The sequence below is a fragment of the Malania oleifera genome, chromosome 2, assembly GCF_029873635.1.
Source record: "Malania oleifera isolate guangnan ecotype guangnan chromosome 2, ASM2987363v1, whole genome shotgun sequence".
In the NCBI taxonomy this organism is placed as follows: domain Eukaryota; kingdom Viridiplantae; phylum Streptophyta; class Magnoliopsida; order Santalales; family Ximeniaceae; genus Malania; species Malania oleifera.
Window position 1 is genome coordinate 36224017 of NC_080418.1, and position 144179 is coordinate 36368195.

The 144179-nt window shown below is 35.9% G+C and overlaps 2 protein-coding genes and 2 non-coding genes across 5 annotated transcripts; all 4 read left to right on the top strand.

The window, feature by feature from the left end:
- Positions 1–16907: 16907 nt before the first annotated feature.
- On the top strand, positions 16908–17009 carry LOC131150091 (small nucleolar RNA R71). The gene has a single exon (XR_009135474.1). It is a non-coding gene; the product is annotated as a small nucleolar RNA R71 (small nucleolar RNA).
- Positions 17010–17294: 285 nt separating this feature from the next.
- LOC131148128 (auxin-responsive protein IAA13-like) lies at positions 17295–29581 on the top strand. Its single transcript, XM_058097869.1, has 4 exons — positions 17295–17389; positions 27937–28024; positions 28891–29171; positions 29482–29581. Exons 1-4 carry the CDS (start codon positions 17295–17297, stop codon positions 29579–29581), a joined length of 564 nt encoding a protein of 187 aa, XP_057953852.1.
- Positions 29582–36919: 7338 nt separating this feature from the next.
- LOC131149617 (cyclin-dependent protein kinase inhibitor SMR2) lies at positions 36920–70745 on the top strand. 2 transcript variants are annotated; one of them, XM_058100232.1, is made up of 2 exons: positions 36920–37385; positions 70556–70745. In XM_058100232.1, the coding sequence occupies exons 1-2, from the start codon at positions 37048–37050 to the stop codon at positions 70563–70565; spliced, it is 348 nt and encodes a 115-aa protein (XP_057956215.1). In that variant the 5' UTR covers positions 36920–37047; the 3' UTR covers positions 70566–70745. The 2 variants fall into 2 exon arrangements, with proteins under 2 accessions (XP_057956215.1, XP_057956214.1); XM_058100231.1 differs by lacking the exon at positions 70556–70745 and adding an exon at positions 41706–41967.
- Positions 70746–93813: 23068 nt separating this feature from the next.
- Positions 93814–93919, top strand: LOC131149955 (small nucleolar RNA R71). The gene has a single exon (XR_009135345.1). It is a non-coding gene; the product is annotated as a small nucleolar RNA R71 (small nucleolar RNA).
- The last annotated feature ends 50260 nt before the right edge of the window (positions 93920–144179 follow it).

The window sequence follows — 144179 nt, forward strand, 5'->3', positions numbered from 1 at the left end:
TGTAAGTAGCAGATTGTGGAGAAAAGCTCTATCCAAATTAAAGGAGCAAGGATTAGATGAATCCTTGTGCGGGTTGCTCAAGGCGAGGACATAGGCGGGGTTGTCTGAACCTCGTAAAATCGTGTTTGCATCTCTCTTACTCTTAAGTCTTTTTAATTTTTGCTACATTTATTTGTGTGAATATTGTGAATGTTTTAAATATATAGTAGGTCTGCAAAGTAATTGGGTAAAATTAGTTGATTGACTAAATCACTCATTAGATTGATTAATTGAAAAACATTGAGCTAGTTGTAAGTAACTTGCAAGTTTGTAATTCAAAATTTTCAAAAATAGAACTTGAAGGACTTAATTTTTAAAAATCCCAATTCACTCGCCTCTTGGGAGAACACCAAAATTCACATTTGGTATCAGAGGGAGGTTATATAGACTTAACCATTATTTTTGTAAAAGATCACAATGACACACATTGGTGTAACCCCATTTAGTGAGAGACCTTCGTCCAGTAAACCACTAATTTTTTGCGGTGTAAATTACACCTACTAGAAACGAAGTATGAGTATATATCTTTTAAATGTTGATTGGAAAGTGTGGAGAATAGTTTATAAAGGAAATCATGTTCCTATGAATGTAGTTGATAATGTAAATGTACCTGAGACTGAAGATGAGTATACTGATGATGATTGGAAATCTGTTCAAATAAATGCTACTGCTATAAGCCTTTTATACTGTGTACTAGATGTTAATGAGTTTAATAGGGTGTGACTTGTAAAACTGCTAAAGAGATATGGGAAAAATTAGAAGTTACATATGGAGGCACTACGGAAGTAAAAGATAGTAGTATAGATATGCTTACTAGTGAATATGAGGCATCTAAAATGACTGTTGATGAATCTATTCAATCCATGTACACTAGATTCACAAACATCACGAATTCATTAAATGCTTTTGGTAAATCTTACCCTACTTGTGAGTTGATTAGGAAAATCCTTGGGGGAATACTGCCAGTTTGGGAAGCTAAAGCTATGGCCATGGCCGAAGGAAGGAATCGAAAAGAAATGTCGATAGATGAACTGATCGGTTCACTCATCACTTATGAGCTAGCAATAAATGAAAGGAAAAATAAGCAAAATAAAGCAAAGAGAGTTACAGCTCTTAAGGCATCGTCTAGCAGCTATAGTGAAGGAAGTGATTCAAAACGGAAGATGACATGGCCTTGCTAACAAAGAAGTTCGTAAAGTTCTTGAAGAAAAATAAGAAGTTTAACAGAAAATTCCATAACTCAAAATTAGAAAGGGGAGAGTCAAGTAAGAAGAAACAGAAGGATGATCCGCCAACTTGCTACAACTGTAGAGTGGTTGGACGCATCAAGCCTGAATGTCCTAAACTAAATAAAGCCTCCAAGAAAAAGAAAAAGGCTCTAAAAGTCGATTGGGACACGCACAACACAAGCGGTTCAGACACTGAGTCCAGTGATGATCAGGTAGCTAATTTGTGTCTAATGGCACATGATGACGTTGAGGTACAATCATCTTTCTCAACATCTTCTTATTATTCCAGTGATTGAAAATGATAATAACATACTTTCTTATGATGAACAACAATAGGAATATTTGTAAACTCTTAATATGCTTGGGAAGAAAACTAAGAAAATTTATGATTTGAAATGTAAATTAAAGGAACTATTAATGCTTATTGAAAAACAGAATGAGTCTCATGCATCTTTGATAAAAGAAAAGGATTTAAAATTTGAGGAATTGGAAAGAAAACTAAAAGACAATTCTAAATTTTTTCATTAATTCATAGAGGGCCAGAGTAACTTTGAAAAGCTCCTTGGAGAACAAAGAAATTCCCTTGATAAAGAAGGACTTAGTTTTAATGGAAAGGAAAATTTGAAATAAAAACATCTTTACGTGTGTTATTTTGTAAGAGAATCAAAAGTTTGTACTCCATCAAAAGACTCCTATAAATATACTACATGATTTAAATGTAAGAGGATAGTCCACATAAAATTTGATTGTCCTTTTAAGAACAAAGATGTTAAAATTAAAAAGGTATGGACAGTTAAAGAAGATTCAAGCACTAACCCCCATGGACCCACGAAAAAAATGGGTACCAAAAATAGTTACCTAAATGTCTATTGCAGGTATGCTTAAGATCAACCTCCTCAAAGGATAGATGGTACATGGACAATGGATATTCACGACATATTACTGGGGATAAAGCTAAATTTGCATCCATCACACCAATGGATGGAGGATTTTTCACTTTTGGGGGCAATGCAAAAGGGAAGATCATAGGAGTAGGTAAAGTTGGTAACGATCCATCACTTATTATAAATGATGATTTACTAGTTGATGGTTTAAAACATAACTTATTAAGTATAAGTTAATTGTGTGATAAAGGTTATAGAGTATCCTTTGAACATGACAAATGCATTGTTGAGTACAAAACTGATAACAAAATTTTATTTATTGTTGATCGTCATGAAAATGTATATACCACCAGCTTTGATACCTTGACTTCTCAACGTGTGACATGTTACTCTACTATGAATAAGTTTAGTTGGATTTGGCATAGGAGATAAGGGCATGCATACATGGACTTAATATCTAAATGTTAGCTTTGGTGTATTCCCAAGAGGGGGGGAGGTGAATTGGGTATTTAAAATTTTGTCATAGGTTCAACTAATCCAAAAATTAGTATTACGCAAACTTAGGGTCTTTCTATGTAATCATACACTCAATCAAATATTCAAACAATAAACATAAATATATAGGTGCATAAAGTAAATTGCAGAAAATAAAATTAACACTAGATATGTTATCGGGGTTCGGCTAATACTACCTATGTCCCCACCTTGTCTCACCCGCACAAGGATTCCACTAATGCTCACTTAACGGATGGAGTGGTACTGATTACAACCACATTAATTCACTGGGTTGACCTGAACCTACAACCGCACCTTACCAGGGTGGTGTACCTAACTTTCCTAACTGGGTCTAAGCCAATCCGGAACTATTCAACAGGACTAGTCTCTCTCTTCAGGCCCACGCCTGGAATACAACAAATGTAAAACTTTGCGTAGACGGAAATGCTTCGTACACAAGTAGATTTGTACCAATATCAATCAATCAACCACACATCAACAGTATAGGAATTGTAAGTTTGGTGATGTGATTTTGTGCAAACAACAGTCAATAATGTATAATCTCAAATATGGTCAAGAGTGTACAAACAAGCTATTTCTTTGAAACAAGATATAACAAATCTCAATATTAGATTAGGGTTTCAAAGATGCTGGTAGCAATATTCAAACAATACTCAAAAATATTTTCCTCAATGAAATAAGCACAAGGGTCGTTTGAAATATAGCTTGTAAAAACTTTGCACAAAAAAATTATTGGTTAAAGGAATCTTGCAATAACAATGCTAATATCCTTAAGCTAATGAGTTTTTCCCAACACGGGATTTATCAAGTTAAATCTATGGGAAACACTCTTGCTTAACTCTTAAAAATTAAACAGTCAACAACCACAAAGATGAGAGTTTAAAGCAATGTAAAATAGAGCACTAAAACATTTAGGAACTCTCACAATGCTTGAATGATCAAGGAAATGAGTGTATGAGAGTATTTGGAAGTAGTATAGGCAAAATAGGCTAGTTGAATTTGAGAGGATTTTTCACTAATGATCTGGCTAATCTCCTACTAATTTTCAAAAATGAGCCCCTATATATAGAAGTGGGTCAAATTATGACCGTTAAGGACATAAGGGAAATTATTAATATTTTTTTAAAACCATTAAAAAATATTAACCCTGTTTAGCTGTGCTTAACCGCGGTAAAAATAAAACAACCTGAGAGTTTTCAGGTGGCTGAACCACGGTTTGGTCGCCCAAACAAAGACAATAAAAAAAGTCAATTTTTGAAGTTTGGTCACCTAAGCATGGGTTTAGTTTGTCGAACCAAGTGATTTTTGCACTGTCCGAGATTCGGGTGCCTGGTCTAAAGTTTGGTTAACCAAACTCATGTGTTTAGTCTCCCAAGGATGATTTGAACGCAGAGGTTCAGTCAACCAAGTTGTTGGGAATGGTCAGATCAGCGGTTCGGCCGACCGTGGATGATACATGTATTTTAGTTCAGTTTGCTGAACTAATGTCAATATGTTGATCGGTCAACAGTTTGGGTGCCCGAGGTGTTTTGAACACCACAGGTTTGATCGCTTGACCTCTCACAGAATTGGCATTTATGTCCTATTCACTTTAATTGATTCCCCTGATAATGAAAGTGATTTAGGGGACTATTTTGTGTGTTTGTGTCGGGACCTAAAGGCCTTCTAAGGTCTTTGAGCTTACAATTTACCCACATGCATGATATGCAGAGATTATTACAGACCTTTTTCCTATATTAATATTACAGACCCGAATAGAGCAAATATTAATACAATAAAAGAAGTTTTCAGGGTCTTTAGACTTTGAGTTTCATGTGCCATCAATTGATCTACTAATATATACCTGCACACAAACTCGATAACCATCAAATACTTGAGTATCTGTCATTATCAAAACCAGGTATCTCGTTAAAGGAGACTTAGTTAAGGGATTGCCTATGACAAAATTCGTGAAAGACAAAATATGTGATGCATATCAACTTGGAAAACAAGAAAGATCTAGTTTTAAGAAGAAGAAAGTAATCTCTACTACTAGGCCACCTCAAATGCTACATGTAGATTTATTTGGTCCAAACCCAATTCAGAGTTTAAGAGGAAAATCATACCCTTTTGTTATCATTGATGATTATTCTAGATTTACGTGGGTACTATTTTTAGGTCACAAAAATTAAGTATGTGAACAGTTTATTAAACTATGCAAGAAAATTCAAAATGAAAAGGGATATACAATCACAAAAATTCGGAGTGAGAGGGGTAGAGAATCTAAAAATCATGGTATGGTTGAATACTGTAATTCATTAGGAATATATCATAACTTTTTAGTGCCTATAACCATAATAGAACGGTGTATTTGAAAGAAAGAATAGGTCTATACAAGAAATAGCTAGAACTATGTTTAACGAACATAAACTACCTAAGTACTTCTGGGCTGAGACAGTGAACACCGACTGTTATGTTCTAAATAGATTTTTTATTAGACCATCTCTAAATAAGACTCCTTATGAATTATGGAATGGTCATAGACCAAACATCTCATATTTCCATGTCTTTAGCTGCAAATGCTTTGTGCTTAGAGACAATGAATTTAGAAAAGTTTGATGTGAAATCTGATGAAGTTATTTTTCTAGGATATGCCTTAGATAGTAAAGCCTACAGGGTATATAACAAACGAACATTTACCATTGTGGAATCCATTCACGTAGTATTCGATGAGTCAAATCCATTTGCTCAAAAGACTAATGAGGATGAAATTGAGGTTACTAAGGAATTTGAAAACTTATCTATTGAAGATAATTCAGATAAGAATACTAAAGTTAAAGAAAAACTTTCCAAAGATAATCAAGTAGAAAAAGAGGTTAATGAACCACCTAAAGAATGGAAGTACATAAAGAATCACCCCATTGTTCAAATTATAAGTGAACCATGATGTTCAGTAGCTACACGGTCCTCACATAGAAATATGATTAGTCTTTTCACTTTCTTATCACAAGAAGAACCTAAGAATGTGAGTGAAGCAATTGATGATGAATCTTGGGTGATATCTATGCAAGAAGAATTAAACTAGTTTGAGAGGAATAAAGTCTGTACATTAGTTTCTAGAATCGAGGATAAGACAGTTATTTGAACAAAATGGATATATAAGAACAAGAAAGATGAACTTGGAATAGTTATTAGAAGTAAGACAAGACTTGTAGCTCAAGGATATTACCAGGAGGAAGGCATAGAATTTTGAGGAAATCTTTGCACCTGTAGCTAGAATGGAAGTCATTCGAATACTGTTAGCTTATGCTGCTGTTAAGGATTTCAAATTGTATCAAATGGTTTTCAAAAGAACCTCTTTAAATGGCTACATAAGTGAAGAAGTAAATGTAGAACAATCCCTAGGTTTTGAAAACCATAAGCCTCCAAATCACGTTTATAGACTAGCTAAATCATTGTATGGTTTAAAGTAAGCTCCTAAAGCTTGGTATGAAAGGCTAAGTGGTTTTCTACTAGATAATGGTTTTACTAAAGGAAAGATAGACACAACACTGTTCATAAAATCTAAGAATGATAACATGCTCTTAGTACAAGTATACGTAGATGATATCATGTTTGGGGCAACAAATGAATAGTTGTGCAATGAGTTTGCAAGTTGTATGCAAAACAAATTTGAGATAAGCATAATTGGAGAACTTAAATTCTTCCTAGGACTTCAAATCAAACAAGCAAATCATGGAATTTTCGTAAATCAACCGAGGTATATTAGAGATTTGCTCAAAAGGTTTAATATGGAAGATGGTAAAATTCTAGGAATGCCTATGAGCTCTTCAGTAAAATTAGACCAAGACGAGCAAGGGATACCAATAGATATTAAGCGCTACTATGGGATGATTGGTAGCTTACTATATCTGACTGCCAACAGGCCTAACATAATGTTTAGTGTATGTTTGTGCGCAAGATTTTAGGCTACACGTAAAGAGTCTCACTTATTAGCTGTCAAAAGAATACTTAGATACCTGATTGGAACCATTGAACTTGAATTATGGTATCCTAAGTACACCTTTTTTGAGATTGTTAGCTATTCGGATGCTGAATTTGCTGGTAGCAAAGTAGATAGAAAAAGTACGAATGACACATGTCATTTCTTAGGACATTCTTTAGTTTCTTGGTTTTCACAGAAGCAAAGTTCAATTGCTCTTTCCACAACCGAAGCAGAATATATAGCGGTTGGAAGTTGTTGTGCTCAAACGTTATATATGAAGAAGCAACTTATAGATTTTGGATTACACTATGACACAGTATCCATAAAATGTGACAATATAAGTGCAATAAACATCTCAAAGAATCCTATATCACATCCATGAACTAAACACATAAAAATTAGATATCATTTTCTTCGTGACCATGTGCAAAAAGGAGATGTGACACTTGAATTTGTATGCATAGATAAACAATGGGCAGACATATTTACAAAACCACTTTCGGAGGATAGTTTTATACAAATATGACGTGAATTAGGTTTGATGCATAGTAGAGAAGTTGCCTAGAGTTACATTAGACTACATAATTAAGGGAGAGCAACTTCAATTAAAATTAACATTTGGTTAAAACTTTCACATTGGGCATCGAGAAGGTGGCAAATTTTTTTTTCATTTGATATTAAACTTAACAAATGCTTATTGCATGTTAAATTTTGTTATAGATACATGACACATGTTGATGCTCACATAAATTTTTGGACTTTAGTGGTCTGATTTGATTATCCATGACTATGTAAATTGAAATTTTGTGTATATTCACATTGAAATTTGATTCAATAACACAGTTATACCTTAGAAAGGGTGAGAAGTAAGTTGAGTAACACAGGGGGAGATATATCATGCAGTAAAATTTTGACACATAAGAAATTTTTTTTCTTTGAAAGATCGATATATTTATGTTAGAACAATTTGTTATATACCTTTTTGTTGATGTCAAAAGGGGAAGAAGTATATAAGTATATACTAGCAAAAGAAATTTTGAAAGACAAGGGGAGAAGTTGTACTAGCAAAAATATTTGCATATTCTACAATGTGTATGAACTTCATTGTATGTAAATTATATTGGTAAATTCTAATTTATGCATTATCTTTGGGGGAGCCTTGTTAGGCGTAACCCATTTTTTCTCGTGTATTTGTCATCATCAAAAAGGTGGAGATTGTTGACTCTATGAGTCCAATCTTGTTTTGATAATGACAAATCACTTGGTATTTGACCTGTGCAATTGAGTTTGTGAACAGGATCATGGTCTAGAATGCACGAATGGTAAGCATGATATGGAAGCCACGAGGAACCAAAAGTATATATCACTTGACTCAATCCATGGAACTAGAAGAGTAAAAAGGATGAAGAAGCAAGCTCCAAGTTCAATATCATCAATGGGAATGGGTATTTAGAATTAAATGTATTTACATATGTCGTATGATATAATTCAAAGCTCAAATATACCCTAAACTGACCTTAGGACTCATGCATTTCATGAAAGATTCATTTACATTAGTTCTAGGTTGAATAAATATTGTATTCATGGTTCGGGTTGTGAACCGGGGTTGAGGAGGAAGCTACGCCTCTTGTAAGCGGTGGACTGTAAAGGGAAGCTCCATCCCAGTTAAAGGAGCAGGGATTAGTGGAATCCTTGAGTGGGTTGCTCAAGACGAGGATGTAGGCTGGGTTGAATGAACTTCATAAAATCATGTTTGCATCTCTCTTACCCTTAACTCCTTTTAATTTATGCACACATTTATTTATGTGAATACTATGAATGCTTTAAATATATAGTAGGTCTACAAAGTAATTGGGTAAAATTGGTTGATTGACTAAATCACATATTAGACTGATCTATTGAAAAACATTGAGCTAGTTGTAAGTAGCTTGCAAGTTTGTAATTGAAAGTTTTCAAAATTAGAACTTGAACTTAATTTTTAAAAATCCCAATTCACTTCCTCTTGGGATAACACCGAAATTCACACCCTTGCTACCCTATGCCCTCGAATGGTTTCTTTCACCATCTAGCCTAATATGGATAGCTGATCAAATAGAGTTTACACACACAACATCCTAAGTTTAATTTATAAACTGACCATTGCTTTGTAGGAGTGGAGATAATTTAGATTTACATGCTTTCAGTAGTTTTCTAGAAAACCAATCAAAATCACTTCCTTTTACTTCATTTTACACAAAGCTTTAATAAACAAGATTGGAAGTGGTTCATAACTACACTTTAGTCCCTGTAGATCAATACCCAAGTTAGGCTGACCGTGCATGTAAGCTCAATTCTTTTAGGTCACATTCCTATGAAGCATAAAGACCCCAGTGCTGCCACAATCTCATATGTAATCGGCGATTACACCATCGATATGGCTCTTTTAGATTTGGGAGCGAGTGTGAACCTACTTCCTTACTCAGTATACCAACAATTCAATTTAGGAGAGCTCTAGCCCACCCCATTCACATTGAGCTTCACTGATCGAATGGTGAAAAGGCCCCAGGGTGTGATAGAGGACATCTTGGTCAATATCTAAGAGTTTTATTACCCTATGGACTTTGTTGTCTTGGATATGGAACTTGCCGACCCAACCAACGATTTGATCCCTATCCTATTAGCACAACCATTCTTAGTAATGGCTAATTCTCGCATTTAGTGTAGGACTGGGACCATGGATGTGTCATTTGGCAATATGCAATTCTGACTGAATGTATTCCATGTTTCCCAAAATCCACCCAATTATGTCCAAGTTGTGGACGTTGACATGATTGATGAATGTGTTGAGGAAGTAGCACCTATATTCTATAAAGGGATCCCCTTGAATGATACTTCAGCCTGAAAGCCCCTCCACATCTGGCTTGGAGGACATGTATAAGTAGATATTTGCCATTTATGACTCGGTCTCTAGCATAGAGGGAGGGCTTTGGGCAAATGATTAGTGGTTTAACAGGGGCATGGTTGAAAAAACTCTTATTTTTGAACCTGTGCGAGTTTGAAATTAGCATTCACTGTGTCTAAATGAAGACAGTAAACTTAGCGCTTCTAGAGGCAACCCAGTCATATTTCTTTTTTTCCTTTATTCTTTGAGTCTGCAGATTTCCCGTTGTAGTGTAGGTTAAGTCTAGGGTCCGTAAAATAGGTCATAGGTTAGTTGAGGTGCAACTAGGGTGCGATCAACACTCACAGGTGTGACCTTGTTGAAGCCTTGAAAGTCTTTTGGCCATCAAAATTCCTTATAAGATGGACCAGGGTGGTACCAGAACTACCTCTGGTGCAACCTAGTCGAGCCTTTAAATCTATTGAGCTTCCAAACTCCTAATAAGCTCAACCAATGCACGACTAACACTAACCCTAGTGCAACCTAGTCGAGCACAACCAGCACTCTGTGCTAGAATAACCTAGTTGAGAGCCTATTTTCCTAATTCAGTTGGGGGTACAACCAGGGCTTGACCACCACCAAACTGGAGCGATCTGGTCGAACCTGTTAAAAATTATTTTTAAACAGCTATTTCTACAATGCCCTAACTTGTTTTCCCCTTGCTCCTTGGCACCTCCTCGTCCCACCTAAGCCCCAACTTGATCGCCTAAGTCCCCTTTGCCTTCCTAAAGCTTTGGCAACCCTCCAATGACCAATCGTAGCTCCAGTTCTCCATTCATTGCACCTAGGGTTCGGCCATTTGCCTCCCCTGCGGATGAGGGCTTTTCTACTTCCCTAGTCACGTTCGTGTCACTTCCTCTTCCCTATCTTACACCTTCCACTTTGTATTTATATCTCTCCACCCCCATCTTACTTTATTCGAAGATGCCTCACCGATTGGAGTGTCGGGCTGCTTCAAAGCAACCCCAATCGTCAGCTGAGGGACAAGTTGTCGTTTGGGTCCAATCATACTCCAATTGCACTAGCGATGTCGAGGGCTCGAGCGGCTCAAAAAGAGCAGGCACAAACTTTTAGGGGAACGAGGACACTAAGGATGACCCTTAAGGATTATGATTTCTAGTTGACATACACGTTTCGGTTGGATGAGGCACAAGATCACACCCAGAGGAAATATTGCATAGAGGTCCTTGAGAGGAGAAAGATGAACCATTATATGACCCCACCCACCACCACCTATCATCCAACCTTGGTTTGGGAGTTCTATCGAAACCTACAAAATGATCCTTAGACGGTTCTGTGGACTACTGTGGTTCAGGGCATAGGGTTCAATCTGACTCCAGCATTGATGGAGAGGGTGTTGTCCTATGAGGAGGCAGGTGATACACCATATGAGGCCTTGGACTCTTTGGACATCCATGACATCAATAGCCATTATTAACATTATGAGTCATATCCTGTTTTGATTATGACAAATCCAAAGTATCTAACTTGTGCATCAAGTGCTTGAACTGATAATTATTTTAGAAAGCATGAAGAGTGAAGGTACATTGGAAGCCATGTGGAATTGAAGGATCACGTCATCTTCCATATAGCATGGCAATACGAAAAGAGAAAGTTAAAGACATTTTTATTTATATTGTAAATTGCATTTGAGTTTGGTTTGTAATAATTGCATATCATGCATGATAGGATTTTGTGCTCAAAGGCCATAGATTGACCATAGGATTCAATACCTTTAAATTAAAATGTCATAACTTATTCACAGTGGGTTGAAAAAGTTTTAAGGCAAAAAAAGAGCCAAAATCAAATTTTATCTAGCCTCAGTCGACCGAATCCTTAGTGTTCAAATCCACTCTATCGACTGGTCCATTTTTTTTTTATTGGTTAGTCGACCGGTTCTCCTTTACATGTACATGCTCGGCTGCCTAACCTTGTCAAATTGGCTTTATTCTTAGAGCTCGGTCGATTGGGCTCTGTGTTTAAATGAGGGTAGCCGACCTACCTTGTCCTCTTGGAAAAACCAGCCTTAAGCTTGGCTAATTGAACCTACAAAGGTTCAGAAAATCGCCTTGGTCAATCAACTGTTTGCCTTATAGAACCAACCGAACCTAAAATTTGATTTCAAAATTCTATGTGTGTTCGGTCGACCGGCCCTAGTACCAGACGACTGAACCTCTTCAGTTCCCGATTTTTTACAACGCTAATTAGGGTTAATTTTCAATTAAACATTTTCTGAAATTCCATTTGTGTCCCCAATGGGTATATTTCTTGGGAATTCTATAACTACCCCAACATAACTCTTGATTAGCAACTTGACTAACTTTTGGTTAGCAAAAATATTCTCTGAAAATTTCTTGTGCTATTTTTCATACTCCCACACATTTAAGCATATTGTTCACTCTCTTTTGCACGCTCTTTGTTAGATCATCTTAGAAAGAGAGCATTGACTCCCATACTTGAAGATTGATTGAATATTTTGTGGGCCTCATAGATTATATTTTACAAGGCTTATACTCTCTCATTCACTTCATATTTGAAAATACATTTGTAGAGAGTAAGTTTAAGTTCTTCCCATATTATTTGGTTCATAAATATTTGCTAGGAGAACTCTTTAGCTTGTGAATCTTTGCATCCTCATTGCAAGATTCAAAGGCTTGCATTGTGTTTGTAGGAAAAATATTTTTGGCAAGAAAAATCCTAGATATCTCTTATACTTTATATTTGAAAAATACTTTTGAGATATTGGTTGGATTCATAAGATCTTTGAAAAAATATACGTAGAGATTATTAAATATTTTCATTCAAAGATCATCTTCATACTACTCTCACCCACATACACATATACATCGTTGAGAGTTATCATATAAACCATAAAATCTCTATTGAGCATTAATTCTTATCATACAAGAGTGCATTTAAGCTTAATGTTGTACATCATTTCCTTGTTGTAGAAGCATTATACTTGTACACAAAACTTTGATTATTGTTGTATTACTGATGTGTGGTCCGAAGAGGATTGCACTAGCCTGTAATGTGCACCAAATAAAGATAGACCTGGTTAAGAAAGTGCTGGACTGGTCAGAGATGATTAAGAGAACTAGAAGCACCATCATGTGAGGTGTTGTATAGGTTAGGCTCAGCCCTGTAATGTGAGCTGGGGTTTCCCTCGCCCAGCATGGAGAGGGTGTTGTAATCGGTGACACTCCACCCATTAAGTGAGCGTCTAGTGAATTCTCTTACTGGTGAGCTTGAGGTGGGGACGTAGGTAGTATTGGCCGAACCCTGATATCATATCTTGTGTCTTTCTCTTCCTTCTGCATTTTATTTTCGACACTTTAAATCCAGATCATGTATGTTTAATTATTTATATATTAATTGCTTTACATACATGTTTTAAATAATGATGGGAATTGTGATTGTTTAGAAAATACCTTTGGTTGAGTTATATTAACTATGGATATTGACCTAAAATTTTAAAATATCCAATTCACCCCCCTCTTTGGATTACACCAATTACATCAATTGGTATCAGAGTCTCGTTGCAAAAAAGCTTAATCTCTTGTATTAAAGATCGCAATGGCTATCATTAGTGTATCCCCATTCAGTGAGGGACAATCATTTACTAGGCCTCGAAGATTTTGCGATGTCAATTACACCACCTAGAAATTAAGGATGAGCGTCTTCATAAAATCTATGGACTAGAGGGTCTGGCAAGTGATTGTAAAAGGAATTTGTATGCTAGTAAGTGAAAATAATATCAGTTTAATACATGCAAATTCACATACCATGAATTTACTATACTGTGTTTTTGATTCTAGCACTGTTCTTGAAATGAATTTACTGTACTGTGTTGTAGATTCTAATACTATTCTTGAAATTATGCCATGTAAGAGTGCAAAATAAAAATGGGAAGAACTTGATAAGAAATATGAAGAGACAGAAGAAAAGAAGACCATCACTCCAAAGGTTTTGTGCTCAAATGATGGGGAGGTATATGACTCACCTTTTATCTTCATTAATGATGCATTTGATGATTTTTATGTTGATTGTTGCAATATATCTTGTGATGAATCATCTAATTACCTTTGTGATAGTTCTGTTAATAATTCATGCATTGATTTATGTTATATTTATTGTCATTAAACTTATGATGAATCATGTAATGAATTAAATGATAAAGAGAAGACCTCTAACAAAGAACTAGAAAAGGCTTTATTTGAAATGCATAAATTTCTAGTTAGGGTATCTAAACAGAAAACAATCTTGAAAAAGGGAAAAAAAAAATTGGCAAATCATTTAAGTGAATTAAAAGAACGTCGTGCCATCCTAGAAAAGAAAAAAGATTATGAAGGTTCTAAAAATCCTCTGCTCAAATAGAAAAATTAAGGATTATTCTGAAATGAGTCTCAAACCTACTAGTGAAAAGGATAAATCAAAGAAGCCCTTTGGAGTTAAAAGAAATAAATCTTTCAAAAAGGGTTCATTTTCAAAATCCCATTGTCATAAGTTTTTTCATGCCTCATTAAGTAAAAGTAGGGTAAGTAAGCACAATCTTTCATATATATACAAAACCTACTTACATTGTAGAAAGATATGGCACCATTGATATATTTGTTCACTCAGAGGTGCTAGAGGCATAAGTGAGGAAATGATGTGGGTAATTGGGGAAGCAAACCCCCTAGAACCAAAGGAAGATCTGATCCCCATTGAAATTACATAATTGTTTATTTCTTAGTTCCTAGGCTTAGGTTTAGTGATGACAAAAAGGCCTTGGAAGTGGTCTATATCTTTCATGTCAAAAACATAGTATATGCATCCACTACACACTATATGTTTTTACTAAGAACCTTAGAAAATCAAGCCAATATATATATACTAGTTAAAGCATGAAAATATTGGCTATAGCATGCAAGCGTTGAACTGAAAAGGAATGAGATTATCTCTTCCTGTGTGGATGTTAGTTTCCACATACTTCATATTATTCCTCTAAAATATTCAAAGTAAGGGTTAAGTGCTTAACTAGCTAAAATTTCTTGAACCTCGTTTCTCTCAGATGCATAACATAAATCATCATACATTGAATTATGTCTCAAAAGCATGCTCTCGAAAATCCACTTCCAAATGGACAAGGCGCTTTTGTCACGCTCTGAACCCCGTAATGGGACCTAGGGGTGAAAATATAACCTAAGATGTCCCTGTATCATACAAATCATCATAGATACAATACAATGGATGAGGGTCCGACCCCATGGGGTTCCCAGGCACCCTAAACACATCTAACCACAATCATATACGTAGCGGAATAAGTCATTCTATATCAACATATGCAGTACCATACCATAATCTATACAAGAGCAAAACAAGACTCTAACAAAACGTACAAACTGGTTCCCAAATACAACTCAAAATGGTAACCCAACAAATTACAGTCCTAGCACTTACCCAAGCGCTAATGCAGTACACCGGTCACTACACTCCCTACACTAGGATGCTAGTTCCGGTTACTCAAAGGACCTGTAAAAATGTATGTACAGCAGGGGTGAGACACCTCTCAGTAAGGAAGAACATAGGTTATATCAGTGTGTGGCATTTGAGTGTTATCATGATGCAACATACACGCAGTTAAATGCAAATCCAGTACTAATTTACATAGTGCATACACACACACAATGGAGTATTTTTTGCTCTAGTGGCATGACAAGAAGAGGGTGACAATGCTCACCTATGATGAGAATGCAGAAGATGAAGAGTTTAAATTAACCAGGTTTTAAATAATCTCTCAATGATTTTGACTAGGGCGCACCCAGCTCAAAGCCAGTTGTGGACCTGTCGACCCTCTCAGTGTTCTTCACACTCAAAACAACTCAGGGGCTAGAATAGGTCGCCCTTCACCTATGATGGTCATGTACTTGGTCATGACTCGCACAAATCCTGAAACCTATTCCAAAGTCTCTAACTTTTGGTTAGTCTATTCTAACTACCTTAAGAACTTAAAAAGAAAATAAAGTTGTCGAGTTGCTTTCTAGAAGTACTAAGTTTACCGTCTTCAGCCAGACACTTTAAAGCTTATTTTGAACTCATCCTAGTTCCCAGCTAACATTGGTGTCTCTCGTATTTTCCTCACACCCGAGATTGCATAGCCCAACTAAGTTTTAGATTTGGGGTCCCGATTATGTTTTAGCATAGATTGCTCATAAGGATTCACAAATTCTGTATGGGTCAGGATCTCAAGCTGCAGTGTAATTTCCCAAGGGTATTTCCGTAACATTAAATGAGTTACTTCCCTAAGAATTTTTTTCAATCACGTTTTAGCTTGGAAATTGTTCAAAGGATGTTGCAAAGCATTAAATATGTTCAGCCTATGTTGTTTAGGGCCCAATAAGATGTCCATAATCCCTGTCCTACATTGAATGCAGGTGTTCGCCATGGCTACGAATGCTCATCCCAAAAGGACAAGGATCAGGTTGGTGGAAGTCTTCATGTCCAAAATAATGAAAGATCGATCAGCAAGGCAAATGGAAACTGAGGTGGGTTGCAACACTCTTGGGCTAAGTTTCTAATAGGCTGTGTATGAAAGAATGTTCACATTTGCTCTTAAAGCGGTTTCTAACTTTGCAATGGATTGGGAGTGAGTGTAAAGGAGTTGTCGATCCACTTGGCGATCAGTTTTAATTCTTAAGGGACCTCAATACCGTCTCTTGAAATGTATCGTACCTGGATTGTGAAGGAGACGGATGCGGGGTAGTTGAAAATCTGGGGGCTAAATTTGGATGACTTTGGAGATTTTGGTATGGGCGTGGGGAAGCATTCGAGGCTTGTGGAGGTCTTTGAGATTGAAAACCTGGAGCTTGCGGCCTCCACGAGAAGTTAGGAATTTTTTTTCCACCTAGGGTTGTAAATGTTGGAATATAGGTTATTAGAGGATTTATCATACCAATTATGGGTGGCCTTTACTTTCTCATGCACAAGCTCAAGTTGGGAGTGCACGTGTGGGAAATTATAACATGTATAGGAAAGGTCGGAACAGAATGCACATATCTCTACACACACCATTGTTTGTAGCCTTAAGGACAAGGATTGATCTAACTTTTTGGATATAGCATGTAGCGTTGGAGCTAAGTCCTAGCTTGTAGCCAACTCGTAAACCCCCTTAGATTTTGAAGTTGATAGGTTAGGGAGTCTACGGGTGGCAGCCATGTGCTGCTGGGAGTTTTTAGTTAGATTTCGAAAGAGAACCCATGCCTCATTCTCACACTTAGTGAGGAAAGTACCTCCGTATGACGCATCAACCATATACCTATCTCTCTTGGCAACCTTTCATAGAAAGTTTGGACTAATTACCACTTGGGGACCAGCTGCTATGGACATTTATGGCGCAGGTCCCTAAAGCGCTCCCAAGTCTCGAAAAAGAGTTCCCCATCCATCTGTGAGAAACTTGTGATGACTTTTCTAAGCTGGTTAGTCTTCCCAACTAGGAATTACTTTTTAATAAATTCATGTTGCATGGTGGCCCAGTTTGTCACCGAGTTCGGTCCTAAGGACGTTAGCCAATATTTGGTCTTGTCCTTCAGAGAGAACGAGAAAATCCTAATACAAACAACATCATCACTAAAATAAGGGATACGGATGGTGGAACAAATTTTCAAGAACTCATCCAGATGCTTATATGGATTTTCAGTGGAGTTCCCATCAAAGTTGGGCAACATTGAGATGATTGAAGTCTTAATCTCAAATTGTGCCGCATGAACATCCGGGAACCGGATGCAAGACGGCGATGTGTTTGCATTAGGTACAAAGTAGTCCCTAAGAGGCTGAAGGTTTTACTCTCCCACCACAGGTAGGTGAGGAGCATAGGGTTTCGAGACTTGTTTAGTGGGAACTAGGGGGTTGTTTTCGGCCATTACTTTTAGTTTGATGACTCAGCCTTTTCTAGGTTGGAGATAGGTTTCCTAAAGGACCTACAAGATTTTTCAATCTCTAGATTAATGGGAATTATCTCGGGTTCCAAAGAATGTAGCCCAAACATACAGACTTTTAAGCACAGAGATTTAGACTTCACAAACAGACAATAAAATAAAAGAAATAGGAATTAATCAAAGAAAGTGAAAATAAAAGGAGAGCAATTCAAAAGAACAAGGCTGAAATACTCTAAAATGGAATTTGGCTTATAACGGTAGCCAAGTCCCTAACAACAGTGCCAAAATTGGGTAGGCTCATTAAGGCTTGGGTCATTAACTACCAAAAATAATATTTATAAACATAACTATCCCAAGTCTAGTAGAAAGTGGGTATGTTGACCCTACAGGACATATCTCGGTTTTGATAATGACAAATACTCAAGTATTTAATGGTTGTCTAGTTCATGTGTAGGTTTATATTAGCAGATATATTAATGACACGTGAAAGCTTGAAGTCTGAAGACCCTGAAGATTAGTTAAATGTTGTAATTTATACTATCATTCAATTCGGGTTTGTAATAGAAAATAGGAAAAAGGTCTGTAGTATTTAATGCATATCATGCATATAGAAACTACAAAACTCAAAGACCATAGAACGACTCTAGGTCCCTACACATCACTTGCAAATCAAATGACCATAGAAAGTCCTAAGGTCAATCAACGCCAGATTTTTTAGGTGTCCTAAAGAGGACCTACAATGACCCTAGTGTTGGCTTTACAAGGCTTAATATCCTATTTTGATGCTAACAAACAAGTGGATCTTAACATGTTATGTTAAGTGATGTATTTTCATGACTAAATGAAGAATGCAAGGTTAAAGAGTTCATGAGAGCTTGTACCTCAGATAAGGATGATTATATCAAGCTTGATGCATGAATTTAAAGATTAAAACTTGAAAATTATGAGAGCATTGATATTAAAGAAAAAGCTTCAAGAATGAAAGCCAAAGTGATCAACACGGAAAGCTCAAAGAAATATGAAGCAAGCATAAAGACCTCAAGGAATTCAATGATTCAAAATTTGAAAGAGTCTAGGAAATTTCATGTAAGTACTTCAAAGAATTTCAATATAGATGCATGAAGTTCTTAGGTTAATGTCTTGGACCTAGATACCTTTGACCATACTTGGAAAATATTTTTATAAGGTCAAAAATTGTTTTAAAAAGGTTACAATTGATTTTGGAATGAAAAGCACCAAAAAGAGGATTTCTCAAATGCTGTCAATTTTTCTACATCTGCATTGATGCACATTTTTCTCCATCAAAACGTCTTTATATTGAAATGTGTTCAGCATGCAAGTTGTAGGATGTTTTCTTAGATTTCATTTGACAACAATGTCATCAAATTTGGAGTTATACATAAAAAGTTATGACCAAATAATTGAAGGGTGCTCGAAGCTAACAACATGAGAGATGACTGTCAAGAACTTGACAGACGACTATCAGAGCAAAATGAGACGTCTGTGCCACACGACTGTTTTGAATTTTTTCATAATGGTTAAATTTTTAAATGGGGTTGTTTGTGGCTCAAAACTTATGGAAACTTAGGGAATACTTCAAACCACTTGAGGATCAAGTCATACACTTTTTAAAGTCGATAAATAAGCCTCAAAGATCATTGAATCAACAATACCAAGAATTCAAATTCTGAAAAAATTCAAAGTCTCTCTCAAATTACTCTCAAATTCTTAAGGCTCTCTCTTGCTCTCAAGCTCAAATATTGTGCACGAATTCAACTGAGTTTTAGCTGATCTTCTTCTACTAGAATTGTGCTACAAATTCTAAATCTTTCAATCATTGAAAGAATTAATCAATAATATACTTCCTTGAGCTTCAAGTTAATTTCCATATTGTGATTTACTTTGAAGTATATTAGTTGTGCTGTAATTGGTGTACTAAGCAGCTCTTTGAGGAGCAAGTTCTTTGTATGCATCTATTTGATTTGTATCTTATAGATTAATGATTCCAAGGGTTGTTTGGATCGTTGGCTAAGCAAGGGGATATTGCTTAGAGAGACGGGCTCTAACCTAGTTAAGGAGTGACCAGACAAGGGTATATCGTTGGAGGAGGTGGGCTTTAGCCTTAACCAAGGAGTGCTGTAAAGGTTTGTTTCGCCCGTTAAAGGAATAGGTTTAGTGAATCCTTTGGTGGTTTACCAAAGTGAGTACGTAGGCTCGGTATAAGCTAAACCTCGTAAAAATCTCCATCTCACTCTCTCTTTCTCTACTCTTTATTTTCAATACATATTTAAATTCCGTGGATGGTTTAAGTTGAAAATCATATATACTTAAACTGAAAGGGAGTACTTTGGTTAAACCATATCTTGCAGAAATCATACGGGAGTACGTTACTTGGTTAAACATCCCAAAGAGAAATTAACTAAGAGTTTATCTGAATTCTAAATATTTGGAAATAGTGATTGGATTTTATATTGCACATCATATTGAAGAAGCAAATTCATTTATACAAGGCTTAGTTCAAATTTGGCTAATATAAACAAACAACCATCTTGAGTTTTTGTATTACATAAGTGTTGTGTATTGGCTTGGTTGTTTGCTTTCTAATTATAGTTGATTGGTTTGGTTGAATGATTGGATGTTTGTATGGTTAAAGATTAAATAAAGAAACTATGTTCTTGAGTGCTTAACAAATTAAACAAACAAGTCACAAATTGGTTAAAAGAAATAAAATAAGTTTAAGAATTCTAAAAAGGAATTAAAAGAAATTTTTTAAAAGTCCAATTCACCCCCCCCCCCTCTTGGGAAGCTATTCCTAATTTCACCTGGGACACTCATACACGCATATATATATATATATATATATGGCTAAATGAAATGAGTGATTACATAAGTGAAAAGAATCGAAATGCACTTAAGTTGCATGTTCGATCGACCGTACTACTCAAGTATAAATTCCCTCGGTCGACCAAACTGGTGCCGGGTCAACAACTTGACCACTACCCGGTCTACCGAACTCATCTAGTTCATTTTCACCCAATCGACCAAACTCCCTAGGAGTCAACTTTTTGACCACCTGGTCAACCGAGCCCGAAATGTAAACCAACTACCTGATCAACCGAGTTCCCACGTGTGGGAACTTAATGGTTTCGTCGACCGACCAAGATAGTTTAAAATGTTCCCGATCGACCAAACTGCGCAAAAAGGGAAAAATCATCGTGAACCTCGAAGTCCGGTCTACCAAACTTGTAGTTCATTTAATTCTCGGTCGACCAAACTTCAAGTAGCTCAGTCAACCGAACTTCCTTCGGTTGAGCAGTGCTATCAGGTTGCCCCATTATTTTTACCGTAGTTAATATTTTTAAACGGGTTTAAATTGGTTAAAATGTATTAAAACTTTTATAATTATTCCATACATGTCCTAATGGCTATAATTTGCCTAACTTCTATATATAGGGGCTCATTTGCAAAATTAAGGGCAAATTAGCAACATAATTAGTAAAAAATTCATTCAATCTCAAAAACCTATTTTTGCTTATTCCACTCCATATACTCTCAAAACTTCATTCTCTTGATACATCCTATCCTTGTGAGAGTGTTATATTGTGTTATTGATTAATATAGTTTGCTCATAATCCTATTTGGTTGGTTGTTTATTTGATATTGGTTTTGGGGAGTTAAGCAAAGGGTTATCCCACAGATTTTACTTGATAGATCTTGTGTTGGGAAAAACTCATTAGCTTGAGTATCTTAGCATTGTCATTGCAAGATTCCTTAAAGCTTTATTTGTTTTATGTGTGCAAAATATTTTACAAAGTTAGATTTCAAACAACTCTTGCACCAAATACATTTGAGAAAATACTTTTGAGTTCGTTTGAATATTATTGCTAACATCTTTGAAACAATAATCTGATATTGGGATTTGATATACTTTGCTTAGTTTTAAAGATGAGCTTGTAATACACTCTTGTGCTTGATTATAGAAAGTCATTATTCTGAGTGTTGATTGCACACATAAAGCACTGAGCTTATAGTTCATACATACTTGAGGTGCATTAATTATACTGTGCGTATTGGGTACATATCTACTTTACTTGAGAAGCATAATCACTGTACTGATTATTTTGAGAAAAATACTGTTGTATTTTCAGGCGAGGCCTGAGGGGGCGGTAATCCAGCCTGGTAAGGATTGTGTAAAGGTTGGGGTCAGCCCTGTGAATTTGACTTAGGGCCTTCTCCACCCCGTAAGTAGAATTTGTAAAGGTTGAGGTTAGCCCTGTGCTAATTGACCTGATTGTATTGTGTGCCACTCCACCCGTTAAGTGAGCCATTAGTGGAATCCTCGAACTTGGAGCTAGAGGCGAGAACGTAGGCACAATTTGCCGAACGCCGATAACATATCGTGTGTGTTCTTTTTATTTATGCAATTTATTTATTACACGTGTATGTCATATTGTGAATGCTACGCATGATTTAATTTCTACATGTTTCATTTATCTGCGCATTTGGAATTGTATAGATAGACCCTAGGTTGCGAATATACTGCTGTTAGATTAGCTAAACCTAGGAGATAAATTTTAAAATTCCATTTCACCCCTCCTTTTGGGAATACACCAATTCCAACAAGGTAAGTCGGGTATCGATCCACGTAGACTTGAAGCGCAGTTATGAGACTACTTCCAATTTAGTTTATTATTGCCATGTTATGAAAAAGAAGTAAAAGATTGTACTTTTCAATGGTTGAAATCTAACCAACTACTTGAAAGCAATAAAATGAAAGCGAGTAAATTTATACTACTAGAAAGCGAGTAAATTTCTATGTTACCCTACTCTTAAAAAACGATGTTAAGGTCTAAATCAGATGCTGGACACCATGCCTCTAACTATGCTCCTTCAGACTTCAATAGAAGTACTAACCCAAGCAGGCCAAAGCAGAAGAGGGTCAATCGAGGGCACAGGGTAGCAAACGTGCACCAACTATCCGTAGCATAGTTAGAAACCAGAGTATACCCTGTCTCAACGGTAACGAACATCTCAGCGGTTCCGTAGCCAACTACTTTTCTCTTATGGATATGTAGTAGTGCTTATCCTTATCTATAATCTTTCATCAAACACACAGCAAGTAAATGGAAAATAGTAAATTAGAAGCTGTAAAGGAGAAAGCAGGTAAAAAGATCATCCCTTTTGTATTCAAAATGTTTGTCAATGATCGTGTAATATACACGGGTAGGACACGAAAGCCGCCGGTTGTCATAGGCCGTCGAACACTTCATGCACACACTGAAACAGGAATTGAAAACTATGCTACTCCTAATCTAGCTTGGCTCTCAATGACATCTTAAAGTCTGTTCCTAACCTAAAAGAGAAGAAAGAGAAACCAAAAGCTTGTGTTCGTAACGAATATTTATAGGCTCTAGGGTTTACGAGATTTTTCCTACAATTTAAAAAGCGTTGCAAGAGATCTCGCGCAGTAGATCATTGTTGTCGACCAAGTCGCGCTTTCTATCATTCTTGTGCATGCCCTAATCAAGACTCACAAGAAGTCGGGGATTCGAATCTTCAAATTCTTCAATTTCATTGCGCCTCAGGGTCTTGATGGTCGAGACTTACAGTATCTCAATCTTTTGGAAATCTTAGTATCTCAACATAGTCTCCCCTAAAGGTCTCTTGGTCGAACACTTTGTCGAGACTCTTGGTACTTTTGAATTTCCATTTTGTCTTAGCATCTCAACGTCATCGCCCCAACGGGTCACTTGGTTGAATCTTGTAGCATTTTGAATTCAGCTTGAACCTTGGAGTTTGCAGTAGAAGACTAAGTCGTCCCTGTGGTTTGCTAGTCGCGTCACATGGTTGAACATTATCTTCTTGTCCATGTATGATCTGATGCTTTTGGAGCTTGGTTGAACATCTGGATTTTGAGTTTTGAATTCTCCAAGTTCTCTTTGGCTTCTTGTAATGCCTAACTCCATGGTTTTTACCTGTTTTTCTTGAAAAGACAAACAAACCTTAAATAGCTCTAAAAAATGACAACTCTACATGAATATATAATAAAATGAGGATTAACACATGTAAATGAGGGTCTAAAATCATATATTTTAAGGACTCATCATCAGTACCAACACATTCGTCACATTTACCTGAATGTGCCGAAGCTAATGGTGACCAAAGGAGTCCGGGAGCTTTTCCTCCACTTAGAAGTAAAGTTAGAATACAAACAAACTTAGTAAGTATAGTTCATTTTAAGCACTCAAGGGTCCAAGTTTGACATACGAAGTCCAAACCAAGAGTGGTCAGTCTCGAAACCTCTATGACATTAGGCTCGATGTGTCGGAGCTGACGGTACCTAAAAATTCTATGCCAATTGAAAATTATGTGCTTAAAGGCGAGCTTAGTAAACTTAGTTAAATTTAACCACCCAAGTGTCCAATTCGGGCATATGAGGTCCAAACCGGGTTGGGTTAGTCCTAACATGTTCGTCACATCGAACTGGATGTGTCGGAGTTAATGATGCCCAAAAACTCCTCCCTATGAGCTTTTTCCCTACTTAGAAGTAAAGTTAGAATACAAACATAGTAATTAAACCTAGTTCATTTTAAGCACCTAGGTGTCCAATTTGGGCATATGAAGTCCAAACTAAATTGCATTAGTCCTAACACGTCTGTCACATTTACTTGGACGTGCTAGAGGTGACAGTACGCAAAAACTCCTCCCTGAGAGCTTTTTCTCTAGTTAGAAGCAATGTTAGAATACAAACAAACTTAGTAAACTTAGTTCATTTTAAGCACTCAGGAGTCCAAGTCAGGCATACAAGGTCCAAACTGAGTGTGGTCAGTCCTGACACCTCCGTGACATTGATCTTGACGTGCCGGCGCTGACAGTGCCAAAAAATTCCATGTCAATTGAAAATTATATGCTTAGAGGTAAACTTAGTAAATTTAGTTGAATTTAACCGCCCAAGTGTCCAATATGGACATACGTGGTCCAAACTATGTTGGGTCAGTCTCGACATGTCCGTCACATCAAACTTGAAATGCCAGATATGACGGTGCCCAAAAACTCTTCCTCGTGAACTTTTTCTCCACCTAGAAGCAAAGTTAGAATACGAACAAATTTAGTAAACTTAGTTTATTTTAAGCACTCAGGCATTCAAGTCGGGCATACGAGGTCCAAACCAAGTGTTGTCAGTACCGACACCTACGTTACATTTACCTAGACATGCCAGAGCTAACGGTGCCAAAAAACGCCTCCCTAGGAGCTTTTTCCCCATTTAGAGGAAAAGTTAGAATATCAACAAACTTAGTAAACTTAATTCATTTTAAGAACGACTCAAGTGTCCAAATTGAGCATACGAGGTCCAAACCAAGTGTGATCAGTCCTGACACCTTCATGACATTAAACTCGACGTGTTAGAGCTAATGGTGCCAAAAAATTACTATGTCAATTGAAAACTATGAACTTTGAGGTGAACTAATTAGTAAGCTTTGTTAAATTTAACCACCGAAGTGTCCATTCGTGCGTACGAGGACCAAACTAAGTTGAGTTAGTCCTGATACTTCCGTTACATCGAGCTGGACATGCCAAAGCTAATGGTGCCTAAAAATTCCCCCTTGGGAGCTTTTTTTTTTTTTTTACTTAGAAGTAAAGTTAGAATACAGACATCATTTTAAGCACTAAGGTGTCCAATTTGGGCATACGATGTCCAAATTGAATTATGTTAGTCCCAACACGTCCGCCCCATTTACTTGGACATGCCGGAGCTAACAGTACCAAAAAACTCCTCCCCGGGATTTTTTTCTCCACTTAGAAGTAAAGTTAGAATACAAACAAGTTTAGTAAACTTAGTTCATTTTAAGCACTCAAGTGTCTAAGTCAGGCATACAAAGTCCAAACGAGTGGGATCAGTCCCAACACATCTGTTGCATTGACTTGGATGTGTCGAAGCTCATGGCACTCAAATACTCCTCCTTGAGAGCTTTTTGTGCACTTAGAAGTAAAGTTAGAATACAATCAAACTTAGCAAACTTAGTTGATTTTAACACTCACGTGTCCAAGTGAGCCATGCGTTGTCGAAACAGAGTGGGGTTAGTCTTGAAACGTCCCTGACATTAAGTTGGACGTGTCAGAGCAGACAGTGCCTAAAATTCTTTCCCGATTGAAAATTATGTGCTTAGCGACGAATTTAGTAAACTTAATTCATTTTAAACACTTAAGTATCTAATTCAAGCATATGAGGTCCAAACCGAGTGGGCTCAATCCCAACACATCAATGACATTAACCTGGATGTGTTGGTGATGACGGTGCTCGAAAACTCCTCCTTGAGAGCTTTTTACGCAACTAGAAGTAAAGTAAGAATAGAAACAAACTTAGCTAACATAGCCAATTGCAACACTCAGGTGTCCAGATCGAGTATACGAGGTCAAAACTGAGTGTGTGGTGCATTCAGACTGATAAAAATTAGCTATTTAAAATTGTATCATTTTGTTAATTATGTCTGAATGTCCGATCATTTTGCTATCAAATTATTTATGCTTATAGTAGGTATACATATATGTTCAAAAATCATATACTATTCTTTTTATAATTATTAATTTGCATGGTTTGCGGCTATCACAACATCATGACGATGCCTGACACTACAATCGGACGCAACTTTTATTTTTTCTATATTTTTTTGTTTTCTAAACATAATGATTTTTTGTATTTTAATTTGAATTTGTATAATGTATTTTTATTTGTATTTGTATTTGTATTTGAATTTTAATTTTGAATAATTTATAATTTTTTTAGTAATTCTGGTTTAATATTATGTATGTTAAAATATAATTACAGGTTTTTATAGAAATTAATGAATGATATAAATTTTTTTTATTAATTTTAGTGACAGTTCTAAAATCGTTACTAATAGTCAATTATTAATGATAATTCTGAAACCGTCATTAATAGTCCATTATTTTAAAGTATTAGTGACAATTTTATTCTCTCATTAAAATTCTAAAACTGTCACTATAAATTATAAATTTTTCTAGACTCAAAATCGTCACTAAAGTCCAAGTATTAGTGATGGTTTTAAAGTCGTCACTTATACTGTATTATTAGTGACGGTTCTCAAACCATCACTAATAGCTGTTCCAGTGAGCATTAGTGACGGTTTTAAAACCGTCACTAACTCTTGGACTTTAATGAGGATTTTGAGTCGAGAAAATATAAAATTTATAGTGACAGTCTTTGGGTTTTAGTGACAGAACAAAACCGTTACTAATACTCCATTATTAATGACGATTTTATAATTCGTCACTAATAAATATTAGTAACGGCATATATAAAGGCAACTTTGAAACGGTTACTATTAACCTTTTTTTTTTTTTTTGGTGATCTTTAGGACTTCGTCAATAGTTTCTTTTCCTCCTGTACAATATAAAAAATTTTCTATCTCCAAGTGAATTTAATTACTAGTATAGAAGATTCACCTATTTTGCCTAATTTTTTAATTGGTTACTACTTTCAAAAGTTTTTTTTTTTTTTTGTATTTTTTGGTTGGTCTATAGACTTCATATTACCTTATTTATTTATTTATTTATTTTGTACTCTATTGTCTTAATATTTTCTAAGGAATCATAAATACTATCTACCATACAATTTAATTATAAATTATATTTCAGTACTATCACACTCTTATTTCCTTCTTCAAGATAAAGCCTTAATATCTCTAATTGTTTATCCTTATAGTACTTGACCCTTTAGATCTAACCTATTCGACGCCCAAACACTGTCCAAACAACACGTATCTTAACTTAGAGAAACTTTCAAAAGATAGTAAAATTTTTTGAACACAATTTTAAGAATTTATGACATAACTATAAATATCTTAAACCCTAGCAACCATGTGCGTGAGGGATTGAAGTGGAGACTTCTTATCAGTGGTTCGAACAAATGACGTGGTTGTGTGAGACTACCAAAAGATTTTGCCCGCCGAAGGAGCTATCCTCGAGTTTTTTCTCGTTTTAACTTTTTTTTTTTAAATATATATATTAAATAATATCCAATTCTGGGAAGTATTTCCTAGAATGACTCTAATGTAATCTTGCTACTCGTAGTAGCAAGATTTAAACAAATCTCACTACTCGGAGTAGCGATATTTCCCACGTATGCAAATCTCGTTACCACGTGTATGTGCCAGATTGGGTCTGACATTTAAATCTCGCTACTTCCCCTTATTATTTATTTATTAATAATTAATTAAATTATTTTCTGAATAATTAATTAAATTTTCACATATAACAAATTACAATTCGTAGTTTAGTTAAAAGTATTTTTTTTTATCAAAAATTAATATAACAGTCATACACTAAAAATATACACTAATTATATTTAATTAAATTAGGAAATCTTCTATTATTTTATTGAGTGAGAAATATTTAAATATTAATTGAAAATAATTAGTATTTAAATAATTTAACATGTTCCAAACAGAGCTTCTGCTTCTTTTGTTGCCGCTGTCTCTAGCACAAAGAGAGCTGCTGATTCTGTTGTCCAAGAAGTAGCTGTTGCTGCTGCCATTGTCAGCATAAATATTTATAAAAACATAACATTTCTTTTATTCTCTTTTAGTTCTTTTTTCGTTCTCATGTTTTCTTTTACCATTATTAATTTTTTTTTCTCTGATAATGAGTTTTAGGGATCCTATTCCCTTTGATGGAATTAGAATTTTAATTTTTGCATTTCTGACATTTCCTATTTTGGGTTTGTTCTTCTCTCTCTCTCTCTCTCTCTCTCTCTCTCTCTCTCTCTCTCTCTCTCTCTCTCTCTCTCTCTCTCTCTCTCTCTCTATTTTTGTTACACCATTTTCCCTATAAATTCTAATGTCATTTTCATTTTACTGATATGGGTGTTTCGATTTTCTTCTGTTAAGGGTTAACCGTCCTTTTATAAATTGCGGAGAAAATTGAAATGATGAAAAGTAGAGAATAAAATCTTGATTATTTTCATACGTAAAATACCAAAGTAAAGTTTCTAATTTTCCCAAATTTAAAAAACTTGCAAAGAAAAACCAATTTATTAAAATATCAATCCATTTTTGTTGCAAAATTAATCTTCTCGGCAACATGGCAAAGCATATATCAACTAATCCTCTAGAGTTATTTTTTATTTGGAGTTTCGTGTAATTGAGAAATTGTCCCTCCCTCCTACACCGTCTCTTTCTTGCTACCGTGAAACCATTCAAATTTAGTTAACTTTAAGAAGGGTAACTCGTGAGGATCTGCCTCTATTAATTTGGATTGTTAAAAGATTGGGATCATGGCTAAAATTGAAAAATTGGGATGATTGTTGCTTCATGTCACTATTTATTCTCTCTCTCCATGTCTCAACTAATATATTACTCATTAGTCATTACTATAATTAATTTGGTTCCTTGGGAGCATTCAGGTTGTGGGATGGCCGCCTATAAGGGCTTATAGGATGAACAACTTGGCTAACCAGGCAAAAACTCTGACCTCTGAAGAAGATGAGACATGCGAGGATGATAAATTGAAGGATATTTCAAAGAAAAAAGTGTACAATGGTAGCAATAAGAACAACACTACTGCTATGGAAAAAGGACATCTTGGGTTTGTTGAGGTTAACATGGATGGATTGCCAATAGGGAGGAAAGTGGATCCAAATGCTCATGCTTGCTATGAGACTTTAGCCCAAGCACTGGAGGACATGTTTGTTAATCCAACCACGAGCATCACTTCCATTTTTCGAGTGTATTCTTATTTTCTATATTTTTTATCAGTAATGTGTAATTTACTTATTTTCTATCAATTCGATCTTAGAAGTTTTGATGCGAGACTATTGTTAAATCATTGTTGCACCTCAATCTAACAACTAGCTTTTAGAACCAAGTGGTTTAAGATGGCATAAACGTTTTGACCTCAGAGTCAAATTAGTAGGACTAGGACAGTAATGAGTTGCATAGATAATTCTGTTCTAGTTTTAAAATGTAATTCTAATTGTGTAACTATGTTCAAGTAGAGAAAGTGAGCAAGCAAGAATGGCCTCCAAGCTTTTAAATGGATCATCTGAATTTGTGCTCACTTATGAAGATAAGGAGGCACCTTTCATTTCATTCTAAATGATTATACTGGTGCAATATATACATATACTTATGTATATATGTTTTTGTGAATGTGTCTTTGTGTGTATATATGCACATATTTATGTCTAATGTTTGTATATGCACTACTAAGCCCCAAATGGAATGATGTCAAATGACAAGGCTAGCCCTGTGGAAGACTAGCTGGTTTATTTCGAGCAACATTTTTAGGTGTAGGAGTAGTAGCTGCACTACTAGTAACCTAATATTAAACATTTTGGACCATACTTTTAAGGCCTATTTCATCCAAGTTCCTAGGAACTCTGGAAAGTGCATATCAAATAGAACATCATAAGAAAAGACAATAAAATTATAGAGGTGTTTGTACTTATCTAAGTCCTTTTTTTATACTTGTTACGTACACTATTTCGTATGATTAATTTGAAATAGATACGTGATCATAAATTTTTGTAATAATGTTTCATATGTGTAGGCATGTTGCCTAAAAAAGATAGCATTCTGGCTTGAAATTTGACTTCGTTTGGTACATGTTTGAGCATGAATGTTGAGTTTAATTTGAGGGGGGGCGGGAGGGAGGGAGATATAGGGTTCAAATTTCAGGAACAAAGTTCAGCCCTCTAATTATTGTCAACCTTCATGTATGCGGTTCCATTTATATGCTATGCTCATTTGGCAGCAATTTTCATTGACAATTCATGAAGTTTGACGTCATTTTCTTTTTTCTTTTGTGATAAGTATGCAGTTCTTGACCTACTTTGCAGGCATGAATTGTTTTCACATAAACCATGGTATATGTCCAATGAGTTAATGTATATTTATAACATGTGATTGTTATATTGAGTTCTTTAGTTGTTGTTGACTCAATATTTTATAATAAAAACAATAGTAATCTGAGTATTGGAAGTCAAAAGAAAACATTTATCCAACACACTCCATATATGTATGTTCACAACGTTACATTCACTAGTTCCATACACATCCAACCTATTAAATTACTGTAAAAATTTCGACAGAGTCCCCTTTAACAATTTAGCATTTCCATCCATGCACTTGTTCAAAGAAAACATTTATCCTACACAAGGCATACAAGTATGTTCACAACGTTACATTCACCACTTTCATACACATCGAACGTATCAAATTAGTATAAAAATTTCGGCAGAGTCTCCTTTAAAAATTTATCATTTCCATCCACGCACATGTTCAAAGAAAACATTTATCAAACACAATTGATACCAGTATGTTCACAACGTTACATTTACCAATTACATACACAACCAACCTATCAAATTACTATAAAAAATTTGGCAGAGTCCCCTTTGGAACATTCAACATATCCATCCATGCACCTGTTCAAAGAAAACATTTATTCTACACAACATTTGGCATACCAGTATGTTCATAACGTTACATTCACCAGTTACAAACACATTCAAGCTATCAAATTACTATAAAAAATTCGACAGAGTCCCCTTCAGAACATTCAGCTTATCCATTCATGCACTTGTTCGAAAAAAACATTTATCCTATACAACATTTGGCATACCAGTATGTTCATGACGTTACATTTACCACTTCCATACACATCCAACCTATCATAACCAAATTTCATTCACATATATATCCTGTGGAGAATGAATAAATATTTGAAATTATACATAAATAATACAACGATCTTTTTAGATCGGAAGAAAAAAATATAATGTCGTACAAATGAAATAATAGAAGGATCATCTATGCAAATGAAATAATGGACATTCTCATGGTGTACAAAAGAATTAATGCAACGATCTATACAAGTTAAAAAATGAACAAATAGATGCTTGCCACTTCCAATAATACGATGAACTATACAAATGAAACATAATTCTTATTCATCATTACATACTTGAATTAAGTTTCATTGATAATTAATACATTATAATATATAATAAAATAATATATAGCAATTTTTAAATATATTTTGAATAAAATTAATAATACATATACAATTAGAAACTTAAAAGCAAGTTATTTTAATTTGAAATGAAAATTTAATTATTTTCTATTATTTAAAATAATATAATATTGTTTATTACTTAACAATAATCTTATTACTTAAATTAGTATTTTTAATTTTTAATATTAATTTAAATTAATAAATAATTGTTACTATCATTACATAATTGAATTAGGTTTCATTAATAATTAACATATTATAATATATAATAAAATAGTATATCATTATCTTCAATCATATAATATATGATTTTTAAAGTTCTATATATTACACACAAAATTCTAAGTAGTTTCATATACAGAAATGGCTACATCCATTTTTTAAATTTTTTGAATATGCTGCCTTATTATTATTATTATTATTATTATTATTATTATTATTATTATTATTATATATACAGATTCTGAAAAATTCCTGCAAGAGTATAATTTTCGAAAAAAAAGGTTGCAATTTCAACAACAATAATTAAAATTCATAACTATTCCCTGAAAATTAATGAAAAAGGTTGCTCACATTCATAAAAATAAATGAAATTTTAAACAATTTCAGAATATGCAAAAATAAACAGAAGTTCATGGCAGGAAAGGGTTCATACTTAATAATAATAAGTATTAATATTAAATTCATAACAAAAGTTCATGACAGGAAAGGGTTCAAAAACAAAAATTAATGTTATAAATTCATAACATTATAAACATAATTATAAATAAAAATGTTCATACATAAGAATAATGATTTGAAACTCCCTCTTGTTCTTCCATGTTAATATTATTGCACAAACAATATGCACAAAATAAATTATAGAAAATATACATAAAATAAATAGGAAATACACATGAAATACATAACTAAAATGAAACGCACATGAAATTCATGGCAGTAAAATCAACATTAAATTCAAGAAAATAAAATAAAAAAATCAGAATAATCCTAACCTCGGTGTTGGGAGTTTCCGGCAAATGCTTCCAATCAACAACAAAATAAATAAAACTTGAATCAAAATAACAGATTCAACGAAAATAAAAAATATGAGTAGGAAAGGGTTATGTAGGAATCACATACCTTATCTCCCCCTTTTATGCTTTCTTGCCAACGTTCGACGAGCAATGGTCGGAATCCAACGATCACCTGCTTTGCTCTCCCGTCCAATCGTCCGGCAGCTCTGCAAAGTGAAGTCTCCTATGCTCAAAGTGTTGCTCCTCTCTTGTTGGTTTGTCCGCGAGCATAGATAAGTAAGAAATTCAATTTCGAAGCAAATCTCGCTGGAGCCACGCGTCCAACATTGGGTGGTTAAGTATTTAATGTTTTCAGGAAAATCTCACTAGATAAATCGGCGAGATTTGTCACGCGTCCACTAGATTATACCTCACCCAAAGTAAATCTCACTACTTAGAGTAGCGAGATTTGTCATTCGTCCACTGCACCATCTTTCATTTAAAGTAAATCTCGCTACTTGGAGTAGCGAGATTTGTTTAAATCTCACTACTCCAAGTATTCAGATTACATCAGGATCATTATGGGAAATACTTCCTAGAATAGAATATTATTTGATATATATTTTTATAAAAAAAAATAAAAATAAAACGGAAAAAACTCAGCTACCTTCCCTTCCCTCACCTTCCTTCTGTTTGATTCCTCGGGCGACTTCGGACAATGGAATATATGGTTTGATCCTCTGCAAGCAGTTCTTTTGTTACCTTCCAAGTGCCAATGACAATCTTATCCTCTTTGCCTAAACTGTCCTCTTACATTCTAAAATTAAAAAAATTCCTAAAAAATGAAACAGATGGCAGGCTCTCATTGGCTAACCGACGAAGCACGAAAGTTAAATACGGTGCAGGGGATAAGCACCTCGTGAAATTCCAGGTCGCCGTCAGCGATGGACTCATCTTGGTATCATCCTACTCCGATATGGGATCCTATGTAGATGCTGCGTATGGAGACACCGAAGGAAGGGTTAGCATGTATGCAATGAAAAGACAGGTGGGAAGGAAGAAAGGGAGGACAAGGGAAAATGGCATCGTGGGATGGTCGAAGAGAGGGTGGCTATGATGCATTAAACTGTTTTGAGGACTTATCACAATTCACCCACCCACAGCCATACTTAAATAATATGCTTCGCAAATTAGGGGGCCTCTGGTTTCCAATAGAAAAATCAATGGAGGGGGCCACCTGTTCACATTTTAGGTGGAATTCAATCTTTCCCTGGTTGATCTGAACACAGAAAATAAAAAACAGATGGAAACTTGCGCATGGCATAGACTTCACTTATTTGAGTTACACACGTAGTCACATGAATTAATAAAGATTTGTGTAGTTTTTAAATAGATTCACGACAATGAGAGGGGAGTTTTATGAATATCGAAGGAAAATTTATTTTTGTAAGCGGATATTATATTGTTGCCTAAATCTATTTCATCGTAAATATAATAATAATAACAAAATTGAGTTTTTAAGTCCTACTAGGTGGGGTCGACTATATGAATCATTTTTTGTCAATTTAAACGATCATGGATGTGATCACAAAGCACTTTTGAAGAACTTCCCCATTTTACCAACCTGATTTAACTGTATGCATTACATCATTTTCAATTTCTTCATCAGCTTGCATAATAGATGATTTAGGACGGGGTCGGGTGATCTAGTTCTACGAGTTTGAACCCTTAATCAACACAAACATAAGAAAAACTTTATAATAAGAATTGAATCAACCAAAGTTACACAAAATAAGTCATGCTTTATCTCACATGTCCAACGATTTTGAAAAGGTGTATAATTTGATTCGTAATCCAATCTCAAAGGTTCTTTCACAAAGAATCAAGTAATATGCTATGAAGATACTATCCAAACATTCAAGAATATAAGTCTATGTTATCACTATAATATTCCCACAATTGACAAGCAGATAAGTGTATAAATGCTAAAAATTTAAAGTTTTGGGTGTGTTTAGTCGACTCTAGCTCGGGGTCAATCACCTATAAAATTTGTAAATTGAATTTTGGAGTGGCAGTGTTGGTTCAGTCGACTGATGTAAGGTCCTTAGTCGACTGTCTAAGATTTTAGACAAAATACCGAGAGCAATAAAAGATTAGTCGACTGACTGTCGGGGTTAGTCGCCTAGCCCAGGTTTGTCTACTAACCATCAGGGTTAGTTGATTGACCTACTAAGGGTTTGAATACAAATGCAAGGATTCAAGGGTTTTGTTCAGCTGAAGCTTATGGAACTTTAAAGAAGGGTTCTCGATTAAGTTAAGGATTGTTTAAGAACAATATTATTGTGGGAAAACGCTTGATATTTTACCAATGCTTGCCAAGAATCCAAATCACAACCAAGAAATCCTTGAAATAATATTTGAACAAGTGAATGTGCTGTTGAATGCATGAAATGGCGTGGAAGGACAAAAGATGGTGAAGAAGTGCTGGATAAGTAGTGGTCTCACACCACCTGATCTTCGAGGAGAACGAACATAGCCTCTGGCCACTCAATCACTAAAATCAGACAAAGCTTAAAGGTTTAACAAAGACAAAGTCTTTTAAATTTCAATAACAATACTTAGCTACTGTTTTAGTTATTACAATGGAAATATAACTTAGAACAAAGAGACAAGACGCTAAAGTTACTTGCACTTCCCATACAGGCATGGGAGTTAACACACTTAAAATTAAGCACTACACAACTTACTACATTTCAACTTACAATGCAAGACAATAAATACTCACAACTTACAGCATAACACATACAAGCAAGTTGTCTTGCAAGGCTACTAATTAAATGAAAACAAAGTCAAAAGGGAGGCCCAATCTATGTGGGGCCTAGAGGAGCCGTGTGGGGCCTAATGGGTCTGTGTGGGACCCATAAGAGTCTCACAAACTTGGTCTTCTTATGTTGAAAATTCTTCAAGATACTTCCATAGGTTTATGCAATAGTTAGCAAACATTGTGGACATCCGAGGGCCGTTCACGTGTCACCATGTCAGCGAATGAAAGGGGTAATGGCTGTCGATCCCCATCAATAGATATGAGGTATCAAAATCTACAAGTGATAATTTATCTCTTCATCATGAATTGCTATGTAATTTCATCGTAAATACATTACAATTTACCCTACATCAATTTTCCATGATTAATATAAATATTTATACATATCATATTAATTTTCTTTTTAAAATTTATCCTATTTACTTGCATTACAACAATGTCTTATTTGATTGGTGTTGAAATTTTGTGGACAAATTTTTTTCGTTTTAATTAAGTATAAAAAAGTCATGTTCAAAGTGATGGGTGGAGGGAACACTCAGTCACTAGTTAACTAAAACTCAATAAGAATCAATTGCACAATAAATACTTTTAATTTATTTCAAACTAAATTATAAAGGAGAATTAAAATCACTCTCGCTCATTGGTTATTCACCCTCTCTACACCACATAATACATTGCACTCATACACATTTATTTATAACAAATCATAGAACAGTATAATCAACAATGATAGAAATTAATCTTCAATGGAGGTGGGCTGGTAGGTGGAGTAGGTTGCCTACCAACTCTAGAAAAATAAACAGCGGTGAGTTGCTGACCATCTCCAGTCAAGTTTAATTTTCAACACAAAGCTTGAGCTTGCAAAAGATTTTATTGATAGCCCTGATTACATTCTCAACTCCTAATTAATTCACATCATAATACAACTCTGAAGCTCTTATGGTCGCATTATTATTACATAGCTATATATCATCGCCCAACCGAACCTCTATTGGTAATTCTAGTGCTTCAGTTATTGGACATAGAGTGTTCTAAAGGGTTTCATCGACAATTTGAAGATGGCGTGTCTATATCAATTTAGGTTTAATTGACCATTCTACCCATGAGTGGTTCTTTTAATGTTTTCCATTGTCTCAATCTTTCTCTGCATGTTTGTGCATATGTATATGTGTATAAGAGCTAGAAATTAACTTGCAACTAGAAATTAGTAATAGTTTCCGTTGGTAAATTGCACTCGCAAAGACCATTTTGAGTCCCAAAACAAACACGCCCTTATCCCAAACAAGCCCTTAATGAAACGCCAACGCCAAGGCCAAGGCCAAGGCCAACGTAGGTCGTGATCATGGTTTTGAATTTGAGTTATGGGCTACAATTCTCATTTCACACCTCAACATCAACTGAAGGAATGACTCGTTGTGAAATCACAACCATTCCTCGGCACCAGATGCTTAACTCGAACCATTTTGCGGTCACAGCAGAAGCAGATTAACGGTACGGCTTCCTGTGAACTATTCAACAGTTCTGACTCCAAACCCATCTGTCCTCTACTCAATTTTCACATACAAAAGCATCCCAGGAAGAGTACAAGAGACGAAAGCGCATATACCATACAATCAAGACGCAAGAATTTTACATCACTACTCACATTTTTGAAGCGTCCTGCACACCTCTCTCTCTCTTTCTCTCTCTCTCTCTCTCTCTCTCTCTCTCTCTCTGCACGTCTTCCATGTCGAAGTATCCTATGACCCAACAAAATTCGCCGGAAAAAGAAAAGCTTCAGGGTTCTATGGCGGAAGAAGGTGGTAGAGACGAGAAAATTCATGACCAGTCGTCAAAGCATGATAATTCCTACGATTGCCGAACTCCGGCTTCTGAAGATCACAAGATTCCGACGTCGACGATCTGCCCTCCGCCACCGCGTAAACGGCTGCGCAAGAGGAAGTTGCCGGCATCCCCGCAGTTGCCCAAAAGCCAGCTCAAACCGGAGGAGATAGAGGAGTTCTTTAAGTCCGTCATGGAGCCGAGTGAAGTTACATCGCCGGCGGTTAAGAAGAGAAAATATAAGTAAAAGAAACCTCTTCCTCATTCCATATTTTCACTATATTATTTTTAAATTAATTATTTAATTTCTTGTACATGTATATATAATTCCCAGTTATATGTTATTTATAAGCTGTTATTCTCAGTTATTGGATTATGATATAAATGAAAACTTTTACAAAGGGAAATCGAAATCCTCCTACTTTTCTTATGTTAATTTGCTTAGTTCGTTTGTACCTCGAATCAAAATATAAATAATTTTTGGAAAAATATGATTGTAAGAATAAAAATGGATGTCTCTTAGTTTGTTTGTATGTCGAATTATATATGCTCTTGATTTTTGCTTACACTGTCCATTTATTAAGGGAAAATGGACACTTATTTTATATAAAATTGGCTTTGCATGGTTGTAATTATTGCATTAACAATACATCATTATTTATGTGCTACTTTAGTTTTTCCAGTGTTTGATTCGATCTTGGGTGGATTGTCCACCAGATGTTTTAATTTCCGACTACCCACAAGGTTAGATTTTCCAATCTAGATGTTCCATTGGCCTCCCCGGTTGTTGTCACTCTCGTGTACTTGGATATGGGAGTACCAAGCTACAACTTATTGGTGATTTCTTAAGTATCAAGTCACCTAAAATAATCTTTGCTTGGCCATCCCCTCACATGTTAATCGTTAAATTTGTGACTTCATTCCCAATCTTGTGGTAGATGTATGCGTACGCCGTATGTTTTCATGTGTTTAGTTACATTAAGTAAATCCCTAACAATTCATGGTCATTTGATTTGCGTCATCCATTTGCAATATTTAAATTTAGTTTAAGTGTGATTTTTTTTTTTCCCTAACTTTTCAACCTTCTACCACCTTTGATCTCTTGGAGATTTCTACTACTATTGTTGTAGCTAGCTACGAGCTTTAGGACTCACCTTTTGTTGGTATTTAATCCAACAATTGGTATGCCTTTTCAATTTCTTTCTCCTCACACTACAACACATTTTTGTGTTTATATGGTTTCTTTGATCTTGCACATTTTTTTTTTTTTGTAAAGTATGTGAGTTGAAGTCACTTTCTCATTCTCCCCGAGATGCACCTTATTGCTGATTGGGTTATAAATAGTGCAATAGTGTCTTAAGTCTCCTTACCTTGTCACTAGTAAACTAGGTTTTCCATCACAATCTAAGATAGCTCTCTTGGTGTCGAAGCCTATCCTTTAGCCATATTAGCTAGGGTCTTCTAATTTCATAGGTCTTTATAACACACAAAATGCTTCACAACATAGGTGTTTTTTTAATGAGGGTGAGTTGGCTCTCAACAATGAAACACACTTCATTGATGAGCATTTTACTCTCTTTATGGAATTTCTTATTTTGACTAGGGTTGTACCAATCTTATTGTTGACCTTATTGGTCACGCCCGATTTTGATTATGACAAACACTCATTGTATCTAATGAGTGTTTGAGGTTTTGTGCAGGAACTAAGAATGATAAGATCAAGATGTGCACAAAGCAAGAAAAGCTGAAGACCAATTTATAATTCAGCATTGTAATATATTTATATTGGTCTATAAAAGTAAGTAGGTATTTGGTTTGTAATAAACTCACACACATCACATGTATGATTTACTACATAAGCTCAAACAAACCATGAATGAGAAAATGGCCATAGAAAGACCTTAGCGTTTTCCCTTCGGTCGACCGAAGTTTGACCGACACCAGACTTTTTTGGTGTCTTCAAATTGGACCCCAAGTGCCCCTAGGACACTCACACTTTCACATATATTTGTTAGGCACTTGAATAGGGCTTGTTTGCTTCAATACTGGACCGAAATACACACATGATGCATTTTCGGTCCACCAGCCAAGACAGTTCATTTTGGTCTGGTCGACCGAGACACCCTGGGTCAAAGTTTGACCACCCGGTCGACCAGCAAAGATAGTTCAAAAGGCCCTGGTCGACCGAAACTCCCTTGGGTCAAAGTTTGACCACCCGATCGACCAGCAAAGGTAATTTAAAAGGCCCTGGTCGACCAAAACTCCCTGGGGTCAAAAGTTTGACCAACTGGTCAACGAAACTGGTAGTTCAAAAGGTCCTGGTCGACCAAAAGCCTCCTGGGTCAACATTTGACCATCTGGTCGACTGAGAACTTTTGTACTACAACTACCTGGTCGACCGGAGGGTTCTCGGGAGAATTCCCAGCGGTCTGGTCAACCGAACCAAGCCGTTCAAAATGCCCCGGTCGACCAAAACTCAGAAAATTGGGAAATCGCCTTCTCCTGGTCGACCGTGCCCTTAGTTCAATACTTCCGTGGTCAACCGAACCATTTGAGACTTGGTCGACCGAAACATTTCTGGTCGACTGGACCTCTCGGGTTGCCCTGATTTTTTACCGCAGTTAATATTTTTTAAATAGGGTTAAAATGTCTTGAACATCATTAAACTTCCCTAATAATAGCCAATGGCTCCCCAACGGCCATATTTTCTCCTATGCCTATATATATGAAATCATTTGAGAAAATTAGAAGAGATTAGCTCCTTTGATTAGGTTGAAATTCTTTAAAAATCATAAAACCCATAATACTCATCTTTGAGCATCCAACACTTATTCTTACCAGATCTTACTTCTCAAATACTTTTGTAAGTATGATTTAAGTGTTGTTGTTTCTTTAGGATTGCTCTCTCAAGATTGTGCTTGTGTGTAAATTTATTCTATTTGAGAGCACATCCTCAAGTGTTCTTAGGTGACTTTATCTATAAGTCTTTCCTAAGAAAACTTCTTTGGAACTTCTAAGTATTGCATCGTCATTGCAATATCTTGAGAAGTTTATATTTGATTTTGGTTGCAAAAACTCTTTCTAAATCACTTTCAAATATCTAGTGTGTTTCATTTGATAAATATTTAAAGAGATATTTGTTTGTGTGAGGAAAATCTTTGTTACAATATTCATTGATTTATATCTTTAGTTGAATACAAAGATTAAACTCTTTTTGCAAACCAAACTTATACATTGCTAGAGCTTCATATACATATATGTATTGAGAAAACTTGTTGATTGAAATATATGAAGTTTGGATAATATCTTTGTTTAAGCACTTAGATTGAATATCTTGTGATACAAAGATCATCTAGGTTTGCACTCTCACATACGCATTACACTGATAGAAAATACTTTTAAGAGTTGAACCATTTAGACCACATTGAGCTTACATATTGAATCATATTGTGGTATATGTTATTGCGCGCATTTGGGTATATATCTGCTTTACATGAAAGCACAATCACTATACCATCTGTTTATATACACATCTGTTGTATTTCCAGGCACGGGCCTGAAGAGGGAGACTAGCCCTGGAATAGTCCCGGATTAGCTTTGACCCGGTTAGGAAAGCTAGGTGCGTCGTCCTGTTAAGGCATGTAGGTTGAGGTCAGCCCCGCTAATTGACCTAGTTAAAGTTGAGGTTAGCCCTGTGTTAATTTGACCTAGTTGTAAACGGTGTTGCTCCACCCATAAGTGAGCTATTAGTGGAATCCTCTAGCTTGCGAGCTAGAGGCGTGGACGTAGGCACAGTTGGCCGAACCCCGATAACATATCGTGTGTTTGTTTATATTTATGCAGTTTATATTTACCGCACGTGTATGTTGTTATGTGAATGACGCACTTAATTTAGATTTATGCATATCATATTAATCAGCGCATTTGGAAATTGTATAGACTGACCCTAGGTTGTGTATATACTGTTGTTGGATAAATTAACCTGGGCGAAAAAGTTTCAAATTCCAATTCACCCCCCCCCCCTCTTGGGAATACACCAATTCCAACACTTATTTTTAATGTTTTCTTTTACATTGATGCTTTTTTATGCTATATTGTACTTTCCTCTACCTCCCTTTGTTAGGAAGGTCTTTTGCCGCTATCACTCAACTAGCACCATCCTAGCTAGACCATAATGGTTGGCTATCTTCCGACGACTTCCTTTATTTGTATGACTTGAGAGCAATATTAATTGTTATGGTGGGTATTTCTAGCTATCTTTCAAGATCTTTGTTTTCCTTTTAGAAATAATGATTGACGAAGTGATTTGGTAGTATTTTTTTCCTAGTGGCACAAAACATTCATCCCTTAGATTATAGATATCATTTGGAAGTGAAAAGGTGAATTCTTGTTTGATGGTTAAAAGGAAAATTACAATAGACATAGAATGGAGTAGCATGGCCTATTTAACACTCTATCACCTGCCTTGTTCATTTCGTAAGTGTTGACTTTTTGAATCCGATCCTTGGTTTTGATAATGACAAACCATATGTTACTAATGTGGGTGCCTAAATACTTGAACAGATTAATCTTTCAGAACACACACATGAAAGTGAAATAGAAGTGAGAAAGACCTTAAAGAGCACATACTCCCGGCATATTCATATATGGCATCTGAAGTAGCAAAAGAATGAAGACCTCTCTCTTTATTATATTTTCATTTATTCTTTTGGGTATGTAATATTTAATATGGTCTATAATATCTGCATCACATGCATGACAGGACTAAAAGCTCAATGACCATTGAAAAGACTTCGGTCGGCTGACGCCATGTTTTTGGGCTAAATTAAAATTCCCAAGTCTTAGATTGACTTTAGGTCTCCAAGCATCTCATAACAAATCCCCTATAACTCAGAAGTTATTATGTGAACAGGGGCGAATTCAAATAAAAAGCAGGACTTAAAATGACCATTGAAAAGGTCTCGGTCGACTGAACGAGTCTAGTTATACTATGCTGGTCGATTGAACCACTGTTGACTATGGAGAATAAGTCTCGGTCGACCGAATTTGTGCAGTATAAATGATATGGTTGACCGAATTGTATGAAAGTCAACATTTTGACTTAATACGGTCGACCGTTTGGTTTTGAACACAATGTCATTCGTCAACCGAACTGCCACAAGTTTGACACCCCAATTGTTAGGTCAACCAAATTTTCAGTTCTATTTGGCCATAGTCGACCGAATTGTATAACTAGCCAACCAACCTCTTTGTTGGTCGACCAAACCTCGGATGGTTCAAAATTGCCTTAATGTAGTTGACCATATCTCCAGTTCAACATCTCCACAATCGACCGAACTTGGCAATATAGTTGATCGAAACTCTCGAGTTGCCATATTTTTAACCGTGGTAACTTGCTCTAAACAAGGGTTAATTATTAATTAAACTTTTCAAAAATTCCCTCCGTATCCCTAATGGTCTAAAATTAAGGAAATTCTATATATTCCCCTCATTTTTCTAGATTAGCACACGGTTAGCAATATAATTAAATGAAAATTCTCTCTAATTTTTCTTGAACTCCCATTGCATATACTTCACATATTCAAGCCTAAATTTTATACTCTCTCATATTCTTACTTGAAAAATCTTTTTAAAACCAGAGAGTATTATTTGCTTACTCCTTTCTTGCAAACTAATTGCAAGTTAGAGGGAGTTTGATTTTCACTTGCTGTGTGCCAACATAGATTTATTCTTGAAGCTCATTACTCTCATTTTCATGCATTGATTGATATTTTTCTTGGAGAGTAAAGCTAGGGTTCTTTCTCAATATATTTGATAAATATCTTTTTGAGAAGAACCATTGTTAGCTTCTGAGTCTTGGCATCTTCTTTGCCAGATTCGAAAGCTCGCTTGCATTTTCGATAAAATACTTTTGAGCAAGCTTGAACCCTAATCTCGTTTGTGCTTATACTTGAAAAAAATTGTGTTGAGATTTTCTCTTTGAGATTCAAAGTTCCTTTGATAATATGCTGATTTTATTTGTCTTGAATCAAAGGTAATTACTCTCACGCATACACACACACACACACACACACACACACACACATATATATACACTGTTATTGAGAGCTGAAATAGTGTTTTAACAAATCTCACTTGAGCATTAGATCTTATCATTCGTGAGTGCATGATGGGTGGAGGGGGACTGGTTGTGACTGAAACTCAGTGAGAATCAATTGCACAATAATAATATATTTCAATCTGAAAATATATACAGAGAACTCCAAATCAGAACTCTTTCTCTCGCTCACTGGGTTTACACTCTTAACACACCACATAATACATTACATACACACACCTATTTATAACAACTTGTAAATCAAATAATCAACAGTTGTGGGAGTAAATTTTCAATGGAGTTGGGCTGGTAGGTGGAGTAGGTTACCTACCGACTTCAGAAAAATAAACAGCGGTGGATTGCTGGTCATCTCCAGTCAAGTTTACTATTTCAACATCCCCCCTTAAACATGACTCTCCTAACTTTGTCATTTCGAGCATTGTCTTCAGTCTCGCAAAAATATAATGCTTGAGTGGTTTCGTGAAAATGTCAGCAATCTGATCACACATTCTGTAAGATATCAATTCCACTTCTTTCTTCCTATAACCCTTGGCGACATGTTTTGATTTGTATCTCTGAACTTCTCCTTGAGTGTTCTTCTTGGTCTTGTAGACCCATTTCACATCAATAGTTTTGCGGCCCTTCGGGAGATTTGTCAACTCCCAAGTATTGTTCTTCTTGATGGATTGAATCTTCTCATCCATCACTTTTCTCCATTTTTTTTTCTTCGTTAGCTTTCTCAAAGCTAATCAGGTCGCTAGTCAGCAATAGGCAGTTTAGAGCAACATACTCTTCTATTGGTTCGGTATTTTCATACAGATCAGCTAGGTTACGGGCACCTCTAGGCCTCATGTCTGAGATTTCACGCTCAATTGGTCATGAAGCTTCATTCCTCTGTGATGTACCTTGTGGAGGTGTCTTCAGCTCGAGAACTTGTGACTCGATAGCCACTTCTCTTGTCTGTGTAGGTTCTTCTCTTTCAAGTGTCAATTCTGCATCTTTGGAACATTCAACCTAGTTGTAACGCCCTAAACCCTTAAACCCATGTCTGGCGCGTTAAACCTGATAAAATCCTTGATAAATCATAATTAAATCATACATACGCAGCGGAAAATATAATCATAATCTCCATCTAACATAACACCAGAGTTTACTAATTCTAACTATAATCCATATTAAATCATTCATTACCTGCATTTCCATAAATCTACATAACTCCAAAAACAATTTATTATTTTCACAATCATTCCTTACTCAATAGCCTTAAAACATAAAGGCATAAAACATAAATATTTACATTCTCCAAAATTAACATAGAAATATACCATCTTCTTTTTCTATTTCCGAATAATGCTATAAAAAGCTCGAGCTTTCAAAGCTCGATCTCAAGGAAATCCTGAAGAAAAAAAACAAGAATTCATATTTGGGTGAGACACATCTCAATAAGGGAAGAAACAATACATTAAAGCAGTGTGTGGCCAACATGAGTTTATAATCAAAATAATATTTAACATTTGAAAATCATTAACATAATTTTTGAAATCATTCCTTGAACCTAATCAAACACATGCAAATATTTAATCCACGAGATTACCTGAGGATAGAGGTGATTACCCGCCTATACAAGTAGCACCCGTCTGCTCTGATATATAGGCAACCCAAAGGTCGCAACTAAAGCATACCAGGGCACTCACCTTACTCAGTAAGCCCTCAAGTGTTAAATTGATCTCGTACTCATGCATTCAACAATAGTTTAGCAGCAAAGGCCCTAAGGATAGGGAATTCTATCCACTCATACAAGTAGGTTCCCTCTGCTCCAGTATGTTATGCAGCTACTGTCACATCTGTAGCTACTAGTGCACTCGCCTTACTCAGCAAGCCCTCAGGCGAAAGGTACGCCTCGTTGAATCGTAACATGTTCTATGTACATACATACATCTAATATCATAATGCATCATTTTTTCTATCATTATTCAATCATACACATTTGTTCATATTCATGGCTTAACATTGCATTGCATTTCACTTTAAATGACTCTTTCCCATTTTACATTGTTCACATTTCACATTTCATTCCCATTTCATTCATTTCCCTTTTCATTTCATTTCATTTCATACCCAACATCTTTTAGCTGTTTTACCCAACATTTTTCATCTGTCATACATTTACCCAGCCACTTTCAGTTGTTTCACATTTATCCAGCCACTTTCAGTTATGACACATTTACCCAGCCACTTTTAGCTATGACACGTTTATCTAGCCACTTTCAGCTGTGACACATTTACCCAACCACTTTCATCGGTGACACGTTTACCCGGCCACTTTCAGCTGTGACACATTTACCCAGCCACTTTCAGCTGTTACACATTTACCAAGCCACTTTCAGCTGTTACACATTTACCCAGCCACTATCAGCTGTTACACATTTACCCAGCCACTATCAGCTGTTACACATTTACCCAGCCACTTTTAGCTATTTTACCTAGCATATTTCGTCTATTTACCCAGCATATTCCAGCTGTTTACATGGTTGCATTAACACACACAAACAACATAGTCCATGTCATGTTTTATTCACAATGCATTACTTACTTAACCTACATCTCATACATTTCACATAGATTTCCACACAGCATTCTATTTACTCATGCCACATAATTTAACAATAAAATTCATACATTGCCTTTAAAATAAGCCAACTAATATTTAATGTTTATATACTGAAAATACCTTTCATTTCTTACATAATTATCCTGAAAATATTTCTCACTTTCATCAGTTCATTTTCCATATACATATCCAATAAACAACCCTAAACTCGAAAAAATATATAATTTAAACAGTTGACATTTTACCCATACCGAAACATATACACGTACATATAACACAATTTATTTTTCCATTAAATTCATAAAATTTTTGATTTAATATATATTTTTCCCCTTACTTGTTTTCTTGAACTACGCCAACAGGGACTCCGAAAAATACTTGCGGCGCTCGCCCGGACCCTGAAATTCAATTCCTAGTTCCAATAAATTATTTCTGAATAAAATAATATTTAAATATTTCTTAGGATCATAATTCCTAAATAAATAATAATACCCTTAAATTTAGTCAAAATTTTAAATCTCACTCTCGCTTTGGAGTAGGGCCTAGAAAACCCCAATTAGAAAATTACCTACTTCAAAATGACGACGACGACGACTAGGACCTCATGGTGGTGTCCGATCGTCGATTTAATCGCATATTAACAGCGAAATTGAGAAAATGGGAAAAAATTACCTTTCCCCAGGAGCAGTGTCTAAACCATTCTCATGAAAAATTTACTCCAGTAGAAATGTCGGCAGCGGAATTAGGAATCCAACGACACCTTCCGTTTTTCAATCTGCCGTAAATTCGTCGAAAAATTGAGAGAATGAGAGACGGAGACGAAAGTAGCTGCGCTGCACATAGGAAGTTTAGGGGGGGGTTGCCGCCTGCTTCTGTTCTTCTTCTTCCTTCTTCTTTCTTCTTCTTCTTTCTTCTTTTAACTTTATATATATATATATATATATATATATATATATATATATATATATATATTATAATAACTTACTTATATATATCATTCTAATTAGTTTCTTTTTTAAATTGAATGTAAAAATATTTAATTTAATAATTAATTATTTAATTTATCTCAATTTAATTTATTTATTTTTAATTTTTTTTTCTTTTTCCCACGCCGTTCCTTTTATTTATTTATCTGTTATTTTATTTATATTTTTTTAATTATTTTAATCCTTTTAAATTTCCAAATCTTTACATTCTCCCCTCCTTAAGAAATTTCGTCCTCGAAATTTGTTACCCGGTCTTTCATTCCCATAATTTTACGATTTACCATATCTCACGCCATAATCTCAACAACACAATTACGTACTTTAAATCCAATACACATCCAAGTTCTCCATATAAGGACCAGTCTCACGGCTAAGAAACATTACTGTCGATAGATTTACCGTGGTTTTCAGAAATTTTCGAATGAATAAGAAAATCACAGAAGTCCACCAAGGGATTTCCGCCTCTAGGTTATAAGACAAAATCCTATACTTCCCTACACCATACCTACTTCTCAACACCTAACCCAACCCATCCATTTAGTATCCTTCTCCTAATGGTTTCCTATACTCTGGTATAAATCATCTCTAACCTAATACTCTAATATTTCCATATTCGGGCGATGTGAAATTAATCACACTTCTGGCTGGAACCTGGCTTTGATACCACAATGCAATATTCCCCTTTCAGGCATTGTCACTTTCCCTTAGGGGCCTTGCGCTTATGGCAACAACAGGTACCTATCAGAGCACTCACTCCGCCTCCAGGTTATAAGACAAAATTCTATACTTCCCTACACCATACCTACTTCTCAACACCTAACCCAACCATTTAGTATCCTTCTCCTAATGGTTTCCTATACTCTGGTATAAATCATCTCTAACCTAATACTCTAATATTTCCATATCCGGGCGATGTGAAATTAATCACACTTCCGGCTGGAACCTGGCTTTGATACCACAATGTAATATTCCCCTTTCGGGCATTGTCACTTTCCCTTAGGGGCCTTGCGCTTATGGCAACAACAAGTACCTATCAGAGCACTCACTGGATTGAGGCGTTACGTATCGCCATCCCTCAATTTAGCAAACCCCCAGGTGAAGAGTCTTACTTCGCCACAATCATTTATAAGCGAGAGTTCCAAAGGACCGGTGGTAACTACCCCTTGGCTCTAATACCATCTGTAACGCCCCCAAACCCTTAAACCCATGTTCGGCGTGTTAAACCTGATAAAATCCCTAATAAATCATAATTAAACCATACATACGCAGTGGAAAACATAATCATAATCTCCATATAACATAACGCCAAAGTTTACTAATTTTAACTATAATGCATATTAAATCATTCATCACCTGCATTTCCATAAATCTACATAACTCCCAAAATAATTTAGTATTTTCACAATCATTCCTTACTCAATAGCCTTAAAATATAAAGACATAAAACATAAATATTTACATTCCCCAAAATTAACATAGAAATATACCATTTTCTTTTTCTATTTCCCAATAATGCTATAAAAAGCTCGAGCTCTCAAAGCTTGATCTTGAGAAAATCCTGAAAAAAAATGAATTCATATTCGGGTGAGACAGATCTCAGTAAGGGAAGAAACAATATATTAAAGTAGTGTGTGGCCAACATGAGTTTATAATCAACATAATATTTAACATTTGAAAATCATTAACATAATTTTTGAAATCATTCCCTGGACCTAAGCAAACACATGCAAATATTTAACCCATGAGATTACCTGAAGATAAGGGTGATTACCTGCCCATACAAGTAGCACCCCTCTGCTCTGATATTTAGACAACCCAAAGGTCGCAACTAAAGCATACCAGGGCACTCACCATACTCAGTAAGCCCTCAAGTGTTAAATTGATCTCGTACTCACGCATTCAACAATAGTTTACCGACAAAGACCCTAAGGATAGGGAATTCTACCCGCCCATATAAGTAGGTTCCCTCTGCCCTAGTACGTTATGTGGCTACTGCCACATCTTTAGCTACTAGTGCACTCGCCTTACTCAGCAAGCCCTCAAGTGAAAGGTACGCCTCGCCGAATCGTAACATGTTCTATGTACATACATACTTCTAATATCATAATACATCATTTTTTCTATCATTATTCAATCATACATATTTGTTCATATTCATGGCTTAACATTGCATTACATTTTACTTTAAGTGACTCTTTTCCATTTTACATTATTCACATTTCACATTTCATTCATTTCCCTTTTCATTTCATTTCATTTCATACCCAGGATCTTTTAGCTGTTTTACCCAGCATTTTTCATCTGTCATACATTTACCCAACCACTTTCAGTTGTTTCACATTTACCTAGTCACTTTCAGCTGTGACACATTTACCCAGCCAATTTCAGCTGTGACACGTTTACCCAGCCACTTTCAGCTGTGACACATTTACTCAACCACTTTCAGATGTGATACATTTATCCAGCCATTTTCAGCTGTGACACATTTACCCAGCCACTTTCAACTGTTACAGATTTACTTAACCACTTTCAGCTGTTACACATTTACCCATCCACTATCAGCTGTTACACATTTACCCAGCCACTTTTAGCTGTTTTACCCAACATATTTCAGTTGTTTACCAAGCATATTTCAGTTGTTTACATGGTTGCATTAACACACACAAGCAACATAGTCTATGTCATGTTTTATTCACAATGCATTACTTACTTAGCCTACATCTCATACATTTAACATATATTTCCACACACCATTCTATTTACTCATGCCACACAATTTAACAATAAAATTCATACACTGCCTGTAAAAACCAACATTTAATGTTTATATACTGAAAATACCTTTCATTTCTTACATAATTATCTTGAAAATATTTCCCACTTTCATTAGTTCATTTTCACATATACATATTGAATAAACAACCCTAAACTCGAGAAAAAATATAATTTAAACAGTTGGCATTTTACCCATACCGAAACATATACACGTACATATAACACAATTTATTTTTCCAATAAATTCATAAAATTTTTGATTTAATATATATTTTTCCCCTTACCTGTTTTCTTGAACTACACCAATAGGGACTCTGAAAAATACTTGTGGTGTTCACCCGGACCCTGAAATTCAATTCCTAGTTCCAATAAATTATTTCTGAATAAAATAATATTTAAATATTTCTTAGGACCATAATTCCTAAATAAATAGTAATGCCCTTAAATTTAGTCAAATTTCCAAATCTCACTCTCGCTTTGGAGTAGGGCCTAGAAAACCCCAATTAGAAAATTAACTACTTCAAAATGACGACGACGATGACTAGGACCTCGTGGTGGTGTCCGATCGTCGATTTAATCGCATATTAACAGCAAAATTGAGAAAATGAAAAAAAATTACCTTTCTCCAAGAGCAGTGCCTAAACCATTCCCATGAAAAATTTGCTCCAGTAGAAATGTCGATAGCGGAATTAAGAATCCAACGGCACCTTCCTTTTCTCGATCCGCCATAAATTCGTCAAAAAATTGAGAGAAGGAGAGATGGAGACGGAAGTGGCTGCGCTGCACGCAGGAAGTTTAGGGGGGTGGTTGCCGCCTGCTTCTGTTCTTCTTCTTCCTTCTTCTTTCTTCTTCTTTTAACTTTACTTTATATATATATATATATATATATATATATACTTATATATATCATTCTAATTAGTTTTTTTTTTTAAATCCAATGTAAAAATATTTAATTAATTAATTAATTATTTAATTATTTAATTATTTAATTTATCTTAATTTAATTTAATTTCTTTATTTTTAATTTTTTTTCTTCTTTTTCCCATGCCGTTCCTTTTATTTATTTATCTGTTATTTTATTTATATATTTTTAATTATTTTAATCCTTTTAAATTTTAGGATCTTTACACTAGACATCCCAACTATGAAAGACTTTCTTGTTGATAGGATTATAGAGTCAATATCCCATGGTACTATCACCGTATCCAACAAGGATACACTTTTCTCCTTTATCATCCAGCTTTGTCCTTTTTGCTTCTAGGATCTTGGCGTAGGCTATAGAGCCAAACACCCTAAGATGATTCACACTGGGCTTGTGAGTATTCCAGGCTTCATATGGTGTCTTTGTATCAAAACTCTTTGTAGGACATCATTTGAGCAAATAGACTGCACATGACACTGCTTCTGCCCGAAAACTCTTGGGCACATTCTTATCCTTTAACATGCTCCTAGCCATGTTAAGGATTGTGCGGTTCTTCCTTTCGGCTACACCATTCAATTGGGGAGTGTAGGTCGGTGTGAATTGTGTTTGAATCCCTTGATGCCTAAGAAATTCCAAGAAAGCTTCGTCTTTATATTCTCCTCCTTGGTCTGACTGGAGTGACTTGATGTGGTAGCCACTCTGTTTCTCCACAAGAGCTTCGAACTCTTTGAACTTGTCGAACAACTCTGACTTTCTTTTCAAGAAGTAGACCTAGGTCTTCCTGCTATAGTCATCGATGAAGGTGAGAAAGTATCGATTCTGTCCATTTGAAGATAGTCTTAGTGGACCACACACATTTGTGTGTATTAGCAGGAGTGGCATGGTAGATCTCTAGTCGGCTTGCTTTCCAAAGCTGTTTCTATGTTGCTTGCTCAGAATACAACTTTCACATATTACATTTAGATGGTGGATATTGGGTAAGCCTTTCACCATCTTCTTGCTTCCCAACTGTGTCAAACTTTCAAAATTTAGATGTCCATACCTAAGATGCCATAACTAGTCTTTGTCTTTGATGATAGTGCTCAAACACCTTGGCGTATCATTTTGAATGGTGAGTGGAAACATTTGATTCTTTGCCATTTGAACTCGAGTAACAAGCTTTCCTCGAGCATCTATTATCACCATCTACTTATCACTAAGGCTAATTCAGTAGCCTCTCTCCACAAGCTGTCCGAGACTAAGTATATTAGTCTCCACAGCTAGCACATAGTAGACGTTGGAGATGTAAGCATGATCTCCGGACTTCTGTTTAATCAAAACATCTCCTCTCCCTCGGACTAGGATTTTAGGACTGAGATTTTAGAATTATCGCCAAAAGAGATCTCCTCCTGAACTCTCTCATCAAGTTCAAAGAATAGGTTCTTTCTGCCAGTCATATGGTTGCTAGCTCCAGAATCAAGGTATCAAACACTTTGGTCCTGGAGAGTTCAATTGTGTGCCGTCAGCATCAATGACTCTCCATCTGCATGTTCAGTTTCGGCAAGGTTAGCCTCCTCGCTAAACTTTTCTTGTTGTCGCCCCTAACACTCATTGTTGTAGTGTCTGTACTTGTGGCAATTGCAGCATTGAATGTTTTTTTGTCTGCGTTTGGACAGTTATTGTATCCTCCTTTTCTTCCTTGTCCTATGCCTCATGGAACATAGTTCTATTGATTTCTTCCTCCTCTAGTGGGACCTCTTCCACCTCTGCCAGCTCCTCTAGAGTCCAAATTTTCATAATTTCTTCCACGGGATCCTCGGCCTCGTCATCTTCCTTGCTGTGACGTCCCCACTTTGTTATATCTATATGCAGTGAGGGACAACTTCATTTCTAGGGCTTGCTCCAGTGCTTTATCATCACTTATTCTATTGATTTTCTGCTCATGGGCTTGGAGTGAGCCCACAAGTTCTTCTACGGACATGGTTTCCAAATATTTTGTTTCATCCAAGGTTACAGCTACATAATCATATTTTAGATGTAGAGATTGCAAAATTTTCTCACAAATTCTCTCGTCATTGAGAGTCTCTCAATTTCTTCTCAATTGATTTGATACTACCATAACTCGTGTATAGTAGTTAGCAATAGATTCAATAGATTTCATTTTTAAAGATTTGAACTCACCTCGCAATGTTTGAAGACAAATCTTCTTCACTTTTTCTGTACCTTTGTGTTCGATGGAGAGAGTCCCAAACTTCTTTGGATGTCTTGGTGGAGGCAATTTTTTCAAATGTGGCCTCATCAAGGCCTCAGTAGATTATCGACTTTGCCTTGCAATCCTACTTTCGATTGGCTCGCAAAGTCGTTCTTTAAGCATTGAACATAGCTGCTTCGGCTTATTTTGATGGACTTTTTCTGTATCCATATTCAACGATATCCATGACATCCTGAGCACCTAGAAGGGCTCTCATTTGAATAGACTAGTTTTCATAATTCTCTCGGGTCAACTTTGAAATGACAACTTGGGTAGCACCGTTCGCCATTGAATTTAATATATAAAAAAAGAGATATGGGGGTTGATTTTGGCAAATTTGATGCCACCAATGTGTTAGAAGGTTGAAAAACCTTAGGAACCAGTTTTGGGTTGCAAAGAATCAGTCCAAAAATCATTGAACTAGCTACAGGAATTTTCGGGTGGTTTTTAAACTGGCCGGTTTAACTTAATGACCATTTAACGGCGTTAGTGCTTACTGTTAAGCCACGTGGCAGTGTCTGTGAGTGCCGCATGTTAGTGGCTGGAAGTGGGTCTGGTCCTGGGGACGGTTCCGGGTGTAGGTCGCAGGTCGCTGAGCCGGTTCTTGGATCGGGTTTTCGGGTCAGATCAACGATCGAGTCGAATTTCACAACCAAACAAGGAAGACGTGTGTGGGGCGCGTGTGTCTAGTAGCTGGAATCTTCGTTGGCATATGCAGCACATGGGAAAGGCGCTGAAAACGCTGGAGGCGCGTGTAAGCGAGTGCGGTGCTTCCCGAAGTCCGTTTGAGATGTGGTTTTCACTGTTGGAATCGTCTCGACACAAATTTCACAATACTAGGCTCAATTTTAGATTTTGAGCAACTTGAAATCTGGGAAGAAAATTGAATTTCTCCTCGTTCGCCTCTGTTTGGTAGATTCCGACGTACTTGGATGCTCTGATACCACTAATGGGTGGAGAGGAACACTCAGTCACTAGTTGTGACTGAAACCCGGTAAGAAATAGTTGCATGATAAACACTATCAATTTATTTCAAAACTGAATTACAAAAGAATTAAAACACTCGCTCACTGGCTATTACTCTCTTTACACACCACATAATACATTACATACACACACCTATTTATAGCAAATTTTAAATCAAATAATCAACAATTGTGGGAGTAAATCTTCAACAGAGTTGGGCTCGTAGGTGGAGTAGGTCGCCTACCGACTCTAGAAAAATCAACAGCGGTGGGCTGCCGGCCATCGCCAGTCAAGTTTATTATTTCAACAGTGCATATATTTCTAATCGTAGTATTGTACAAATCTACTTGTCTTAGAAGCATTGAAATTGTACACAAAAATTTGTATTTGATTAGTTGTTGTATTCCAAGCGTGGCCTAGGGTAGTGTTGATTTAACTCGTAAGGATCAGTTGTAAAGGTTAAGGTTAGCCTTAGTAATTTGACCTGGTATTTTATTCAATGTCACTCCACCTAGAAGTGAGCTTAATTTAGTGGAAATCCTTGGGCTTGCGAGCTAGACGTAGGGACGTAGGCACTTTTGACGAACCTCGAGAACACGTCTGGTGTCATCTTTATTTTATTCGCTTTACTATACTACTCATCTTCGTTTAATTTATTTGGATAAAATTTATTATTGTTGTCTTTATTGGCTTACTTCTTGCATGTTTTAGATTGGCCATAGGTTTGTGAAATACTGTTACTAGTTAATTGACCTAGCAATGAAATTTTTAAATATCCAATTCTGTAACGTCCCCCTTTCGAGCATTGTCACTTTCCTTATAGGCCTTGTACCTGTGGCAACAACGGGTATTTATCAGAGCACTCACTGAGATTGAGGCGTTACGTATCGCCGTCCCTCAATTCAATAAGCCCCCAGGTGGAGAGTCTTACTTCGCCACAATCATTCATAAGCGAGAGTTCTCGGGGATCGGGGTAACTAGCCCTTTGCTCTGATACCAAACTGTACCAACTTCAAGATCTTAATAGAAAATGAAACATAATAAATAGAAGTCAACCCGAACCTGTGGGTAACGGGGACACCTGTCAATCACAGTAGAAACCTAAGCAGTAGTAAGTATAAAATTTCAATCATCCAACCATAAAACATAATACCAGAGTTCACTACATCATCAAAATACTGTGTTTATATACAACTTCCAAAACATCAAAATAACTCTTGGATCATACAACAAAAATCTCCTGATCCTAGATCAAAATCTTACCCTCCTAGTGGGGTAACTCAATAAGCTCAAAGGTGGACACGACCCGCCAGTCTCTCAGGGTCTCCTAAAAAATTAATTATATTCAGGGGTGAGACACTTCTCAGTAAGGGAAAATAAACTAAATATAGCTGTGTGACAACATGAATATTTATTGCAGTTATACATAAGTACATTTCATATATCTAAAAACATACATCATAACGTGGTGGAATAATCATATACTTTCATACTTGCTAATAAATCTTATCGTTCATAAAACATCTCTTATAACTGATAATACGGAAAACATATCAGGATGAATAGCTAGTTGATGTCATGTATTACCATGATGGGTTGTGCAGCCCGAAGGCGGGACCTGACAATGGCTGGCCGACCACTGCTAAGTCAAAAATTTCTATAAGCACGATGGGCCCGCCACGCCTTGGTCTGGACTTCTAGGAGGACATCCATGCTCTACTGAAAGCCACATTGACTATCCATCTCCCACCCCCTCATGGGGTGGTTAACACCAATCTGATCATAAACATCTGATCTATAAGCTACGGTACCGTGCTCCTGAACTAAACTAAACTAACATCTGGGTTCTGATAACATATAATACATGATAATATAACATCTTTCATAATTTCATAATTACAGCCTCGCACTGAATATTTCATAAATACGGCCTCGTGTCGCTCGTCTCATAAATATTCCTCGTCCAAAATCATACATAAATACGGCCTCGCGCCGAAATCATTTTATATATATACACAACCTCGTGCCGGAATCATTTCATATATATCAAATTGAAAATAAATCAATTATCATGTATTTTTCAACATCATAATGTACTATATTCTTTCATAATTTCTCAAAGCATACTTCATTCATACCATTATCATATCATGATATTTCTTTACGTAAAATAATATTCATGCCACACATTTGCTGTATATAACCATACATTGTATTCTGAAAATCATGATTTCTGGTCATACATATATATATATATATATATATATATATATATTTCAGCATAATAGTAGTATTTTTCCCAAACATACATTTCCTTTTGTAATATACTGATATAATACATGCTTTCCTGAATATAAGTTTACTCATACATGATAATAATTTACATGGAAAATGACTGCTTTAGTTTATTCCCTTACTTGGCTACTGAGAAAGCCCATAAAGTATCCTGGTCTAACACCTGTAGGGTTTCCTGATCAATACCTTGAAGATGAAAACTCTCAGTTCTAAACTTCAGTATTTTCATGTGTACATCATTTCCTTTAACTACCATAAAGCCAAATTTGGCTTAAAAAGCCTTACCTCAACTCAGGGATGATTTCTAACTACCTTTCACCAAGGATCCACTCCGGCAGATTTGGAGAGAACTTCCCCAGGAGCGTCATGGTGGCTTCAGATCGTCGAACCGGCAGAAATTCGGCCCAAAATTGAAGAGAGAAGAGAGAGAAACCGTAGGGAGAGAGAGAGAGGGTGAGAAAAATGTAAATTTTGACATTTAAATCTGGGTTTTTGATATTTATATAACTGGATTCGTCGACGAGCCACGTCATCTCGTTGACAAGTCCTTCAATAATTTCGTCAACGAAACCCACTCCTTATCAACAAAATTCAGACTTGCTCAAAACCTCTCTCGATATTTCCTCGTTGATGAATCTTGCTTTCGTCGACGAGGTACTCTTATACCCTCGTCGAAGAATCCCTTGTGTTTGTTGACGAGGCCCTGATGACTTCTCTCGGTTATTCCTTCCAAAGTGCAATGTCATCGACGAACGCAAAGCGTTGGTCAACAAAGTCGACTTCCTCTTTCTGTTACTGTTTCCATTTTCCACCCTCTTAATCATTATTTAAATACTATTATTCTTCGAGTCATCACATTCTCCCCTCCTTATAAAATTTTGTCATCGAAATTTACTATTCACGTAATTTATCATCCCTTAGTAAGCAAAATGGTCTACTTATTTTATTACTTACCCTCACTTATGGCGGAGGAATACCATGGTTACATTTCAAGTCTTGGTAGATTATATATACCAAAATAAAATTTCCTCCAAAACTAAAATACCTCTTACTACTAGAATATTACATGTACCTGGAAAAGAAACATTACATATTTACTCACATTTCTTAATCACATATGGACTTCTTGGAATAGTTGCGGATATTTATGTTTGATCTGTTCCTCGAGTTCCCAAGAAACCTCTTCTATTGCATGATTCCTCCTTAAAACTTTTAACAGAGGAATCTTCTTATTACATAGTTCCTGTTCCTTTCGATCTAGAATCTGCACTGGTACCTCCTCATATACTAGAGAATCACTGAGTTCTAACTCACCATAGCTGATAATATGAGAAGGATCTAGGACGTATTTCCTAAACATAGATACGTGGAATACGTCATGCATCCTGGATAGTGTAGGTGGAAAAGCTAGCTTGTAGGCCACAGGCCCCACTTTCTTTAAAATCTCAAACGGACCGATAAACCTAGGGCTAAGTTTACCTTTCTTTCTGAATCTCATAACTCCTTTCAATGGAGCTATTATTAGAAATACATGATCACCAGCGTCGAATTCCAAATTCCTCAAATGATTATCGGCATAACTTTTCTGTTGGCTCTGAGCTGCATTGATTCTTTCCCTGATAAGACGAACCTTGTCATATGCTTGTTGCACCATCTCCGAACCCACAACTCGCTGCTCACCCATCTCATCCCAATACAAAGGAGATCGACATCTTCTACCATACAGTGCTTCAAATGGTACCATGCCAATACTAGACTGATAACTATTATTACACGCGAACTCCACCAGTAGCATGAATTGAGTCCAGCTACCCCCAAAATCTAATACACATGCACGGAGCATATCTTCTAGTATCTGTATCGTCCTCTTAGTCTGTCCGTCTAACTGAGGATGGAATGTCATGCTAAATGATAACTGAGACCCCAGAGCCTCCTGCAAGCTCCTCCAAAATCGTGACATGAATCGCGGCTCTCGATCTGACACAATAGATACAGGCACCCCATGAGAACGAACTATTTCTTAAATGTAAATCTCTGCTAAATGGTTGAGGGAATAACTAATCTTGATAGGGAGGAAATGGGCAGACTTAGTCAACTGGTCTACAATCACCCAAATCGCATTATGGTCATACGATGTCGACAGCAGTTCTGAAACAAAATCCATGGATATATGATCCCACTTCCACTTTGGGATAAATAGTGGCTGCAACTGCCTGCCGACCTCTAGTGCTCAACTTTTACCTGCTGGCACGTCAAGCATTGAGCTACATATTCGGAAATCTCCCTCTCTATACCACTCCACCAGTAAAAATTTCATAGATCCCTGTACATTTTCGTACTACCGGGATGAATCGTATACAAAGACCTATGAGCCTCATCTAAAATAGTCTTCCAGATGTCAGCGTCAGAAGGAGCACATAATTTGGAACGAAACAGTAAAGCTCCGTCATCTGAAATGCAAAATTCCTCTCCCTGACCACTCTGCACTCTGTCGATTACCTCTACCAATTCTGGATCTTCTTTCTGAGCGGCTTTAATTTTTTCCTACAGAGTAGGCTGTACCACTAGGCTGGAAATACATACTAGAGTATTACTTTCTATCAATTCAAAACCGAGTCTCTCTAGATCCATCATGATCGGACGCTGGATATCCATAGTTGCCAGTGCTAATTCCCCAAATTTCCTGCTCAATGCATCAACTACCACGTTTGCTTTCCCTGGGTGGTAACTGATATTACAATCAAAATTTTTAATTAAATATAACCACCTTCTCTGCCTCATATTCAATTCCTTCTGGGTGAAGAAATACTTTAACTCTTTTGGTTGAAGAAAATCTCGCATTGCTCGTCGTACAGGTAGTGCCTCCAAATTTTCAATGCGTGTACCACTGCAGCCAATTCAAGATCATGGGTAGGGCAGTTCTTTTCATAGTATTTCAACTGTCTGGACATATATGCCACCACCCTGTCATGTTGCATCAATACAAAACCAAGTCCTTTCAAGGACACATCACTGCAAATAGTATAGCCCTAACCCCTGATAAGATGACTAGTATTGACGCTGTGACTAACCTCTGCTTTAGTTCTTGAAAACTCTACTCACAGCTGTCGTCCCATTCAAATCTAGAATTCCCATTAGTACTAGTACTGACGCTGTGACTAACCTCTGCTTCATTTCGTAGGTAGTATAAATTTTCCCTAAGGCACTTAAGGAGTTTATTATGTGGGTAAATCTGGTGTACATACTTGATATTGTTTCATCAGAATTCATCTTGAATGTTTCATATTCAATTGTTAACATGTCTATCCTCTTGTCTCTAACATCAATAGTTCCTTCATATGTCATTTCTAATTTTTCCCATATTTCTTTAGCCATCTTGCATGCCATGACCCTATTAAATTCGTTAGCATCTAAGGCACAGTATAAAACATTTATAGTGCTTGAATTGATTTAAAGCATTTGATAGTCTGAATCGATCATATCCCTTTTTTTCTTTTGGAATCTATTTTCCATCAACTATTTTAGTAGGAATAAGGTCTCCATCCATAACTACTTTCCATGCTTTCCAATCCATGTGTTGGAGATAGAGTTGCATTCTCTTTTTCCAAAACGTATAATTATGTCCACAAAAAATTGGTGGACGAGTTGAAGATTGGCCTTCACCGAAGGATGCTACTCCTATATTTGCCATTTGATATTTTTATAGTTTCTTGTTAGGAATTACTATAACTAGGCTCTGATACCAATTGAAATTAGGAATAGCTTCCCAAGAAAGGGGGGGGGGGCGTGAATTGGTTTTTAAAAAATTTTTCCTTTAGAATTAGTTCTTTTAAGTTGCAAATCTTAGAAACAATCACAATCAATCACAAAAAGATCAAACTCTCAATTTAAGTAACAATATATGTGAAAATTTGCTGCACTTAGTTTAAGCCCTGTATCACAATTATTTTTCTTCCCAATGTTTAGATTTTAAATAAACTTTCAGATTAATAGGTCAAGGATAATCAACAAATGTAGTCCCTTTCGGTTTTCGTAATCAATGCTGATTTATCCAAAACGAATTACCTTCTGGTCTATTTAACTACCAAACATTAAGAATTGAAATTTAAAACAACCACACAGATTATATCCTTGAAAAATAAAGAGTAGAGTAGAGAAATAAGAACAAGGATTTTTACGAGGTTTGGCTTCAACACAGCCTACGTCCTCGCCCTTAGCCAAACCGCCAAAGGATTCTCTATTACCATTCCTTTATCAGCTGGAAGAAAAACAACTACAAGCACTCCTTGGGTAAGGCTAGAGCCCGCCTTCTCCAAACAATCTCCCCTTGTTTGGTCCAACGATTCAACTACTCAAATCATCAGCAAGCCCTATTACAAAGATAGAAAAACAATATGTACAAGAACTTGCTCCTCAAAAAGCTGATTAGTACAAGTTTAAAACACTAATGCACTTTAGTAAATTCAGAATATGAACTTCAGAATGAAGCTCTTAGGAATTTATCACCGTGGGTATCTTTCAATGAAAAAGTCAGCAACTCAATGATCAAGCACAGTGAAATTTAGCAAGAACTTCTCTTAATTTTGAGCAAGGATGAGAGCAATATGAAGCACTTTCAGAATTTCAGAGTGAGAGAGAGTATGACAGCAGATTGTGAGCTCTGAATAATCTTGGTGATAAATTCAATGAGTCCTGGGGGTATTTATGGATGTATTAAACCTCTTTTCTTGTTCCCCAAAGGATACTCAGACTTGTTTCCATAAAATAAACTTATTTGAGTTTCCAAATATTTGAATTTCAAAATTATATCCATTGGAAAACAGAAAATTGCCATGAGACACACAATTGTGAAGTCCTAACAGTCATCTGTCCATTTAATATAACGGTAAGAATCATAGGCAGAAAGACGACAGTCATCTGTCCCTTGAGTGGCAATCTTCTGTCATCAGAATATAAGGTGACAGTCGTCTGTCCATATGATGACAGTCGTCTGTCCATGTGTAAAATTAAGCTTTTCAGTAACATAGAAAGTGGACAGTCATCTGGTGAAACCTACACAGTCTTCTCACTTTTCACTGACAGTCGTCTGTCAGGCTTTTGTGTTTTAATTTTAAGTCTTTAATTTAGCTAGTCGTCTGTCTATAACCACACAGTCATTTGTCAACTGAATAAATTTCTTTCTTAGTCACTTTTTGATTTCTCTCTCATTTTTACTTGGAATATAAATTTGTTTTAACTTTGAAAACATGTTCCAAGTTATTATCTTAAGGTCTCTAAGTCTCTTTATTTAATGAGCTTCAAAATGAAAACTTCATACTTGAATAAACTTAAAATACTTACGGAGACTTGTCCTAAGTTCTCAAAAATTCTTCTTTGCTTTGAACTTTCTTTGTTGCTAATCTATGATCTCTCAGAATAATCTGAACTTTGAGCTCTCATGTTGATCTTCCTTAATCATCATGCTCTTATGTTCTTCAAACTTTGATCCATACTATCAAACGTTAATTTATGCTACATAAGTACCTTCAATTTGAATTCCTGAGAAAACACAACACTCAACTAAAGCATGTTAATTCCTACTTGTTTGCTAGCATCAAAATGGAGTATCAAACCTAGTAAGGCCAACACTCCCCAAATCCTCTATCGAGTTCTTCCTATATGTCCTTAGCACTTTGACATGACTTAATTGCATGAAAAACGTTAGTATCAAAACCAAGCAATAGTGTAATGACCTGAAGAATAATGGTATTTAAATAATAAGAGAAAGGGAAATGGGGAACAGAAACAGAGGTGTGCCTCGTCAATAAGAAGATACCGAGAGGATGTTTTGAGGTGACTCCGAATTTCATCGAAGAAGGAGTGAGTTCGTCGGTGAATTTCCTCTTGACCTTGTCGACGAAGCCCATAGTATAAATTGCCCAAAACCTCGGATTTTATGCAGAAAATTAGAATAATTCTCTCTCTCTCTCTCTCTCTCTCTCTCTCTCTCTCTCTCTCTCTCTCAGTATAAACTGCCCAAAACCTCGGATTTTATGCAGAAAATTAGAATAATTCTCTCTCTCTCTCTCTCTCTCTTTTCTCTGTCTCTCTCTTCTTTACGGTTTCTCTCTCCTCTCTCTTTGATTTCAGCTCCAACATTCGCCAGATCGACGATCTAAAGCCACCACGACGATCTTAGGGAAGTTCTCTCCAAGTCTATTGGAGCGGATCCTTGGTGGGGTAGAGTTGGAATTCATCCCTAGGCTAAGATAAGGCTTTTATGCAAAATTTGGTCTTCCTATAGTTATAGGAAATGTTATTTACAGTGAAATACTAAAGTTTAGTTATGACAGTTATTGTTTTCAGGGAGTTGAACGGGGAACCCTGTGAGTGCAGGACCAGTATTTTAGGAGGTTTGTTTTTAGTATTAGGTAAGGGGATAAATTATAGCAATTAGTTTCCATGCAAATTATTACTATTTATCAGAAATTAGTTTTTAGGAAAGCATGTATTATATTTGAATATTACTGAGAAAATGCATATTTGGGCAAATACTGTTGTTATATAAGAAATATGGTTTAAGAATGAAATGTATGATTTTATTCGGCATTGTGTGGCATGAATATTATTTTACATAATGAGTATTATGTTATAGCAATTTTATGAATGAAGTAAGATTTTCAGAAGTTATGAAATATTGTAGTGCATTATAGTTTCAAAATACATGATAAATGAATTATTTCTTCAGAATGATATGTATGAAATATTCAGTGCAAGGCCGTGATTGATAGCTGGCACAAGGCCGTGTATAATGTATGATTTCGGCGCAAGGTCGTATGTATATATATGATTTTGGCGCAAGGCCACAGATGTGAAAGTAATCGGCGCAAGGCTGAATGTATTTTGTTACCACAAAAAATGCTATCAATCTATTTACACTAAACTGTATATTATAATGTATTATATATTATCAAAACCCGGATGTTAGTTTAGTTCAGTTACAGGAGCACGGTACCGCTGCTATACAGATTAGATATCTAAGTTCAGACTTGTTCTAACCACCCCACAAGGGGATGGGAGATGGATATTTGATGTGACTTTCAGTGTAGAGTTGTAGATGTCCACCTAGCAGTCTGGACCAGGGTGTGGCGGGCCTATTGTACTTGCAGACATTTTTGACTTGGCAGTGGTTAGCCAGCCATTGTTGGGTCCTGCCTTTGAGCTGCACAACCCATCATGGGGGGTAATACATGACATCAGCTGGCTATACATCCTGGGTAGATTTCAGTATTATCAATAATATCAGACATTTCATGATCAGTATAAATTATTAGAAATTATGAAATTTTTGATTATTCAGATATGTTATCATGAATGTTTTCAGGTATATGAAATGTAGTATATATTTATAATTACATCAAATATTCATGTTGCCACACAGCTGTATTTAGTTTATTTTCCCTTATTGAGAAATGTCTCACCCTCGAACATTAAATAATTTTCAGGAAACCCAGAAGGATCGGCGGATCGAGGCCGTCGTTGAGTCTGTTGTGTTACCCCGTTACGAGGGTAAGTTTGAACTAGGATTAGGAGATTTTTATGTGGGATCCTAGAGAGATTTTTGTATTTTTGGGTGATTGTATATAAACACAGTGTTTTGGATTATGACTCTGGTATTATATATATTTTATGGTTATGAGATTGTGATTTACATTTACTGCTGCTTAGGTTTCCGTTGTGAATGTTAGATGTGTCCCTGTTACGCACGGGTTCGGGTTGACCTTATTATTAAAGATGTTTTATTATATGATTAGATAAGTAGGTCATTACAGTTTGGTATCAAAGCCTAGGATACTAGGTTCTATAGACTCTAGAATGTAGCAGTAATAATACAAGAGTATATGATAAATGGATTTGAGGTCTGGTTTTGTAGTCTAGATGTAGGACTTCCATGGTAGTTTGTGTGATTTTCCTGGGGCGACGATTTCAGAAAAATCATGGTAAACTATCGTTGGGTTAGGTATCTAGGTTGTAGGATTAAATTTGAAATTATAATCAGGGGAGATGAATTAATTAGGGATATATTAGCTGGATGATATGCATGGTGATAGGGTTCTAAGTTAAGTTTTTTGTTTTTCAGGATGGACCTTAGTGGCGGTAGTGCCTATTCCAGTAGAAATAAGGGTGATGGACCCTCAGGCATTGCTAGCGGTGATTCAGACACAGTCTTGCACAACATGGCACAGTAGGTTATGGCTGAAATTGCTAGGAATTCTAAGGAACAAGGTGGTCTGTCAGCAGGCCACGGTAGCTTGATCAAGAAATTCATTAAGATGAATCCTCTAGAATTCTCAAGAGGAACTGACCCTACAGTCGCTGAAAACTGGGTGCAGGAGATCGAGAAAGTATTTGTAGTACTGCAGTGTTCAGAAGAGTAGAGGGTGCTGTTTGCTACATACATATTGACTGGAGAGGCCGAGAGATGGTGGACAACGGTGAAACTCCTAGAGCAGTAGAGGACAGTACCTGTGGAGATGACGTGGAAGGGATTTAAGGCAATATTCTTTGACATGTATTTTTTGGCTTCATCTAGGGAAGCTAAGATTGAAGAGTTCTTGAATTTGAAATAGGGACAACAGACGGTGCAATAGTACACGGAGAGGTTCATCGAACTATCTCGCTTCGCCCCGTACATTATTCCAGATGAGGCAAAGAAGGTATGGCAATTTGAAAGAGGTCTGAGGAGAGAAATATATAAGTGGGTGTCGATATTGAAGTTACAGGATTTTGCCGAGGTGGTAGATAGGGCCACTTTAGTAGAGGTTGGGGAGCAGTTAGAGGCTGAGGAGTAGAGGTAGAAGAAGAGATCCGCACCTTCTGGTTCCCAGCAGGGAGTTGGCCGTGGCTCATGGAAGAGAGGTTGCTATTACAAAGACAAGATGCAGGAGACTAGGAATTATGGGTTTTAGGGTATGTAGCCACTTCCAATTTTCCCGACTTATGGGAAGAGACACCCAGGGGAGTGTCGTGTCGGGCGAGGTATCTGTTACCGGTGTAGGCAGCCAAGGCATATGATGAGGGATTGTCAGGCTCAGAATGGTGTTGCATCCACTCCTAGACCTGCTCGAGGAGGCTACTAGGCGCCACGTGGAGGCCAGCAAAGGAATATGGCTCCAACGAGGGTCTTTACTCTGACGCCGGGTGATGCTGAAGCGGCTAGTGACGTGGTGATAGGTACGATTAATATGTTTTCATTTAAAGTTATTACACTTCTTGACTCAGGAGCCATGCACTCGTTTGCATCTATGGAATGTGTTAAATTATGTGGGGTAGACACACAATTATTAGATATTGAATTATTAGTGACTATGCCGACGGGTCAGCGGTGAGGTGTAGTAGGATGCTCCGGGGTTGTCTAGTTGATATTCAGGGGAGGATTTTATCTGCTGATTTGGTAGTGCTGGACATGCATGGATTTGATATCATTTTCGGCATGGATTGGCTAGCAGCTAACTTTGCTAGCATAGATTTCTGTGCAAGGGAAGTGATATTCAGACCTCTAGGGAGACCAGAATTCAAATTATAGGGTCACGAGTGCAATCTCTACCTCAGATGACCTCAGTTATCTAGGCAAGGAGACTCCTCCTGAGTGGTTGTCAGGGATTTTTGGCCTTCGTAAAGGGAACAACAGGGATTGAAGTGAAGCTTACCAGTAGGCCAGTAGTAAAGGAGTTTACCGATGTGTTCCTAGATGAATTACTAGGTTTATGAGGTAGATTTTCCTATTGATCTACTTCTAGGTAGAACTCCGATCTCTAAAGCCCCATATCGAATGGCACCGGTAGAGTTGGAAGAATTGAAAGATCAGTTGTAGGATTTACATGATAAGGGTTTCATATGACCTAGTCCATCTCCGTGGGGAGCTCCAGTACTATTTGTGAAGAAGAAGAACGGGTCTATGAGGATGTGTATAGATTACAGGGAGATTAATAAAGTGACAATCAAGAATAAGTATCCTCTACCCCATAAAGATGATTTGTTTGACCAGCTTCAGGGTACACGGGTGTATTCTAAGACCGACCTCAAGTCAGGCTACCATCAAGTAAAAATAAGGGCAGAAGATGTATCGAAGATGACCTTTAGGACCAGATATGGGCATTACGAGTTCCTTGTTATGCTGTTTGGTCTGACGAATGCTTCTGCAATATTTATGGATTTGATGAATAGGATGTTTCATTCATATTTAGATTAGTTTATTGTTGATTGATAATGTACTGGTCTATTCGAGGAGCTATGAGGAGCATGAGATGCATTTGAGGCAGGTTTTGTAGATGCTCAGGCAGAAAAAGTTATATGCAAAGTTCAGTAAATGCAACTTTTGGCTAGAGAAAGTTGTGTTTTTGGGTCATGTTATCTCATGGGACGGAATTTCTGTGAATCCTAGTAAGATTGATGTGGTAGTGAATTGGGCTAGACTGAGGAACGTCCAGGAGATCAGAAGTTTCTTGGGGTTAGCTGGTTATTACCGTCATTTTGTCGAGGGGTTCTTAGCTTTATCAGGGCCTTTGACATGACTGACTAGGAAGAATTCCATATATGAATAGAACGACAGTTGTGAGTAGAGTTTTCAGGAATTGAAGTAGAGCCTAGTCACAACACCAGTGTTGATCATCCCATCAGGGGGTGAGGGTTATACTATCTACAGTGATGCATCCTTGAAGGGACTTGACTGTATATTGATGTAGCATGGCAGGATGGTAGCGTATGCGTCCAGATAGTTGAAAGAATATGAGAAGAACTACCCTACCCATGATCTTGAACTGGCTGCAGTGGTACACGCGTTGAAGATTTTGAGGCATTACCTATATGGCGAGTAGTGTGATATTTTCTCCGACCACAATAATTTAAAGTATTTCATCACTTAGAAGAAACTAATATGAGACATAGAAGGTGGTTAGTGTTAATTAAGGATTTTGATTGTACTATCAGTTATCACCTAGGAAAAGCAAATATGGTAGCTGATGCATTGAGCAGGAAGTCGGCAAAACCAGTGTTAGGAGCTATAGAGATCTAGTATCCGATCATGATGGATCTAGAGAGACTCGGCATAAAGTTGGTAGGGAGTGATCCTCCAGTATGTATCGCCAGTTTAGTAAGGCAACCTACTCTGCAGGAAAGGATTAAAGCTGCTCAAAAGGAAGACCCAAAATTAGTAGAGGTGATAATGAGAGTGCAGACTGGTTAGGGGGAGGAATTTTGTATTTCAGATGACGGAGCTTTACAATTCCGTTCTAGGCTATGTGTTCCTACCGATGCTGACATCAGGAAGACTATTTTAGAGGAGGCTCATAGATCTTTGTATATAGTTCATCCTGGCAATATGAAAATGTACAGGGATCTATGAGAGTTCTACTAGTGTAGTGGTATGAAGAAGGAAATTGTCGAGTATGTAGCGCAGTATTTGACATGCCAGCAGATAAAAGCTGAGCACCAAAGGCTAGCTGGTCAGTTGCTGCCGCTATTTATCCCAGAGTAGAAGTGGGATCATATATCTATGGATTTTGTTTCAGAGCTTCCCTCAGCATCGCATGGCTAGAATGTGATCTGGGTAATTGTAGATCGATTGACTAATGCTTTCCATTTCCTCTTTATCAAGATCAGCTATTCCCTCAGCCATTTGGTGGAGATATACATTCAAGAGATAGTCCGTTCTCACGGAGTGCCTATATCCATAGTGTCAATTCAAGACCCACGTTTCACGTCACATTTCTGGAGAAGCTTGTAGGAAGCTCTAGGGTCTCAGCTATCGTTTAGCACGACATTTCATCTTCAGTCAGATGGACAGACTGAGAGAACGATACAAATTTTAGAAGATATGCTCCGAGCGTGTGTATTAGATTTTAGGGGTAGTTGGACTCAGTTCATGCTGCTGGTGGAGTTTGCGTATAATAACAGTTCTCAGACCAGCATTGGCATGGCACCATTTGAGGCTTTATATGGTAGGAAATGCCGATATCCTTTGTATTGGGATAAGATGGGTGAGCGGAAAATTGTGGGACTAGAGCTTGCGTAGCAGGCGTACGACAAGGTTCGGCTCATTAAGGATAGAATCAGTGCAGATTAGAGTTGACAGAAGGGTTATGCCAATAATCGTCGCAGGAAATTAGAATTTGATATTGGTGATCATGTATTTCTGAAGATAGCTTCGTTAAAAGGGGTTATAAGGTTTGGAAGAAAGGGTAAACTTAGCCCTAAGTTTATCGGTCCATTTGAGATTCTAGAGAAAGTGGGACCGATTGCCTTTAGGTTAGCTTTACCACCTGCATTATCCAGGATGCATGACGTATATGCCATGTTTCCATGTTGAGTAAATACGTCCCAGACCCTTCTTATATTATCAGTTATAGTGAATTAGAGCTTAGTGATTCACTAGTCTACGAGGAGTTGCCAGTGCAGATTTTGGATAGAAGAGAACAGGAACTACGTAGTAAGAAGATTCCTTTGGTAAAGGTTTTATGGAGGAATCATGCAATAGAAGAGGCTTCTTGGGAGCTCGAAGAACATATTAGATAGAAATACCCGCAGTTGTTCCTCGGAAGTCAGTAATAATCAAGGAAATGTAAGTAAATATGTAGTATTTCTTTTGCAGGTACATGTAATACTTTAGTTAGTAAGTAATATTTTAGTTTTGGGGAAATTTTCTTTTGTGTATGTAATCTCCCAGGACTCGAAATGTAACCATGGTAATCCTTCACCATAAGTAAGGGTAAGTAATAAAATAAGTAGATCATTTTCCTTTAAGGGATGATGAATTATATGAATGGTAAATTTTGAGGACAAAATTTTATAAGGAGAGGAGAATGTAATGACCCGAAGAATAATGATATTTAAATAATAAAAGAAAGGGAAATTGGGAACATAAACAGGCTCATCGACGAAGGTGTGCCTTATTGTCGAGAAGATACTGACAGGATGTTTTGGGGCGACTCTTAATTTTATCGACGAAGGAGAGAGTTCGTCGCCAAATTTCCTCTTGACCTTGTCGACAAGGTGACGTGGCTTGTCGACGAAGCCCATAGTATAAATTGCCCAAAACCTTGGAGTTCACACAGAAAATCAGAATAATTCTCTCTCTCTCTCTCTTTCTCTCTCTCTCTCTCTCTCTCTCTCTCTCTCTCTCCTCTCTACGATTTATCTCTCCTCTTTCTTTGATTTTGGCTCCAACGTTCACCGGATCAACGACTAAGGTCACCATGACGCTCTTGGGGAAGTTCTCTCCAAATCTGTCAGAGCGGATTGTTGGTAGGATAGAGTTGGAATTCATCCCTAGGTTAAGGTAAGACTTTTTATGCAAAATTTGGTCTTCCTATAGTTATAGGAAATGTTATTCACAGCGAAATACTGAAGTTTAGTTCTGCGAGTTATTGTTTTAAGGGAGTTGAACGGAGAAACCTACGAGTGTAGGACCTGTATTTTAGTGGGTTTCTTTTCAGTATTAGGTAAGGGAAAAAACTAAAGCAGTTATTTTCCATGAAAATTATTATTATTTATCAGTAAATTAATTTCCAGAAAAGTATGTATTATATTTGAATATTACTGAGAAAATGCATATTTGGGAAAATACTACTGTTATATAGGAAATATGATTTTAGAATGAAATGTATGATTCTATTCACCATTGTGTGGCATGAATATTATTTTACATAATAAGTATTATGTTATAGCAATTTTATAAATGAAGTATGATTTTCAGAAGTTATGAAATATTGCAGTGCATTATAATTTCAAAATACATGATAAATGAATTATTTCTTCAGAATGATATGCATGAAATATTTAGCGCAAGGCCGTGATTGATAGCTGGTGCAAGGCCATGTATGATGTATGATTTCGGCGTAAGGCCATATGTATATATACGATTTTGGCGCAAGGCCACAAATGTGAAAGAATTCGGCGCGAGGTCGTATGTATTTCGTTACCACAAAAAATGCTATCAATCTATTTACACTAAACTGTATATTATCATGTATTATATATTATTAGAAATCAGATGCTAGTTTAGTTCAGTTACAGGAGCACAGTACCGCTGCTATACAGATCAAATATCTATGTTCAGACTTATGCTAACCACCCCACAACGAGTTGGGAGATGGATAGTCGATGTGACTTTCAATGTAGAGTTGTAGACGTCCACCTAGAAGTCTGGACAAGGGTGTGGTGGGCCCATTGTACTTGCAGACATTTTTGACTCCGCAGTGGTCCTGCCTTTGGGCTACACAACCCATCGTGGGGGGTAATATATAACATCGGCTGGCTATACATCCTGGGTAGATTTTAGTATTATTAGTTATATGAGATTTCATGATGAGTATAAATTATTAGAAATTATGAAAGTTTGATTATTCAAATATGTTATCATGAATGTTTTCAAGTATATGAAATGTACTGTATATGTATAATTACATCAAATATTCATGTTGCTGCATAATTGTATTTAGTTTATTTTTCCTTAGTGCGAAGTGTCTCACCCTCGAACATTAAATAATTTTCAGGAAATCTTGAAGGACCAGTGGATCGAGGCTGCCGTTGAGTATGTTGTATTACCCCGTTAGGAGGGTAAGTTTGAACTAAAAATCAGGAGATTTTTATGTGGGATCTTAGATAGATTTTTGTATTTTTGGGTGATAGTATATAAACATTGTTTTGGATTATAACTCTAGTGTTATATATATTTTGTGGTTATGAGATTGTGATTTACATTTACTGCTGCTTAGGTTTCCGCTGTGAATGTCAGATGTGTCCCTGTTACCCATGGGTTCGAGTTGACCTTATTATTAAATATGTTTTATTATATGATTAGATAAGCAGGTCGTTACAAATAGAATGTTCATAGCACCGAAATTTATTTGCATTAATTTATGTCATTCTCATTCAGCTCATATTTAGATTTAGGGATTTCAACATTATCAACAATTTTTCATAGGAACTAGGTTTCCTTGAGCAATTACTCTCCAAGTCCTTCAATCCATTGATTTGATAAAAGTAGTCATTCTCATTTTCCACTCGGTGAAATTTTCACCATAAAACATTGGAGGTCTTGTAGGGATTTGTCCCACACCAAATGGGGATACACCACAATAATCCATGTGATCTTTTTACAAAATAACAATTACGTCTATGTAGACCCTCTTTGATAACAGATGTTGATTTAGGTGTAATCTCAATAGGGGGGGGGGGGGAGGGTGAATTGGAAATTTTAAAATTCTTTGAAACTATTTACCAATTAATCCCTATTTCTATATTTAACTAATTAATGGCAGGGATTTGAAGCTGATTTAAATTACTATATCAATGACTTCCTTTTTGCCTAATTAAGTTAGTGTGAAGTTATTCAACATACACAAGCAAGCTAGATATTGAAATGCAATGCGGAAAATAAAGAGATAAGGGAAGAGAGAATGCAAACACAGTTTTTACGAAGTTCAGCCAACCCAGCCAATTTCCTCTCCTTTAGCAACCCACTCAAGGATTCCATTATAATCCTTCTTCCTTAAATTGGGACGAACTTCCCTCACAATCCACTACTTACAAGAGGTACAACTTCCTTTTAATCTGCTGCTTACAAGAGGCACAATTTCCTCCTAATCCGCTGCTTATAACAGGCACAACTTCCTCCTAATCTGTTGCTTACAAGAGACACAACTCTCTCCTCAAACCCGGTTCACAACCCGAACCGTGATTATGATCAAATCTGTAAAACACTTAAAGTTGCTTCCAACAAAGCTAGTGAGTACAATTTAAATTCCTAATACATAATCATATGATGAAACTTGAAGTTCAGAATGTATGTAATGATATAATCGTTAATGAATGAATATACTTCAATACACAAATCCTTTTTTATCAAATCTCCCAAAAATATTTATATAAATCAATGCTTTGGGAACTTAGGTTAAATCTTTGAATACATTAAAAAAACTTTGAAGATTGTAAAGATTTGAAACACACTTTGTCACAACAATATTTCTCTCAAGATTTCAATCTCAATATGATCTTTGAAATATTCAACTTAATGTATATATATATGATGAGATTACCAAAGATCAAAACTTAATATAAGATTTTTAGAAAATATGAGTCACTAATATATATATATATATATATATATATATATATATATATATATATATAGTTATGCACTTCTAAGGATATCAAATCAAATAGTTTAGGAGTATCCAAAATATCAAATCTTTAACTAACACACTTGAATGAAAACTCTTTAATCAATGGCCAAAGAAAATCTTTCTCAAGTAATGAACTTGTCAAAAACACACACACACACTCTCTCTCTCTGTCTCTCTCTCTCTCTCTCTCTCTCTATATATATATATATATATATATATATATATATATATATATATGAAAACTCAATATCAATCTCTCTAATGATATTCAATAACAGATGATGTTATGAGAAACTTTTGAAAACACTAAATGGATTAACCAAACCTTAATACCTAGTTGAAATCAAAATATGTCAATCCACTAGCAGTAGTATTACACAAGCCTGAGAAAAAGTGCATATAAAATAAATCAGTATATATATATTCCGCGGAAATTAAACTGCACAAGTGATTTAATTAAGCATGCACGATAAAGTAGTCAATAAAGACGACACCAGAAATGTTATCGAGGTTCGTCAACCTGCCTACGTCCCATGCCTTGGCTCACCAACACAAGGATTACACTATGGGCTCATTTAACAGGTGGAGTGACACTTAAATACAACCAGGTAAATTAATACAGGGCTGACCTCAACCTTCACAACCAATCCTTCCAGGCTGGATTACTGCCCCCTTAAGCCACACCTGGAATACAACCAATCCTCAAAAACAACATGCGTACAAATAATATGCATCTCAATCAAGTATATTTGCACCAATATAATCAACACACTACAGAATAATAAGATATGGTAAGCTCAATGTAGTTTTGATGTCTACTCTAAAAAAATAATGCAAGTACAACAATTAGTGTGTGAGAGTGTAAGTGTTAGGATCATTGTGTCATGACAATAATATCAATCACAATATTCAGCAACAAAGATCTTTCACAACACAAGCAAATATCTCAAAAATATTTTTCTCAAAACAAGCACAAATGATATTTGAAAATGGTTTGTAAAAGAAAAATATTTTACAAACAAAATGCAATACGAGCTCATGAGTATTGCAATGAATATGAAAAACTCACAAGCTCAAAGAAGCTTTCCTACGAAAGACTTATTTACGAAATCTCATAGAAAAACTTAATGCTTACTCTCAAAATAAAATGAAACTCAATGAACACAAGCAAATGAAAGTGTAAGCTTAATGAGATGAACACAAGAGTACTCTTACTAAGTTATTTTAGCAATAACAATGAGTAAGAATGAATCTAGGAAGCTTGAATGTGAGACATGGAACTTTTGGATTACAATAAAAAATTGCTAATTGTTTTTTCTAATCTCCTTTAATCCATGCAAATGAACCCCCATATATAGAGATGGTTAAAATTATAATCGTTGGGGATATGTAGGGTATTATTAATATTTTTTTAAAACCATTTAAGAAAATTAATCCTATTTCAAGCTCGGTAAAATCCGAGCAACCCATGAGGGTCGGTTGACAATTTTTATGATTCGGTCGACCAGGGTGCTCAGTTCGATCGACCAGAATGAATTTGAACTGGGAAGATGGTCAACCAATCGAAGGCGATCCTGAACCCTCCGAGGTTCGATTGACCAGAGTAAGTTTGGTTGACCGAACTTCATATACTTGGGTCGACCAAGTACTTTTCAATCTTGAGGTTCGGTCGACCAGGGCATTGAGACTTCCCACGTGTCCGTTCGGTTGACCAAGGCGTTGGTATACATTTTAGGACAGTCAACCGAGTGGTCAACAGTTTGACCCTGAGAAGGTTCGGTCTACCGAAGAACTCTGTGCACTGGAGTTTGATCGACTGAACATGCCAACACTATGCATTTCAGTCTTATTCCTTTTATGAAATTGTCCCTAATGACCTGATACTTAATTCTAAAATAATAGGGGACATTTTCATGCAAAACTTTGGGTCCTATGTTCAATCTAATGCCTTTGAGCTTATTTATCCTATCATGCATGCAATGCATTAATTATTATAGACCATTAAACTTTAATTATTATAGACCCCGAATAGTATTTAATTAAATGACAATGAATAAAAGATCTGGGTCTTTGTTCTCCAAGACTTCATGTGTTCAAATGATCTTGCTAATATGAATCTCCACACAAACTCAATAAGCATTAAATACTTGAGTATTTGTCATTATCAAAACAGGGTATAACCTATAAAGTCAACATTCTCCCCTTTTTTGATGATGACAAATACACCATGCAAAAGTGGGTACAGCCTTGAAAGGCTCCCCTGATAATATGCATAATGAAAATTTTAAGGATTTAAAGTTCACATATTTCTCAAAAATATACCCAATAAAAAATATACCCAAATTTGCCTCTTCTCCCCCATTTGGCAACAATAAAAAGGGCTATAAGAACTATAAAGCACATAGGCATAGGCATTGAGTATGAATCATTTGAATGTAAGATATGTTTGAGAAAGTTTTTAGAAATTTCGGCAGCATGCCGTTTGAAAATAGAGCATTTTCTAAAAAAATACGTGTATAAAAATGACATGTTCGAGTTCTAAATTAACAATTTATCCACAACTACTAACTCAAACAGACCAATATGATCAAGACATAAAACTTAAATATAGCTATCAACATGCAAAAGATAAGATATTCATGCATTTCAAACCACACACAGATTCCTAAAGCATAAATCAATGATAGATTTAAAGTGATACCAATTTTTACACCAATTGTTAGGAAGCTCCCCCTAAGTTTGTGCACTCAATGAAAAATCTAGAAGGCATCTCTACTATGCATTAGACCTAACTTGCATTTAATTTCTATGAATCTATCTTCTAGAAGTGGTTTGGTGAAAATATCAGTCTACTGCCCATTTTTGCACACAAACTCAAGTGCCACATTCCCTTTCTACACATGATCACGAAGTAAATGATATCTAATCTCAATACGTTTGGTATGTGAATGTGAGATAGGATTTCTAGAAATATTTATTGCACTAGTATTATCACATTTAATAGGAAGCGTATTGTAATGCAATCCAAAATCCATAAGTTGTTGTTTCATACAGAGCGTTTGAGTACAACAACTTCCAACCTCAATATATTATTCTTCGACTATGGATAAGGCAACTAAGTTCTGTTTTTTGGAGAACCAAGAAACCAGAGATTCTCCTAAGTAGTGACAAGTGTCGCTAGTACTCTTCCCATCAACCTTACTACTGGCAAAGTCAGCATCAGTATAACTCACAATCTCAAATGTTGTATGCTTAGGGTACCATAAGCCTAATTCTACAGTTCCAACCAGGTACCTAAGTATTCGTTTGACTGCTAATAGATGACTCTCCTTAGGAGCGGCCTGAAACCTAGCATACATGCACACACTAAACATAATATCGGGTCGACTAGCTATGAGGTATAGGAGACTACCAATCATGCCACGATATAATTTCACATCGATAGGGATTCCTTGCTCATCTTTTTCAAGTTTGATGGAAGAACTCATAGGAGTGCCAAGAATTTTACCATCTTCTATATTAAATTCCTTGAGAAAGTCTCTCACATATTTAGATTGGTATATGAAGGTCCCATATTTAGCCTGTTTAATTTGCACTCCTAAGAAGAAACTCAGTTCACCCATCATGCTCATTTCGAACTCACTTTGAATGCATTGGGAAAACTTATTACACAAATCATCATTAGTTGCTCCAAAAATAATATCACCAACATAAATTTGAACAAGGAGCATATCATCATTTTTTAGACTTGATGAAAAGTGCAGTGTCAATTTTTCCATAGGTAAACCCATTTTCTAATAGAAAACCACTAAGCCTCTCATACCAAGCTCTAGGAGCTTGTTTCAATCCGTACAAGGCTTTGGATAAACGGTATACATGATCAGGATATTTATGATTTTCAAAATCAGGTGGTTGTTTTACATACACTTCTTCATTAATGTAGCCTTTAAGAAATGCGCTTTTAATAGATTTGATCCAATTTAAAGTTCTTAAAAGCGACATAAGCAAGTAACATACGAATGGCTTCCATTCTAGCTACAAGAGCATAGGTTTCTTCAAAATCTATCCCTTCTTCCTGATTATATCCCTAGGCAACAAGTCTAACTTTGTTTCTAGTTACTACACCATTCTCATCCTTCTTGTTTCTGTACACCCATTTAGTTCCAAAAATAGTATGATCATTAGGCCGAGGAATTAGGGCCCACACTTTGCATCTTTTAAATTGGTTAAGCTCTTTCTGCATAGACATTACCCAAGACTCATCTTCTATGGTTTCCTTAATGTTTTTGGCTTCTTCCTGAGATAAGAAAACAAAATGATTAACTAGATTTCTTAAGGAGGATTGGGTTGCTACACCACGTGAAGGTTCACCTATGATTTGGTATAAAGGATGGTTTCTAACGAATTTCCAATCCCTAGGCAGTTTTTGAACCTCACTTTCAACTTTATCATTTTCAATTGATTTATCATTTTCTTTTGAATTGATAACCACATTGTTTTCAATAGAAAGCTTATCTAAACCTTTTCTAATATCAATACCATCTTCATCATTTCTTTTAGAAAACAGATTAGATTCATCAAACACAACATGAATAGATTCAATAACAACTAATGTTCTTTTATTGAAAATTATATATGCTTTATTGTTAAGTGAATATCCTGGGAAAATACCTTCATAAGATTTAGAGTCAAATTTGCCTAGATGTTCATTACCTCTAAGCATGAAACATTTAAAACCAAAAACATGAAAATAGGAAATATTAGGTCTATGGTTGTTCCACAATTCATATGGGGTTCTATTAAGTGAATGTATGATTAACACTTTATTCATGACATAACATGCAGTACTTATAGCCTCAGCCCAGATATATTTTGGTAATATATGTTCATTCAGTATAGTTCTACCCATTTCTTGCAATGACATGTTCTTTCTTTCTACAACACCCTTTTGTTATGGAATCATAGGTGCAGAAAAATTATGTGATATGCCCTCTAAGTCACACTAGTTTTCTATGCCATCATTTTTTAATTCAGTTCTCCTATCACTTCTTATGTGTGTGATTTTATAGCCTTTTTTATTCTGTATTCTTCTGCATAATTTAGTGAATTGTTCACATAATTCATCTTTATGAGAAAGGAATAGCACCAATGTGAACCTAGAATAATCATCCACAATAAAAAAGGCATGCAATTTCCACCTAGACTTTGAACTTATTTAGGATCAAATTAATCTAAGTGTAGCATTTCAAGTGGTCTAGTAGTAGATATGAATTTCTTTTTCTTAAAACTTGATTTTGTTTGCTTACCCATTTGACATGCATCACAAATCTTATCCTTCACAAAGTGTGTTTTAGGTAAGCCTTTAACCAAATCCTTTTTCACAAGTTTAGGCAAAAAATCCATACTAGCATGTCCTAAACGTTTATGACATAGCCAGCTAGCTTCATTTATTGTAGAAAAACATGTAACCTGTTGAGAAGCTAGATTATCAAGACTAGTGGTGTATATGTTTTCATAACGTTCAACAGTAAAAAGTACTTTATTATCAGATTTACTCTCAACAATACATTTAAAATTTTCAAAAGATACTTTATATCCTTTATCACACAATTGGCTAATACTTAATAAATTATGTTTCAATCCATCACCTAATAGTACATTATCAATAACAAAGGAAGGTTCCTTACCAACCTTACCTACACTGATGATTCACCCCTTTGCATTGTCTCTGAATGTCACGTATCCTCCATCTTTGGGAGTGATGGATGCGAACTTAGCTTCATTGCCAGTCATATGTCGTGAGCACCAGCTATCTAGGTACCACTTGTTCTTGGAGGAGGACGATCTCAAACACACTTGCAAGAAAGACTAAGTAATTGATGCTGGTCCCCAAATTCTGTTGGGTCCACAAGGGTTAGTGTTTGGATCATCTTTAACTCTCCACACCTTTCTAATTTTTACATGCTTATTTCTAAGTGGAGAGTCAAACTGGATATGACCAATTTGTTTACATTTAAAACATATTATTTGAAACCTAGGATCTTTAAGTGGGATTTGGGATTTTGATTCTTGTGTAAAATACCCCAAATAAAGATCAGGTCGTCTCACATTTTCAACACCATTAAATCCAAGACTTTCTTTGCTAAAAGAGTTTCTTTGGGTCCCTAGGAGTTTTTCAAAATTTCATTGGTCCTTGGTAAATTTAAAAACATTTTTGGAGCTATCCTCCAATTTTCTCTCAAGTTCAGCAATTTTCAAATCTTTTTCTTTAAGAATCGAAGCATGAGAATTCTTTGCAATTTCAAATAATTTTAACCAATATTCACATTTCTTTTAAAAAACATCATTCTCCTTTGTCATATTGTTTTACAATTTGGATACATAAATATATTCATATTGCAATTCTTTAAAAGTAGGCATGCTATTAGAATTACAATCATCATTATAATAATACGAAGATAAAGAACAAGACGATAATACCTCATCATCCCATGCACAAGTTTGCAATCTCAGAGACGCTGCCATTTGAATCTGAATTGCTATTGTTTTTTTTATCCCACGAGGTACCTGCTTTCATGGCTTTCTTCTTTTTCCTAAACTCCTTTTTTAGCAAAGGACAATTTGGTTTGATATGCTTGACTTTTTTTGCAATTATAGCTTGTGGGAGCATTCAATTTTTCTTTTCTTTTACTAGACTCTTCCTTCTCAGATGTAGACTCCCTAAACTTTCTATATGGTTTACTATTTTTCCCGAAGAACCTACTAAATTTTCTAGTAAGCATAGCTATGTCATCCTTAGATTCAGGTTCACTACACTTACTAGAAGTATTAGTAGACATTTTTAATGTAGTCACCTTTTTCATCCTATTGTACTCTTTTAGTCTCTCATTAATAGCTAACTCATAGGTGATAAGTGAACCTATCAATTCTTCTAATGACATAGCCTTAAGGTCTCTACCCTCAGATATGGTCGTGGCCTTTTGCTCCCAAACAGGAGGCAAACCCCTAAGAACTTTCCTAATCATCTCATATATAGGATAGGTTTTACGTAATGCATGCAGTGAATTAAAGATATGTGTGAATCTAGTGTACATGCTCTGAATGGGCTCACCAGTGTTCATCCTAAATGCTTCATACTCACTGGTCAACATATCAATCCTACTATCTTTTACATCTCTAGTACCCTCATATGCGACCTCTAACTTATCCCGTATCTCCTTAGTAGATGAACATGCCATAACTCTATTAAATTCATTCACATCAGGACCACAATATAGATTATTCATGGCAATAGCATTTAAACTAACAACTTTTATATCATCATCAGTATATTCCTCTTCAGTCTTAGGAACTCTAGTTGTACCTTCAGTTTTCATAGGAACATAGTTTCCCTTAGTGACAACTCTCCATACCTTCCATTCAATATTCTGAAAATAGATGTGCATCCTCTGTTTTATGAAGGTGTAATTGATACCACTAAAAACTAGAGGGTGTGTGGAAGAGGGTTCCTCAGGGAAAGGGGTTACAGTGTTATGAGTCATCTAGTTTGCAAAATAACTATTAAGTCTAAGCTACAAGGCTCTGATACAAATTGTTAGCTTTACTATAATCCCAAGAGGTGGTGACTGGTATTTTAAAAATAAATCCCCTAGGTAAATCCACTAACAGCAGTATTACACAAGCTTAAAGTTAATGTAGTGCATATAAAATAAATCAGTATATATATTCAGTGGAAATTAAATTGCACAAGTGATTTAATTAAGCATGCATGATAAAGCAGTAAATAGAGACAACACCATAAATGTTATCGAGGTTTGGCAAACTGCTTAAGTCCCCACCTTGGCTCACCAACATAAAGATTACATTATGGGCACACTTAATGGGTGGAGCAGAACCTAAATACAACCAGATCAATTAGCAGAGGGCTGACCTCAGCCTTGACAACCAATCCTTTTAGGCTGGATTACCGCCCCCTCAGGTCATGCTTGGAATACAATCAAAAACAAGATGCGTACAAATAATATGCTCGATGTAGTTTTGATGTCTACTCTAAAAAATAATGCAAATATAGCAATCAGTGCGTGAGAGTGTGAGTGTTAGGATCATTGTGTCAAGAAAATAATATCAATTACAATATTTAGCAACAAAGATCTTTCACAACACAAGCAAATATCTCAAAAATATTTTTCTCAAAATAAGCACAAATTTGAAAATGGTTTGTGAAAAAAAAGTTATTTTACAAAAAAAAAAAAAAAATGCAATACGAGCTCTTGAATATTGCAATGAATATGCAAAACTCACAAGCTCAAAGAAGTTTTCCTATGGAAGACTTATTTACGAAGTCTCGTAGAAAAACTTAATGCTTACTCTCAAAATAAAATGAAACTCAATCAACACAAGCAAATGAGAGTGTAAGCTTAAAGAGATGAACACAAGAGCGCTCTAACTAAGTGATTTTAGCAATAAGAATGAGTAAGAATGAATCTACAAAGCTTGAATATGAGAAATGGAACTTTTGGATTACAGAGAAAAATTTCTAATCATTTTCGCTAATCTCCTTTAATCCATGCAAATGAACCCCTATATATAGAGAAGGTTAAAATTATAACCGTTGGGGATATGTAAGGTATTATTAATTTTGTTTTAAAACCATTTAATAAAATTAACCTTGTTTTAACTTTGGTAAAATCCGAGCAACCCGAGAGGGTCGGTCGACCATTTTTATGGTTTGGTTGACCGGATGCTCAGTTCTGTCGTCGAGGATGAATTTGAACTGGGAAGATGGTCAACCAATCAAAGGCGATTTTGAACCCTCCGAGGTTCCATTGAATAGACTAAGTTTGGTTAACTGAACTTCATATACTTCGGTTGGCCAAGTCAATTTGAACCTCAAGGTTCGGTTGACTAGGGCGTTTGGACTTCTCATGTGTCGTTCGGTCGACCAGGGCATTGGTATACATTTTAGGACGGTCGGCCGAGTTGTCAACCATTTGGCCTTGGGAGGGTTTGGTCGACCACAGAACTCTGTGCATTGGAGTTCGGTCGACCAAACATGCCAACACTATGCATTTCGATCCTATTCCTTTTATGAAATTTTCCCTAATCACTTGATACTTAATTCTAAGACAATAAGGGACTTTTTCATGCAAAACTTTGGGTCCTATGGTTGATCTAAGGCCTTCGAACTTATCTATCCCATCATGCATGCAATGCATTAATTATTACATACCATTGAACTTTAATTATTACAGACCCTGAATAGTATTTAATTAAATTACAATGAATAAAAGATCTGGGTCTTTGTTCCCCAAGACTTCATTTGTTCAGATGATCTTGCTAATATGAATCTATACAAAAACTCAATAAGCATTCAATACCTGAGTATTTGTCATTATCAAAATAGGGTATAACCTATAAGGTCAAAAAAAGCTATGGAAATACCTTTGGGATAGCACATTTTAGCTAGACAGCCCTACCAATGTTGAATTTAAGGACCCTTTGGAGAAATTCATTACAAAACATGATTCGGCCCCCAATTCTGAAAATAAGGTGGGGTATGAAACGTTGGGTGTGAGAAAGAGAAGGGAGAAACAAATATTAAATGGGACATAGGCTAACTTCAAATTGAGCTTCAAAGTGTCTGGCTGAAGATGGTAAACTTAGCACTTTTGGGAGGCAAGCCGATAGTTTTTCTTTTCTTTTTGAGTCCGTAGGATAGTTAGAGTTGACTAAATAGGGTTTAGAGTCTTTAGAATAGGATTTAAGGGTGAGACAAAGCGAAGCGATCATTACGTGTGTGGGCGACCTGGTCTGGCCCCTGCGTCGTTATGAGTTTTGGATATACTGAGAGGGTCGACCAGGTCTATGACCAGCACTGAGCTTGGTGTGACCTAGTTGAGAACCAATGAGAAGTTGTTTGAAATCTGCTCAACCCCGACTCTTCATCTTCTGCCTTCTCACTACAGCTTGGGCGAACATAGTCGCCCTATTCTCGCACTCGCTACTAGAGCAAGTCGTGGCCCCATTGCACTCGCTTGCAATGTATTTTCCTTTTGATTCATCTCTGGAATCCTCTCATGCATTATTTTATCCCGCCACCAAAAGGCGACGAATTCGAGCCGTGCCACGGTGAGGGTCTTCATCGCAAGGTCGAGAGGGGTTGAAGTCACAAGAGGAGGTTGTGCATGTAGTTCAGGTACCTCTTAGGCATCTGCGGATGATACCACGACAAGGGTCAGCTTCGCAACTAAGGGGCTTGCCGTGCATAGTAACACCATCATTTGTGGATCAGACTTCCATCAATCTTCATATCAGGTTCGGTTTCCCTACCCCCTGCCATTCCACCACTTCCAACCAACCACATCTTATATCCCACCATCAGAGATTCCCGATCCTCCCACCATTGCGCCTCCCAGACCTGACCATAACTATGGTAGTACCTTTTTCAATCATATCAGTCATTCCCACCACGTACCATACCCGATCAATTGCAGCCACTTCAAACTCTCCAATAACGTCATATTCGACCCCCACTCTCCCCCGCCGACTTCAGTACATGCAGGCAACGACACCTTATCGTGCAACATTAGCCCAACCATTGCTATTTTTGTCTGATTTAGACTCTATATTTGAGTTTGTCTAGAATCAACATTGCTGTGTTATTTACCTTTGGGTCTTGTATTATGCCTCCGCAGCATAGGGTTGTTTTCTTTCTTTTTCTTGTTCTAGTTAGCCTTGTTTCTAGAGCAATAGCAATATTTGTAATATGCCTTTCCTCATTGTATTGCTGTAATCTTAATGAAAACTTTCATGGTGTTTTTGGTCATTTTGTGTCTTTTGTGCTACAGTGTCAATTTGCATGCATGACTCATATGAACATTATATTTTGCAGGAGCGCTGTTGGTTTTTACTGGCACCATGTGTTAGCTTTGGTGCAATCCTAAGAGGGGGGGGGGTTGAATTGGATATTTAAAAATTCTTTCCTAGGTCAACCAGTCTAACAATAGTATTATGCAACCTAGGGTCTATCTATGCAATTATAAATCCAATCATTCGCAATAAAACAAATACGTGCAGTAAATAAATTTTGAAAATATAAAATGCACATACGACATGTTATCAAGGTTCGGCCAAAGTGCCTACCTACCCGCCTTGGCTCACCGGCACAAGGATTCCACTATAAGCTCACTTCATAGGTGGAGCGGCACCTAATACAACCAGGTCAATTAACGGGGCTGACCTCAACCTACAACTACACCTTACAAGGATGGTGCACCTAACTTTCCTAATTGGGTCTAAGCCAATCCAAGACTATTAAACAGGGCTAGTCTCCCTCTTCATGCCCACGTTTGGAATACAACAAATATTCAATATAAATTTTGCATACATGGAAATATACTTCTCAACAAGTAGATATGTACCACAATACAGTCCAGATAATAATGCATGCACAGATGATAGTAAATATGCTCAGTGCTTAATAATGTGTACTAAATACTCAATCTAATGTAAATATACAGTCAAGATCTAGAGTGTATTTCTAAACAAACTTTGAAAGAAATAATCAAAGTAAATCAATTACCACAAGTTTCAAAGTGTTTCAGTAAGAATATTCAAAATATCTCAAACAAGATTTTTCTCAAAATAATAGTTCAAGATATATTTGAAAAATGTAAGTTTGCGAAAAATATTTTTGCAAGTAAAAAACACACAATCTTGATGAGTCTTGCAACCAAGATGCAAAGACTCACTAGCTACAAGGATTTTCTCACACAAAAATCTATATATTAAATCGGGGGAAAAATCCTAGAAAAAGCTCTCTATAAATATAATAAAGCAATCAACAATAAGGAGAGTTTAAGCACTTTGAATCACTCAATAACACTTTTAGGAAGTTGGATTTCTCAAAGTAATAGCAAAGAGTGAGTGTATGGGCTTAGTATGAGAAAGATGTTATCTTTGAAAAACAGAGAATTTTTTGCTAATCAAGTATGCTAATCTCCTTTAATTTTGCAAATGAACCCATATATATGGATAGAGGGTCAAAATTATGACAGTTGGGGATACATAGGGTATTATTAAATTTGTTTTAAGACTAAATAGAAAAATTAACCATGTTTAACCCCTTTTAATTGCAGTAAAAAAATAGCCAACCCAAGAGTTTCGAGTGCCTAACCTATGGTTTAGTAACCCGAACAGACACAATAGAAATAGTGATTTTTGAAGTTTAGGTACCTAAATTTAGGTTTGGTTTGCTGACCAAAGGCGATTTCCATTTTGTCTGAGGTTTGATCATTTGAACCAAAGTTCAGTTTACCAAACGACTAATTTGGTCGCCCGAGGGTAAAATAAACTGTAAATTCGGGCACCCGGGGACAATGGAAAAGTATAAGGTACAAGTTTGGTCGACCGTGGACATTGAAGTCATTTGAGTTTGGTCACCCTAATCCAAGTCAAATTTTTTACCTGTCCACAGTTCGGCCGACCGAGGCAATTTGACTTGCCAAGTTTAGTCACCCCAAGCCTCTTGATTTTAACGTAAGGTCCATTCTTTGATTTTAATTTAACCTCTGATAACATGTGAAGTATAGTAGGGATTTGTGTACTAAGTGTGGGAGCCTAAGGTCTGTCTAAGTCATTCTGAGCATATTGTCCTACCATGCATGATGCTGATTACTACAAGTCATATAGTGTTACAAGTCATAATTAATTACAACCCAAAATGAAGAATAAAAACACAATTACAAATAAGGTACAATATTCTTCAGTCTCCTATAATATCACCATACGCCATCATGATATAGCATTCTTTTCAATTTTATGCGCATATGAACTTGCATGCAAGCCTCAGTGCAAACATCAGTACTAAGTGTATTTGTCATTATCAAAATGGGATATAACCAACTAGGTCAACACAATGCACTGTCCTATCCCTTTCTCAAGTTCTATTTTTTTTTTTTACACATTTCAGTGAGGACACTGAAGTTCTAAGTTGGGGGGTAAAGGGTGGCACACTGCATGGCACAATTCATGCACAAAATGCCACAATTGCCACAATTTTAAATTTTTTAACATAAATTCTAGTGAACTATGCTAACATATTTCATACCCTCTACATACACCTATATAGCCTAAGGTTACATGCGTAAGTGATTACATGCTTAAACTACGTAATTAGATGTTTTAATATTAGCATTAGGGATTATACTTTTAATTAAATGCCTAATTACTCTCAATATTTTAACAAGGTGTCCTAATTATAATATTTGGGTATTATTGAGTAATTTATGAATTTTTGGCAATTTTTTATCGTAGGAAAATTTTCAGGAGCTAAAACCGGCATTAGTTTGTAATTTGCGCATAATTTTCCTGTACGAGCTCTGATCGAGATGATTCAAAAATCATGGAGAAAGATGAGAAGATTTTCTACAACTTTTGTGTTTTGAGTTTTGAAAGAAACGGAGTCCGTAAGGGTCAATATTGGCTTCGTTTGTAAAGGAAAAAAAAGAAGAAGAAAGAATAAAAAAAATAAAAATTAATGCAGCTAATGTGACTCGGCCATGCAGTCGGGTCGGATCTTCTTATCTGGGCCTCTCTTGGGGGCATAGGGCAGCGCACCCCTCACTTTTATATATTGTTCTCCCACTGTTTCCTCTTGGCAAGACCCTAGAGCTCTCTTCCCTACCTTTTCTCCCCCTCTCCTTCTCCTTCTCCTTCTCCTTCCCTACTCTCCCTTACCTCTCCTTCTCTTTCCCTTGTATCCTACAACTCCAGCATTCCAGGCCTCTCTCTCCCTCAGTCACTTCCTCTCCCTCTCTGCTCGCCTTCCCTTCTCTCCATCTACTATCCCTCACCCTTCGACTGCTGCCTTAAAGCATGACCACACCACACCCGACGCCCAACTTGGCCAGCCACTACTCACGGTTCATCGATTGCTCCAGAAACTCCCCGAAGTTGCTTCTGCACAACCACTACCTGAAGCCATCACTGCTCTTCCAGCCATAGCTATCCCACTTCTGCTCCAGTTTGCAGCCACCTCAGCTGCTGCCATGAGCCAACCAACAGTAGCACCCGAGACCTCCAGCTCCAACTCCAAACGCCCAAGGACTCTCTCTCTCTCTCTCTCTCTATCTCTCTCTCTCTCCCTCTCTCTCTCTCTCTCTCTCTCTCTCTCTCTCTCTCTCTATCTCTTTCTCTCTCTCTCTCTCTCTCTCTCTCTCTCTCTCTCTCTCTCTCTTTTCTTTTTTCATTTATTATTGAGTTGAATATTATTATTTTTTTGTTAATGTTATTTGGAAAGTTTAAATTTTGAATATTATTTAAGGTGTTTTATTATTATCGCAGTATTTATTTATTTTCTCAAGTAATTTTAGTGGTAGATTTAATTAGTAGTTTAGTATTTAATTACTTCTCTTAGGTTTGGTTCGGTTCTAAAAAAAGAGAAAAAAATAATAAAATACAAAAAAGAAAAAAAATTGTTTTTGTTTTTAGAAATTAAATTAGTTGTCTTTTTTCAAGATTTAATTTTTTGTTCAAGCTCGATTTAGTGAGGGTCGGTTTTATTAGAGCTCGTATTTTTATTGTGTCTAATTATTGCTCAAGTTGTTAAAGGTTTATTTTTTGTTCGAGTTCTTGGTTACCTTTTAATTTTGATTTTGGTTTAAGTTTTTAATTTTTTTAAAGATTCGATTTTTATCCTTTGCATTTGTGTTTGTGTGAGTTTCATTATTGCGTGTTTCAATTACGTGTTAAAGTTACCATCTTTTCTATTTCAAAGTTTAACGCGTGTTTCGATATCTACCTGATTAGACGTAGGGTTTCCGTTCTTACTATTTAATTCAGTGCATGCTAGGATTAGGGTTTAATTTGTGTGTTCTTTTAATTTGTCAAAAATAATCTCAAACAATCCTGAAAACTCTGAATCTAAACTCAGTTCAGTAACTTTTTAATTTCGATTGGAGAAACGTAAAATTTAAGAATAAATCGCATTCCCTGAGGAGACGATCTAGCCTTTGGGCTGAATATTACACAATAGAACTCCTATACTTGGGATAGCTTCCGAGCCGCTGATTTTTCAAGTGAGTCAATAAGCTTTTCAGTTTTATGATTTCATTATGCTCACTGACAATGTAGTGAATTAGTTGTGTAGAAGTTACATAACATGGCTGAGAACTTGATATTATTTTAGGTAGTTGACCAATGGTTTGTTTGGGTTAATACTGTAATATAAACTCTAGTATTTGCATGGTACTTCACGGGCTTAAAAACACATTTACATGTGATTTGTAACACTTAGGGTTCTTTGAGATCATTGGGAGAACAATCATGGCGACTATGACACCTTGTGAGGTACTATTGAGCCATTCATTCATTGCTCGAGTTTTTGATGTCATACTGTGAGTTTATAAAACTTAACTATCTTTCTTTTACTAGGATTCCCTTTGTCAACTAGTCGTTGCTCTTGTATTTTCTAGCCTAAAGGTGACATCAAGTGGGTAGATATAAACCTAGGTCTTGTAACCTACTCAAGACATAAAGATCAAGCCACCCTTGGAGACCGACTTTTTCCATGGACTCCTGTTCGAGCTACATTCCCATTGGAAACATGAAGACAAGATAAGGATGTAATGATTGTCTTAGTTGACCATGTAAATAGAGAGAGAGAGAGAGAGAGAGAGAGAGAGAGAGAGATAAAGAGAAAGAGAGAGAGAGAGAGAGAGAGAGAGAGAGAGAGAGAGAGAGAGAGAGAGAGAGAAGCCTGAGTAGAGGAAAAAAAAATATACACCTACTATGAGAAAAGATAAAAAGGTCAAGCTGAGGACACACATTACGAGTTTGCACGTATGAAGGACCTTCTAACCAATGCATTTGTTGAATTCATGCAAGTCTGGGAATAAGTTCATCTAAGGTGGTCTTGATTAAATGTGGCAAGTGAGTGAAAAGATGTTAGGGTGAAGAACCTGACACCTTTAAGGCTAGATCTCTTTCCTATAAGACTAGTCCACTCCATACTTCTAACGTTGACCTTTAAATATGTGGGATGTTTGATCATGATATTCTCCCTCACATTGGAGAGTGAACCACTTTTCTTGAGTGTTTTTTGTTTTAAGGGTATACCAGTGAGGTTGAGTCAAGATAACTTTTCAATAGGTGCCTCCTAGTATGCTGAGTGAGACAAATCATACACCTTACACGTGCCTTGTGAAGTGGCCTATTCATACTTGGTTCTACATGCTAGTATTAACTTTGAATTATAATCATGGGTTAATCCTCTTAGAGTAGCATCTTGAATTGGCTATGTTATGTTGAGTTTTGCATGATTAATACCTTGCAGAGTACATATATAATGGAGTTGTGTATGAAGGAATGTGTACATAATGAAGTTATATCTTTGTATGTAAAATGGTATGATTATGTGCATGTGTTTCCATTTTTAAACAGGTGTTTGTGGGAATCACCCTGGAAACCCTTACGAGACTAGAACTTGTCTACTAGGATCAACTTAGGGGTTTAAAGTCAAGTTGCATATGGTAAATGCAATCATATTTCCCACGAAAGAGGATATAGGTAGGATTTGGTAGTTTTCTTAGATTTTGCTTTACTCGATGACTAGTAAAATGTAAGTTAGGGGTTGTGATGAGTCCTTATAATATATAATTTTAGACCCTCATCCACCTGTGCTTATCCTAATTTTATTATGTATTTACCCAGAGTTATCATTGTTCAAAGCAATGCAAGGTTTGTTTGTCTTTTCAGCAAAAATAGGTTAAAACTATGGAGTTATGCATTATGAAAAGCCAAGGAGGATTTGGAGGATTCAAAGCTTGAATTTAGACATTCAGGCAAGCTCTAGAGGCTTTAGATCATAAATGGACAAGAAGATGATGCTCGACCATTTGGCGCGACCAGCGAACCACAGGGGTGACTTAGTCTTTCACTGCAAACTCCAAGCTTCAAACTAAGATCAGAATGCTGCAAGGTTCGACCAAATGCTCTACCAAGTGATCCGCTAAGGTGACCATGTCGAGATATTGAGACAAAACTGAAATTCAGAAGTACTGAGAGTCTCGACGAAGTGTTAAAACAAGAGACCTTCAAGGGTGACTAAGTTGAGCTACTGAGATTTCCTAAAGATCGAGATACTGCAAGTATCAACCATCAACTCAACCATTAAGACCCTGAGACACAACGAAGTCGAAGACATTGAAGATTCAAATTTCAGACTTCCCATGAATCTTGACTAGGGCACACACAAGAATGACAAATGAGTGACTTGGTCGACAACGACGATCTTCTTGCGCGATATTTGCTGCAAACCTTCCTAATTTGTAAAACAAACCTTGTAAATCCTAGAACTTATAAGTATTCGCAATGAACACAAGCTCTGGGTACCTCTTTGGCCACTTTTAGGTGAGTGACAGACCTAGGAAGTCATTAAGAGCCAAAATAGAATAGAAGTAGAGTAGTTGGTTTGTGTATGGAGTGTCCGAAAACCCGTGACAACCATTGGTGTTCATGCAACAACCGTGTACATTAAGATCTCCTCTTGTACTTCTGGCATTAGTGAGAGATGTTTGGAATGATAAAGGGATGATCATTTTACTCAAGCTTTCATTTATTGCTTTTGTTTACCTTATAGGTCATTCTTGGTTTTGATAATGACAAATACTCTTTGTATTTGATGTCCTTCAAGTTTGTGTGAAGAATCATACTAACTGGATCATATTGATGGCATGCGACAACTTGAAGAGAAGCAAAAACCCAGCATATTTATTCATTGTATTTTTTATTTGGGTTTGTAATTTTAATTAAGAAAAGGTTTGTAATAATATGCATATCATGCATGTAGGATCTATAAGCTCAAGACCTTAGAGAGACCTTAGGGATCACACGTCGGTCGACCGACGCTAGGTTTTTTAGCATACTTAAAAAGGCCTTAGAAAGACCCTAGGTCCCACCACTTGCACATAAGAAAGTCCCCATAATCACTTCTCAATCAGGGGATCAAATTAAAATTAAATTGAACATAATAGGCAAATATGTGAGAGGTCAGGCGATTGAAGCCCAGGAGTTCAAAACTCCTTGGGCGCCCGAACTGCTAGAAAGTCAGTAGTTTGACTTGGGTTCGGGCTAGTGAACCAAGAAAGAACGTATCTTCCTCGGGCGACCGAACCCTTAGAAAGGGACTTCTCACCAACTCGAGCTGCCGAATCTCATAGTTCAAATCAAGCCTTGGGTGACCAAACTTGTCAGTTCGGTTAACCAAACTTAGCACCGGGCACCCGAACCACGCGCCAAATGTTTCTGAGTTTTGTTTAGCCAACCAAACCTAGGCTCGGGCAACCAAACTCTTTAAAATGTTTTTTTTTGACTGAGTCTATTCGGGCACCCAAACCTCAGACCGGGCACCCGAATCTCTCGAGTTAAATTAATTTTTACCTGGATTAAAATAGTGTAAACAGGGTTAATTTTCTTAATGGTTTTTTAAAAAAATTTAATAATACCTTTGGTGTCTCCAACACTTATAATTTTGCCTTTGCCTATATATATCTCTTCATTTGCAGAATTAAGGTAAGATTAGCAAATAGGACTAAGCCAAAATTTTCTGAAAAATTCTAAATCATATTTTATACTACTAAGTCCATAACACTCAAATACCTAAATTCTTTTGAGAAATCTTACTTTGTGAGTGTTTTATTAATCGTTTTTAAATTGCTAAGAAACCCTCACCTTGCTTGTGATTTTCATATTGAGGGTTTAGCTTGATTTTTCCCCCGATTTTATTTGATAAATCTTTGTGTGGGAAAAATCTTATAACTAAGTGGGTCTTTGCATTCTCATTGCAAGACTCATTAGGGCTTATAATTTTTGGTGTGCAAAAATATTTTACAAGGTTAGATTTGAATATTTCATTGTGCATTGTTATTGAGAAAATTATTTTAGAGATATTCTAGATTTCTATTAGTTTGAATCTTTGAAGCGCTAAACTAAGATTGGGAGTTTATCATTGCTTAGTTTCAAAGATTAGCTTGCACAAAAACTTATGTGCTTGACTTGAGATAATCACTACACTAAGTATTGATTGCACACATAGAGCACCGAGCTTATAGTTCATACATACTTAAGGTGCACTAATTATATTGTGCATAGTGGTACAGATCTGCTTATGTAACAAGTGTTTGTTTATACGTAAAATTGTATTACATTTGTTGTATTCTAGGAGTGGGCCTGAAGAGGGAGACTAGCCTTGTGGAATAGTCGCGGATTGGCTCAGACCTGGTTAGGAAAGTTAGGTGCACCATCCTGGTAAGGTGTAGGTTGAGGCCAGCCCCACTAATTGACTTGGTTGTAACTGGTGCTACTCCACCCTTTAAGTGAGTCGTAGTGCAATTCTTGTGCTGGTGAGGTAAGGTGGGGACATAGGCACAGTTGGCCAAACCCTGATAACATATCATGTGTGCGCTTTACTTTTCCATAATTTATTTTTTGCACGTGTATGTTATATTGTGAATGCTGCACATGATTTAATTTCCACACGTTATACTTGTCTGCACATTTGGAACTGCATAGATAGACCCTAGGTTGTGTAATACTGATATCTGGTTTAACTTAGGAGAAAAGTTTAAAATTCCAATTCACCCCCCCCCCTCTTGGGAATACACCAAAGCTAACAACTTTCCATTTACTTGTGTGTTTGCTGAATGGTTGACGATAAGGATAAGTACTGCTACATATTAGTCAGATGGAAATAGTCGACTATGGAATCGCAAAGGTGTTCGTTATCATTGAGACAGGGTATATTCCAGTTCCCAACCATACTCCGAACGGTTGGTGCACCCTTGCTACCCTGTGCCTTCGATCGCCCCTCTCCTGCATTGGCCCACTCAGGTTAGTACTTCTATGGAAGGCTGGATGAGTGTAGCTAGAGGCATGACATCCAATGTCTAATTCAGATCACAGTCTCACTTTGTAGGAGTAGGGTAACTTAGAAATTTAATTTCTTTTTAGTAGTTTATATTTACTTGCTTTCGTTTACATGCTTTCTAGTAGTTGTTAGACAACCACCATTGCAAAATACCATCATTCACTTCTTTCACATAACAAGGTTTAAGTAAACAAAATTGGAAGTAGTTTAATAACTGCGCTTCAAGTCTCTATGGATCGATACTCTACTTACCCACTTTCTACTGAACTTGGGATAGTTAGGTTTTATAAATATTATTTTTGGTAGTTAAGGACCTAAGCCTTGGCAAGCCTACCAATAATGCAATTGCCAATTACACATGAAATGGTGGGAGCATTGGGGTCTTTCAATTTTGGAGGGAGGTGACCTAAAAGAACTGATCTCACATGCTTGGTCAACCTAACTTGCTTGTTTATGTGCATCCTCAACTTTCTCTTTTGTGTGCGCAAGTCCTTGAGGAACTTGGCGTACACAGACACTTGCTTGATAGAATGAAATGTCCATGATGAACTTAGTATTGGTCTCCTTCTTAGATTTAAAGGGTGCATAAAGAGCTGAAGAGTGTGGTTCTGCAGGGCTATAATGGGGACATGCTCTATCTTTGGCGAGGTAAGGTGTCTCAGTATCAGCTACCAGAGTAGGAGGATTACTACATGGTTCATCATTGGGTTCTTCCCTCATATTCTCCTTACCCATTTTTTTATCTAACTTCTCCCCAAACCTATTATTTACCTTCTTACCACTCTGAAGAACGGTCCTAGGTTGGGCCTACTTATGGTACAATGAAGTTCCAGCAGCTCACTCACATCTACTCTATATTGGCCCTTAGGGTTTACTAGAGGCTGACTTGGCAACTTATCCTTATCCCTCCTACTCAAATAAGTAGCTAGTCACCCCATGATGGCTTCTAGCTTGGCAATAGATTGGGAGTAAGAAGGGAGTAATTGTCGATCCACTTGGTGATCACCTTATGCCGTTAAGGGCTTTCAACACCATCTCTTGAAAAGATCTATTGTATTGGGGCTGAAGCGAAGATGATTGCTAATAAGATGAAGATCTAGGGGCAGGCCCGAGAGGATTTTGAGAATTTTAGTATGGGTGAGGAGGTGGAGTAGCAGGTGATTGCTAAGGCCTTTGAGCTTGAAAACTCGGAGCAAGTGGCCTCCACGAGAAGTTAGGATGCTTACTCCACCAAGAATTGTACTTTTTCGAGTAAGGATCATTGGACAGTGTGTCATACCAATTATGAGTGGCCTTAACTTCCTCCTATACAAACTTGGCTGAGTGAGGTGCGTAGTGGCAATTATAATATGTGTGAGAAGGATTAGAACAAATGACACACACCTTTGCACACGCCACAAGCTGAGGTTGTTGTCTTGAGGAGAATAGCTGATCTAATTTCTTCACAATGTTGTGCAATGTGGGCACAAGGTCATGGATTATGGCTAACTCATAGACTCCCTTTGGATGAGAAGAGGAAGGTTGGGACGGTCTACAAGCAACAATAGCATGCTGCTGAGAATTCTTGGCAAGGTTCTCAAAGAGAGCCCATAACTCATTCTTGTGTTTTGTGAGAAAAGTACCTCCATAATATTCATCTACCATGACTCTATCGCACTTAGCTAATCCTTCATAAAAGGTCTGAACTAATTGTCATCTAGGGACTTGGTGGTGTGGGCATTTGTGCAAGAGGTCCCTAAAGCACTCCCATGTCTCGAAAAATTATTCCCCATACAATTATGAGAAACTAGTGATGACCTTCCTTAGCTGGTTAGTCTTCCCACTGGGAGAGTACCTTTTCAAGAAATCATGATGAATGGTGGCTCAGTTAGTCACCGAGTTCGGCTGTAAGGAATTCAGCCAATATTTGGCTTTGTCCTTCAGAGAGAACGGGAAAAGTCTCAAATAGAGGGCATCATCACCAAAATTTGATATACAGATGGTGAAATAGATTTCAAGAAATTCATCTAAATTCTTATCAGGATTTTCACTTGAATTCCCTAAGAAATTGGGAAGCATCAAGATGATGGAAGTCTTAGTTTCAAATTGTGTCATCTCGACCTCCAAAAACTAGATGGAAGATGGCGAGGTGTATGTGTTGGTTGTGAAGTAGTCTCTAGGAGGCCAAAAAGGTGGCTTTTCAACCATAGGTTGGCGAGGAGCTTAGGGTTATAGGTTTTGAAAGGTGGGAACCAGATTATGTTCAGCCATGACTTTAGGTCCAGATGACTTGGCTAACTCGGGACTAGAGGTGGATTTCCTAATCAACCTATGGGATCTCTCAATGTAGGGGTCTATAGGCACTAACTCATGATCCAAAGAGTGCAAACCCAACATATACACATGCAATACACAATCAAGACTTTAGAGTATCCAAAAAAAAAATCAAAAACAAAAGAAAACAAAGAAAAAAAAAGTAGTAATACTCTAAACTGGAAATTAGCTTACAACGGTGCAAAATTTTGGTTAGCTCACCAAGGCTTGGGTCCTTAACTACCAAAGATAAAATTTATAAATCTAACTAACCCAAGTTTAGTAGAACAGTGAGTAAGTCGGGTGTCGATCCACAGGGACTACAGTGTAATTATTTACCACTTCCAACCTAATTTACTACACTTTGTGTAAAATGGAAAAAGATGATATTTTGTAATGGTTTTTATAACAACTACGAAAGCATATAAAACTATATTAACACTACTCCTAGAAAGCAGGTCTCAAAATATGAATCAAGCCCACACTTCTCTGTGCACTAGCTATGTTTGGTCAACTATCCATATTAGGCTAAATAGTCAAGTGAACCATACGAGTGGCATAGAGTAGCGAAGGTGCACCAATCGTCCGAAGCATGATCAGGACATAGGGTATACTCTATCCAGCGATCATGAGAACACCTGATATATGGACTGTAACCTAATCCATATAAGTGACTGAATCCCTAGTTAGGCAATCCTTTACCCCAAGGTCTCATCGCAATCAAAGATGTAAACTTGCATGGAAAGTAAAGTACAGGTATTTAAAGTGCATAAATTTAAATGAAAGCTGGGTAAAGAAAGAATGTAAAAATGGATTTAGTTACAACTAAATAGCCTGTCACTAACAATCAAGATTACAGCCAAAATACCAACTATCTATGCGGCAACACCCAGAACTCGAAGGTTGTTACATGCCTTCAAAGCATCCAAGCTTAAACTAGTATAGGAAGTGAAAGAAAAGCAGTAAAATTTAATCTAAATGTCACCTAAATAATCTCTAGGTCTATTACTAACCAAAGTGTTGGCCTCACAAGGCTTACAATTCTTATTTTGATGATAACAAATCAAATTATATGTTTAATATGTTTCAAGTAAAAGTTTTCAGGAAAATAACAGAGCTTAAGTGCATAAGAAAGTTCAATGGATTACAAAGAGCATCAAGAACAAAGTTATTCTGTGAAAAGCGCAAAGGAAAGATTGCAACTACAAAGATGATGGAAGAACAAGTTTGAAGACTAAATGAATTACACTGTTAAGGATATTCTAAAATGTAAGTACTTCAAAGTAAATCTCAAGTATAAAGTGATTTGAAGCTCATAGAAAGTCAAAAATATTTTTTTATACATATACCCTAAAGAATAATTTTCAAATCAATAAAAGGAAAGGGTTTAAGAAAGAGAAAATTTTTTGAAATAATAAAGGGCCATGCGACTGCCATGATGAGGCAGGTGGCTGCCATGATGAGGCAGGCGATTGCTAAATTAAATAGAAGGTTTTAAAAAAGTCAGTAGCTAGACAGGCGACTACCTAAATTGACAGGTGCCTGTGTGAACAAACCAGGTGACTGCCTGCAATCTGTGTTGAGAGTTGCTGTGTGATAAGCGACTGCCACTCGAACGTTGGCAATAAATTTTTTAATGAGAAGATTTTTTGAACCACGTTTTTGAATATATTTATTTCAAAATATTTGGAAATAAATTTTAGAAATCTTTAGGAGTAATGGATGATTTCTAAAGCCTCTATAAATAGTCATAATCTCAAAATTTTAAATAGTGAAAAAAAAATCATAGAGGGAACATTGATGAGATATTCAAAAGATTTTTGAAATTGTGCAATCTTCTAAAGTTTCCAGATCTAGTGATTTTCAACAAAATTTCTGATTCAGAAATATTCAAAGGCTTATAGATCAAAGTAAGTTTTCAAAGGTTTTAGATTGACCGATCTTCAAGTATTCAAAATTCTGTTTTCAAAGGATCTATAACTCTTTCAAGGTTCAATTTCTGATCTGAAATTGATTTATATTTTGAAGCAAAGTTTTCCAATAATCAGAATCTTTCATTTTCTTTGGAAAAATATTAAGTAATTCATACTAAGTATTGAGCTTGAAATTTCTTATATTTGAATTACTTTAAGGTATAAAGTGAGCTGATCGTTCTACTAATTTGCTCTATTATGAGAGTTCTCCTTTGTACACAAATTTTCTTATTATCTTTCCAAAGCGATTCAGAGTTGTTGAATCGTTGAGCGAAATAAGGGGTTATTATTTGGAGAGGCAGGCTTTAGCCTAATCGAAGGAGTGTGTTGTAAATTGGTTTTGTTCCACCAGGTAACGGTACTGATATAGTGGAATCCTTTAGTGTTTTTGCCAAAGGCGAGGACGTAGGCTGTGTTGAAGTCGAACCTCGTAAAAACTCTTGTCTCTTTCTCTCTTATTTACTTTACCTTCCTTACTTGCTATTGTTATATGATTTATATGTGCAGGTTGTAGGTTCTAAATTGAGAAAGAAACAAAAAGTACTTGATATTTAGAAAGTACGTTTTGATTAATCATTTTTCGGAAACCCAAGAAGGGAGTATGTTGATTAATCTGCGGAAATCTTGATCAAGTAGAGTATATGCTAAGAGTTTACAGGGAAATCAACAAAAAGCTTTTACATTTTGATTGAGTGATTGAATTATCATGATTTCATTGATTGACTTGTAAATTTAAATTTCAATATTCTTGAGTGTGGTTATCTTTCATATATATCTTGTTTTCTTGGTTGTTAAAATCAAAAGTCTATAAATTATTAAAATTATAAAAAGAATCCAATTCACCCCCGCTCTTGGGAAGTTATTCCTCATTTCAATTGGTATCAGGGCCTAGTTATAGAAATTCTTAACAAGAATCTATAAAAAGATCAAATGGCAAATATTGGAGTAGCACATTTTGGTGATAGACAATCCTCAACTCATCCACCAATCTTTTGTGGACACAATTATACTTTTTGAAAAAAGTGAATGGAAATGTATCTCTAGCACATGGATTGGAAAGTTTGGGAAGTTGTCATGGATGGAAACCTTATTCCCTCTAAGTTAGTTGATGGAAAACATATTCCAAAAGAAAAGAAAGACATGACTGACTCAGATTATAAAATGCTTCAAATAAATGCAAGTGCTATAAACGCGTTATATTGTGCACTAGATGCAAATGAGTTTAATCGAGTCATGGCTTGCAAAATAGCTAAGGAGATTTGGGATAAACTAGAGGTAACTTATGAAAGAACGATTGATCTTAGAGACAATAGGATAGACATGCTGACAAGTGAATACGAAACTTTCAAAATGAATTCTGAAGAAACAATATCAAGCATGTATACTAGATTTACCAACATAATAAACTCTCAAAGGGCCTTAGGAAAAACTTATACTACATATGAAATGATCAGGAAAATTCTAAGAGGTCTACCTTCTATTTGGGAACCAAAGACCACAGCTATCACGGAAGGTAGAAATCTTAAGACTACATCTTTGGATGAACTTATAGGCTCACTTCTTACATATGAAATGGCACTGAAAGAAAGGAATCCCAAACCAAAGAATAAAAAATCCATAGCTCTAAAAGCATCTAACCATAGTTCTAGTGAAGAAGAAAGTGAAACAAGTGACCTAGATCAAGATGAATTGGCATTCATTACTAAAAGGCTAGGAAAATTCTATAGAAGAAATAAAAGGTTTCCTAGAAAATTCTATAAAAAGAAAACTGAAAAAGGACATACAAGTAGGAAAGAAAATAAAGGTAAAAATGAACCAATCTGTTATCATTGCAAAAAGCCAAGGCATATTAAACCGGAGTGTCCATTATTCAAGAAAGACAAGAAGAAAAAGAAGAAAGCAATGAAAGCTACTTGGGATGATTCAAGCTCCAACGAAACTGAAACTAAATCAAGTGAGCAAGAGATGGCAATTATCTGCTTCATGGCAAACGATGAAAAGGTAAACTCTTATTACTCTTCAACAGAATCTCAAAATATGTCGTATGATGAGTCATGTGATAGTTTGTCTTCTTATAAGGAATTACAAACTGAATTATTTTCACTACATAAAAGATTTATAAAAGTGTCTAAAAGATATATAACTTTGAAAGATCAGAATCAAAAACTAGTAAAGCAACTAGAATCATTCAAAGTTATTGAAGAAGAAAGAAATAATTATATTAAGAAGCTAGAAGAAGAAATAAAACAAAATTTAGATAAACCTCATAAAGATGGTTTGAATAAGAAAGATTTAGAAATAAATGAACTTAAAAAGATAGTTAAGGATAAGGAAAAGATTATCTATAACTTCACTAAAGGTAAAGAGAACTTTGAAAAGATGATTAGACAGCAAAGGCTTCATGGAAACAAAGAAGGAATAGGCTACAATGGTAAAACAAATAAAAAGAATAACAAGCTATACACGGGATACTTTTATAAGGAAGCTAGGTTTTATGCTAGCATTTCATCAAATAACAAACATGAACACGCCATTTGCTATATGTGCAAGACTAAAGGTCATATAATGTTTAATTGTCCATTAAAGAGAAAATATGTTAAAATCTAAGGAGAATGGAAGACAAATAGTGGAACTAACAGTAAAATAATAAAAGTCAAAAGAATTTGGGTTCCAAAAACTAACACTTAGTGTCCCTCATTATAGGTTTGCCTTAGGACAACAACGACAACGGAAAAATGGTACTTGGATAGCGGATGCTCAAGACATATGACCGGTGACAAGAACAAGTTTACTACCTTAAAACAAAAAGATGGGGGATACGTCACCTTCGGCGACAACGCCAAAGGCAAAATTGTTAGTATAGGTAAAATTGGTAAAGAACCTTCACTCACTATAAATAATGTGCTATTAGTAGAAGGACTAAAACATAATCTTTTGAGTATTAGTCAATTAAGTGATAAAGGGTTCGAAGTAATGTTCATGAAAGAAAAATGTGTCATCAAGAATCCCAAAAATAAAGAAACGTTGTTTATGGCTCATAGAATAAATAATGTTTACTGTATAAATCTTAAGAATATAACAAATGAAAACATAACTTTTTTAACAACCATAAATGAAGCAAGTTGGTTATGGCATAGGAAATTAGGACATGCAAGCATGGACCTACTATCTAAATTATCAAAGAAAAATCTTGTAAAAGGATTACCAAATATCAAGTATGTAAAAGACAAGATATGTGATGCTTGTCAAAAGGGAAAATAAGTAAAAAGTAGTTTTAAAAAGAAAAAATTCATATCCACGAAAAGACCCCTAGAACTCCTACACTTAGACTTATTTGGTCCAACTAGAACCTTAAACTTAGGTGGAAAACAATATGCTTTTGTAATAGTAGATGATTTTTCAAGATTTACTTGGGTAATATTTTTAGCAAACAAAGATGAAGCTTGCAATCAGTTAATAACCTTATGCAAGAAACTAAATAATGAGAAAGGTTATAATGTAACAAACTTTAGAAGTGACCAAGGAAAGGAGTTTAAGAATAAGGAAGTTGATAAATTTTGTAATGAACATGGAATAACTCACAATTTTTCAGCACCTAGAACTCCACAGAAAAATGGAGTTGTTGAAAGGAAAAATAGAACTTTGCAAGAAATGGCAAGAACAATGCTCAATGAAAATAGTTTACCTAAATATTTTTGGGCAGAAGCTGTAAATATAGCATGTTATGTTGTAAACAGGGTTTCAATAAGATCAAAAATAGATAAAACACCATATGAACTTTGGAAAAATAGAAAACCAAATATATCCTACTTTCATGTATTCAGTTGCAAATGTTTTATATTAAATACTAAAGATGACCTAGGAAAATTTTATGCAAAGTCAAATGAAGGTATTTTCTTAGGTTATTCTACAAATAGTAAAACTTATAGGATTTATAATAAAAGAACTTCTACAATTATGGAATCAATTCATATAACTTTTGATGAATCAAATCATTATACAATTAAAGATATGAATGATGAGAAAAAGTCACTTCACAAAAGAAAGATGTTCTTGAAATAAAAGAAGAAAAGAACAATGATGCATTAAATGAAAATCTTTCAAAAAAACTAAAACTTCCTAAAGAGTGGAAATATGACAAAAATCACCCAAAAGAACAAATTCTTGGTGAAACATCAAAAGGAACAACTACTAGAGCCACACTAAAAAATATTTGCAATCATTATGCTTTCTTATCTCAACAAGAACCAAAAAATATTGAAGATGCCTTAAATGATGACTCATGGATTATGCAAGAAGAATTAAATCAATTCGAAAGAAGTCAAGTATGGGAACTAATACCAAAATACAAAGATAAATCAATTATAAGAACTAAATGGGTGTTTAGAAATAAGAAGGATGAAAATGGAGTTGTTGTGAGAAATAAAGCTAGGTTAGTGGCACAAAGATATAATCAAGAAGAGGGAATTGATTACGATGAAACTTTTGCACCTGTGGCAAGAATGGAAGCCATTAGGATGCTTTTAGCCTATGCAGCCCATAAGGATTTTAAGTTATATTAAATGGATGTGAAGAGTGCATTTTTGAATGGATATATAAATAAAGAAGTATATGTCAAACAACCACTAGGGTTTGAGAATTCTAAAAATCCAAACCATGTATTCAAATTGAAAAAAGCTCTTTATGGTTTGAAACAAGCTCCAAGAGCTTGGTATGAGAGATTAAGTAAATTCTTACTTAAAAATGAATTTACAAGAGGAAAAGTTGATAGTACCTTATTCATTAAAACTAAAAACAAAGATTTGTTATTAGTTCAAATATATGTGGATGATATTATATTTGGATCTACAAATAAAGATCTATGTAAAGAATTTGCCACATGTCTGCAAAAAGAGTTTGAGATGAGTATGATGGGAGAATTAAATTACTTTCTTGGATTACAAATCAAACAAACAAAAAATGGAATCTTTATAAATCAAACTAAATACATTAAAGACATGTTAAAAAAGTTTGATATGGAAGAAAGTAAACCCATAGGAACTCCTATGAGTACTTCAACTAGTCTTGACAAAGATAAAAAAGGGAAACAAGTTGATACTAAGCATTATCGAGGAATGATAGGAAGCCTACTCTATTTAACAGCAAGTAGGCCAGATATTATGTTTAGTGTATGTATGTGTGCAAGATTTCAGTCAGCCCCAAAGGAATCACATTAAACAGCAATCAAAAGAATTCTTAGGTATCTCCTAGGTACACTTGAACTAGGTTTATGGTATCCAAAGGAATCTAGATTTGAAATGTTTAGTTATTCAGATGCAGACTTTGCTAGATGTAAAATAGATACAAAAAGCACAAGTAAAACGTGTCATTTTCTAGGACATTCTCTAGTTTCATGGTCTTCAAAGAAACAAAATTCTGTAACATTATCCACAACAAAAGCAGAATACATTGCTGCAGGAAGCTGTTGTGCTCAAACATTATATATGAAACAACAGTTAAAAGATTTTCAAATACAATATCAAACTATCTCTATCAAATGTGATAACACAAGTGCTATTAATATTTCAAAGAATCCAGTATCTCACTCAAGAACAAAAAAAAATCGATATAAGACATCATTTCTTGAGAGATCATGTACAAAATGAAGATATAGTACTAGAATTTGTAAATACACATGATCAATTAGCAGATATTTTTACAAAACCGTTGTCGAAAGAAAGATTCATATTTATAAGAAGAGAATTGGGCATGCTTCATAGTCATGAAGTAATCTAGAAACTGTCCTGGTTGGCAGGCGACTGCCACCAGAGTACCAGGCGACTGCCTGGTTACTGTCTTTCAAAATTCCACAGAGACAGGCAACAAACTCGCGGCGGGTAGGGTTTAAAACCCTATTTTAAGTCATTTTAAAACCCACCAGCCGCCTGACCATTTTTTTCTATCTCAGAAACCCTTTGTCTCCATCATTTTCCATACAAAAATCTTGCTCAAAACATCTTGAAACCTAGTATCAAATCCTTCCTCCACACAAAAATCGAGCTTAAGCTTACAGTCTCATTGATTTTTTTTCTTCCAAACATTCCTAGATCAAAATTTGTTGGTGTTAAAAGATCTTCCTCTTCCACAAGAATCAATAACGATGAAGTGGAGAATGGTTAGTCACTCCACACGCCAAGCAACTTTACCAAAATCAAATTGCTTCAGCTGAACCATTATTAGGTAAAGTTCTTGACGTAACATTTTTCAATACTAATTTTCCCAAAATCATGGAACTTTTCAAGACCATCGGGTGGGATAAGTTTATCACCTACCAAGCTAAAGGCTATTATCCAAATGTTGTGCTTATTTTTTTTGCAAACATGGAGCGATGCGATAATGGAATCAAAACAAATTTTCTTGGGAAAGACATCCATCTAAATCCCATATCTTTGTGAAAGATTCTTCGAATTAAGCTAAGGGATTTTGAAATTCACATTATTGAGAAACAATGGATTATCGCTCAAGGTTTTATACCACAAGAGTTTTTGCCACTGGTTATGACTGACACTCCAGTAAACTTTGGTCATCCTCCACTTTATAAGCAACTTAGTTTGAAAGCCCTCATTTTGCACAAGATCATTACAAACAATATTTTACCACGATTTGGTTCTCACGATCACATTTCATATTTGGATTGTTTTGTTATGTGGTGCATTCTGAAAGGGAAGAAGATGGATCTTTCAAGTTTGATCATACAGTGGATTGTCATGAAAGTCGATGCTTCTCGTATTGTGTTACCCTATGCTGGAATGTTGAATATGGTTTTTGCTCATTTTAATGTTTTAACACCATCATTCAATTTCACGAGCAAGACTCACTATGATATCTTTTCTGATACTGTTCTTAAACGGATGGGGTATAAGAATTCTCCACAAGGGTGGTTTCATAAAGGCCATAAAAATGTCCCATCTGCTCCACGACCTCCTACATCTTCTTTTTCAACACCTTCAGCTCAACTTGCTCCAGACACTCCTTCATGGCTTGTTCCATGTTTTAACCATTACATGACATTTTGTGATGGTATGAAATCTGGCCTTAGTACTTTATAAGAGAAGGTCACAGCCATAGAAACTCATTGTTCACAAATTGACAAGTGAGTTGAAAAGATTGAGCAACAGTTAACTAGTTCCTCTAAAGGAAAATCTCCAATGAGTATCAGTTCTGCTACATCCAGTGAGGATGAATCTGCAGAACAAGAAGAAGGAGAAGATGACTCTAGAGAACAAGAAGAAGGAGAGGATGACAGTGAACAAGACGATGGGAATCATAACTCTGAAGAACAAGAAGAAGAAGACGATGAAAGTGAAAATATGGAAGCCTCAGACTGATGTGTCTTTACCTATTACATTTATGTGTTTATATGTGTTCTTTTCTGTGTTTTTTTTATGTGTTTTTATTGACTAAGTTACTTTGGTGTTCTTAAACTAGTATCTTGACTTACAACATTACTCTATTTTGTATTTTCTCCTTTTTGATTGATGTCCAAAGGGGGAGAATGTTTGAGAGAAGTTGTAAGTGCAATACAATATGAGAGTATGTATGGTTTGTGAAATTTTATACATGCTTATTGATAGGGGGAGCTATGAATATTAAAAGCTTATTATTTTTGCTCTCGATTTGTCATCATAAAAAAGGGGGAGATTGTTGGCCTCATAAGGCTTACAATTCTTATTTTGATGATAACAAATTAAATGATATGTTTAATATGTTTCAAGTAAAAGTTTTCAGGAAAATAACAAAGCTCATGTGCATAAGAAAGTTCAATGGATTACAAAGAGCATCAAGAACAAAGTTATTTTGTGAAAAGCCCAAAGGAAAGATTGCAACTACAAAGATGATAGAAGAACAAGCTTGAAGACTAAACGAATTATACTTTTAAGGATATTCTAAAATGTAAGTACTTCAAAGTAAATCTCAAGTATAAAGTGATTTGAAGCTCATAGAAAGTCAAATATATGTTTTTGTACATATACCCTAAAGAATAATTTTCAAATCAATAAAAAGAAAGGGTTTAAGAAAAAGAAATTTTTTTGAAATAATAAAGGGTCAGGTGACTGCCATGATGAGGCAGGCGACTGCTAAATTAAATAGAAGATTTTTAAAAAAGTCAATAGCTAGACAGGCGACTGCCTAAACTGACAAGCAACTGCCTAAACTGACAGGCGCCTGTGTGAACAAACCAGGCGACTGCCTGCATTCTGTGTTGAGAGTTGTTGTGTGACAGAAGACTGCTAAGTCGTGGCAGGCGACTACCATTCGAATGTTGGCAATAAATTTTTTAACGAGAAGATTTTTTGAACCACATTTTTGAATATTTTTATTTCAAAATTTTTGAAAATAAATTTTAGAAATCTTTGGGAGTAATGGATGATTTCTAAAGCCTCAATAAATAGTCTTAATCTCAAAATTTCAAATAGTGAAAAAAAATCATAGAGAGAACATTGATGAGATATTCAAAAGAGTTTTGAAATTGTGCAATCTTCTAAAGTTTCCAGATCTAGTAATTTTCAACAAAATTTCTGATTCAGAAATATTCAAAGGCTTATAGATCAAAGTAAGTTTTCAAAAGTTTTAGATCGACCGATCTTCAAGTATTCAAAATTCTGTTTTCAAAGGATCTATAACTCTTTCAAGGTTAAATTTCTGATTTGAAATTGATTTATATTTTGAAGCAAAATTTTCCAACAATCAGAATCTTTCATTTTCTTTGGAAAAAATTAAGTAATTCATACTAAGTATTGAGCTTGAAATTTCTTATATTTGAATTACTTTAAGGTATAAAGTGAGCTGATCGTTCTACTAATTTGCTCTATTATGAGAGTTCTCCTTTGTACACAAATTTTCTTATTATCTTTCCAAAGCGATTCAGAGTTGTTGAATCGTTGAGCCAAATAAGGGGTTATTATTTGGAGAGGCGGGCTCTAGCCTAATCGAAGGAGTGTGTTCTAAATTGGTTTTGTTCCACCAGTTAACGAAACTGATATAGTTGAATCCTTTAGTGTTTTTGCCAAAGGCGAGGACGTAGGCTGTGTTGAAGCCGAACCTTGTAAAAACTCTTGTCTCTTTCTCTCTGATTTACTTTAACTTCCTTAGTTGCTATTGTTATATGATTTATATGTGCAGGTTGCAGGTTCTAAATTGAGAAAGAAACAAAAAGTACTTGATATTTAGAAAGTACATTTTGATTAATCGTTTTGTGGAAACCTAAGAAGGGAGTACGTTGATTAATCTTCGGAAATCTTGATTAAGTAGAGTGTATGTTAAGAGTTTACAGGGAAATCAACAAAAGCTTTTACATTTTGATTGAGTGATTGAATTATCATGATTTCATTGATTGACTTGTAAATTTAAATTTCAATATTCTTGAGTGTGGTTATCTTTCATATATATCTTGTTTTCTGGATTGTTAAAATCAAAAGTCTATAAATCATTAAAATTATAAAAAGAATCCAATTCACCCCCCCCCCCTCTTGGGAAGCTATTCCTCATTTCACAAAGAGTGACCAAAGGGGAACCCTAGACACATAGATGAAGTTAGCTTATATACCCAAAATGGTTTACAAGGTTTAAAATTCAAAACAAGAAATTTCTGTAGAAAATCTTGCAAAGCAATTTGAGTTTGGTGACTTGGTCACACCCCTGTTCTCCCTTGATTATGCCCTAGTCGAGGCTTACAGGAAATCAAGGATTCAAACTTCAGGAATTCTCTACCTAGTTGCGCTTGAATATCTTCCTGGTCGCGCCGATGGTCGAGACTTGTAGGATCTCGACTTCAATAATTCTTCAAGATCTCGACCTTGTCACCCCTCAAGGCTTCCTATTCGAGTTGTTGGTCGATACTTTTGGTATTTTTGGCTCAGTCAGTCTCAGGTTCTCAACCTAGTTGCCCCTCAAGATAACTTGATTGAGTACTTGGTTGATCCTTGCAACATTTCTTTATCAATCTGAAACTTGGAGTCTTTCTTCTATGAGCTAGTCTTACCCTGTGTTGGCTGTTCGCACCACATGGTTGAACCTTGTCTTGTTTCCTTTGATGAATTGAAGCTTTAGGGTATTAGTTAAGCATATAAATTTAAGCTTTGTGTATCCCAATTACTCCCTTGGCTTCTCGTATTAATTAACTCCTCAGTTTCCACCTATTTTTCCTAAAACATGAACAAACCTTGCATAACTCCGAACTATGGTAAGAAAGGGTATTTACAAGATAAATAAGAATAAAACAAAGGTAAATAGGGGCCTAAATTAGTACATTTTAGGAACATATCAAATACGCTTCAAGTCAACAAGCCAGTTGTCTTGTTGCGAATGAGCTAGTAGTTCCCAAGTTTGAATTGTAGGACAAGTAAAAAATTGGGTTCTAACTGCCCAAAACTTGAAATATATATGTTTTTGTCACAAATCAACTACCACCTTCATTCTTGCAATTAGAATGACTCGTTCCAACTAAACCTGCATGAAATGAGCCAACAATTCCTATATCTGTAGCATCTGACTTGCAAAAATGGGAGTCAAGGCACCCAAAACATGGAATATGCTTATTTCTATCATAAAAAAAAATAAAAAAACTACTGCCACCATATTCATAAATAAATGGCGAGTGGGAACAAAACCTGCATGAAATGAGCCAAGTCGAGCATATGAGGTCCAAATCGAGTAGGGTCAGTCCCGACATGTCTGTGAAATTGAGCTGGATGTGCCAAAGCTAACAATGCCCAAAAATTCCCCCCCACCCCAATTGAAAATTTTGCACTTAGAAGTAAACTTAGTAAAATTTGTTGATTTTAAGCACTTGAGTATCCAAGTCGGGCATATGAGGTCCACATCGAGTGGGGTCAATCTCGACACATCCATGATACTGACGTAGATGTGCTGGAGCTAACGGTGCCCAAAACCTTCTCCCTGGTTGAAAATTATGTGTTTAGCAGTAAACTTAGTTGATTTTAAGAACATAGGTGTCCAAGTTAGGCATACGAAGTTCAAACTGAGTGGGGTCTGTCTCAACACGTTTGTGACATTGAGTAGACATACCAGAGCTGACGGTGCCTAAAAAATCCTCCCCGATTGAAAATTTTGCAATTAGAAGCGAAGTTAGTAAACTTAGTTGATTTTAAGCACTTAGGTTTCCAAGTCAAGAATACAAGATCTAAACCAAGTGGGTTCAGTCCCAACACGTCCATGACATTGAGCTATACGTGTCTGAGCTGACAGTGCTCAAAAACCTCTCCTTGGTTGAAAATTATGCGCTTAGTAGCGAACTTAATAAGCTTAGTTGGTTTTAAGCACTCAAGTGTTCAAGTCAGGCATACAAGATCCAAACCTAATGGGGTTAGTCTTAACATGTTTGTGACATTGAGCTGGACATATCAGAGCTGACGGAACCCAAAAGTTCCTACTTGGTTGAAAATTATGCACTTAGAAACAAACCTAGAAAATTTAGTTAATTTTAAGCACTCAGGTGTGCAAGTCAAGCATGCGAGGTCCAAATCGAGTGGGGTCAGTCCCAAAATGTTTGTGAAATTGAGGTGGATGTGCTGGAGCCAAATACTCTTCCCCTTTTTAGAAGCAAATCTAGTAAACTTAGTTGATTTTAATCACTCGAGTGTCTAAGTCAGACATATAGGGTCCAAACTGAGTCATGAAGTCAGTCTCGACACGTCCGTGACATTGGGTTGGATGTGTCGGAGCTGATGGTGCCAAAAACCCTTTCCCCAGTTGAAAATAATGCTCTTCAAAGCAAACCTATCGAACTTAGTTTATTTTAAACACTCAAGTGTCCATGTAGGGTGACTTGATTCTAAAAAAACCTTAGAGATTAACTCCTAAGTATAGAAATGTCGGCAAGTAGTAATTAAGGAAGCCCCTAAGTAATCTCCATAGCAAACGGTATGATTAAATTCTAATTTTTAACTATTGCCCAAAAATGAAGAAAATTAAACTCTATGATCACCTAACATATTATTTACAATGTAATGGGGTTTGCAGGCATGATCTGAAGATGGTTCTTTTTCTCGCTTTTGTGTGAGATAGTGAGTTATCTAATCTATGGACTAAATGAAATTAAAATGTAGCATGTTTAATAACCCAAGTAAGACATAAAACATAGTTATGTAACAAGTTTAAAATTCATGTACCGAAGTCCTTGTCACGAACACTATTTTTGTCCCTAAATTATAAGAAATTAAGGACGTGTGTTGAATGAATAGTGATTATCCTTGCTTCGAGGAACTAAACCACATTCAACAACATCATCTAATCCACTATTTCTAACAATAAATGGCCAAATATGGTGTTCATGCGCTAAAGGACAATTTATCAAACACCTTATGTGCAACTTTGTTACTTAACCAAATTGTAGTCTCCTTGTTTTTTGAAACATCCCATGAATACAAATCAAACTTAAACAACAATGCAAACCAGTGCAACCAATATAACTCATTCAAAAAATAAAATTAACAATAATGAAATTAAACGAACAAAACAACACAATGTTTAAACATTCAAACAATGAACTAAACATGAGAATTGCATTAATCTAATAACCCGTTCAACAATGAAACAACTCAATCCAATAACTTAAATGAAACAAACACAATCCAATAGCTTAAATGAAACAAACTCAATCTAATAACTTAAATGAAACAAACTCAATCCAACAATAAATCAGAATACGGTATTGAAATAAACATGAAATGAAAGAAACATAGAACAAATGATGGAAGAATAAAGGAGAGGAGATAAGATATAGTAGTGTGGCCGAATGGAGGGTTTCCTCTCTAGTTTCGACTACTACAACTCTTCAATATGCACTTTCAAAACATCCCTTCACTTGCCTTCAAAATAAGTCCCAAAATGAAGAACAGGAGACCAAGGACTAGGATAAAGGAGAGGAAGGGAGGAGAGAAGAGTAGAGAAGGTGATTATAATTCGTGTGATTACAGAAGGATGCTCCCAAACTCCTAGCTGTACGCTGCCCTCTTGCTCACAACCTCTAACCACCTCTAAACATCCTTGAAGTTATCAATCTATACCCCTTAGGGATTACATGCACTTGAATTCAAATCAGGAAACAAATTGGTGACAAAATCGCAAAGCAGACTTCTGAAGTCGATAGGCGTGAACCTGGTCGCACCTCATAGTTTCCTAGTCGTACCTTGGTCTAGACAATATAGAAAATCTTCAGTGTTTAGTAGACTTGGTCGCACCTCATGGTCTCTTTGTCGTGCCCTAGTTGAGACATTCTGGAAAATTTGTTGTATTGGTACTCTGGAATATTCTAGCTCGACCTGGTTGCCCTTTTGACTTTTTGGTTGCTCCACATGGTTGATCCTTGGGCCTTCACTTTTTATTCCTAATAGTACCTCACAATAATTAAACACAAATGTTCATAAATTTACGGACAAAGATAGGATAATTATCTTAATATTATCAATTGATCTCAATGTTAAAATACTGCACATAACTAGGCATTTAAGTAAAATTGCAATACTTAATTAACACCTTTAAACACCTAATTATGCAACTTTGGCATGTAATCATCAGGCATATGAGGTCCAAACAAAGTGGGGTCAATCTTGACATGTCCACGACATTCAGGTAGACGTGTAGGAGCTAACAATGCCCAAATACTCCTCCCCGATTGAAAGTTTTGAATTTAGAAGCAAACTTAGTAAAATTAGTTTATTTTAAGTACTTATGTGTCCAAGTCAGGCGTATGAAGTCCAAACCGAGTGGGGTAATACCAACAAATCCGTGACATTGAGCTGGACACGCCGGAGCAGACCGTGCCCAAAAACTCTTCCATGGTTGAAAATTATGCCCTTAGAAGTAAACCTAGCAAACTTAGTTGATTTAAGCACTCGGGTGTCCAAATCTAGTGTACTCTCTCCAAACCAAGTTGGTTTGATTCGGACTGATAAAACTTAATGCTTTAAAATTATATCATTTTTTGTTTAACTATGTATAATCATTATTGCAATAAAATCATTTGTACTTACAGTACATATTAAAATATTTTATACTAATTTTTTGTATAATTATTACATTTTAGGGTCTATGGTATGTCACAAGATGATGAGGACGACAACATGCACTATAATTGAGCAGTTTTTTTTTTTTTTTTTTTTGGTTGTATTTTTTATTATATGAATATATCATGTAGTATATCATGTTTTTGAACAATTTTTTTGTGTATATATTTTCATTTTCAAAACAATTTAGGTATTTATCATTAAATATGGTTCAATATTATATGTGCAAAAAATTAATTATAGGGCTTTCATAGGGATTAGTGGGTGATTTTTTTTTAAAAAAATATTAAATTATTTAAACTTTTAGTAACAATTTTATAACCATCACTAAAAGTTGAGATAGTTACTATTAGTGACGATTCCAAGACCATCACTAATAGTTTCTATGTAGTGATAGCTTTCTGAATCGTCACTAATAGTGTGGCTTTAGTGACGGTTCAGAAAACCGTCACTAAAATTTGACAAAATAGTAACCATTAGTGATTGTTGGCCTTACAAGGCTTAATATCCTATTTTGATGCTAACAAACAAGTGGATTTTAACATGTTATGTTAAGTGATGTATTTTCAGGACTAAATGAAGAATGCAAGGTTAAAGAGTTCATGAGAGCTTGTACCTCAAATAAGGATGATTATATCAAGCTTGAAGCAGCTTGAAGCATCGATTTAAAGTTTAAAGCCTGAAGATCATGAGAGCATTGATATTAAAGAAACAACTTCAAAGAATGAAAGCCCAAGTGATTAACATGGAAAGTTCAAAGAAAGATGAAACAAGTAAAAGGTCTCAAGGAATTCAAGAATTGAAAAAGTCTAGGAAATTTCATGTAAGTACTTTAAAGAATTTCAATATGGATGCATGAAACTCTTAGGTAAATTTATTGGACCTAGATACCTTTGAACATACTTTAAAAATATTTTTATAAGGTCAAAAATTGTTTCAAAAAGGTTAGAATTAGTTTTGGAATGAAAAGTACCAAAAAGAGGATTTCTCAAATGTTGTCAATTTTTCTACATCTACATTGATGCACATTTTTCTCCATAAAAAAATATTTATTTTAAATTGTGTTCAACATGAAAGTTATATTATTTTCTCTTAGCTTTCATTTGACACCAAGAAATTCAAATTTGGAGTTATACAAAAAACGTTATGATTAAATAACTGAAGGGTGCTCGAAGTTGATAGCATGACAGACGATTGTCAAGAACTGGACAGTCGACTTCCAGTGCACTTTGAGGCATCTGTGTGGGTTTGGACAGACGACTGCCACCTTTCTGCCCCTTTGGATTAACTGGACAGATAACTACCCAAAATGGACAGTCATCTGTCACGCGGCTATTTTGAATGTTTTCATAACGGTCAAATTTTTAAATGAAGTTGCTTGGGGCTCAAAACTTATGGAAACTTGGGGAATACTTCAAGCCACTTGCGGATCAAGTTATACACTTTTTAAAGTCTATAAATAAGCCTCAAAGATCATTGAATCAACACAACCAAGAATTCAAATTCTGAAAAAATTCAAAGTCTCTCTCAAATTACTCTCAAATTCTCAAGGCTCTCTTTTGCTCTCAAGCTCACATATTGTGCACAAATTCAAATGAGATTTTGTTGATCTTCTTCCACCAGAATTATGCTACAAATTATAAATCTTTCAATCATCAAAAGAATTAATCGGTGATATACTTCATTGAACTTCAAGTTAATTTCCATATTGTTGTTTACTTTGAAGTATATAGTTATGCAGTAATTATTGTACTAACTAGCTTTTTGAGGAGCAATTTATTTGTACGCATCTATTTGATTTGTATCTTGTAGATTGACGATTCCAAGAGTTTTTTGGATCATTGGCTAAGTAAGGGGATATTGCTTAGAGAAGCAGGCTCTAGCCTAGTTAAGGAGTGACCGGACGAGGGGATATCGTTTGGAGAAGGCGTGCTCTAGCCTTAACCAAGGAGGGTTGTAAAGGTTTGTCCCATCCATTAAAGGAATAGGTTTAGTGAATCCTTTGGTGGTTTACCAAAGGTGAGAACATAGGCTGGGTATAAGCCAAACCTCGTAAAAATCTCCGCCTCACTCTCTTTTTCCCTATTCTTTATTTTCAGTACATATTTAAATTGCGTGGATGATTTAAATTGAAAATCAAATATACTACGCATATTTGGAAATCAAGAAAACTTAAAGTTTAATTTTGATTTAAGTTGCGAAAACCGAAAGGGAGTACGTTGGTTAAACCATATCTTGCAGAAACCATACGAGAGTACTTTTCTTGGTTAAACACACAAAGATAAATTAACTAAAAGTTTATTTGAGTTTTGAATATTTGGAAAGAGTGATTGAATGATGTATTGAACATCATATTAGGAAAATCCATATATAGAGGGCTTGATTCAAATTTATATCTTGGGCTGACAACAAAAATCTTTATTGTGATTGTGAAAGGATTGTTGAATATTAGATTACATTCTTTACAAGGTTTTCAAATTCATAACCACAGGGCTTATATAAACAAACAAACTATCTCAAGATCTTATATTACCAAAGTACAAGGTTTTCAAATTCATAACCACAGGGCTTATATAAACAAACAAACTATCTCAAGATCTTATATTACCAAAGTGCTGAATACTTTATATCTTGGTTTGGTTGTTTGTTGTTTAACTTGTACTTGGCAAATAAATTGATTGTTTGGCTTGAAGATTGTGTTTAATTGATTGGTTGTTTAATTGTGTTATTGATTGGATAAAAGAAGTAAGTTCTTGATTGATTAAAGAATTAAACAAACAAGTCAAGAATTGATTAAATATTAAAAGAAGTTAAGGACTTTAAAAAGAATTAAGAAGAAAGTTTTAAAAAGTCAATTCACCCCCCCCCCCTTTGGGAAGCTATTCCTAATTTTAGTGATGGTTCTAAAACCATCACTAATAGTGTATCTTTAGTGATGGTTTAGTGAACCGTCACTAATAGTGACTCTTTAGTGACAGTTTGAAAACCGTCACTAATAGTATGTTTTTTAAGGACAGTTTTGAAATTTTTCACTGATAGTGTGTCTTTAGTGATGGTTTTGAAATCTATCACTAATAGTTTATCTTCAGTAATGATTTTTAGCCAAGAAATTGTATCAGTTATACTAACGGTATTAGTCTTTTAGTGATGGAACAAAACTGTCATTAATGCTTTATTATTGGTGATGGTTTTGGAAGCTATCACTAATAGTTAGTTGAGACTACCGTTTTAATCACCACTCTATAAGCGTCATTAAATCATCGCTAATAAGTATTAATGACGGATTTCTATTATTGGTAATGATTTGAAACTTTCACTAAAAGCCTTCTTTTTTGCAATGCCATGAGAATGAGCTATAAATCACCAAAGAAAATGCGGTTTGGGTACATCCTATTTTCGGGGTGGTCCCTCTCAATTGTTGGAAAGTCGTTGAGTACTAGACTACAACTTTATTCTTTAGGTGCTTTTTTCATTTGTCTACAAAAGGGTGTTTTTCCCAATGGACTTGTCTTTAAGATTTTAAAGCATTTTAAATTTCCAATAATATAATATGCATTTGAGAAGATGCCTCCTACTCTACCCCTTCATTTTACATACCAGTCTTGTCAAATGTTGTGTTACTTTGCCTATGTTTTATGTAGATTAGGGGAAAATGACCAGTGCTTACAACTTAGTGCAAAGTCTAAACTTTGCATGCCTGGTGAACTACGCAATTAAGAAAGAGAAGGGCTTACCATGTGAAGTTTAGTTAACCACATTGATGAGAAAACACAATGTGTTGGAAGATAGATTGAATAATTTATCAAATTTTATAAAAAGAAAAGAGAGGAAAAATGAAAAAAGAAAAAAAAAAGAAAAATAGGAGATTGTGTTTTAGAATATGAAGATGGCTTTTTGCTAGTCAAAACCCTATATATATAAAAGTCTTTTGGGTATAGTTGTAGGAACCCGAACCAAGAAAAAAGAAAATAAATAGAAAAAGAAAAGCGAAAGGAAAATGAAAGAAAGGAAACGGTTTGGGACAAGACCAAATCATCAAAGGTTTGAGGAACCTCCAAAAAATCGTTGACGGTTTTAGAAATCTCAGGGAAACCATCGACGCCTTCAAACAATCAAGAGCTTTTATATAAGAAAATAAGAAAAATTGGCTTACTAAGTGGCCAAACCTTCGACGATTTCAGGAAACGGTCAATGGTTTCGGCGGCACAGCATGCCTGTAAATAGGAAACTTACATTTTTATTTCATTTTTACCCTCTCTCTCTCTCTCTCTCTCTCTCTCTCTCTCTCTCTCTCTCTCTCTCTCTCTCGTAGAGTTTTTCTTTCTCACCCTTTTCGTAAACCTAGTCCCTCTCCCTCTCTCTAGCCCAAAGGCACTCCACACGTGCTCTCCGATCCTCGTGCTTGACCAATTAAGAGGCTAGGGTTTCATTCTCAAAAGTTTTAGGTAGGTTTTCAGGAATAGGTAAGGAGATTATATTATGTTAGTTATTTTTGAAATGAGAACCGATTAAACTAAAGTATAAGGATACAGGTATACTATGTATGACTTTTGAATGAATCAAGCATATGAAAATGAGGGTTTGGTATTATTTACATATTTGGGGAAAACTAAAGAGAGTAGGGTAATCATCTCATTTTTCCTATAAATCATATATATTTTGAGTTAAATTAAATCCTAGGGATGATTATACAATAATTTTAAGCAAAATGTACTTTCTCGGGCAATTTATTATGTTACGATATATCACTCAAATTATGTGGCATGATAATGTTTGTGGTTATTTGCATAATTAAACTTGATGGTTTTTATGGTATTATACGGTGAAAGATACGATTTTATACTGAGTTATGATATGATAGGTTTTATACAGATTTATGAACATGACGGTTTATACCGAGCAATGATATGACGGTTTTATATCGAGTTATGAATATGATGGTTTTATACCAAGTTATGATGTGATGGTTTTATACGGAGTTATGATATAATCGGTTTTATATAGATTTATGAACATGACGGTTTATACTAATTTGTGAAAATGAGATCATGTTACTGTTTTTACTATGTAAACTATATATAAGGTTTATGAACCTTGAGAGAGTAGCTCTTATGGAAGCTCGGTACCGCAGCTAGTGAAAGTGTTAGTGTAGCCACACTATAATGGAAGTGTAGGCCATAGGATAGTCGATTTGGCCGTGAAGAGTTGTTGTACCCCCTGGAGTCCAGACCAGGCTGGGTAGGCTAATGAGACTTACAGACGAGTATGTTTGACTTAGTCTGGTGGTACGCCAGCCTTTGCTAAGTCCGGTCTTTATACCGCACAACCCGATCATTGGGGTTACTCATGATGTTATACGATGGCCCAATAAGGAAGGTTCTCTATTCATATATGTCTTTTATAAAAATTAAAAAAAAAAAGGGCTATATTGAGCCAAAAATATGTTATGGAGGAAAATATATGTATTTTTAGCGATATAGGTGTGAGTACAATTTTCAAATGCCATATCACTTACAGTTAAATATATGAATGTATTTTGTTCACGCTAAAACTCGTGTTAGCCACACACTAATGATAATCTAATCTGTCAAACTAAGAAGTGTCTCACTCCAATATCTGATTCCTTCTTTTGATAATGACAACCACATGTTACTAATGTGTGTGCCTAAGTATTTGAACAGGTTAATCATTCAGAACACACACATGTAAGTGAAGTGGAAGCTAGAAAGGACTTAAAGCATATAATCCTGCCTAATTCCATGAATAGTCAAGAGCAAAAGAAGAAGACATTTGTTTTAATTGTAAATGCCTTTTTTTTTTTTTCATTATTTGGTCCGTAATATTGTGGTTTGTAATAACTACATCTCATGCATGATGGGTTTATATGCTTTGTTGACTTTATGAGTCCAATCTGATTTTGATAATGACAATTCACTTGGTATTTGATCTGTGCATTGAATTTGTGAACAGGAACTTGACTCACTCGAAAAATAAGCAACTCGAGAGCTATCCCAAGTATAAGAGTTACGTCGTGTAATATTCAGCCCAAAGGTTAGATCGTTTTCTCAGGCAATGTGTTTTAACCTCAAATTTTACGTTTTTCTAATAAAAAATAAAAAGGGTACTGAACTCAGTTCAGATTTGGGATTTTCAAGATTGTTCAATTTCACTTTTAACGAATTAAATAACACGTAAATTGAAATCCTAAAACTAACATGCATTTATTTAAAGAATACTAATGGAAACTCTAGACTACTTAAGGAAACAGTGAAACATGCATTAATTAAAAATGGCAACCTAGAACATGGAATTAAAAATATGCAATGGAAACTCAATCAAACACACACACACACAATAAAAATTGGACCTTTAACAAAATTAAGAACTCGAAACAAAATCACAATTTTAAACGCCACCATGAACTTGAACAAAAAATTAACATTCAAAAGACAACGAAACACGATAAGAATACGAGCTTGAATAGAACCGTCCCTAAACTAAGTTGAGCTTTGACAAAAAAAAAACACTTTTTTTCCTTTTTGTATTTTAGAACCAAACCAGACTTAATTAAATAAATAATTTCAATAAATATTAAATACTAAAAAAACTATACTTCATACTTCTATGTGTATCCAATTAAATGACAAATAAAAACAAATAAAAAGAACAAGATAAAAGGAAGAGAGATAGGGAAAACAAGAATAAGCAACTAAACAAGATTGTCAATTTTTCAACAAAATTCAATAAAAAAATAACATTTAACTTAACATAAAAAAAATGAAAAGAAAAAGAGAGAGAGAGAGAGAGAGAGAGAGATCAGAGAGCAGAGGATCTTGGATCTATGCTGGCCGAGAGGCTTGCTGAAGACGGGAGATTGTCTTGCTGTGTTGGAGGGCTGGAGAAGTAGAGCTGGTGGCGCCGGTGATGTTCTGCTGTGGTGGTCTGCTGATTCTCCTCTGGTGTTTGTGTGTTGCTGGTAGCTTGAGGATTTGCTGGTGCAGGAGTGGCCGAGAGGTTGGAATTGCTAGCACAGGAGGCTGCTGTGGTGGTCGTGATGGTGTACTGGAATTTTGAGAGGTTGTAACTGCTGGGGAGAGGGCTGAAAGGGAGCAGAGGAATTTAAAGGAGAAGAGTTGGGAGAGATTGGGGGAGAGAAGAGAGGAATAGAGGGAGAGCGAGCAAAGAATAGGGAAAAGTAATAAGAGAAAGAAAGACAGAACAAAGAGAAAAGCAAGAAGAGAAAGGGGAAGAAGAGAAGCGAGAGTGAGGATTCAGGGAGAGAGTTGGTGCGCAGGGGCACACCCAGGGAGAAAGAAAAGAAAGAAATAAATAGGAGAGGGGAAAGAAGCCCTAGGATCTACAACCCATATGGAGGATCCGACCTTGCCATGCATGGTCGGGTCATTTCAATAGCTTAAGCATATTTTTTTTTTCTTTTTGTTTTATTCTTCATTTTTGCTCTCTGCAATCACTGCTAAGTTTGACCTTTCTTGGAGCCTGTGTCGCTCAGAACTCAAAACACAAAAGTTGTAGATAATCCTTTCCTATTTCTTCACAATTTTTAATCATCTCAATCAAAATTTGGACGGAAAAGTTATGCACAAATTACGAACTGGTACCAGTTTTGGTTCTCGGAAATTTTTCTACGATAAAAAATTACCAAAAATTCATAAATTATGTAATAAAACTCAAATAATATAAATTCGGAACTTTATTCAAATATTGGATGTAATTATACATTTAATTAAAAATAGAAGTCATAATGTCCGAATTAAGATGCCTAATTAAGCAGTTTTAGCAGGTAATCACACCCCCCAACTAACGTTTTGTTAGTCTCTAGCAAATGACGTGAAAGAATTTCAGGGTAGTGCCCATAACTACGAACTCCAGTGAATATGAAATTAATGCACATGCGACACAACTATACCATTTCACATACAAAAACATAACTGAATTGCACACAAATTTGTTCATATGCAATGCACACAATTTCAAAGCACGTCACTCATGCAAGTCTCATCGTTTATATATCATTTAAGAACAGTATACTCACATGAAGTTAACCAACGGCACAATTCAGAGTTAATGCAGTCATATAAGTTCGAGTATAAATAGGCAAACTCTCGAGGTGTGTGTAATGTGTGTGACTCAATACACCTAGGATACCAGTGGGCACCTACAGAATGGTCACTTTGACTCGACCTAATTGGGAAACCCTCAAAAACACTCAAGGAAAATGGGTTCACTCATCATATGTGAGGAGGAGTGTTGCGATCAAACATCCCATATATTAAAAGTAACAAATGCTAAGTATATGGAGTGGACTAGTCTGAGAAGGATCTAGCCTATCTATGAGGTGTTGTGTCCTTCGCCCTAGCATCTTCTAACCTACTCTCCATATCCAATCGAGACCACCCTAGATCAACTTATTCACAAACTTGTCATGAATACATCTGAGGCATTAACCGGTTGAAGAATCTTCATACGTGGAAAATATGTGTCATGTCCTTGACTTTTTTTGTGATATTTATATGGAGCTGTCATTAGCATTTCATTTCATGCGCATGTGTATTTATTATTATTTCTTCTACTTATTCATCATTTTCTGTCTTTTCTTGATCAATTAGGACAATCTTAACACTTTTTTTGTAATCTTCAAACAATCAATGAGAATTGAGCTCAAGTAGTGGTCCATGAACTAAGTCTATCTCTAGAGGTTTCTCAGCCTTCATATCTTGAGTAGGCTACAAGACCTAGGTTTCTATCTCCCCACTAGGTGTCACCTCTAGGCTAGAAAATCAAAAATAGAGACAAGTGTACAAAAGATATCCAGAAAAAAAGAAAAAAAAAAAGAAAAGGAAAGTTAAGTTTCATAAACTCTCAGCTAATGTCAAAAACTCAAAAGAACGATAATTGGCTCAACAATACCTCACAAGGTGTCATAGTCGTCATGGGTGTTCTCTCAGTGCTCACAGGAAACCCTAAGTGCAATGAATCACATGAATATGTTTATTCAGCCTCATAAGATGTCGTGTAAATACAAGAAATTATATAGCTAGATTAACACGAGTGTACTACCAATCAATTCTTCATGGGGTCATAAAATTATATAAAGAGAAACTTCGTATAATTGACTCAAGTGTTTAATTCGTAAGTTATATGCAAGTATGTGAAGGGTATGCAGCAGTGTTAAGCATGAAATAATGCAGTGTAATTCTTCAGTTCTCTTTCTTTCTTTCTCTCTTTCTTTTTGATTTTTTTTGTTTTTTTGTTTTTTGATAATATAAAACCCATATAAAACCCGATACATGTACATGCACAATGTTACATGTGAATGCTCACCCCCCCCCCCAACTAAAGTGGAACATTGTCCTCAATGTGAAAGCATATGGGAAATAGAAAGGACTGTGCACGAGAAAAGTAAAGCGTACTTGAGTGACACGGTAATGGAAAAGAACAACTAAACTACGAGAAAATAGACCTGAAAACTAACTAAAAATAAAACAAGGTAAAATAAAAGGAAAATAAGGGAAAGAAAAACATCACAATTGTCTGTCGAAGGCTCAGGAAGAATTTCGTCTGGTGGCCGCAGGTCTATAAATTGCACCGGCGGTTCTCCAAATTTGAGCCGCCACAGTGAATCAATCTTCATACCTGCACGAAAATCAACCTCAAATGAATTAATACTTGTTAAAATACCAAACAATATATGTGCAGATCGACGCTTTTGTGTTGACAAGAAAGGGTCTTTATTCAACATTATGTCCAGGAAATTTGCTTCTTTACGAACTAGTGTTTGAGAAAGAGTTATTGGAACAAGCACCTGTAGTTCTTCAAAAGCATTAACATTACAAGTTTTACCTGATTCCTTGAAAATGGGATTCTCACCGAACTAGTCACCCTATTTATCGGGTGTACATATCATCTCACCACTACAAGGGTCTGCCTCCACATTGGGATTTTTGACATCTGATTCAAGCGGGAGTGACGATTCCACGAGTTCTGAGCTCTAAGTATGAGGTACCACATGTTGGTACTTTATATTGGTATCAGGCTCCTCATTAACTAACTGCTCCGCTTCTAGGCCCGTTTCCTCTGATTTTTCTTTGAATTCATCTATTTCAGTCTTAACTTTCGGTGCTGGGACAACTGTTTGTCCGACGATGAGCATTTCAGATTAGGGATCTTCTTTCTCGCTACTCAAGGTGATGGCGGCCTCTGCTATCTTAAGAGAAACATCGTGTATTTGTTGTTGTGGCTGCTGGTACTCTAGAGGACGAGGCTGAGGTTCCGCGAGCAATTCTTCTTTTTCTAAGATGTCCAACTGCATGCTTATCGCATTAATGGTGTACCACAATTTATTTTGATGATCGACTTGAGTTTTCATGAACTGCTTGAGCATGTTCACCATCTGTGTCATGCTTTCCTCAAGAAATTCTGATGGCGTACAGCTCTGAGGGATCTATTGTGGCTGATATTGAGGCGGAGGATCATCTGGATAATATGTTAGCTCATATGCTTCTTTACCACCAATTGTGCTAATAGGGTGTGCAGTCATGGGTGCTTGAGTGTATCGTGTGTTCCACTATGGGACATTTTCAGCTAAGTAATCAAAGAATGAGAGTACCAGATATGGATCCTCGTTGACAAGCTCTCCATTAGACATGGTCTGGACAAAGTACTTGTAATCAAGGGTAAAAGCAGTATAAAAACAATTAGCTAACCTCCATGAGTCAAACCCATGATGTGGACAAGTACTTAGCAGATCCTTAAATCGCTCCCAGCAAGCCCAAAATGTCTCCTCATCCTGTTGCACAAAATTAAGAATCTGTTCCTGCAAAAATTGAGTTTTCTGTGAGGGACAAAATGCATACAGAAATTCACGCTTCATATCAACCCAAATAGTGATAGAGTGAGGTCTCAAAGAATTAAACCACATCTACGCTTTATCCTTCAAAGAGCTAAGAAATAAATGCAGTCTAGTAGATTCATCAGTTCTAGCACGAGAGAAAAAAATATTGCAAGTCAACTCGAACTCAGATAGGTGCCGATAAGGGCACTCATATTTCGTCCTGTAGAACTTAGGTAGCAACGACTTCCTCCCATGCTACCTCATGAAATCAAGTTCTTCATTAGGCAAAGTGAAAGAGGATGCAGTGGCGTATTCAAGTTGCAAAAAGTTCATTATCGTGCACGATGCAAGTGCAGCCATTTTTTTCAAAACTGAATTTTTTTTCTATCTTTTTGTTTTCTTCTTCTTCTTTTTTTTTTTTTTTTTATAAAACTAATAAAAATGAGAGGAAAATCGCTAATTTAAGACTAAAACCGACATTCTCCCGCAACGGTGCCAAAAACTTGACTCACTCGAAAAATGAGCAGCTCGAGAGCTATCCCAAGTATAAGAGTTACGTCGTGTAATATTCAGCCCAAAGGCTAGATCGTCTCCTTAGGGAATGCGTTTTAACCTCAAATTTTATGTTTTTTCAATAAAAAATAAAAAGGGTACGGGACTCAGTTCAGATTTGGGATTTTCAAAATTGTTCAATTTCATTTTTAACGAATTAAATAACACGTAAATTGAAATCCTAAAACTAACATGCATTGATTTAAAGAATACTAATGGAAACTCTAGACTACTTAAGGAAACAATGAAACATGCATTAATAAAAAATGGCAACCTAGAACATGGAATTAAAAATATGCAATGGAAACTCAATCAAACACACACACGCGCAATAAAAACCGGACCTTTAATGAAATTAAGAACTCAAAACAAAATCGCAATTTTAAACGCCACCATGAACTTGAACAAAAAATTAACATTGAAAAGACAATGAAACATGAAAAGAATACGAGCTTGAATAGAACCGACCCTAAACTAAGTTGAGCTTTGACAAAAAAAAAAACACTTTTTTTCCTTTTTGTATTTTAGAACCGAACCAGACTTAATTAAATAAATAACTTCAATAAAGATTAAATACTAAAAAAACTATACTTCATACTTCTATGAGTATCCAATTAAATAAAAAAGAAGAACAAATAAAAAGAATAAGATCAAAGGAAGAGAGATAGGGAAAACAAGAATAAGCAACTAAACAAGATTGTCAATTTTTCAACAAAATTCAATAAAAAAATAACATTTAACTTAACATAAAAAAATGAAAAGAGAGAGAGAGAAAGAGAGAGAGAGAGAGAGAGAGAGAGAGAGGAGAGGATCCCGGGTTTGTGCTGGCTGAGAGGCTTGCTGAAGACGGGAGATTGTACTGCTGTGTTGGAGGGCTGGAGAAGCAGAGCTGGTGGTGCCAGTGATGTTCTGTTGTGATGATGTGGTGGTATGTTGATGCTCCTCGGGTGTCTATGTGCTGGTGGTAGCTTAGGGATTTGCTGGTGTAGGGGTGGCGGTGAGGTTGGAATTGCTAGCATAGGAGGTTGCTGTGGTGGTCGTGATGGTGTACTGGAATTGCGAGAGGTTGTAACTGCTGGGTGATTACGCGCCGAAACTGCGTAATTGGGTATCTAAACCCGGGTTTTACGGTTTATATTTTTAATTAAATGTCCAAAATTGTCTAATATTTTAATAAAGTGCCAAAATCATCATTCTTGAACTTTATTGCACTATTTATGAAGTTTTGGTAATTTTTTGTCGCAGGAAAATTCCCGGGAACCAAAACCGATACCTGTTCATATTTTATGCATAACTTTTCCGTCCAAGCTTCGATCGAGATGATTCAAATTTATAAAAAAATAGGAAAGGATTATCTACAACTTTTGTGTTTTTAGTTTTGTGAGATACAGGCTCCAGAAGAGTAAGATTTGCGATGAATAGAGAATGAAAAAAATGAAAAAATCAAGTTGCCGGGTCAACCCTTTCCAAATGGGTCGGGAATGCTATCCGGGTCTAGGGCACCCAATGCCTCCTATTTAAGCTCTCCTGTTTCTTCCCCCTGCGCAGGCAGCCCCTGTGGCTCCCCATTTTCCTCTTCTTCTTCTTCTTCTTCTTCTTCTTCTTCTTCTTCTTCTTCTTCTTCTTTAGTTTGTTTTATTTATTATTTTCAATTTCTGCTCCTTTTCTGTTTCCCTTTCCTTCTTCCCCTGTTCTTCCTTAGCTCTGCCTCTGCAGCAACACCACGAAGTCCCTTTTCCCTTCTCTTCCTCTACTTTTCTTCTTCCCTCTCCCTAACCTCTCTGTTTTATAGTTCCTCCTTCTCCCTCGCTCTTTATCCTCTCTTTCAACCTCCCTTCTCCTGTCCTCTATTTTTTTTAACACTCACAATCCTCCATTACTTGCAATACCAGCACACAAGCACCTGAGAGCCCTCTGTAAACAGTAGCAGCAACAACAGTCCCTCAGCCACTCCAGCCTACAGCAACTCTAGCCGTAGCCTGCTGCCACGCCAACACACTGCAGTCCCCACAGCCTCACCAGCAGCAGCAGCAGGTCCTCTGCAACTTGCTGCAATTTTCCAGCAGCCAGCAACAGCCTCTCGGCCAGTCTCCAGCACAGCTCTTCCTCAAAACAGTAGCCCCCCTGCTGCTATACCAGCTACCACGCGCAACTCCATCACAGCACGGCTAGGACTCCACCCGAGGCTTCCTCTGTTTTCTCTTCTCTCTCTCTCTCTCTCTCTTCTTTTATTTCTTTCAATATTAAGTTGGATGCTACTATTTTAAATTATTTGCTAAAGTTATTTGGAAAGACAAGATTTTGAATTTTAAATATTTTATTATCATTGTAGTGGTTAATTAATTATTAATGTTTTTTTTGTTTTCGGTGGTAGATTTAATTATTGTTCGAGTCATTTAGTTAATTTCGTTAAGGTCCGGTTTGGTTATTAAAAAAGAAAAAAAAGAAAAAAATATTGTATTTGTTTTGAAGTTTCCCAAGTTTTAGTTCTTTTTTTGAAGCTCGGTTTAATCACAGTCAAATTATCAAAGTTTGCATTTTTATTGTGTTTCGTTAGTATTTAAATTTAGGTTTTTGTTTGTGTTTTATTTTGGTTCGAGTTCTTGCTTTGTGTTAAAGTCTTGGTTTTTATTGTATGCTTTGAATCTGATTGAGTTTCCTTTGGGTGTTTTTAATTCCATGTTCAAAATCACCATCTTTAATTAGCGCGTGTTTTGATGCTTCCTTAAGTAGATTAGAGTTTCCATCCTTACTCTTTAATTCGAAGCATCTTAGTTTTAGGACTTTAATTTATGTTTTTGTTTAAGTTTCCACAATCTTGAAAACCCGAATCTGAACCAAGTTCAATACCTTTTTTAATTTCGATTGGAAGAACGTAAAATCTGAAATTAAACGCATTTCCTGAGGAGACGATCTAGCCCTTGGGCTTAATATTACACGACAGAACTCCTATACTTGGGATAGCTTCCGAGCTGCTCCTTTTCGAGTGAGTCACTGGGGAGAGGGCTGAAAGGGAGCAAAGGAATTTAATGGAGAAGAGTAGGGAGAGATTGAGGGAGAGAAGAGAGGAACAGAGGGAGAGAGAGCCGAGAATAGGGAAGAGTAATAAGAGAAACAAAGACAGAACAAAGGGAAAAGCAAGAAGAGAAAGAGGAAGAAAAGAAGGGAGAGTGAGGATTCAGGGAGAGAGTTGGTGCGTGGGGGCACACTCGGGGAGAAAGAAAAGAAAGAAATAAATAGGTGAGGGGAAAGAAGCCTTAGGATCGGTGACCCATATGGAGGATCCGACCCGGCCATGCATGGCCGAGTCACATCAAGAGCTTAAGCATATATATATATATATATATATATATATATATATATATATATAATTTTTTTTTTCTTTTTTTTTTTTTCTTCATTTTTGCTCTTTGTAATCTCTACTAAGTTTGACCTTCTTGGAGCCTATTTCACTTGAAATACAAAATATGCAAGTTGTAGATAATCATTTCCTCTTTCTCCAAAAATTTGAATCATCTTGATCGGAGCTCGTATGGAAAAGTTATGCACGAATTACGAACTAGTACTGGTTTTGGTTCTCCAAAATTTTCCTGCGATAAAAAATTACCAAAAATTCATAAATTATGCAATAAAACTCAATAATGATAAATTCAACACTTTATTAAAATATTAGATTTAATTAGACATTTAAATAAAAATAGAAGTCATAATGCCCGGATTAAGATGCCTAGTTACGCAGTTTTAGCGGGTAATCAAAACTATATTATGCAAGCACGGAAGGATAACGAGTCATGGAAGCCTTAAAGTAAAGCATACATATCTTGGCAAGATCCATGGAACTCAAAGAGTGTGAGAATCAAGATACAAGTGGCAAAGTTCAAACATATCTTGGGAATGGGTACTTAGACCTCATGTATTTATATTTTCAAATGATTTAATTTGAGGCTCAACATATACCTTAGAATGATTTTAGGACTTATGCATTTCATGAACATAATTAGGAGACATTCATGGAATTTGAAATAATGTCAAAACCCTGGAAAATTTTTTTATAAAAGAGCCAAGAAAGAAAGTGAAATAAATTTTTGAACCTGAAAGAAAATATGCAAAAATTGGGAACTTCGGATGACTGAACTTTAAGTTCAGTTGATTGAAGAATTTCCTCAGACGTCTAAAGAATAAGCTCGGCCATCTGAAGATTTATGGGTGAAAAATAGAAACTGGCAGAAGCACCTCACGTGACTGAACCTTGACCTTGGTCATCTGAACTTGACACTTTGGTCGTCTGACCCTTGACCTCGGTCGTATAACCTTGTGTCTAGGCTATTTTTTCGAAGGATAAAATGACTTCAGTCATCTGAGCTCTTGACCTCAGTCTTCTGAACTTGCGGGAAAGATTAAAATTTTAATTTTTATTTATCAAACACACGAGCTATCTTATAATCCAACGGTTGAGATCAATTCTAAGGGTAAGACACTATTTATACTTTATATCTAAACCCTAGTACGGGGGAGAAAAGAGAAACGTAAAAAGCTAAACACAAGAAGATCAATGTAAAGCGAAGAACACATCTTGTTAAAAAGAAAACTGAGATACTTGAGCTGATTGTTGTACGTTTGCCTATGCTCTAGCTTCTACACATCATCTTTGGGCAAATCATGTCAGAAAATCTAAAAGGATCTCTATTATACATTTTGTGCTTCAACTTGGTTTGAGGTTTGGTTATTACATTTAGTTTTGTTAGAAAATCTCATATCACCATCTGTTTTGATAGTTTTAGAGAAGCTTGATAGTGAGTTTTCACATTCATATAACGATCGTTTTTCACAAACTCAATACTTGAGAAAGTTTTGTATTTGACCATTGATTAAAGTTTCTTTATTCAAGTGTCTTCTTAGTTTAAGGCTAATATTTTTGAATACATCTAAACTATTTGAATATACATATATCCTTAGAAGTGCATAACTATCTATATACATATTGAAGGATATTTTCTAAAAATAAAATATTAAGTTTGTTGATTTTTGGCATTATCATCTTAGAGATGCATATATATTTACATTAAGTCAATATTAACAAGATCACATTGAGTTTGAAATATTTAGAGAAATGTTGTTTGTTTGACAAAGTGTGTTTGGCATCTTTGCAATCTACAAAGTTATCTTTATATTCAAAGATCTAACCTAAGATCTCCAAAGCATTGTTTTTATGCAAACATTTTTGGGAGAATTGATAAAAAAGGGTTTGTGTGTTAAAGCATATCATACATAAACGATTATATCGTTTCATACATTCTGAGCTTCAAGTTATATCATATGTTAATGTATTAGGAATTTGAATTGTACTCACAATCTTTTGTTTGGAAGCATTTTTGAGTATTTTTACAGATTCTATTGTATACACGGTTCGATGTGTGAACCGGTGTTTAAGGAGAGCGTTGTATCTCTTGTAAGCAGCGGAGTAGGAGAGAGTTGTAGCTCTTGTAAGAAGTGTATTGTAAGGGAAGCTCCGTCCCAATTTAAAGAACAGAGATTTTAGTGAAATCCTTGAGTGGGTTACTCAAGGCGAGGACGTAGGCCGAGTTGGCAGAACCTCGTAAAAACTGCGTTTGATCTCTTTCTTCCCTTAACTCTTTATTTTCCGTATTTCACTTTATTATTCACATTGCATATGTATGTTGAATAGCTCTATAAAAATTTAATTGGGTAAAAAGAACTCATTGATAAAATCAATTTAAGTTACTCATAAATCCCAACAACTGATTTGGTAAATATAAAAAAAGTGATTAAGTGGTAGATAGGTTCAAAGATTTTTTAAAATACCCAATTCACTCCCCCCCCCCCCCTCTTAGGATTACACCTAATTCAACAATTTGTGTTAGAGCAGGTTTACATAGACTTAATAGTCAATTTGTAAAAAGATCACATGACACATATCGATGTAACTCCATTCGGTGAGGGACACTCATCCACTAGACCACCCATTTTCTGTGGTGTAAACTACACCTATTGGAAACGTAGGATGAGCATATATCTATTGAACGTAGATTGGAAGGTTGGGAAAATAGTGACTAAGGGAAATTACATTCCTATGAAAGTAATTGATAAGACTAATGTACCTAAAACTGAAGATGAATATACTGAGGAAGACTGGAAATCTGTACAAATCAATGCTACTTCCATGAACTTGCTTTTCTGTGCATTAGATGTAAATGAATTTAATAGGATAATGGCATGTAACTCGGCTAATGAAATTTGGGAAAAATTAGAAGTTACATATGAAGGTACTAAGGAAGTCAATGATAGTAGGATAGACATGTTCACTAGTGAATATGAAGCATTTAAAATGACAATTGATGAATCTATACAATCAATGTACACTAGATTCACAGACATCATCAATTCTTTGAATGCACTTGGAAAGACTTACCATACTTATGAGTTGATCAGGAAAATACTCAAGGAATTACCCCCAGTGTGGGAAGTGAAAGCTACGCCAATAGCAAAAGGTAGAAATCTTAGGGAGATGTCGGTGGATGAACTCATTGGATCACTCTTCACCTATGATCTGGCAATAAACGAGAGGAAGATTGAGCAAAGCAAAGCAAAGAAGGTCAATGCACTTAAGGCATCATCAAGCTATTCAAGTGAAGGAAGTGATTCCGAAATGGATGATGACATGGCCTTGCTAACAAAGAAGTTCGGGAAGTTCTTGAAGAATAACAAGAAGTTCAACAGAAAATTTCAGAATTCTAAATCAGAAAAAGGAGAGCCTAGTATGAATAAAAAGAAGGAGGATCCACCAACATGCTACAACTGCTGAGAAGTTGGACACATCAAGCATGAGTGCCCCAAACTAGTGAAAGCCTTAAAGAAAAAGAAGAAGGCACTGAAAATCGGTTGGGATACTCACAACCCTAGTGGTTCAAAATCTGAATCCAGCGACGACGAGATGACCAATCTGTGTCTAATGGCACATGATGACCTTGAGGTACAATCATCATTTTCATCATCTTCATATTATTCTAGTAAGTCTGACAATGAAAATGACTTGATTTCATATAATGAACTGAAACAAGAATACCTATACTCTTTTAAAATGCTTGAGAAGAAAACAAAGAAAATCTTTGAGTTGAAAAGAAAAGTCAAAGAACTTTCAAAGTTGGTTGAACACCAAAATGAATCGCATGCATCTTTCATAAAAGATAAAGATTTTAAAATTGAGGAGTTAGAAAAGCATTTGAAAGATAAATCTAAAATTATTTGTAAATTTACTGAGGGAAAAAACAATTTTGAAAAGCTCCTAGGATCTCAAAGAAATTCCCTACAAAAGGAAGGGCTTAACTTTAATGGGAAAGGAAAATCTAAAGAATAGACATCTTGACATGGGTTATTTCATAAGAGAGTCAAAGTCATATGTTCCAACTAAGAATTATTATAGAAATACTACATGCTTTAAATGTAGAAGTTTGGGTCACATACAATTCGACTTTCCTTTCAAAAATAAAGATGTCAAAATCAAGAAAGAATAGAGAGTCAGAGGAGAATATAGCACTAACCCTCTTGGACCCAAGAAAATCTGGATACCAAAGCTAGTTGTTTGATTGTGTCTTGCATATGCTTAAGATTAGCATCCTCAAAAGATAGATGGTATGTGGATAACGGATGCTCACGTCACATGACTGAGGATAAAGCGAAGTTCACATCCATCACACCCAAGGATGAAGGGTTTTTTACTTTTGGAGATAACGCTAAGGGAAGAATCATAGGTGTAGGTAAAGTTAGTAATGATTCCTCACTCATTATAGATGATGTTTTATTAGTTGAAGGTTTAAAACACAACTTATTGAGCATAAGCCAACTATGTGATAAATGTTACAAAGTGTCTTTTGAACATGAAAAGTGAACTGTTGAACACAAAACTGATAATAAGATATTGTTCACTGCTAAGTGTCATGAGAATGTATATACCACAAGCTTTGATAAGTTAACTTCATAGACCGTGACATGCTTATCTACTATGAATGAAATTAGCTAGACTTGGCATACGAAACTAGGACACGCTAATATGGATTTAATCTCAAAATTTGTTAAGAAAGAATTAGTTAAGGGACTACCTAAGACTAAATTTGTGAAAAATAAAATCTGTGATGCATGCCAATTGGGAAAACAAGCAAGAACAAGCTTTAAAAAGAAGAAAGAAATTTCCACTACTAGGTCACTCCAAATGTTACAATTAGACTTATTTGGTCCAAACCCAATTCAGAGCTTAGGAGGAAAATCATACGCCTTTGTCATAGTTGATGACTTTTCAAGATTCAGATGGGTATTATTCTTAGGGAAAAAAGATGAAGCATGTGAAAAATTCATAAACCTGTGCAAGAAAATTCAAAATGAAAAGGGATATACAATCACTAAAATTAGAAGTGTAGGGGTAGAGAATTTAAAAATCAAGGCATGGAAGACTATTGTAATTTGTTAGGAATTGCCCATAATTTTTTAGCACCTAGAACACCACAAAAGAATGGTTTAGTTGAATGGAAGAATAGGTCCATACAAGAAATGGCCAGAACTATGCTTAACGAACATAAACTACCTAAGTATTTCTGAACTGAGGCAGTGAATACCGCCTGCTATGTTCTAAATAGAGTATTGATCATACCATCACTTAATAAGACCCCTTATGAATTATGGAATAGCCATAGACCAAACATACCATATTTTCATGTCTTTGACTAAATGCTTTGTGCTTAGAGACAATGAGCATCTAGGAAAGTTTGAGGTGAAATTTGATGAAGGTATCTTCCTAGGGTATGCTTTAGATAGTAAATCCTATAGAGTATATAACAAACGAACATTGACGGTCATAGAATCTATTCATGTAGTGTTTGATGAGTCAAATCCCTTCTCCAAAAGAACAGATGAAGATGAAATTGAATTAAACAAGGAATTTGAAGAACTATCCATTGAGAATGATCCATAAAAGAAGAATGAACTTAAGGAACCATCCATTGAAATTGATCAAACTGAAAATAAGGTTAATAAACCACCTAGAGAATGGATATATAAAGAATCATCCCATTGATCAAATAATAGGCGAACCATTACATGGAGTAGTCACTCGATCCTCTCTTAGGAATATGATTAGCCATTTTGCATTTCTATCGTAAGAAGAACCTAAGAATGTGAGTGAAGCAATAAAGGATGAATCATGGGTGTTGTCCATGCAAGAAGAATTAAATCAATTTGAGAGAAACAAAGTATGGACATTAGTTTTGCTAGCTTTATCGTGATCCCAAGAGCGGGGGGGTGAATTGGTATTTTTAAAATTTAATCCCTAGGTCAATCTCCTAACACCAGTAAATTCACAACCCTATGGTTAATCTAGTGCAAGTAAAGTATAGGTATACCAGAAAGTAAATAAAGCAATTTAATCAATCACACAAGCACCAAAAAGTAGTAAAGAGAGGGTGACACACAAAAATGTTATCAAGGTTCGTTCAATTGCCTGCGTCCCCACCTTGGCTAACAAGTACAAGGATTACCACTATAATGCTCACTTAAACGGGTGGAGCGGCATCTATACAAACAAGATCAATTAGCACATGGCTGACCTCAACCTTTACAACAATCCTTACCGGGCTAGATTACCGCCCCCTCAGGCTACGCCTGGAAACACTCAGATATTACAAGCAAATGGTACAATGAAATAGTGCTTTCACGTAAAGCAAATTTGTACCCAAGTAGTGCGCTCAATCAAAAACACATCAATAGCATGAATATAGTGTAAGCTTATGTATGTATTTCTCAATCAATGCTCAACACAAAATAATTAGTATGATGCTCAAGAGTATTTCAACACAAGCAACAACTTGGAATTCTAAATAGGATATCTCAATAGCACATCAATATTCCAAGCAAACTAAGTAGATAATCAAACTAGCTTCAAATAGATTTTCCTCAATGACAGATGCACAATACTAGTTTGAAGAAATACTTGTTTGTTTTAAAAAATCTTTTTACACCGAAAATCAAGCTATCGAACACTTGCAATGAAATGCAAATATCCTAAGCTTCCTTGGTTTAATCCCACACTAGATTTATAATGAAGAAATCCATGGGTTAAACCTAAGCTAAAACTCCCCGAGAGAAATATATAAAACAACCATACAAATGGGAGATTTTAGCATAGTATAACAATCACAATAACACACGAAGAACTCTCATAATCTCATATTTTATCAAAGGAGGCAAGTTTGAGAGTTTTTGGACAAAGAGAGGATTTTCAAGATAGAGAGAGTTTTTGCTAATCACTTTGCCAATTGATCGTCGATTTTACAAATGAAGGTATATTTATAGCAAGGTAAAACAAATAATCATTCGGAATAAGATGGCCATTATTAGAAAAGCCCCAAACAATTAAAACTCAATTAGCTCATCCTAACCCAGTTTTACCACGGTTAAACTATTTTTAACCGGGAGAGGTTCGGGTGGCTTAACCTAGGTTCGGTCACCCAAAAAGACACAACAATAAAAGATTTCAAATGAGGTTCAGTCACCCGTATAATTGTTCGGCAGCCCGAATCAAAGTTAGTAGTAAAGTTACGTAACTTTGAGTGCTCGATCCTAGGTTCAGGTGCCCGGACTCTTGAGTTCGGTCACCCGTGGCATATTTGAATTGACATATTCGGTTGCTCGAGTTGGTGAGTGATCCCTTTCGATGCATTCGGGTGCTTGGGAGAGATTAGCACAATTTTAGTTCGGTCACCCGAAGGCAGGTCAAAATGTTGCCCTTCAAGGTTCGGGCGCTCGTGGAGTTTTGTACTCCAAGGTTCGGTCGCCCGACCCCTCTTAGTTTGCTTAGATATATTCCATTTAAGCACAATTATTTCTCACTCATATTTTATGCAATGTGTGTGTGTGTGTGTGTGTGTGGGAGCCTAGGGTCTTACTACGGTCAGGTTGAGCTCACACTATATCTTGTATGCATGATGTGCAGGTGATAAGCATACAAACCATATCCTAAATTACTATTACAAACCTTATTACACAAATGACTAATATATTACAATGTAAATTACAAATCTTCACGGTCTTCTTGTTTCTTCAAGTGCCATCAAGGATTTGATTTGAACCTGCACAAACACTTGACAAACATCAAATATCAATATTTGTCATTATCAAAATCGGGTGTGACCTATAAGGTCAACATTCTCCCCCTTTTTGATGATGAAAAATACAACTAACAAAAATATGGGTTAAGCCTAAGAAGGCTCCCCCTTTCAATATGCATCCTAACCAAATTATTTTACCCATTATTTTTGCCCTTTTTCCATCTCCCCCTTTTAGCAAAAGGAAAAAGGGCCAATTAAAGTGAGCTAGGCAATAAGTAAATGTTACGAATATACAAGAAAAGTTGGAAAGATTTATAAAAATTTCAGCAGAGTTCCGTTTGTAAATCAGACTTTCCAAAATAAAACCTGTATAAACAGTAACTTGTTTGAGGTTATATATCCTAACAGTTTATCCACAACTACTCAAACAGTTCACTATAGTCCAACCATTCAAGATGAAATTTAATGTCGTTAGGAAATGGACAAAAGAGATGGTCATTACAAGTTATAATCAATATCCATGAAATCCAATATGCTCATGCTATGCATATATATATATGACATGTGCACACAAGCTACAATCAACATCCATAAATTTTAAAGCAAAAGGGCAAATCAATAATAATATTAATTGCTAAGACTTATAATTTCCATATGATAGTGCCCCCTAAATTTGTGCAAAACACAAAACACCTAAGAAGCCTCTCTGCTATGCATTAGACCTAACTCACATCTAATTTGTATGAACCTATCATTGGGAAGTGGTTTAGTCAATATATCTTCCCATTGTTCATTAGTGCATACAAACTCAAGAGCCACATCTCCTTTTTGCACATGATCACGAAGAAAGTGGCGTCTAATTTCAATGTGCTTAGTTTGTGAATGTGAGAGAGGATTTTTAGAGATGTTGATTGCACTAATATTATCACATTTAATCGGTATGGTTTCATAGTGCAATCCAAAATCCACAAGTTGTTGTTTCATATAAAGAGTTTGGGCATAACAACTTCCAACCGCAATGTATTCAGCTTTGGTTATTGATAAGGCAACTGAGTTTTGTTTCTTGGAGAACCAAGAAACAAGAGATTGTCCTAAGTAATGACAAGTGCCGCTAGTGCTTTTTCTATCAACCTTCCTACCGGCAAAGTTAGCATCCGTGTAATTAACAATCTCAAAGGTAGTATGCTTTGGGTACCACAATCCTAATTCAATAGTCCCTACTAGATACCTAAGGATTAGTTTAACGGATTTTAGATGAGATTCCTTAGGGGCAGCCTGAAACCTAGCACACATACACACACTAAACACAATATCAGGCCTACTAGCAGTGAGATATAGGAGACTCCCAATCATGCCACTATACAATTTTACGTCAATAGGGATTCCTTGCTCATCTTTGTCAAGCTTAATGGAATATTTCATAGGTGTACCAAAAATTTTACAATCTTCCATATTAAATTTCTTTAGCAAGTCCCTGATATATTTAGATTGGAATATAAAAGTTCTATTATTAGCTTGTTTGATTTGCAGCCCTAAGAAGAAATTAAGTTCACCCATCATGCTCATTTCAAATTCACTTTGCATGCATTTAGCAAACTCATTAGACAACTCATCATTGGTTGCCCCAAAAATGATATCATCCACATAAATTTGAACAAGGAGCATATTATCATTTTTGGATTTGATGAAAAGTGTAGTGTCAATTTTGCCATGGGTAAACCCATTTTCTAGTAAAAAATCACTAAACCTCTCATACCAAGCTCTAGGAGCTTGTTTCAATCCATACAACGCTTTAGATAACCGGTAAACATGATCGGGATATTTATGATTTTCAAAACCAGGTGGTTGTTTTACGTATACCTCTTCATTAATGTAGTCATTTAGAAAAGCGCTTTTAACATCTATTTGAAACAATTTAAGTATTTAAAAGTGGCAAAGGCAAGTAGCATACGAATGGCTTCTAACCTAGCAACAAGAGCATATGTTTCATCAAAGTCAATCCCTTCCTGTTGGTTATACCATTGGCCAACTAGTCTAGCTTTATTCCTGGTTTCTACCCGATTCTCATCTTTCTTATTCTTATATACCCATTTAGTTCCAATGATGGTGTGCTCATTAGGCCTAGGAATTAAGGTCCACACTTTGCTTCTTTCAAATTGGTTAAGTTCTTCTTGCATGGACATCACCCAAGACTCATCTTCTACGGCTTCTTTAATATTTTTAGGTTCTTCTTGGGATAAGAAAGCGAAGTGATTTACTATATTTCTCAAGGAGGATCTTGTGGCTACTCTACGGGATGGTTCGCCTATGATTTGATTTATAGGATGACTTCTAATGAATTTCCAATCTCTAGGCAACTCCTGATTTCCATTTTCATTATCTTCAAGTGATTTTTCATTTGCTTCTTGATTTTCACTTGCATTGTTTTCAATAGACATTTTCTCTAAGCATTTTTTAATGTCAATATCATCTTCATCATCTTTATTAGAAAATAGATTAAACTCATCAAACACAACATGAATAGATTCAATGACAGTTAAAGTTCTTTTATTGAAAATCCTATATGCTTTGCTATTTAATGCATATCCTAGGAAAATACCTTCATCGGATTTTGAGTCAAACTTTCCTAGATGTTCATTATCTCTAAGCACAAAGCATTGACAACCAAACACATGAAAATAGGAAATATTAGGCTTATGGTTGTTCCATGATTCATAAAGGGTTTTATTAATTGATGGTCTAATTAGCACTCTATTCATAACATAGCACGCAATATTAATGGCCTCGACCCAGAAATATTTAGGTAAGTTATGCTCATTCAACATAGTTCTACCCATTTCTTGTAGTGACCTATTCTTTCTTTCTACTACACCATTTTGTTGAGGTGTCCTAGGTGCAAAGAACTTATGTGATATGTCCTCTAAGTCACAATATTTTTCTATGCTTTCATTTTTGAATTCTATGCCTCTATCACTTCTTATGTGAGTGATTTTATATCAATTTTCATTCTGAATTCTCCTACAAGGTTTGGTGAATTGTTCACATGATTCATTTTTATGTGCAAGAAACAATACCCATGTGAATCTAGAAAAGTCATCCACAATTACAAAGGAATAAGATTTATTGATTACGCACCGAAACTGCGTAATTGAACGTTTAACCCGAGCTTTATGGTTTATATTTTTAATTAAATGTCCAAAATTCTCCAATATTCTAATAAAGTGCCAAAATCATCATTCTTGAACTTTATTGCACTATTTATGAAGTTTTGGTATTTTTTGTCGCAGGAAAATTCTCGGGAACAAAAATCAACACTTGTTCGTATTTCGTGCATAACTTTTACGTCTAAGCTCTGATTGAGACGATTCAAATTTTGGAGAAAGAGAAAAGGATCATCTACAACTTTTGTGTTTTGAGTTTTATAAGATACGGGCTCCAGAAGAGCAGAATTTGGCGATGAACAGAGAATGAAAAAATGAAAAAAAAAAAAAAAAGTACAACAATTCGGGTCAAGTTGCCCAGTCAAGTTGGTTGGATCCGGGTCTAGGGCTTTCTTCCCCAATCTCTATTTATTTTTTTTTTCCCCTCTTTCCCAGCTGTGCCCTGCGCACCAAGCTTTTCTCTCCTCTCCTCTTCCTCTTCTTCTTCTTCTTCTTCTTCTTTAGTTTGCTTTGTTTTTTTCCATCTTGTCTCTCTTCTCAGCTTTCTCTCTATCTTTCTCCTTCTCGTTTCCTCTTCTCTTTCCACTGTATTCCTCTGTTCTTCTTCTTCTTCCAGCAACACATCTCTCTCTTTGCTTCCTCTTTCCCCTATTCCACCATAGCAGCAGTCCTCCTCAGCCCTCTGCACAGCAGCCACCACAGCAGAGCATAGCAGCCCTTCTCGGCAATTTCTAGCAGCCCTATCGGCCCATTTACAGCCGCTGCAACAGCCCACGAAGTAGAATACCAGCAAACAGCAGCCCGAGCCCTTCACCAGTAGCAGCTTCTGCAACCAGCAAACTCCCAACCACCCGATCCTGTAGCAGCAACACAGCTCCCCTGCAATTCCTCCTTCTAGCAACCCGAGAAGACTTCTGCTCCACCTGAGGCTCCCTCCAATCTTCTTTCTCTTTCTCTTTCTTTTAATTTCTCTGCTTTATTACAGCTGGTTAATGCTTTTTTTTTTTAGATTATTTCTTCATTAAAGTTGTTAACACACTTTAGTATTGAATCCTTTTTAAGTAATTTTATTGAGGGTTAATTTTATTTTTTTATTTATCTTGCTCTGAAGCAAAGGATTTAAATTTTTTGTCTTTTATTTATTTTTCCTTTAATTTAAATTCTGTTTTAATTTTTTTTGCAAAAAAAAATAAAAATAAATAAATAATGTTTTTATTAAACTAGTTGTCTTCTTTTCTTAAAAGTTTAGTTTTTAATTGCGGTTTGATTTAGTTTAGGTTCTTTCATGTTAAAGTTCGTGTTTTTATATCGTCTAAATATTGTTGAAGTGTTTAAAGTACTAAGTTTTGGTTCGAGTTCTTGATTTGTGTTAAAGTCTTGGTTTTTATTGTATGCATTGAATCTGATTGAGTCTCCATTACACGCTTTAATTCCATGATTAATGTTACCATTTTTAATTAGAGCGTGTTTCGATGTTTCCTTAGGTAGATTAGAGTTTCAATTCTTGCATGTTTTAGTTACGTGTTCGAAGTTGCCATCTTTAATTAGCGCATGTCTCAATGTTTCTTTGAGTAGATTAGGGTTTCCATCTTAGTTCGTTAATTTAGTACTTGTTAGTTTTAAGTTTTTAAATTGTCTGTTATTTCAATTGGTTAGAATAAATCTCAGCAATCTTGAAAATCCTGAATCTGAACTGAGTTTAGTGCATTTTTAATTTCGATTGGAAGAACGTAAATTTTGAGATTAAACGCATTCCCTGAGGAGACGATCTAGCCCTTGGGTTTAGTATTACACGACAAAACTCCTATACTTGGGATAGCTTTCGAGCTGATCATTTTTCGAGTGAGTCAAGTTTTTGGCACCGTTGCCGGGGAATGTCGGTCTTAGTCTCAAATTTGCGTTTTTCCCGTCATTTTTGTTAGTTTTATGAAAAAAAAATAGAAAAAAAATATAGAAAAAAATTCTGAGTTTTGAAAAATGGCTGCACCTGCACCGCGCACGATAATGGACTTTTTGCAGCTTGAATATGCCACTGCATCCTCTTCCACTGTTTTGCCTTATGATGAGCTTAATTTCATGATGCAGAGCGGGAGGACCTCATTGCTACCTGAGTTCTACGGGACGGAATCTGAGTGCCCATATCAGCACTTAGCAGAGTTTGAATTAACCTGCAATATGTTTTTCTCTCATACTAAAACTGATGAATCTATTCGACTAAATTTATTTCTTGCTACTTTGCAGGATAGGGCACTGATCTGGTTTCATTCCTTGAGACCTCACTTTATCATTAATTGGGTTGATATGGAGCGTGAATTCCTGCATGCATTTTGTCCCTCACAGAAAACTCAATTTCTGCAGGAACAGATTCTTAATTTTGTGCAGCAAGATGACGAGACATTTCGGGCTTGGTGGGAGCGATTCAAGGATTTACTATGCACTTGTCCACATCACGGGTTTGACTCATGGAGGTTAGCTGATTGTTTTTATACTGCTCTTACCCCTGATTGCAAGTGTTTTGTCCAGACTATGTCTAATGGAGAGCCCGTCAGCGAGGATCCAAATCAGGTATTATCATTTTTTGATTACTTAGCTGACAATGTCCCACAATGGAACACACAATGCACTCAGGCACCCATAACTGCATATCCTATCAGCACAATCGGTGGTGGAGATGTATACGAGCCATCAAACTGCCCAAACAACCCTCCGCCTCAATATCAGCCACAACAGATCTCTCCGAGCTGTACGTCGTCAGACCTTTTCGAGGATAGCATAACACAGATGGCGAACATGCTCTAGCAGTTCATGCAAACTCAAGTCGATCATAATAATGAATTGCAGGACACCATTAATGCAATAGGCACGCAATTGGATATCTTAGAAAACGAAGAATTGCTCGCAGAACCTCAGCCTAGTCCTCAAGAGTACCAGCAACCACAACAACAAATGCACGATGATCTCTTTGAGGCAGTAGAGGCCACCACTACTTCGAGAAGCGAGAAAGAATTTTCCCAACCTGAGATGCTCATCGTCGAACAACCAGTTGTCCCAGCACTAGAAGTCATGGCTGAACCAGAAGAGGTAAAAGAAAAATAAGAGGAAACGAGGCCACAAGCGGAGCATTTAGTTGATGATGAGACTGATACCCATACGGAGTACCAACCTATGGTACCTCATACTCCGAGCTTAGAAACCATGAAACCGTCACTCCCGCCTGAATCAGATGTTAAGGAGTTTAATGTAAAGGCAAACTCTTGCAATGGTATGATGATATGTACACCCGATAAAGAGGGTGACCAGTCTGGTGAGCATATAATTTTCAAAGAACCAGGTAAAACTTTTAATGTTAATGCTTTTGAAGAACTATAGGTAATTGCTCCAATAACTTCCCATCACACGTTAGTTCGTAAAGAAGCACATTTCCTGGAGACAATGTTGAATAAAGACCCTTTCCTATCCACACACGAGGGTCGACCTGCACACAAACTTTTTGGTATTTTGACACGCATTAATTCATTTGAGGCTGATTTTCATGCAGGTATGACAACTGATCGATTGTGGTGGCTCAACTTTGGAGAACCGCCGATGCAATTTATAGACCTGCGGCCACCAAACGAAATTCCTCCAGAGCCTCCGCCAAGACAATTGTGATGTTTTTCTTTTCCTTCTTTTCCTTTTATTTTATCTTATTTTATTTTTAGTTAGTTTTCAGGTCTATTTTCTCGTAGTTCGATCTTTGTTTTCCATTATTTCGCCACTCAGGTATGCCTTACTTTTCCCGTGCATAGTATTTTCTATTTCCCCTATGCTTTCACATTGAAGACAATGTTCCACTTTAGTTGGGGGGGATGAGCATTCGCATGTGACACTGTGCACGTATACGTACTAGGTTTAAAAAAAAACAAAAAACAAAAAAAAAATCAAAAAAATCAAAAAATCAAAAAGAAAGAGAGAAAGAAAGGAGGAGCACTGAGGAATTACATTGCATTATGCCATGCTTAACACTGACTCATACCTTTCGCATACTTGCATATAACTTATGAATGACACACTTGAATCAATCATGCATAGTTTCTCTTTATATGATTATATGACTCCATGAAGAATCGATTGGTAGTACATTCGTGTTAATTTGACTATATAATTTCCTGTATCTACATGCATCTCACGAGGCTAAATAAACACATTCACGTGATTCATTGCACTTAGGGTTTCCTGTGAGCATTGAGAGAACATCCGTGGCGACTATGACACCTTGTGAGATATCCTTGAGCTATTTATCGTCCTTTTGAGCGTTAATATCAAATCAGAGTTCATGGAACTCAATTCTCTTTTTCTGGATGATTCCTTTGTACACTAGTCTATGTTTTGATTTGCTAACCTAGAGGTGACACCTAGTGGGGAGATAGAAACCTAGGTCTTGTAACCTACTCAAATGTGAAGGCTGAGCCACCTCTAGAGATAGACTTAATTCATGAACTCCTATTCGAGCTCAATTCCCATTGATGGTATGAAGATTACAAAAGAAGTGTTATAATTGTCCTAATTGATCGAGAAAAGACAGAAAATGAAGAATGAGCAAAAAAAAAAAAACAAGCAATACACATGCGCATGAAATGAAATGTCAATGCCGGCCCAAATACATATCACAAAAAGTCAAGGACGACACATATTTTCCACATATGAAGACGTTTCAACCGGTTAATGCCTCAGATGTATTCACAACAAGTTTGTGAGTAAGTTGATCTAGGGTGGTCTCAGTTGGATATGGCGAGTAGGTGAGAAGATGCTAGGGTGAAGGACCCAACACCTCATAGATAGGCTAGATCCTTTCCAGACTAGTCCACTCCATATACTTAGCGTTCTTCCTTTTAATATGTGGGATGTTTGATCGCGACACTCCTCCTCACATATGATGAGTGAACCCATTTTCTTTGAGTGTTCTTGAGGGTATACCAGTTAGGCCGAGTCAAAGCGACCGTTTTGTAGGTGTCCACTGGCGTCCTAGGTGTACTGAGTCACACACATCACACACACCTAGAGAGTTTACCTATTTTTACTCGAACTTATATGATTGCATTAAATTTGAATGTGTTACTGATTAACTTCATGTGAGTATACTGCTCTTAAATGACATATAAAAGATGAAACTTGCATGAGTGACGTGTTTTGGAGAGTGTGTACTAAATATGAACAAGCTTGTGTAAAATTCAGTTATGTTCTTGTATGTGAAGTGGTATAATTATGTTGCATGTGCATTGATTTCATGATCACCGGAGTATGTAGTTGTAGATACCACCCTAAGATTCATTCACGTCATTTGCTAGAGACTAGCAAAACGTTAGTTGGGGGGTGTGATTACGCGCCGAAACTGCGTAATTGAACGTTTAACCCGAGCTTTATGGTTTATATTTTAATTAAATGTCCAAAATTGTCCAATATTCTAATAAAGTGCCAAAATCATCATTCTTGAACTTTATTGCACTATTTATGAAGTTTTGGTATTTTTTGTCGCAGGAAAATTTCCGGGAACCAAAACCGAAACTTGTTCGTATTTCATGCATAACTTTTCCGTATAAACTCTGATTGAGACAATTCAAATTTATAGAGAAAGAGGAAAAGATCATCTACAACTTTTGTGTTTTAAGTTTTATGAGCTACGGGCCCCAGAAGAGCAAAATTTCGCAAAGAACAGAGAATGAAAAAAAAAAAAAAAAAAAAAAAAAAGTACAACAATTCGGGTCAAGTTGCCGGGTCAAGTTGGTTGGATCCGGGTCTAGGGCTTTCTTCCCCAATCTCTATTTATTCTTTTCTTACCCTCTTTCCCAGCTGTGCCTTGCGCACCAAGCCTTTCTCTCCTCTCCTCTTCCTCTTCCTCTTCTTCTTCTTCTTCTTCTTCTTCTTCTTCTTTAGTTTGCTTTGTTTTTTTCCATCTTGTCTCTCTTCTCAACTTTCTCTCTATCTTTTGCCTTCTCGTTTCCTCTTCTCTTTCCACTGTATTCCTCTGTTCTTCTTCTTCTTCTTCCAGAAACACATCTCTCTCTTTGCTTCCTCTTTCCCCTGTTCCACCATAGCAGCAGTCCTCCTCAGCCCTCTGCACAACAGCCACCACAGCAAAGCATAGCAGCCCTTCTCGACAATTTCTAGTAGGCTTATCGGCCTATTTACAGCCGCTGCAACAGCCCACGAAGCATAATACCATCAAACAGCAGCCCGAGCCCTTCACCAGCAGCAGCTTCTGCAACCAGCAAACTCCCAACCACCCGATCCTGTAGTAGCAGCACAGCTCCCCTACAATTCCTCCTTCCAGCAACCCGAGAAGACTTCTGCTCCACCTAAGGCTCCCTCCAAGCTTCTTTCTCTTTCTCTTTCTTTTAATTTCTCTACTTTATTACAGCTGGTTAATGCTTTTTGTTTTAGATTATTTCTTCATTAAAGTTGTTAACACACTTTAGTATTGAATCCTTATTTAAGTAATTTTTTTGAGGGTTAATTTTATTTTTTTATTTATCTTGCTCTGAAGCAAAGGATTTAAATTGTTCATCTTTTATTTATTTGTCCTTTAATTTAAATTCTGTTTTAATTTTTTTTTTTGCAAAAAAATAAAAATAAATAAATAATGTTTTTATTAAACTAGTTGTCTTCTTTTCTTAAAAATTTAGTTTTTAATTGCGGTTTGATTTAGTTTAGGTTCTTTCATGTTAAAGTTCGTGTTTTTATATCGTCTGAATATTGTTGAAGTGTTTAAAGTACTAAGTTTTGGTTCGAGTTCTTGATTTGTGTTAAAGTCTTGGTTTTTATTGTATGCATTGAATCTGATTGAGTCTCCATTACACGCTTTAATTCCATGATTAATGTTACCATTTTTAATTAGAGCGTGTTTCGATGTTTCCTTATGTAGATTAGAGTTTCCATTCTTGCATGTTTTAGTTATGTGTTCGAAGTTGTCATCTTTAATTAGCGCGTGTCTCAATGTTTCTTTGAGTAGATTAGGGTTTCCATCTTAGTTCGTTATTTTAGTACTTGTTAGTTTTAAGTTTTTAAATTGTCTGTTATTTCAATTGGTTAGAATAAATCTCAGCAATCTTGAAAATCCTGAATCTGAACTGAGTTCAGTGCATTTTTAATTTCGATTGGAAGAACGTAAATTTTGAGATTAAACGCATTCCCTGAGGAGACGATCTAGCCCTTGGGCTTAGTATTACACGACAGAACTCCTATACTTGGGATAGCTTTCGAGCTGCTCATTTTTCGAGTGAGTCATTTACCGCCAAGACTTTGCACATAATTAGGTCCAAACAAATCTAGGTGAAGCATCTCCAAAGGTCTAGTAGTAGATATGAATTTCATTTTCTTAAAACTAGATTTTGTTTGCTTACCCATTTGACATGCATCACATATTTTATCATTTACAAAAGACATCTTCGGCAAGCCTTTAACTAAATCTTTTCTAACAAGTTTAGACAATAAATCCATGCTAGCATGTCCTAAACGCCTATGTCATAACCAACTAGTTTCATTTATAGCAGAAAAACATGTTACTTGTTGTGAAGCTAAATTATCAAGAGAGGTAGTATAAACATTTTCATGTCTATCAGCAGTAAAAAGCACTTTGTGACCTATTTTATTTTCTACTATGCATTTGTCATTTTCAAAAGATAATTTATATCCTATGTCACACAACTGACTTATACTAAGTAGATTATGTTTCAATCCATCAACTAGCAAAACATTATCAATAGTAAGAGAATAATCCTTACCAACCTTACTTACCCCAATGATACGTCCTTTGGCATTGTCCCCAAATGTTACATAGCCTCCATCTTTGAGAACAATTGATGTGAATTTGCCCTTGTCATTGGTCATGTGCCGTGAGCACCCACTATCCAAGTACCATCTATCCTTGGAAGATGAAGATCTAGGCATACCTGCAAAATAAGTTAAGTGACTGATGCTGGTCCCCAAATTTTGTTGGATCCACAGAGGTTAGTAGCAGGATCTCCCTTAACTACCCATACCTTCCTAATTCTAGCATGCTTATTCCTAAGTGGACAATCA

Coding starts and splice junctions, on each gene's coding strand:
- LOC131149617 (XM_058100231.1), top strand. CDS start 37,048: ATGTCGAAGTATCCTATGACCCAACAAAATTCGCCGGAAAAAGAAAAG. Junction 37,386..41,705: donor GTTAAGAAGAGAAAATATAA/GTAAAAGAAACC, acceptor ATACTTGAACAG/ATTAATCTTTCAGAACACAC.
- LOC131148128 (XM_058097869.1), top strand. CDS start 17,295: ATGAACATCCGGGAACCGGATGCAAGACGGCGATGTGTTTGCATTAGG. Junction 17,390..27,936: donor GTTTTACTCTCCCACCACAG/GTAGGTGAGGAG, acceptor TGTTCCAAACAG/AGCTTCTGCTTCTTTTGTTG. Junction 28,025..28,890: donor TAGCTGTTGCTGCTGCCATT/GTCAGCATAAAT, acceptor GGGAGCATTCAG/GTTGTGGGATGGCCGCCTAT.